The sequence below is a fragment of the Carcharodon carcharias genome, chromosome 17 (genome assembly GCF_017639515.1).
Source record: "Carcharodon carcharias isolate sCarCar2 chromosome 17, sCarCar2.pri, whole genome shotgun sequence".
Lineage (NCBI taxonomy): Eukaryota > Metazoa > Chordata > Chondrichthyes > Lamniformes > Lamnidae > Carcharodon > Carcharodon carcharias.
In genome coordinates this window covers 20,322,612-20,423,840 of record NC_054483.1, presented here as the reverse complement: position 1 = coordinate 20,423,840, position 101,229 = coordinate 20,322,612, and the positions used below count along the sequence as shown (strand labels likewise).

The 101,229-nt window shown below is 43.6% G+C and overlaps 1 protein-coding gene across 8 annotated transcripts; it reads right to left on the bottom strand.

The window, feature by feature from the left end:
• Window positions 1-15,737: 15,737 nt before the first annotated feature.
• On the bottom strand, window positions 15,738-78,419 carry LOC121289998 (probable JmjC domain-containing histone demethylation protein 2C). Of its 8 annotated transcripts, none has more exons than XM_041210107.1 (23): window positions 78,089-78,414; window positions 67,984-68,109; window positions 66,505-66,633; window positions 63,704-63,833; window positions 60,377-61,671; window positions 58,830-58,978; window positions 55,067-56,859; window positions 50,638-50,821; window positions 49,313-49,530; window positions 47,544-47,705; window positions 45,544-45,639; window positions 43,645-43,772; window positions 42,928-43,111; window positions 42,415-42,605; window positions 40,786-41,031; window positions 40,177-40,348; window positions 38,093-38,183; window positions 37,072-37,202; window positions 36,376-36,495; window positions 34,930-35,069; window positions 16,611-16,787; window positions 16,324-16,452; window positions 15,738-15,866 (listed from the first exon to the last, which is right to left on the bottom strand). In XM_041210107.1, the coding sequence occupies exons 2-23, from the start codon at window positions 68,035-68,037 to the stop codon at window positions 15,798-15,800; spliced, it is 5,988 nt and encodes a 1,995-aa protein (XP_041066041.1). In that variant the 5' UTR covers window positions 68,038-68,109; window positions 78,089-78,414; the 3' UTR covers window positions 15,738-15,797. The 8 variants fall into 8 exon arrangements, 6 of the variants coding, with proteins under 6 accessions (XP_041066041.1, XP_041066042.1, XP_041066043.1 ...); XM_041210108.1 differs by lacking the exon at window positions 78,089-78,414 and adding an exon at window positions 77,895-77,961; XM_041210109.1 differs by lacking the exon at window positions 78,089-78,414 and adding an exon at window positions 70,026-70,046.
• Window positions 78,420-101,229: the final 22,810 nt, after the last annotated feature.

The following is a 101,229-nucleotide window of genomic DNA, read 5'->3' as shown; positions in this document are numbered from 1 at the left end:
ATTTTTAGGCTCACTGAGGAGGTTGTGTGACAGGTGGGAGTGGGTGTGTTGGAGGCAGGAACATTAATTAGTAATGCACTGGGCTATGCTATGTTGAGGCAGGACAGGCCCTTGTATGTTTGTATGTCAGAGCCAGGGAGAACAGCTGAAGAATCATCATCATCATATCTGTGTTTCCTGCACGTGTTGAGTGTTGGTGGGAACCTCCCCAGACTGACCATTCATTGAGGTGAACCAAAGCAATGACTGTTGGCAATATGTTAAACCCTGGGGCGTCAGACGGAAGCTTCATGCTGTGTTCTCTCACACTCACACGTGGCCTTTAAGTGGGTGTCAGTGGATTGTGAGCAGAAGCAATGTCCCAGGGCTGTTGTTTTTTTACATCTAACCCTTGCTCTCGCACTCTCTCTTGAGGCAATTGGGGCAGCCACCAGTCATTGCGCATGGTTAACCTTGCTCATCCATGTGGCTCAGTCAGTGTTTGCGAGTGCTGTGATCTGATGAGAGTTTGGCAAGTTGTATATCCGTGTCTTGTGTTGAGATATTCACAGCGTGTATTCAGAGGCTGTGTGGGAACAGTTGAATGATAATTGGTAAAAGGCACCATGGCATAAGAGATAATAGTGTGTTGTTCAGTATGTAGATGTGTGACCTGGTTTACAAATGTAGTCAAGTGGATCATTGACCTATAGGGCAGACAACAATTCCTGGGCATGCGAGCGGAGATTACAGAATAGGTTTGGATTGACAAGGCAGTTGAGGTACTGCAATTGGCTTTAGTATTCCTGTAATAAGCATGGGGAACAAGTAGCTAAGACTTCCTTGTCAGTACCTGTGATTGCTGATATGAAGGTGAGCTATTGAGATATTGGCTGAGCTTAAGACTGGGATTGGGTTTGATAAGTTCTCCTCTTTGTTTGGTACAGATACAGGCCTGATCACTCTCATCTGGCTGAAATCTGCGATGGGAAGACAGTGATTTTCGTGCCTTCACCAGTCATTCCCAGCATCTCTCCAGCTGACTGTCACAAGGAAACAGAGAACAATTTGATAATCGAAACATGCCAATGATCAAAGCCACAGCTCCCCCCCAACCCCTCCACAAGCTGGGCTTCAGCCAAGCTGTTACTGCTCAGTGAATGAGCCAGCACAGATTTATAGTCACGTTTAGAGTGTTATTGCATGGTAGCTGCACACAGCTGTGTCACGCTACCTAGCCCTTTTTGAAATTGACTGTGGAGAAGTATTCTCTCTTTACTGCTGATGTCTTGGCTTTGCTGCCCGAGGCAGCTGTTCAGTTTCTAGGGTGGTATTTGTGTGTTTTAACATGGGGTCAGGAATGGATGGTCCGGTACCAATACTGTACTAATCTTATGACTTGAGTGCAACAGTGCTTTAAGATCTGTTATTGTATTAAGAAATAGGCCACAGGCCGTGTGCTCCTTTGCAGGGTGTGATGTGGTTGCAGATCACATGAGTGAGGTAAGTCAAGCTCCCTCCACACTGCCTCCATCAAACACTCGCAGGATAGCTACAGCTTAGGTTAGGTACAGACTAAAGCTTCCTTGTTTGCCCTGATGATGCAGCATACAGAGGTTACCAGAAGGGTATGAAAGTCAGTTTGTTTCAATTAGCTATCGGGAAGGAATCAGAGAGCAGTGACGACCTGAGAGTCTGACCTCCTGTCTGTCTTTAGTCGTTCTGTGTAAATCTTGGACGACATATGTTTGCTTTCTTCCTATGTTGGGGCTGTAGACTCTGTACAGTAAACATAGCAATTGAGAGGCTTCTTCCTATATCCATCTCCCTGCATATTGACTCCTTCAGTAACACTGCAGTATCCTCTAAAGCTTGCGCTGGGTGTTGTTTCTGGTGGTCTTAGAGAGTGGATGCTGCAGGATGCTTAGGGTCAGATTGGGCATGTGCCTACACACTCCAGTAGCCAGTCCCAGTGACCGTTGTTGATATGTGAGCTGAAATGTTGAGCATAAATTGTTTTTTTTTCCCTTAGTTGGCCAATGCAGCCCTGTCCCCACCAAAGCTGCATCTCCTTCATGTAGCCTGTCTGCTTTCTTTTTTCTTACCCCTGGCCTTAGTTTTCTGATGGGGACTGAGTCAAATTGACTGAGCTCTGTGAATGTGGTACTGGGCACCTGTGAAATGAAGGGATAATATCCAGGGCAGCACAGTTCGTGTTGAGAAGTCAGTTCCTCGCAGTGACTTTTATGTGGCAGCTAGGGAGGATATTATCAATTAATGACCGGGATGCTACAGAAGGATATTAGAGATAAAATGGACAGGGAGTCTGTGACTTCTTACCTTGGCCTGATGGATGGTAATGGCCATGACTTGTCCTGTGGAGTCCTCTGTTGCTGAGATGTTTGAGGACATTTGGCATCCATAACTTGGATGGTAGACACTCTCGCATCTTGAGTCAGGATGTTGTGGGTTTGTCATTCCAGAGTTTTGAACATAAGCTGGAGGCTGGTATTCACGTGTCTTACTGAGGGCATGAGGTACCCATAGAGATGTGACATTCCTGATGAGGCATTAAATTGAAGTCCCCCATGTGCTGGCTTGAGGTGGTGATAAAAGATCCCAAACGTGAAAACCGGAGGAGTTCATCCAGTGTGATTTATCTAGCAACCAGCATCACTGAAACAGATTATCTTGTTGTTCTGTCACTGCAGTTTGTGGAGCCTTGGTTTGTGTGAATTGGCTGCCCTGTTTTCTACATTACACCGTGAGGACTGCAAAAAGGCCTTGGCTGTCTGGGAAGTGTTTTAAGATGTTCTGAGGTTATGGAAGCTGCTCTTTGTTCCTTGGTGTGGTGGAGATTGGGTCAGATCAGTTCTGAATGTTGGATAAAAACAAAAAAACTGCGGATGCTGGAAATCCAAAACAAAAACAGAATTACCTGGAAAAACTCAGCAGGTCTGGCAGCATCGCTGGAGAAGAAAAGAGTTGACGTTTCGAGTCCTCATGACCCTTCCACGGAACTGGAGTTCTCCAGTTCTGTCGAAGGGTCATGAGGACTCGAAACGTCAACTCTTTTCTTCCCCACCGATGCTGCCAGACCTGCTGAGTTTTTCCAGATAATTCTGAATGTTGGATGTTTGTTCTAGGGTTAGACGAAGCCCCCTGGATGTGGTTGGTTCAGTCAAAGGAGAAACTGATGTGGTAGCATAGTGGTATTGTCACTGAACTAGTATTTCAAAGACCCAGGGTATTGCTCTGGGGACCCAGGTTTGAATCTCACTATGGCAGATGGTGAAATTTGAATTCAATAAAAATCGGGAATTAAAAGTTTAATGATGACCACAAAGCCATTGCTGATTGTCGTAAAAACCCATCTGGTTCATTGATGTTCTCTTGGGAAGGAAATCAGCCATCCTTATCTGGTCTGGCCTGCATGTGACTCCAGACCAACAGCAATGTGGTTGACTCTTAACTGCCTTCCGAATAAGGGCAATTTGTGATGGGCAATAAATCCTGGCCTAGCCAGCGAAGCCCACATCCTACGAATGAATAAAAAATAATTGGCCACACTTTGATTTTGGTTTGTCGGGAGCATATCAGAAGGAAGTCAGCTGTTGGACCTTAGGTCAGCTCATGGACAGAGCGGACATGGATGGGTCTCGTGGTCTTTGTTTACGTCACTTCTCTGTTAATAAATGTAGTAGTTTGTAGAATCTTTCACTCCCATGCTACTTGAAGTTCAGAGCACATGTGTTAACAGGCCCCTGTAGAAAGGAATTAATTTATAATCCAGTGTCACCTCAAAGGATTTGGATATAAATATCTGAGTGGGGACAGTTAAAGCAGTGTTTTTTTTCCCATTAAATCCATGGTAGATTAATCAAAGTTTGTCCTTATAATGGTTTGAAGTAAAACTGGACGTCGCATCACAGAAATGGAAGTGAAGTTGGACGTAAGTTGTATTCATGCCTCAGTTATCTTTGATCCTTTGATGATTGATGTTGGTTGACTGTACACAAACTAAAAGCAGCCTTTTGAGCGCTTCAGTTGTGAACTCTGCCCTTTTTTTTAAAAAAGGTCTTTTCTCTCCAATGTTACAGAGACAGTCTTAGAAAACCTTAAGCTTATGAATTGGTGTTCCTGTGGTCATGATTATTGCAAGAAGCTTTCGGGCTGAAAGTCTGTATGAGGCATTTTCGTGGTATCTTGGAAGCTGAGATGACGTAGGTTTTACACAATGACCCTGCAATGCTGTGGGAACTGCACACAGGAAATGTGGCAGCTGGTCTCTGAAGACCAATAATTATCCTGTGAGTCAGAGCAGAATTGCTTTAAATGAGAAAGTTATTGATGCAAGATATTGATAGTGCTGTTGATTCATAAGAGCATTAGGGAAAGGCTAATGGATCCCACAAGTATCTGTCCTTATCATAAATTAGTGCAACCTTTTTGGCTTCAGACTACGTATTTCAATCCCATAACTTATCTGCAATCACATCTCCAATCTGTTTGGTATGCTTTGATAGTGTTGTTATTAAATCTTAAAGGTATGTTATTCAATGCTTGCAGAATTTGGCGTGATTTAAAGTCTCTGCTCCTTTTTCTCCAGGTGCCCCTTGGTCGAATGGCTCTTTAAGTGCCAATGGTGCCACTGTGGATTTGTTTGGTATGCTTACAGCTGGCAATTGAGATCAGACCCATTGAAGTGTGGGGGAGGAACTTCATAGGCGGCCCTTAACCTAGTCGCTACACACTTAGCAGAGGGGCACCAGACAGTGAGGAACTTGGCTAGTTGAACCCATCCATAAATTGGTGGGTGGTTTACAATATAGGGCTGGGATTGTAAAGGGTAGACTATGAGCAAAGGTGCCCTGGGCCAATTGATAGATTGAGCGGGGTTGTGATGAAGATGTTAATTGCCTGAGTGGGGTGTCAGTCAGGGCTAGTTGCAGATTGCACATGCTGGTGTTGCGCAACGCGTGACCGATCTTGCTGAGCATTCGTTAAAGAATAAAAATTGGAGCTTTTCTCCAATTCGGAGTCCGGAATGAAGACAGGATTGTCAATGGAATGTGTGTCAAGGTTGGAAAGAATAGATGAGGGAGATGGAATTGACTTCTGCCCCCTCCATGGTGACAGAAGCAGAGTGCTTGATCTCTGAGTACGTCTGACCTGAAGGCATAGGTGTGATATAGAGTCCAGTGGACAGCTCTATATCTGGTTTAATGAAGGGTACAAGGTTATCTTCTTTTCCTGGCCCATTCAGCCAAGGAGTCTGTTGCAAATTCAGTGCTGGCTCTTGGAAGGTTAAGTCTGGAGATGCAGGGTTAAGATGTTCTTGGGCTTTGCTGGGATTCCAAAGGTGGTTGGATAGCTAGTCCAGCTGCTTGTTCTACAGTTCGCACTGTGTTGAGAAAACATGACAGATGCTCATGGAAACGTGCAACAGGAACCTTGGGAAAGGGGGGTGGCAGGGGTGTGAAAAGGGGAAAAATAAGGTTGAAGGAAGCAATGCCAAGTGAGGTTTAGGAAGATGATGTCCGTTTTTTTTGTCATCGTACTGACTGCCCAGGAATTTGGGCTCTAGAAGAATGGAATATAACTGAGAATATTTTGACGGTAGATTGCAGAGCTATCATGAAGATTGAAGTACAAAGTTGCCCGTGAGACTTTGGAATCGGCTGCATACAAAATGACTCATATCTGCTATTCTCAGGCCGTCACTCATAACCTGGAGTAACTGCAAGCAGCTGTTTGCCATTACACCATGATCCAAAACCACTGGAGCCTGAGAAACTGTGGCCTCTCTAGTCTGTTATTTGCTCACTGTTCCCATTCTCTGTTTCACTGTCTTTCTCTCTACGTTTCTCTGTCTCTGTTTGTGTGTATAGCTCATGCTTTCTTGCCTGGTGTATTTTCGGTGTCCCTCTTTGGCAGTGTCTTTGCTTTTCAAATGTGACTCTCATGTGCAGAACAGTGGTGAGGATGTATGATAGGGATGTCCTGGTGAGCTGAACCGGTGAAAACTGTGTGGGACAGCAGCTTATAAACTGTGCATCGGACTATTTGAAATGATGACAGCATAGAGCCATTGGCCACAGAGAGTTTTTGAGGTAGAGGTCATTTATGCAAAAGTGGATAATTAGGAGTAGGGTAGGATATAGACATGTTGGGAGGAGAGTGGGGTTGAAGAGTTACTTGGGGATTGAACCAAAGGATCTCATTAGTTTACATCTCACAAGAACAGTTTCACTGTCGCATCACTTCCCTGTGAATCTAACGAAGGTCAGGCTGAATGGCTTCCTGTCGTACAAGATATTCGCATGTTCTTCAGAACGGAGTGCAAGCGATTGATGTGCACAGATGATGTAAATGTGATCATTTCTGCACACCTTTCCATTCTCTGGGACTCTGATAATAAGTGATGTGTCGTTTGTCTAAGATGAAATAGTTGTTAAATTATTAAACTGGCAAAGGTCAAGTATCCAACTTTCTTGCAATCCAACCTGTCAAGGTCAGTTTTAAGAATGGTCCTGTAGTCCAAGTGGCTGATCTCATGACATTTGGGTGGTTATCAAGTAACAAATTGTGGTGAGTGTAAAGAGCAGTCAGGGAAATTTCAGTGTTGGTATCTTTCGTATCGGTTTAGTCTAAGACAGTTATGTATAGCTAAAAAGGTGTATTTAGGAAATTTATCCCATTTGGCCATAGGCGAGAGCGATGGAGAAGTTTGAAGTTTGCCTTGTATACAGTCTTTTAAATCTTGATAAGTCAATAAAGGCGGCATTTATATACGGTGAATGTTGTCATGTAGGAAATGTGCACAGTCAGGTCTCAGGAACAGCAGAGTGATCATGACCAGATGATGTTGAATGACAGTGTGTCCCATCGTATGATGTCACAAGCAGGATTTACGTGTGTTCATACAAAACACACTGATCACGGGTAGTATGTGATGTCTGTGTGTTTTCTTACCCTTAGTGATCGTCCCAATTTAAATTATCCCAGCAGCAAGCGTTTTGTGAGTTCTTAAAAAAAAAAAGGTTATTTATTATCACACACTTAGCCCGGAGGTTTAAAACATCAAGTATCAGTCATTTGGTTCTCGCACACTATCTCACACACAAAGATCAGATCAAGACGAAGGTAAAACAATACAATTAGAATGTACATAAAAGCAAAATACCGTGGTACTGGAGATCAGAAATAAAAACTGAAAAGACAGGAGAAACTCAGCAGGTCTCACAGCACCTGTGGAGAAAAAAAATAGAGTTAATGTTTCGAGTTCAATATGACTCTTCAGAACTAGAGAGAGGTAGAAATCTGATGGATTTTATGCTCTTGAACAAAGAGGGGAGGGGCAGAATAGAAGATCAGGGATAAATTGGAGGGCAGGGGAGATTAAATGACAAAGATGTCATGGAACACAAGTCAAAGGGAGTGGTAATGACAATATTAAAGACCAAAGTTTTTTTTTCCAAAATGGGCGTTAGTAGCAGAATCAAGGACTGCACTGTCTGCAGGCAAAATGTGAGAAAAAGATACAGGTTGGCACTCAGGGGGGAAACAAAAGCAAAATGGAAGACAGAGTTCATGGTCTGATGCTGTTGACCTCAATGTTGGGTCCAGAAGACTGTAAATTGCCTATCGGAAGATGAAGTACTGTTCTTCCACTTTGCATTGGGCTTTACTAGGACATTGTAGCAGGTCGAGGGCGGAAGCGTAAGCAAGATGGCGAATTAAAATGACAAGCGACAGGAAAGTCAGGATCATGCTTGCAGACTGAGCGATGAAATTGAGCTTCTTGAGTGTTGCTTGAGCTGCACTCATCCAGGCAAGTATTCCATCACACTCCTGACTTGTGCCTTGTAGATGGTGGGCAGCCTTAGGTGAGTTAATCTCTGCAGAATTATAGACACAGTGTTTCTGTGGCTGGTCTAATTCAGTTTCTGGTCAATGATAATGCCTAGGATGTCGACAGTAGGGAATTCAGTGATGGTAATGCCATTGAATGTCAAGGGGAGACGGTTAAATTCTCTTTTGCTAGAGATGATCGTTGCATGGCACTTGTGTGTAATGAATGTTACTTGACACTTATCAGCCAAAGTCTGGATATCATCCATGTCTTCCTGTTTATAGACAAAGACTGCTTCAGTATCTGAGGAGTCACGAATAGTGCTGAACCTTGTGCAATCATCAGCAAACATCCCCACTTCTGACCTTATGATGTGGAGAAGGTTATTGATGAAATAGCTGAAGATGGTTTGGCCTAGGACATGACCCTGAGGAACTCATGCAGTGACGTCCTGGGATTGAGCTGATTGATCTCCAATAACCACAACCATCTTCTGTTGTGCTCAGTATGACTAATCAGCAGAGAGCTTTCTCTCTGATTCCCATTGACTCCAATTTTGCTGGGGCTCCTTGATGCCACACACAGATGCCACCTTGATGTCATGGACAGTCATTCTTGCCTCGAGTTCAGCTGTTAGTCAACTTTTGAACTAAGGCTATAATGAACTTGGTATCAGTGAACAGGTTATTGCTGTGTAAGTGTACTTAATATCTCTGTGGATGACATTTCCCATAACTTTGATGATCGAGAGTAGACTGACGGGGGAGGGTGGGGGGTGATATTTGGCTAGATTGGACTTCTCCTGGACAGGACTTAACTGGATAATTTTCTAGGTCTAGCAGGATTTGTGGAGAGAGAAACAAGAGTTAATGTTTCGAGTCCGTATGACCCCTCTACAGAGCTCTGAAGAAGGGTCATACAGACTCGAAACATTCATGCTGTTTTTCTCTCCACAGATGCTGCTAGAGCTGCAGAGTTTTTCCAGCATTTTCTGTTCTTGTTTCAGATTTCCAACATCTGCAGAATTTTGCTTTTATCTATGGACAGTTTTTCATATTATTGGGTTGATGCCCGTGCTGTTGACGTGCTGGAACAGTTTGGCTAGTTCTGGAGCATAAGTTCAGTACTACTGTTGGAATGTTGTCAGGATCCATAAACTTTGCCATATCTGGTGCCTTCAGACATTTCTTGATATCACGTGGAGCAAAATGAATTGTCTGAAGAGTGGAATCTGTGACGCTGGGGTCGTTCAGAGGATGCTGGATACTTTCTGGCTGAAAGTAGTTGCAAATGCTTCATCTTTGTCTTTCGCGCTGACGTGATCAGTTCCCACATCAATGAGGATGGGGATATTTGTGGACGCTCCTAGTTGTGTTGGTTGATTAATTGTCCAAACCATTCATGATGTGGCAAGGCTGGAGTGCTTTGACCTAATCTGTTTGTTGTGGAATCACTAAGCTCCATCTATCACATATTGCTTCAGCTGTTTGGCACACAAGTAGCCTGGTGTTGTAGCTTCAGCAGGTTGACACCACATTTTTTAGTATGCCTGGTGCTGCTCCTGATATGTCCCCTGCACTAACCATTGAACCAGTGTTGACTTCCCAGCTCGATGATAATTGCAGACTGAGGGATATGCTGGGCCATGTAAGTACAGATTGTGGTTGATTACAATTCACTTGTTGCTAATGACCCAAAAGTGCCTCATGGGTGTCCAAGTTTGAGCTGCTAGACGTTTTTGAAATCTTTACCATATAGCATGGTGGTTGTGCTACACAAAAGGATGGAGGGTACACTCAGTGTGAAGACTGGACTTCATCTTCACAAGGACTGTACAGTGGTCACTCCTACTTGTACTGTCATGGGCAGATGCATTTGCCATGGGTAGATAGGTGAGGAGAAGGCCTGGTAGATTTTCCCTTCTTGTTGGTTCCTTCATCATCTGCCGTTGGTTCATCTGCCATATATGTTCTTGAGGACTAGGCCAGCTTGGTCAGTAATGGTGCGACCAGAGTACATTCTGTTCCCTTACAACCCTTGGTACTTATTCTAAGTGATGTTCAACATAGAAGAGTACTGATTCATCAGCTGATGGGGCGTGGTATGTGGTAATCAGCAGGGGGTTTCCTTCCCCATGATTGACCTGATACCGTGAGACTTCATGGGGTCTGGACTCCATGTTGAGGATGCCCAGAACAGCTTTCTGCTGACTCTAAACCACAGTGCTACTGCATCTGCTGGGTCTGTCCTGCAGGTGGGAGAGGATATAACCAGGGATGACGATAGTGGTGTCTGGGACATGGCCTATAAAGTGTGATTCTGTGCGTATGACCATGTCAGGCTGCTGCTTGACTAGTTTGTGACCAGCTCTCTCTCAATATTTCCACAAGTCTCCAGATCGCATTTGACCCGTTCTCTGTATAACTGAAGTGTCACTTGCTGCCTTTTGACTTCTGGGCCCCTGTAGACAAGGGCCTGCAGCTTATTGCAGTGTTGGAGACCTGCCTATTAATGCATTGACACAAATCACAAAAATCTTTGAAATCCTTCTCAACTGTCGAGGCCGAACGTTGTAGCAGTGCTGATGATTGGCTGTCAGGCAGGTAAGTGGGGTCTGGGGTTGGTGAGGTAGCAAGGTGGAGAATTGACATAACAAGTGACAGGAAATTCAGCGTCATGCTTGTGGAGTGAATGCAGGTGTTCTGCAAAGTGGTCACTTGGACTGCATTTGGTTTTCACAGCGTAGGGCAGACCACTTCATGAGCAGGCAATACAGATGGTCATAGAGTTATACAGCACAGAAACAGGCGTTTTGCCCCATTGTCAGTGCCGGCCATCAAGCACCTATCTATTCTAATCCCATTTTCCAGCACTTGGCCCATAGCACTGTATGCTATGGAGTTTCAAGCGCTCATCTAAATACTTCTTAAAGAGTTCCCGCCTGTACCACCCCCTCAGACATTTGTTCTAGATTCCAACCAACCTCTGGGTGAAAAATATTTTTCCTCAAATTCCCTCTAAACCTCCTGCCCCTTAGTTTAAATCGATGCCCCCTGGTTACACCTCTGCAAGGGGGAAAAATTTCTTTTTATCTACCCTATCTATGCCCCTCATAATTTTGTATATCTCTGTCAGATCCTCCTCAGCCTTCTCTGCTCTAAGGAAAACAACCCCAGCCTACCCAGTCTCTCTTCATAGCTGAAATGCTCCAGGCCAGGCAACATCCTGGTGAATTTCCTCTGCACCTTCTCCGGTGCAATCACATCCTTCCTATGGTGTGGCGACCAGAACTGCACACAGTACTCCAGATGTGGCCTAACTAGCATTTTATACAGCTCCAACATAACCTCCCAGCTCTTATATTCTCTGCCTCTGCTAATGGTAAATTGGAACAAGTACAGGTCACTTTTTCATTGAGAAGGAGCGTTTGGCATCTTGAATGGTGAGAAAGAAGGAGGTGAAAGGGTAGGGGTTGCATCGCCTGTGTATGCATGGAAAGGGAGCGGTGCTGGTCAATTCTCCACTTGGCTCCCGATGTGAGCTTTCTGTCCTTGGCGTGCTAGAGGGTACCAGTGAAGCTGAGTTTAAGCTTGACGAACAGCAGCTCATCCTTTGACTCATCAGTTCTACAGCCCTCTGGACTCAATATGGAGTTCAACAATTGAAGGTCATCAAGACTGTCTGCATTTTGTTTCATGTTTTTGTTGGCTGGCTGTTGTTCTGTGTGATTTTTTTTTTCTCTTTATTCCATTACTTGATATTTGGATGGCTGTTGTCCAGCTATTCACACCTTATCAGGATGGATCTCTTTCTTTGTTACCACACCCTTTCGTTCTTTCTCCTCGCTCTACCCTACCATTTTCACTTCATCAGAGCCTGTGACTAAAGTGTCACATTTTTCATTTCTGAAGAAGGGTCAATAAAGCTGAAACGTTAACTCACTTTCTCTCTCCACAGATGCTGCCTGGCCTGTTCACTATTCCCAACATTTTCTGTTGTTTTAGGTTTCCAGCATCTGCTGCAGTGTTTTGCTTTGGCATTAAACGCAACATGTTATTCCTGATGACTAATGTTTTGATCGTATTCACTGTTTTCACTTATTCCTCTGGTTAACATCAAGTTTCCATCTAACAAGTGTTTGATTACGTTATTGTTCCTTTTAATGTCTTCTGCATTTGTCCTGAATGGGTACACATTTCACCTCCCCCCCCCCCCTTATTCTTTCTCTTGAGATAGAGGGGAAGAAATAAAAGTCTTCCTTAGCTTTGAAATCTCATTTTTTTTTATTGGCTGTTTGTGTTCAGTGCCTCATTGCTTTTATGGTATTCCTTCATCTTATTTTTGTTGGTCTTGCAGTCCACTGCCTTTGGCCTTCACTTGCATTTGTGTGAGAAGCTTTTGAGGTTGATGTGGCTTCTCAGCGGAATGGCTGACCATGGTTTCTTAACACACTAGTGGAGTTTCTGTCTTATCGGCACATAAACATTTCATATTCTAGTATAAATTGTTACTGGGTAAATGTAGAGACAAACAGCAGCAAATGGTGTGGCCAGATTATTGTGGTAGAATGATGCCTCATGGCTTTCAGGTGTAGTCTTCGTTAAATTGAAATCTTTTGTTTCCTATTCTTAAATGTGCATCTTCAAGCTGCTGTCGCAGTCACATAATTGTTCTGTTTCCAAGATGTGAACTTCAGGTCAGATGGTGACTAAGTTTGGTTCATGAGTCAAGATGAAACACAGCTTGGGTCTGATCCCTTGTTCTTTATAAGTAAATGGTTCTACAAACCTGTTCATCAATGTATTGTGGCAATTACTTGCGTGCATGAATTGAGCTGTTGTGTTTCTGCTTGCCTCTGAAGATTAAAATCTTGCTTTGCAATTTGATTCTTTTTGCATCTTGCCTAGGTACTCTGAGTTTAGACATTGCCCAACTCCATCATTGCCATCAGGAGGTATTTGGAGAACTGTAACAGAGATATTGCATCACTGCCTGACAAGATAAATAATGAAATTGATTAAACTAAATACAGAAAATGTAGGAAACGTTGAATAGATCTGGCAACATCTGCCAAGAGGAATGGACTCGATGTATTGTGTCAGACAGTAAACATGAGTTGAAATGTTAACTCTATTGCTCTCCATGCTGAGTGTTTGCATCATTTTCTGTTTTTATTTCATGTTTTCAGCCTCTGGAGTGTTTTGATGTTGGTAAAAAGACAGACATACTGCTGAAGCTTTTTGTCTTGCACTCACCAGGACAAATGCAAGAATGCGAAATTTCAAATGATCACGACAGTTTAGACAACAGGAGAAAAAGGTGCTGATTGGTTGGCAAGTTCACTCTGGCTCAGGCATTGCCATGGAGAAACTTTAGGCTTCAACTATTGGTTTTCTGTGCAGAGAATGGGTACATGTGTATGAATATATGTTGATTCAATTAAGGGTCAATCAGACAAGTTATGAGCTTGACTGATTTATCTTAAATTGCAAGATATTAATTGGATGTTGTGGGACAATGGCTATCCTGATCAGATTATTGTTTGCTGTAAACTTGAAAATGGGCCAAAGGCAGCCAGTTCAGAGCAGAAAATTATGTTGTAAACACCAAGATGTCAAAAAATTTGAAGTTAAGCCAGTGTTTCATGCCGCAATTATGCAACGGCTACCTGAGTGGTATTATCCACTAATAGGATGTTACTGTCAGTCCAAAAAGACATTCTGCCTGCCACATAATTGAGCAACTGGGTGTGTAAGAATCTCATTACCGGTGTGGTGCCAGGTATGTAGGCCGTATGTACTGGCATGTTCCTTTGATTGTTTGTGATAGGCAGAGTAGACACCAGACTGAACCAGCCCACGCATGCAAACTGCGAAACAAAATGTTGACTGTTAGATGTGATTCAGTGCTTGGGCAGCATTTGTTGAACAATCCTGTGTGTATGTGTGTGTGTGTGACTAGTTCTAATAACAACCAACTTAGGATAATCAGTTGAACTGGTAACACAGCTCATCAACACTAGCGAGAAGTGATATTCTAATGCATGGATTCGTTCTCTGCAAACAGAAGGAAACAGTTTAAAGCGTGTGCCTTTTTAAGAATTACCCCAGGAGCTGGGGGAATTGTGTAAAATTTCCTGTTGAAATCTGAGCTGACTCGTCAACAAATCAGCATACCGTTTACCATGTAATGAAAATTGTCATCTTTTTTTGAAATTTGGCATTTTTGCCTTTGTCCTAATATGTACAACATGAAAAGCTTCGGCAACATGTCTTTCTTTTCCCCAGAACATTGTTTTTGTATTGGATTTTTACTGTTTGCAACAGGATGAGACCATTCAGCACCTTGAGTCTGCTGTCTCATCTCGGTTAAAATACTCAAAGAAATCTCTCATTTAGATTTGAGATAACAAATTGCGAGAGTTGTACGGGTGACAGCTCTAGATTTATTCTACAGTTAAGGGAAGAAGCGCTATGGTGGTGTTGTAAAATCAATAATAGTGTACATCTTATGAAGTTACAGGTCTTTTTCTGAAGGTGCTGGAGCCTAGATTGTTTGGCTCCTCGTTTGAAGCTGTGTTCTCGCGATAGGTGCTGCAGTTTCATGTGTTGAAGTAAACTTGTGCTTCTAACATGCAACTTCAAATCAGGTGGATGCTAATTGAGGGACACAGCACTGCCTGGGCCATAGAGTGGAAATAAAGCAATCCCTTGCGTAACTTCACACTATCAGATGTTGGTTGACCCCCTGTGCAATTGGGCTTGTTAAGTGTGTTGTTTTGGTCATGAATATGGGATGTGGAGTTTGGAAACAAACTTGTCTTTATTAGCATCTGCACAGGCTATGATACAGCCAGCTTCTTTCGTAGCCCCTGTGTCACCTCTTTAGATTTCTGATAGAAAGGATTATCTGCTCCCCCATTGTTGGAGCATGCATTTGGAGTGTATTTTTTGTCTGCCAGATTGACTGACGACAGTTGAACATAGAAATGGTGTTCCAAACCCACTCCCCTCACCGATAAGCTTTTGAGCAGTTAAATTTGATTGTGTGGTTGTGTGCTTCATTGTGTGCCTGCCTTGTAAGATGCAATCTGATTGCCACACAGAATCTTGCCTTTAGCTGGCAATGTGAAGGACATGAAGAGACTGGAGGGTTGTGCAGTTTGTAGCGGCTCATGTTCAGGTTAAATGGGATTGAGGTATTTTCAAGGTTGCGAGGTTAGAGAGGAGTCCAGAAGAAGGGGATGTTGCTTGACAAAGAAAAAGCAGGCACTAATGTGAAGTGCACCATGGAAATAATTTTTTGTGCCCGCTGAATGTATTTTGAAGTGCTTCCTAATTGCAGCAGTGAGGTCAGTGGAAATTAAGAGTAATGAAGTGACTGGAAGTAAGTTGATCATGTACTGTACAGGAAAGGCAAGGTTTAATTGTATGGCCTAGTTGTGCTAGGTGCTAGACACCATCAAAGTAACATCAGAAAGCCCTTATTGCTGAATGTGAGCCATTGTAGCTCATGTAATTTGATTTGTGAGATAAGAACATTTCTGTGCATTTTGCATTCCATTCACTGAGTCCTGAAAACAAAGTAGTGGGCTGAGGAAAAGTGAGTCAGTGTTGATGGATCTGGCTGTTGCTTTTTAGCACCCTCTGGTGCTGAGAAGAAGTCATGGTACTTGTAGTTGTTGGATATTTGCACTGACTGATGATGTTACAATTGCCTTATGGCTCTGAGAATGGAGGTTTGGATTTTGGTGGGTTTGGGTGTTACGCAATGTGAACTGAGTTTCTTCGATGACGCTGTTTTGCACCGTAAATGTCATAAACTAATTGTCAATTGGACTGTTGTCATGAAAACAGTGCCGCATAAACTGTCCAGGAAGAAAGAAAATCTCAGTCATTGAATATTAGAAATGTACATAAATTTAATTTTTAAAGTCAGTCCAGCAGAAGGGCTTCTTCCAGTTTCAGCTGACTGGTACAACGTGAAGAAAATGCACACAGTCCTTCACAGTGTTGTAGAGCAGAGTCTTCATCTAGAGAACGGGAGAGGAAAATTAGTGCATGGAGTGAGAGCGAGTGCTCCTTTCCCACAGGTGCCCTTCTGCTACCCTGGGTGCCCTGTTCCCTCCCCCGCCTGTGTATCCTTCAGCCCCACTCCTGGTCCCACGTGCCCCTCTGCCCAATTATTCCCCTCCGGTGCTCCAGGTGACGCTCTGTCTCAGTGCTCTCCTCTGCTCTGGGTGCCCCTGTCACCCCTCTGCTTCTGGCACTCATATAACCCCCTCTGCCCTTGTGCTGCTTTGCCAACCTTCCCTAGGTGTCACCCTGTCTGAGTGGCCCACCCGACCTGGTTTGTCCCTCTGTCCTAGTGTCCCTCCACCCCTGGTGCCCTTCTGCCTGAGTGCCCCCCAAACCCCCCCCCCCCCCCACCTAGCCCGTCCATGTGCTCCACGTGTCCCCTGCCCTGAGTTGCCCCTCTGCACCCCTCACCTGCAGCTTCTGCATCTCTGCTGTCCAAGATTCGCGTTCTGATATTGGCTGCCTTTGCAAGGAACATCTGACATGCTCTGAAGAGACAAACGCTTTGGTCACAGTAATACAATTGGTGAAATAGTGTACCTGAAAATAAAACACATGGTTACATAGAATCCCCAAGCACAAAAACATAGAAACCAAAACACTAACATCAATTGCCCCTTTTCATGTGAATAAATATTCAGTGTATGTTTACAAGATGCTGAGCTGTCTGTAGCCACCCTTTTGCATTAATTGCATACCTGATAACTAGTTGCTGCAGGAATGAGGACTGCATCACCCCCAAACTGTAACACAACTCTGCTGCGGATTCCACATTCTTCAAACAATCTTGTCCGTAGAACCTGGTCCAGGTAATACCTCTGTCTGCATATTTGATCCTGACCAGGAACAGCCTTGGTATCTCCCTCATCCGCCACCTAGTCACAACATAAGACATTGTATTTACAACTGTTCACCAATTCATCTACAGCCACGCACACACACACCCCCGCACGCACAGTCACTCGACACTTCCACTTGCAATACAATTCCACTGTCCTCACTTGACCAGGGTCAAGGGGACCACTGAACAGCTGGAGGAGGACAGTCATGACCTACCTCTGCACCAATAAAAGAGGGAGGTCGTGCAGCCCAAACTCAGGCAGCTAGAAAAAAAGGATTATGAAGCAGTACCGAAGGTTTCAATCTCTTGATTACTCCCAAATTAGTGTTGGTGTCGCTGGAGAGAGAGGGCAGGAGGGAGGTCTTCAGATTCTTGGAACCTGAATCTGGTGGAAACAGCTCTGGTGGAAATGGGACCTGTACAGGCCAGCTGGCTTGCATCTAAACACAGCTGGGACCAGTGTCCGTGAACGGCAATATGCGAATTGTATTGGTGATGGTTCCAAGTAAATTACAAAGCGTGGGAACCAAGAAATAATTTTGAAAAGGAAAACCAAGAAGCACATATCTTTTGCACTGATGTAGGAAAATTATTACAGGCAGCAAAATGTAACGGCATGTAATAAGATCTAAATTAGGGTCACATTCTATGTATATGAATGCATGGAGTGTACTAAAGTTTCTTAACTCCAGCCTAGCTGGAAATGTCATGTCACAATCAGATCCCTGGCTCAGAAAAGCACAGCTGGGTCCTAAATGTTCCTGCACACAACGAGTTCCAGAAATAGAGGGAAGAAAAGAAAGGCAAAGGGGTAGCTGAGTTAACTGAGGAGAATACGGTAATTCTGCAAACACAGGATGCCCTCCAGGAGTGGACTAGAGTCTAATTGACTGAATTTAAGTAACAATAAATAACAAAACATACACCACTATGTACTCTATTGACCTCCAAGTAGAAATATGGAGAGGAATAAATTTGGGAGGAAATTACAGAAAAACACAATTATATATTAGTCATATACTGGAATTATACTACCACAGACTGGGAGAATAATAGTGTAAAGGGCAGAGAGGGGTCAGAGTTCCAAGAATGTGTTGAGCTGTATTTTCTATATCATTATGGTTCCAGTTCAACAAGGAACATAGTAGCAGGAATAGATCATGCAGCTCCTCAAGCCTACTCTGCCATTCAACTAAATCATGGGTTGATCATCAACCTCAACACCATTTTCATTCACATCCCCTTTGATGTCACTAGTATCTAGAAGCCTATTGATCTCTGTCTTGAACCTTCTCAGTGACTGACAGCCCTTTGGGTAGGAAACTCGAAAGACTGACAGTCCTCCAACTGAAGAAATTCCTCACCTCAGTCCTAAATGGCTTTCCCCTTATTCTTAGACTGTGTCAGTGAAGGAGACACTGGTGGATGTGCCTCAGGTTCTGAGGTGGGTCACAAGGATCCACTATCAAAGAGGTTAAGATTTAGTGGCCAGTGACCATGGTATCAATAGGTTGACATCATCCATGACAAAAACAAGGAGCAACCCGCAATAAAATTCATCAATTAGGAGAAAGCAAAATTCAATTGGGTGACTGCAGATCTGTGAATAGTAAAATAAAAGCAAAATATTGTGGATGCTGGAAATCTGAAACAAATACAGAATAGGCTGGAAAAACACAGCAGGTCTGGCAGCATCTATGGAGAGATCTGTTTCTCTGCAGATGCTGCCAGACCTGCTGAGTTTTCCCAGCTAATTCTGTTTTAAATCAAATAAGGTTTGGGTACAGTGAAGGTGGGGTGGCAGGGGTGGAGACATGTAGATCAACATCTCACAGTATTACAAAATAAATAGAGAGTAACCTGAGGCAGTGAAAGGAGTCTCAGAGCTGGATATTACAATTGATAATCAGGCTGCTTGTAGAAGGTTCACAGTACAAGTTAAAGAAAACAAATAATAAAGGCAAAGCAAGTGTCTGAAAACATACTGCCATCTAACATAATATGGATTCCAGAAGTCTTCTGTCAGTGTATATATAGTAATAAGGTGTGAGAGGAGGATTGAGCGCAATGAGGGGTCTAAAAGGGGATTTATGCATGGAGGCACGGACAAGGTACTAAATGTGTACTTTGTATCCGTCTTTTCCAAGGAAAGGAGATGCCCTAGTCATAATGCAAGAGGATCTACTGGAGACACTGAATAGGCTAACAATTTATAAAAATTAGCTATTTGCCTGTTCAAGTTGGTAAGTGGCAAGGCCAGATAAGATGCAACCAAGGCGACTGAGGGAAGGAATGGTGGAGGCATTGGCCATAATCATACCATTTTCCTTAAATCCAAGGGTTTTGCATCCTTGTTCGAAAAAGGGTCCAACAAGAAGCCCAGCAACTACAGAACCAATCAGTTTAACTTCAGTGCTAGGAATGATGATAGAAATGATAATCCACATCTGACCAAGAGCCTGTTACGTTTGTGCTGAATTAAGGAAAGCCAGCATGACATTTTTGAGGACAAATCATTTTTAACATCACAGAGAGGGAAGTTCAGTTCATGTAGTGTACATGGGTTTGCAAAGGCTTTTGCTCAAGTTCCACACTATAAGCTTGACCATGAAGTTCAAGACCTTGGAATAAATGGGGCAGTATCAACATAAGAAATTGGCTGGATGACAGGAAACGGAGTCGAAATGGATTTCTGACTTGTAGGAAGGTTTCTGGTGGGTTTCCACGGGGGTCTGGTTTAGGATTCCCCACTTTTATTGATGTACATCAATAAACTACGCTTTGGCATGCAGGGCACAGTTACACAACTTGTGAAGGACACCGAACTTGGAGCCATTGTCAACTGTGAGGAGGAGGAGGAGCTTCATGGGGACATGGACAGGCTTGGGGCAAAGGTGGACAAGTCACTGATAAAATCTCTATCAGAGAACTGTTAAGTGATTCATTTTGGCAGGAAAAACATAAAGACATTAGAAATGTACACTTGATCTTATAAAGAGGGTGCTTGAGCAGAGGGACCTGGGGTAGATGTACGCAACTCACTGAAGGTGGAAGGGCTGTTTTCAGAGCACTATGTATGAATGAAGCATACAGGTTTGTATATTTCATAAAGAAAGACAGAGTACAAAAGCAAGGAAGTTAATAACTTCTAAAACACTAATTCGGCCTCAACTGGCGTGTTCTTTCCAATTCTGGTCACCACACTTGGGATATACAGGCATTCAAGAGGGTACAGATAATATTTCCATGAATAGTTTGCATTGATGACAACATACAAACATACAGGTTAGGAGGAGTAGGCCGTTCAGCCATTTGAGCATGGTTCATGCTCCACCATTTGATAACTTCATGGCTGCTTGTGGCCTAAACTTCCTGCATGATTGACAAAGGAGTCAAGGGTATAGGGGGCAATCAAAAATCTGTCTAACTCAGCCTTAAAAATATTCAATGACCCTGCCTCCACTACTCTTAGGGGAGGATAATTTCACAAACTAACAACACGCAAAAGATTTCTCTTCATTTCTGTCTTAAATGGCAGACCCCTTATTTTAAACTGTACCAGTTTTGTCCCTCCCACAAGGGGAAACAAGAAGTTCCCTGAGGGTCTGTTTTCATCAGATCACCTCTCATTCTCCTAAACTTCAATGGATTCAGGCCCAACCTGGCCAACCTTTCAGCTTAAAATAATCCCTTCATGCCAGGAATCGGTAAAGTAAACCTCCTCTTAATGGCTTCTACAGCAATTGTATCCGTCCTTAAGTAAGGAGACCAAAGTTGTATACGGTACTCCAGATGTGGTCTCAGCAACAATTGTATTAAAACTTCCCTACTTTATTCTTTCTGCTAAAGTGGACTATTTCACATTTTCTCACATTATACTCCATCTGCTTACTCACTCAATCTATTGATATCACTTTGCAGAGTCCTTAAATCTTCTTCACAACTTAATTTCCTACCTATTTTTGTGTCATCAGCAAATTTAGCAAGCATACATTTGGTCCCTTCATCCAAGTCATTGATGCAGGCTATAAATAGTTCAGCCCCACCATTGATCCCTGTGTCACTCCACTAGTTACACCTAGCCAACCTGAAAATGACTCATTTATACCAATGTTTGCTTACTGTCAGCTCATCAATCCTCCACCCATACTAATATGTTAACCCCCACACCATGAGCTCTTATTTTCTGTGGTAACCTTTGATGTGCTGCCTTGTCAAGTGCCTTGTGGAACTTCAAGTATACAAAATCTGCAGGTTCCCATTATCCATGATGCTTGTTACTTCCTCACAGAAGTCAAATCAATTTGTTAAACATGATTTCCCTTCCACAAAGACCTTTTTGACTCTGTCTGATTGCGCTGAGATTTTCTAAGTGGCCTGCCATAACCTCCTGAATAATAGATTCTAGCATTTTCCCCATGACTGATATTAGGCTGGCTGAGATGCATTTCTTGCTTTCTGTGTCCCTCCTTTCTTGAATAGAAAAGTTACAGTCACTATTTTCCAATCTGTTGGGTCCTTTTCAGAATCAAGGAAATTATGGAAAATTTCGAGCAATGCATCTCCTGTCTTTGCAGCCCCTTCTTGTATGACCCTAGGATGAAGTCCATCAGAGCCTAGGGACTTGGTGGCCTTTAGTACTAGTAGTTTTCTTGGTATCCTTTTGCTGGGGATTGTAATTGTTTGAGTTTCTCCCTCCCTTTCACCTGTTCATTTACAAATATTTCTAGGATGTTCTTTGTAGCCTCTACAGTGAAGACAGACACACAAAATGTCTGTTCACAGCATCCACCACTTCCTTATTTCCAATTATCAATTCCCCAGATTCGATCACCAGAGGAGCGATGCTCACTTTAGCTTGTTTTAAAAAAAACACCTGTAGAAAATCTTACTATCTGCTTTTATGGGCCATATCATCCGAGCTCCCCAGCATCGGATGCAGTGGGGGGTACCCCAAAGATATGCTGGGGAATCGCCTTTGGAAGTTGACAAGTAAGGTGCAAACTTGCCATGGGCAATTGTCCTGCGCTGGGAACCATCTGGAAATTCGAATTAAATTGCAAACTTCAAATGGTTCTGACTGGGTTACACTAGTAATTACACAGAAAAAGCTAGAAGAATTAAAACCACTTTTAACTTCTACCGTACAGACCCAGACAAACCCCTCACTGGGTTTCTCCACCTCCCCGACCATCTAGGGATCCTCCTAACCCCTGAGCATCCCCCCATGGGTCTCCCCCACCCACTCCCCCTATGACCCTCCCCACCCAGGATTCTCCCACTCACTGCACATCCACCGACCTCCCTACAAATGAACAGGATTCCCAACATCTGCATGGGACTGCTCCTCCAGCTCCCCCTGCAGGCCAAACTCAAACTCACATGCTCCCTAGGCCTGACCTGACCAAAGACTCGACATCCAAACCCCCCAACCCCAAGGCCCTCCCTGACAACCCCCCACCCCATTGTCCAGGCCCAACCCAATCTGAAGCCTAACATTGTGACACCACCCCACCCCAACCTTCGATTCCCACCCCCCCCCCACACCTCAAATCCTAGCCACCTAACTTAGACACTTATCTTCTCCCTAGCCTGTCATTGAAGCTTTAAATGTACCTAGTTTGCTAGTGCTGTGTAAAAAAAAAACAAGGGGGTGTGGCCTCCTTCACTTTGACTCTGCTACACCTTGATGCTGGCCGTCGAGGACACACTGCACTGCCTGGCTCTCACCTGGTCTGAGTCTGAAGGTTGGAGAAGACAGGCTGGAAAAAAACATTCATGTAAGTAATTGGGCACAATTGAGTACTGGACAGAACGTTTCTCTGTCATTGGACTGAATAAAAGTAATTGTGTACTGTTATAATGCTTATTTTCTGGTGACAATTGCAGTGGAAAACACCTCTCCTCTTGTGTCACTGTGGACAAATTCAATGGTATCAGGAAATGTTCAGTGGGCAAATTTGTTTGGTCCTGTCTGAACTATCCTGGAGATTGTGGTCGTTGATGTGAACCACACTGAGGGTTTTTGGCTGTACCAGGCCAGTTATCCCAGTGTTCGTATGTCAGCACAATCTGTAGACGTAGACACCCGAAGGCAGCAAATGACAGTGGGCACCACTTTTGTCGTAGTTGCTGCTTTTACAATTTATAAGGTATAATGTTCACCGATATTGAGAGATAGGCGAACAGTTAGAGCAGGTAAGATCTTTGAGCGAGACTGGTCAATCTTGCTTTGGTTTCCTGAATGTTGCCAAGCCGTGTTCTGACGCAGCAGTGTGTAAGAAAGAAGTGGACATTGTTCTGCTTGAAAAATGGAGTACGAATCATGGTTTGTGTGTGATCTGTTTGATCATCGTTGCTTGTTAGATTTTGGGAACTGCTGGACTCTCAAAGTGTACATAGTACCTGGCTTTAATCAGGTGTGTATGTGCATTGCAGGGATGGAGGCTTGAAGAGACAAAAGGTGAAGGACACCTACAAAGAGGAGCAACAGAAACTCTACGGTAAGATGATAATGGGAAACCATAAAGACTGAAGCTGTTCATGAACTCTCCATGGGACTAACCGCGGCACTTCCAGTGAAAGGACACATCATTGGTCATGTTTCTGGCCTGTAATGAACTGAAGGGTACCAATTTGTCCAAATACTTCAGTTTTTCTCTCTCACTGAGGAATAAAAAAACTCGACACAGTGGGAAAAACATCTGTCAAGGCTCAGACCAACCACACCTGGAAATGGGAGAGTGTCTCACTAAAATGGCAAATGTATCTAGTAGTTGTAGGAATGAGGGAAAAAGAATGGTACATGACTGATTGCAAGGAGGAAAGGAGTAGTGCAGCTGGTGTGGGTTATACCAAGCCCATTTCCAAATGGGACACTTAACAGTCTATCTATTTTAGCTCATTGGGTCTGTAGCATTCTATTTAGGGAGAGGGGCTGTGAAGAAGCAGAAGTACAAAACCTTTGGCAAACTGACAATATGCCCACTTAAGAGACCCCGCGATGCATGTTTTGATGGGCTTTATTTTATATCGACCCCTTTTTAAGATCTGTACTTGCATGCTTAGAACGTGCAATTTCAAGAAAGACAAAGCTTTCATTGTAATCGGGAGAGAAGATATTCTGCCACCTAAGCAGATATGAAAGATTACCATTTCTTGTCATAAGTTTGCTTTACCTGAAGTGTGCTGTCAGGGTGAAGACTAGTGAGGAAGATTACTGGCAAATACCTATCAATTCAGTTCCTCAAAGTTTATTCCTCTATTGATAGACCTGGCTGCTCAGAATAGGCTATTTCAGAAAAAAGTTTTTCATTCCAGTTTGATGGAATGATGTTGTTTGTCTCTAGGTCAAAGCTCGTGGAATAGTTCACAACCTTGAGTTGTATTGGTGTGTCTTCCAAATGTCTCATTGTGCGAACCAGATTGGATGGCTTCAGAAGATGGCTGATGAGAATAAAATCACTTTTGGCTACAAAAATTTCAGTGTGGTGTCTTGTAATTGTTTTGGACTGCTAGATTTGTTCATAGGGTTCATTGCACAGGACGTGGGGAGGATTGCCTCATGATGGAGGCAAGAGTTAGTGTTTGGAAGAACTTAGCAGTGTTTAATGGGAAATGTGCAAATGGCAGAGGCTTTGAACAAGGCTTTTAAATTGTCTTCACCATACAAGTCACAGAAACCATCTGAAGAATAGTAGAAAATCATGAAACATAAGGCAAGGAGGAACTTAATCATGATCACTAGAGAAAAAGTATAGAGAATACTGAGGACTTGAGGCTGACAAATGCCCTGAAGCTGATGGCCTGCATCCTCGGGTCTTAAAGAAGTGGCTGCAGAAATGGATGCATTGGTTGTAAAGTCCCAGCAGAAGGAAAAGTGCAAATGTAATGCCTCTGTTCAAGAAAGGCAGGAGACAGAAAGCAGGAAAGTACAGGCCAGTTAGTCTCATGTCTGTCATTGGGGAAAATGCTAGAATCTATTATTGAATAGGTAGTAACAGGGCATTCAGAAAATCATACAATCAGGTAGTCAGCATGGTTTTGTGAAACAGAAATTGTGTTTGACAAATTTATTAGAGTTCTTTCAGGATGTAACAAGCAGGGTAGATAAAGGGAGACTATTAGATGTAGTGTACTTGGATTTCTAAAGGCATTCGATAAGGTGCCACAGAAAAGGCTGCTGCATAAGAAGTCATGGTGTTGAGGGTGATGCACTAGCATTGATAGAGAACTGACTATCTAATAGGAGACAGAACGTGATAAATGGGTGATTTTCAGGATGGCAAACTGTTACTAGTGGAGTTTTGCAGGGATCACTGCTGGGCCACAGCTCTTTATGATCTATACTAATGAATTTGATATAGCCAAATTTGCTGACAATACAAAGATACTTTGGAAAGCAAGTTGTGAGGAAGATACAAAGAGTCTGCAAAGAGACTTAAACAAAGTGAGTGGGCACAGATTTGGCAGATGGAGTGTAATTTGGGAAAATGTGATGTTTTCCACTTTGGCAGGAAGAACAGAAAAACAGAACATCATTACAATGGAGAGGCTGCAGAATGCTTCAATAAAGAGGGATCGAGGTGTCCTTGTCCTTGATGCACAAAAAATTAGCATTAAGGCGCAGCAAGTAATTAAGACAGCAAACAGAACATTGGCTCTTATTGCAAGGAGGAATAGAGTATGAAAGCGAAGTCTTGCTGCAACTGCACCTGGGAGGACTGTGTACAGTTTTGGTCACCCTACTTAGAGAGATATAGCATGCATTGGAAGCAATTCAAGGTAGATTCACTTGGCTGATTCCTGGGATGAGGGGGTCTGTCTTATGAGGAAAGGTTTAGCAGGTTAAGCCTATACTTCGCGGAATTCTGAAGAATGAGAGCTGGTCTTACTGAAACATGGAACATTCTGAGAAGATGTTTCTCCTAGTGGGGGAATCTAGAAGAGGGGACACTGTTTCAAAATGAGAGGACTACCATTTAAGACAGAGGTGAGGAAGAATGTCTTCCCTCAAAGGGTCATTAGTCTATAGAATTATCTTCCCCAGAGAAGGGTGGAGGCTGGAACATTGAATATATTCAAGGCTGTTAGTTTTTTGATTGACAAGGGGGGTCAAAGGTGATGTAGGGCAGGCAGGAAAGTGGAGTTAAGACAATGATGGAGCAGACTCAATGGGCCAAATGGCCTACTCTTCCTTACGCTTAGTGAGCCAGATGGCCAGCCTGAAAGAGTCACTTAGAGCTAGTATATAGAAGAACATCTTTGTATTGGAAGGTCGTGTAGGGATGGCCGGCTCTCAAGGGATGACTCGGTCTCATGATGGCTGGCTTTTTAGGGGAGAACATGAGAATGCAATTGTGCTCAACATAAAATGGAACCCAAAAATCTTCAACTGGCCTACAAACGTTAAGAGGTGGAGTGGGCCCTATGAGGGTCCAAGAAGGTGATTTATGCTTAGAGGTGCAGGACTAGGCTGGAACACTTGAGTTCCTAATATCGATGTTTATTAAGGAGGAGAAATCTGACAAAAGGCAGAAGTGGAGATAGCAGAAGAAATGGTGTGAGATTGAATGGGAGGCAGGGTACTGGAAAGGCTGGTTATACTTAGAGTAAATAAGTCACCTGGTCCCGATGGCTTGCATCCCAGGTTGTTAAAGGAAGTGGAAGATGGTGATAGTGGAAGGGCTTGCCTTAATTGTGGAGGTTCCTGAGGATAGAGTGGCAAATGTGACATCCTTATTCAAGAAAGGGTGTAAAGACAATCCTAGCAAATACAGGCCAGGTAGTCTAACATCACTAGTGGGTAGATTTTGAAATCCTTAATCAGGGAAAACACCAACAGGCAGTTTGAGAGGTTTGAGTTAGAGAACCTGCATGGTTTTGTAAAAGGCAGATTGTGCTTGGCTAATCTAATTAAAATCTTTGATTAACTAAGGTGGGTGAAGGGAATGCGGTGGACGTTGTCTAATTGGATATTAAGTAAGTGTTTGACAAAATACCACATAATAGGCTGATAAATAAAATTGAGGCTCATGGAATGAGAGGGTCAATGTCAGCTTGGATAAAAGATTAGCTTAAGGACAGAAAACGGAGTTGTGTTAAATAGTTATTTTTCAGACTGGAGGATGGTAGTAGACAGTGATGTTTGTCAAGCATTCGTAAGAAGGTCACTTTTTTTTTGCTAACTTGGATCTTGAAATATGGAGTAAAATTTATAAAGTTACTGATGATACCAAACTTGGAAGAGTGGCAAACAAACAATTATCTGAGATAAAAACAAAAAACTGCAGATGCTGGAAATCCAAAACGAAAACAGAATTACCTGGAAAAACTCAGCAGGTCTGGCAGCATCAGCGGAGAAGAAAAGAGTTGACGTTTTGAGTCCTCATGACCCTTCAACAGAACTGAATGAATCTTAGGAAAGGGGTGAAATATAAGCTGGTTTGGGGTTGGGGGGGTGGGGGGTGGGGGGGGGTGTGGTTGCGGGGGGGGGGGTGCGGGGTGGTGGTGGTGGGTGGAGAGGGTGAGAGAAGTTGGGGGGGGTGGTGTGGTTGTAGGGACAAGCAAGCAGTGATAGGAGCAGATAATCAAAATATGTCACAGACAAAAGAACAAAGGAATGCAGAGGTGTTGAAGGTGGTGATATTATCTAAATGAATGTGCTAATTAAGAATGGATGGCAGGGCACTCAAGGTACAGCTCTACTGGGGGTGGGGGGAGCATAAAAGATTTAAAAATATTTAAAAATAATGGAAATAGGTGGGAAAAGGAAAATCTATATAAATTATTGGAAAAAACAAAAGGAATGGGGAAGAAACAGAAAGGGGGTGGGGATGGAGGAGGGAGTTCAGGATCTAAAGTTGTTGAATTCAATATTCAGTCTGGACGGTTTCCACATCCACCACTCTTGTGGACAGTGAATTTCAGTTCATTATTGCTTGCTGCATTCAAAAAGTTCTTCCTCCAATCCCTGGCTGTATCTCTTGCCCTAAACCTTAAATCTGTGTCCCACTCATCATCGTACCACCAACGGTGAAGACCTTTTCCTTGTATACCTTATCTAATCTGGTCATAATTTTCTACACTTCTACCAAATCTCCCCTTAATCTCTTTTGCTCCAAAGGAAAACAACCCCAGCTTTTCCAACTTGAACTTCTAATTAAAATTCCACATCCTTAGAACATTCTGCTAAATCTCATCCAGACCCCCTCAAGCACACTCGCATTCTTCCCAAAGTATGGCAATGAGAACTGGACACAATACTCTATCACTGTGGCCTAACCAGAGCCTTAAAGGGTCAGTATAAGTTCCTTGCTTTTGTACTCAATACCTCTATTTATGAAGCCCATGATCCCATATGCTTTTCTAACCAGTCTCAAAATATTCTGCCAGCTTCAAACAATCTTGTTCCTGCACACTCTTCAGAACTGGGCGATTAAGTCTGTATTGCCTCTCCCCATCCCTTCTGCTAAAATGCATCACTCACACTTCTCAACATTAAATTCCACCTGCCACTTCTCTGTCCATTCTGGTGGCCTATGTCATGTTGCAGGCAATTCAGATCATTGTTTGGCAGCATCGGTGGAGAAGAAAAGAGTTGACGTTTCGAGTCCTCATGACCCTTCAACTGAACTGAGTGAATCTTAGGAAAGGGGTGAAATATAAGCTGGTTTAAGGTTGGAGGGAGGTGGGGAGGGTGGGGGGGGGGTGGGGGTGGTAAGAGAGAAGTGGGGTGTGGGGAGTGGTGTGGTTGTAGGAACAAGCAGGCAGTGATAGGAGCAGATAATCAAAAGATGTCACAGACAAAAGAACAAAGGAACACAGAGGCGTTGAAGGTGGTGATGTTATCTAAATGAATGTGCTAATTAAGAATGGATGGTAGGGCACTCAAGGTACAGCTCTAGTGGGGGTGGGGTGGAAAGGCTAGCAGGGCATAAAAGATTTAAAAATAATGGAAATAGGTGGGAAAAGAAAAATCTATATAAATTATTGGAAAAAACAAAAGGAAAGGGGAAGAAACAGAAAGGGGGTGGGGATGGAGGAGGGAGTTCAAGATCTAAAGTTGTTGAATTCAATATTCAGTCCGGAAGGCTGTAAAGTGCCTAGTCGGAAGATGAGGTGCTGTTCCTCCAGTTTGTGTTGGGCTTCACTGGAACAATGCAGCAAGCCAAGGACAGACATGTGGGCAAGAGACCAGGGTGGTTTGGGTCATTCTTGCGGACAGACAGCAGGTGTTCTGCAAAGCGGTCGCCCAGTTTACGTTTGGTCTCTCCAATGCATTGGGAACAACGAATGCAGTAGACTAAGTTGGGGGAAATGCAAGTGAAATGCTGCTTCACTTGAAAGGAGTGTTTGGGGCCTTGACGGTGAGGAGAGAGGAAGTGAAGGGGCAGGTGTTACATCTTTTGCGTGGGCATGGGGAGGTGCCATAGGTGGGGGTTGAGGAGTAGGGGGTGATGGAGGAGTGGACCAGGGTGTCACGGAGGGAACGATACCTATGGAATGCCGACAGTGGGGGTGAAGGGAAGATGTGTTTGGTGGTGGCATCATGCTGGACTTGGCGGAAATGGCGGAGGATGATCCTTTGAATGCGGAGGCTGGTGGGGTGATAAGTGGGGACAAAGGGGACCCTATCATGTTTCTGGGAGGGAGGAGAAGGTGTGAGGGCGGATGCGCGGGAGATGTGCCGGACACGGTTGAGGGCTCTGTCAACGACTGTGGGTGGAAAACCTCGGTTAAGGAAGAAGGAGTACATGTCAGAGGAACTGTTTTTGAAGGTAGCATCATCAGAACAGATGCGACGGAGGCGAAGGAACTGAGAGAATGGAATGGAGTCCTTACAGGAAGCGGGGTGTGAGGAGCTGTAGTCGAGGTAACTGTGGGAGTCGGTAGGATTGTAATGAATATTGGTGAACAGTCTATCACCAGAGATTGAGACAGAGAGGTCAAGGAAGGGAAGAGAAGTGTCAGAGATGGACCATGTGCAAATGATGGAAGGGTGGAGATTGGAAGCAAAATTAATAAATTTTTCCAAGTCCCGACGAGAGCATGAAGCAGCACCGAAGCAATCATCGATGTACCGGAGAAAGAGTTGTGGAAGGGGGCCAGAGTAGGACTGGAACAAGGAATGTTCCACATACCCAATAAAGAGACAGGTATAGCTGGGGCCCATGCGGGTACCCATAGCCACACCTTTTATTTGGAGGAAGTGAGAGGAGTTGAAGGAGAAATTGTTCAGCGTGAGAACAAGTTCAGCCAGACAGAGGAGAGTAGTGGTGGATGGGGATTGTTTGGGCCTCTGTTTGAGGAAGAAGCTAAGGGCCCTCAGACAATCCTGATGGGGGATGGAGGTGTAGAGGGATTGGACGTCCATGGTGAAGAGGAAGCAGTTGGGGCCAGGGAACTGGAAATTGTTGATATGACGTAAGGTGTCGGAGGAATCACGGATGTAGGTGGGAAGGGACTGGACAAGGGGAGAGAGAAGGGAGTCAAGATAACGAGAAATGAGTTCCGTGGGGCAGGAGCAAGCTGACACAATCGCTCTACCGGGACAGTTCTGTTTGTGGATTTTGGGTAGTAGGTAGAGGCGAGCCGTCCGAGGTTGGGTGACTATCAGGTTGGAAGCTGTGGGACGAAGATCTCCAAAGGAGATGATGTCAGTGACAGTCCTGGAAACAATGACCGGATTAGATAAGGTATACGAGGAAAAGGTCTTCACAGCTGATGGTACGATGATGAGTGGGACACAGATTTAAGGTTTAGGGCAAGAGATACAGCCAGGGATTGGAGGAAGAACTTTTTGAATGCAGCAAGCAATAATGAACTGAAATTCACTGTCCACAAGAGTGGTGGATGTGGAAACCGTCCATGATTTTGAATGGAAATGGGATGGGAGCAAATGCCAGAAAGAAAGAAACTTGCAGGGCTATGGGGTACAAGTGGAGGTGGGGCAGGAGTGGAATTGCCTGGATTGTTCTGCCACCAGCCAGCAGGGACCAATGGGCCAACTGGCCATTTTCTGTGCTGTAAATTACTGATGTTTTTAAGCAAGCAAACAATGAGCTGTACTATGCTCTGCCATCTCACAGAAGACTTCTGAATTTAAATAGAGCAGCCTGCTTTTGCTGCAGGTTTTTAGCCAGTCTGTCCTCATGTGGTCAGCAGCAGAATTACAGTGTTTTTTTTTGCTGAATCTGAGTCACAGCTGTGTGAAAATGAATGATAACACCAGGTAATTACTCCAAGCTAATGAGAATCAGCATGATTGCCCCCCTAGTCAACATCAGAGAGAGAAATATCAAGCCCATGGACAATGTGTGTCCTTTAACTAAAAATATTGTGTAGGCACCTGCCAGTTGCATTTGGAAAGATGGGAAGCTTTCAGCTGTTCCATGTGCAAGCCAAGCAGGCAGAGTCTGCCACTGCTATGATCTGAAGACTGTGAAAAATGTGAGTGAGTGCAAGTGTCCTGCTGATGAGGCACGACTGTGTTTCACTCACTCATGATGTCAGTGCACAAAGACTGAGTTGAAATTTGAAACAGATGTATCTCTACCGGAATAATTCCAGTTGTTTAGCTATCAATTTAATTGTAATAATTTATAATCAAATTCATTTCCAATTATAATTAATTAAAAAGTACATATTGTTCTTTGTGACAAGCAAAGATATGAACCATCATCTCTGCAAGAAAGATGTTCTGAGCATTTTTGTAAATGTTTTACTCATTTAACCACTGGCTCTGGAATAAGTCTGAGTATCTCCAAGTCTATTCATCTTGTGATGAAACAATTGTACGCAAATGTTCAGTTTAAGTTCCAAAAAAATTATTAGTGTGAAAGCTTTGGTGGTAACATGTTAGAGCCATGGCCCTTAAGGAAAGGCAGGCTGAGTTCAAATCCCACATCTGCTGTGAAATGGGATTTTTAAAATGTTTTTTGTGGAGATGTGAATTCAAGTAAAACCCAGCAGTCTCTGGTGGCACTCCCTTGAGTTTGCACTTGATCTTACTCCGCACTGAATTCACTGATCCTCACCATTAAATTATTTAATCTAACCTCTCCTAGCTGAGCCTATGTCTAGGGCCCTCACTGGGACTTGAACCCAGCATTTTTCAGGTCATATCTGAACTCTCTAACTGCATAGCCACCAGACACATGCTTGAAAGGAATACTTTTGGCAACTACTTATATGCTAGAATTTTCTTGTCAAGTTAAGAACTGAGTAACCTTCTGCCACACATAGTGAATTTTATCTTCAAGTCAAAATGTCACTTCTGCATACAAACAAGAGTAAGATCTGTCACTAGCCTTGGTTCCCCAGCACCATCAAGCACAGACACAATGCTTAGTTTTAAAAATTTGTTTTTCTGAACCCCAAGTCTCTGTGTCATTTATTGTTTATCCATCCCATGCACATGCCCTCTTTCAGCCTCCTGGAAGATAATCTCACATTTCTAAATATTAAACTTTTCTGCCAGCTCCGACAGCACAATCTCTTCGAAAAGATGTGCAGTTATCTTGGGGTCAGGTCGTTCAACAGCAACTTCCAAACCCACAACACCTACCACCAAGAAGGACAAGGGCAGCAGGTAGATGGGAACTCCACCACCTGGAAATTCCCTTCCCAGCCACTCTCCATTGTGACTTGGAAATATATCGCCGCTCCTTCACTGTCGCTGAGTCAAAATCCTGGAGCTCCCTCCCAAAACAGCACTGTGTGTGTACCTACACCACATGGACTGCAGCGGTTCAAGAAGGCAGCTCACCACCTTCTTAAGGGTAGGTAGGGAAGGGCAATAAATGCTGGCCTAACCCGTGACGCCCAATATATTTTACAGTTAGAATACATTTTAAAAAGCTCTGCTCCCAGTCCCTCCCTCACCACCTACTTTTGATAGGAGAACATTGTACCTTTTAGTATTTGTGAATCAAAATCAACAGAGAAAATACAAAAGTTCCAAACCTATTGCTGGTAATCATAATTTGTTAGAAATAAGTCTATCCTCTCACAAAAAATTATCCTTTTTAATTTATGAAAACATAAAAAGACTGTCATCATGTTTAAGCAAGCAACTGCACAAAAGCAGCACCAGTGAGAGCTTTCAACAACACCTCAGTCACCTTTACATTCTCTTATCACTACTGACTGATATGGGCTTCAGGTGAGATGTGTGGTTTGTTTAGTATTGAGGCATTACAAAATATTACCTGCTGCAATGGAAACATCATGATGGGTGATGGATTGGACTTGTCTGCCTGAGCAAAGGTGAGTGTTGGAGAAAATAATTGCTAGAGCAGTATTATTGAGGACAGCACCAAGACTGGCTACATGGATCTTGATCCAGTTCTACACATTTCTAATGGAATCATGAGTCTGATAAATGACCTTCCTCTATTACATATTGTTCAAGATTGAAGGCTTTGTCTGGTGAAGTCTTAATACTCAAGCTATCTTAAACAGGATACCATTTCTCACACTGGCTACCATTCTGAACTCTGCTGAGATCAGGTCCTGGCCTGGAATTTCAGGTACCATGAAATGCATTCAATATACTACTGACTTGTTGCTTCATAAGACCTCGGGGAAACTTTCATTTCTTTCGTTTGGATTGGATTTATACGCAGTGAAGATATTTCAAAATCCACTGCACTGTCAACCAATAACTTGATTATCTGGTCTATAGGTCAAAAGATCAGGTTCCTATTCTAATCTGATGGACATTTCTATGAGGTACTCCTGCTGATAGGTATAGGGTTAGAAAACTATTTCTGGCTAGCTTTTTCTCATACTTTAATTTCTCCCTCATTTCTTCATTTTTACCATTCTTTGCTGGATTTTATATTCTGTCCAACCCTCTGACCTGCTATTAATCTACATGCAATTGTCTGTTTTTTTCAATTTGATACAATACTTAACTTCCCTTAACTACGAATGGTGTATCCTTCTCTGAGAGTCCATCTTTGCAGAGCATTATGAAATATCTCCTTAAATGTCTGCCACTGTATCTCTACTGACCTATCCCCTTAACCTATTTTCCTAGTTCACTTTAGCCAGCTCTATCTTCACACCCTTGTAATTTCCTTTATTTATGTTTAAAACACGAATCTTCGACCCCACTCTACCTCAAACTGAATGAGCATCCGCAGTTTTTTTGTTTTTATCTCTGTGCAAAATTCAATTATGTTATGATCGCTGCCACCTGGAGGCTCCTTTACAATGAGGTCATTAATTAATCCAATCTTATTGCACATTACCAGGTCAAGAAAAGCCTGCTCTCTGGCTTGCTCTTGCATGTGCTGCTCTAAGAAATTGTCCTGAAAACAGTCTATGAACTCACCTTCCAGGCTACCACTGTCAATCTGATTCATCCAGTCTATATGTAGATTAAAATCACTCATGATTATTGTTGTGTCTTTCTTACGAGACCCCATTATTTCTGTTCTGCAGTGCAGTTACTGTAAGGGGGCTTATAAACTACCCCCACTACTGACTTCCGAACTTGACTGTTTCTCATCTTTACCCAAACTGATTCTACATTTAGAACTTCAAAAGTAAGGTGATCTCTCACTATTGTCAAGTTCAACTCTGTGCACAGATTGGAGAAACTGATCTCGTTACAGAGGACAAGGTTGAGAGATTTGAGATAAATTTTCAAAATCAAAAGGGGTCTGGACAGAAAAAGTGGGGAGAAACTTTCCATTGGGGGATGGATTGAGAACCAAAGGGCTCCACTTTAATGTGATGGGGAAAGAAGCAATGGTGTGACGAAGCAAAAACACAGAGTGTGGTTAGGAAATGCAATGCTCTGTCTCATAGCAATGGAGGCAGTTCAATTGAGGCCTTCTCAAGATAATTGCATAATTATCTCGAGATAATTATTTCAAAGAAAAACATAAAACATTTGCGGGGTTCTGGCCAAAGAACAAGGGGGAGGGGGACTCAGTAAGTCACTCTTGCGCAGAGCTGGCATAGACAGTACAGGCCAAATGGCCTAACTTGTGTTAGAAGCACCAGATGGTTTCATGATACATCAATTGGTCCTCATCAGGGCAGACTCATGGCAGCCAAGTGTTCATTGTGGAATCACAACTGACTTTCAATATCCACCCTGACCTGCAGTATCTCTAAGTTAATCAAGAATTCACATAGGAGTGCTCAAAATCCAAACTTACCTTCTGCAAAAACTTCCTTATCCTGTCTGTGTCCTGGCTGCTGTAAATATGCCAGAGGGCCCCAGGCCTCTCACTCGAGTCTTTCAGTCTCCTCATTGCTGCATCGTCCACGATATCTCCCTCCATTCCAGCGAGAATCACTGCACAAAATACATGGCACCTTTACCGACAGCAGGTCACACAAGAGCTGCCTTCCAAGCTTATTTTGATCTATTGCTTCTCAACAAGTACTCTTTGTCAACCTATACCTATCTGCCCAAACTTCTGCTCGTCAGTTTTGGTCATGATCAAACACGTATTGAGAAACTTGACTAACCATTACACCGTTGCCAACAGCATTTTTTTCTCCATGCCAAATGCACATTACCACTACCAATCCCAACTTCTCACTGCCCAGTGCAGAAAGTAGGAATTTCCTCTGAGCTCACCCTGTTCTCCTGTTGTCAGTGCACTAGAAACTCAGCTTCCTTGCTCTATTATCACTTCTGTGTCATAGACTTCTCTACTCCATCAACACAACTCCCCACCCCTAATATCTCGAACTGTGGATTCATTATGATCCCTTCAAACCCCATCACGACCCCACACACCCGCCCCGCAACCTCCACCCTGCTGACCTCCAGTCAATAGGGAATAGCTTCAATAACGCAGTGGACTGTAGCTGCATATTTTGCCTCTCTGCCACTATGGCCATCCCCTGAGCAACACCGAGGGGAACGATAATCCAGCTGACATACCTCAGTTTTAGTAACTGCTAACTACACCTGGGTGATGGCCCCATTCTGCTCAAACTAATCAGAGATAGCCCTGTGGCATAAAAATTGGAACAGCGCTAATCCTGAGCTAGAGTAGGAGGCATTTGCAGAGACCAGGATTACCCACTGATGCCTCTCAAAAACTGTATCAAGCAGGAAGGCTTCCTGTGGTTAACCATTGCTTCTAGTTTTACAATCTTAGCTCAGGCTGAATTCCTTAGCACTCTGCATTGATTTGCAATATCCTTCACTGAGTATCTGCCTTCCTCTAAGTGTGGGAGAACAGGCTTGGATCCTCCTTGCAGTGCCATAACCAGCTGAGATTCCCTGGACATTCCCATGCACACAAAACATGCAAGATAAAGCAGGGCAGCCATGGCAACAGTCAACACAGTGACCATAAGAAATAATTTGCTGTAGAGCACTTGTGTATTTCCTGAGGTTGTGAAAGGCTTTGTAGAAATGCAAACCATATTTGGCATGGGTTTTCTCAGTTGTGATGAGAACATCACTTTTCTTAATATTTTGAGTCAGATCCATGACGTTCAACCTGCCAAAAACATGGATCCACTTCACATGACTCTGTGCCATCAAAAGACATGCTTCAGGGAATTCCCAACCCTTCATACTCCACACAGAGGTTCACACAAGTAACACGCACAGAAAAAGAGAAAGAGAGCTTTGAATGAACCTTTTTCGAGCGCATCCCGGTCTTCCTGCAGCGGCTCTGCATGGACCAGGACATGAATGGTGTCCGTCAGTTCCAGACGCAAGCTGGTGCTTCCTGCATTGCCATCATCCAGCCTGAGCCCTATGAAAGCAAGGCACTTTCCAATCAGAAAAATTACGAACAACAATGCAGTCCGAAACACAAATGCATTTCATTTTCAGTTCCACGATCAAGAAACAGGCATACTATTTCCCCTGATTATCAAACATTCAGGGCTCCAGGATCTCTCCTCCTGCTCTATACTATGTTTGCATGACATGAAACCAGGAATTTGTCTAGCCTTAAGCTGAGGAACAGCCAAGGGAAATCAGCACCAGTTAACCTTGGCTCCCAGTTTATAAACAGGGTATGATCCTTTACAAGGTGAGATTAAGCAGCTGAGATTCTCTGTGTACACACATCTACATTTAAGCCATGCCAACAGTCAATGAGACATGCACAACATTAGGTTGAGGGGGTGGAACAGAATTGAGGTCTAATACCCGTAGAATGTCCACCCCTCCCAAATGGTGGTCAGTGGGCAGCAACAGGCAATGACATGTCAAATAAAGCTTCTGCCATTCATATCTAAGTAGCAACAAACAGACGTTGTGGGACTGAAGCAAGGTGAGGGAAAAGGCATTGGAAAACTCTTGATAATCACAAGACATTGCTGACCGTATACACTGCACACCCTCAGTTCCAGCTGGGACTTCGCTGTCTCTTCTGGAAATCGGGATACAAGGTTCAGTTTTCCATCATTCCTGGTGTATTCTGGTAATGGCAAGTGTCTGTGAAGCTCATCAAACCTGCAATCAAACAGTGTCACAAATTCATCTCATGTCTCACGAGACCACTAAGACCAAAGTCATGGGGGCAGAGCTTCAGAGGTTCCAATATCTGAGCTTCAATAAAAACATAAGCTCATTTGTGTCACAATAGGGGGAAGAAAGTGGAACATGGTCTGCAGCTGTCAGCAGGACTGTGAAATTTACCAGCTTTAAAACATTTCTACCTAAAGTGCAGACAAAGGCTGGGTGTGTAATGAGCCATCCTAAGCCACCATTACAAGGTTTTTATAACAGAATGAGGCCCTTTAGCCAGCATTTATGCTCCATATGACCTCCCTTCCACCCTTGTTCATACAACCCCGTCAATCTAGTATAAGGTCTGGCACAGATAGGGTTAACGTGGGACTGAGTACAGTCCCACACTGTGATGTAAGAGAACATATGACACACACCTAGAGGTCAGTGTTGGACAAAACTATGTGCAAAGCATGCATGTAGACAGCTGCTAGCTTGAACCCTTCACTATTGTATGTGCATTGTTCTTGTAGTTAATAATACATAGTTAACCTTGTTAAAACTATGAAGGATTCATTAAGACCGACCAAACGGTATCCAAAACCCTACAACAATCAACATCTTCTCTTGCTTTTCTCCTTCATGCGCGTGGACAGCTTCCTCTTAAATACATCTATACTATTTACTTCAACATTCTAACCACTGTCAGGGTAACGGCAGAAATTTCTTTTGAATTCCCTATGATATATGACCTTCTTATACTCAGGACTCTTTCCCTGCTCTACTGCATTGCAACAGATTATCACACCCTGTATTTACTGAACAACAAAACATGGCTTCATTCCCTCTAATGTTCGTAGAAGCAGCCACCATTTTAGGTGGTCCAGACTTACTGAGCAGGCATCCGTTCATTGAATTCCTTCTCTGAAGTGCAATAATCTAACCGCAAAATCTTTGTGCCTCTAGATTTGGGCCTGTGGCAGTCTGCAGGAAAAACAGATTGTCTTCATAAATCTGTGTCTGACAGCAGGAGAGTCTGCAACTCACTTCCTCACAGCACCAGTTTCCTTAGAGTTCATTGAATTCATTTCACAAGCAGAGAACATCAGGAGTGAATGAAATGCTGGAATCAAATCGAGGACTTCAGAGGGTTTATATTTCTGTACTTATACTAACAGAAATCCAGGAATAAAAACAGAAAATGCTGCAATTATTTAGCAGCTGTGACAGCATCCATGGAGAGAGAAACAGAGTTAATGTTTCAGGTTGATGGCCTTTTGTCAATGTTTCCAGCATTTTTTGTTTTCACTTAAGATTCCCAGCTTCTGTGAGTTACACACTGAAATCTAATGGGTGAGCTGAGACACTTCGAAAATAGAACAGTAATATACTCAGGTGAGCATTAAAACTTGTAAGGAGCAGTAAATAAGGAGTAAAACTAATGAATATACAGTTCAGGATAGCTTCAGTATATTGGCATTGATCAAGTAATTTATCATCATATGCCTTGTTACATTAGATGTGAACTCTTGTCCATAAGACCATAAGACATAGGAGCAGAACTTAGGCCATTCAGCCCATCGAGTCTGCTCTGCCATTCAATCATGGCTGATAAGTTTCTCAACCCCATTCTCCTGCCTTCTCCCCGTAACCTTTGATCCCCTTACCAATCAAGAACCTATCTATCTCGGTCTTAAGTACACTCAATGACCTGGCCTCCACAGCCTTCTGTGGCAATGAATTCCATAGATTCACCACTCTCTGGCTAAAGAAGTTTCTCCTCAGCTCTGTTCTAAAAGGTCTTCCCTTTACTCTGAGGCTGTGCCCTCAGGTCCTAGTCTCTCCTACTAATGGAAACATCTTCCCCACGTCCACTCTATCCAGGCCTTTCAGTATTCTGTAAGTTTCAATCAGATCCCCCCTCATCCTTATAATCTCCATCGAGTATAGACCCAGAGTCCTCCAACGTTCCTCATATGTTAAGCCTTTCATTCCTGTGATCATTCTCGTGAACCTCCTACGGACACTTTCCTTCCTGAGATAGGGGGCCCAAAATTTATCACAATATTCTAAATGTGGTCTGACCAGAGCCTTATAAAGCCTCAGCAGCACATCGCTGCTTTTATATTCTAGTCCTCTCGAAATAAATGCCAACATTGCATTTGCCTTCCTAACTACTGACTCATCCTGCTTGTTAACCTTAAAAGAATCCTGGACTAGAACTCCCAAGTCCCTTTGCACTCCAGATTTCTGAATTCTCTCCCCATTTAGAACATAGTCTATGCCTCTATTCTTCCTAACAAAGTGCATGACCTCACACTTCCCCATGTTGTATTCCATCTGCCAATTCTTTGCCCATTCTCCTAACCTGTCCAAATGCTTCTGCAGCCTCCCCGCTTTCTCAATACTACCTGTCCCTCCACCTATCTTTGTATCATCTGCAAACTTAGCCAGAATGCCCTCAGTTTCTTCATCTAGATCATTAATGTATAAAGTGAAAAGTTGTGGTCCCAACGTTGACCCTTGCGGAACTCCTCTAGTAACCGGCCACCATCCTGAGAAGGACCCCACTCTCTGCCTCCTGCCAGACAGCCAATCTTCTATCCATACCAGTATCTTGCCTCTAACACCATGGGCTCTCATCTTACTGAGCAGCCTCCTGTGCGGCATCTTGTAGATAACATCCATTGGCTCTCCTTTGTCTAACCTACTCGTTACCTCCTCAAAGAATTCTAACAGGTTTGTCAGGCATGACCTCCCCTTGATGAAACCATGCTGACTTTGCCCTATTTTACTATACATTTCCAAGGATTCTGAAATCTCATCCTTAATAATGGACTCTAAAATCTTACCAATGACCGAGGTCAGGCTAATCGGCCTGTAATTTCCTATCTTTCGCCTCACTCCCTTCTTAAACAGGGGGGTTACATTAGCGATTTTCCAGTCCTCTGGGACACTCCAGTACTGAGGCACTTACCAGAGTTGGTTTTGAATCCTTGCCAGAATTCCTTGCTCCTTGCCCTGGTCAGGACAGACTGGTCCCTGCAGTTAACCAAGCTGACACTCTGTTCTCCCAGCTTCTCCTTCAAGCATTCAGGTGTCCAGGAATTACTGTCAGTTGCTGTCAAGACCCCTGATACTATCACAGGCTTCACAGGAAAACACAGAAGAAACAACAAGAGATTCATCAATTCATCAATGGGGACAGTGTGAAGGGAACATTATATGTATCAAACCTGTGTTATACCACCCTGACAGTGTTTGACAGGACAGTATCTGCTGTAGCAGTGGCTGATATTATACTACAGAGGGAAATTAATGTTAATTCATTCTGAAACCAGTTGGTGAAGTAAGAAACCAGACTTCAATCTTTTACTTCATACTAGATTTATTACAGAATGCAACATTACGTATTTCTGCCTCCTCCTTAACCAACACCCCGTGTCCCAGAAGCCTCTCTTCAAGTATTCAAGGTACTTCAATCAATCAAAACCCTCCACCTGTATTATCCTTAACCTTCATAATACAATGAACATACCATTAACAATTTAATATCCTTTAGAAATTTCATAAGATCATGACTCACCAGGCCCTTTATCCAGTATTCCTGGAACAGCTTCCAGTTCTTCTTATTATTGGGGCTCTGAAACCAGGGACAAATCCCTTTGGAAAGCCATGAATGAGGACTCTTAGCATCCTCCTCTTGGGTCTGCTTTGGAACAGCACCTTCCTTGCTCTGCCTTGGTGATTTGGTGATTGGGATTTTCTGCTCCACCACCGACGCAATTATGTCATCCAGAATGTTTGGCATGCTCTGCTTTGCCATATTGCACTGCCAATCCCCAGAAAACAGTTCATTAGACAGTGACATATTGAACAGCTACAAGTTATGGAATAACATACTAGGAAAGTTCAGCAGACTTTGCGAGACAGGCACAGGTTAGACATGGATACTGGAGTTCAGATTCTCCAGGCACTGGCTTTAGCAAGGGAGGCTAATCAAGTGCAAGGCCAGATTGCAGTAAAGATGAAACTAATTTAAATGTACGCCTTCCACATCCTCAGGAGACCTGGAAACTCCAAAATATTTTGGAATAACGGTCATGATTGGCATTATTATGCAGAGCAATTCAGCAGCCAATTTGCACACAGCAAGGTTCCATGAACGGCTATGAAATGAATAATTGGTTCATCTGTTTGGGTTGGAAGGAGTACACTGAGAATAGGAAGATAATCTTTCAGAAATTTTTGTAAGGTTTTTGTCAAGATTGAAGAGGCACAAGGCTAAGAAGCAAGGAGCAGAAATGAAGGCGAAGGAGATGCAGAATTCAAGAATGAGTCACCCAGCAAGCATAAGTGCAGCCCAGTGTTAGTATAGCTATTGGAATATAGGAGGTATTGGATTAGCACAGCTGGCCTATTTACCATTCCACACTACCATCCTCAGAAGTTAACTTTCCTGGTGGGACATGGAGTGAAATTTCAGCCTGCAGCTCACCACTACTGTCGCTGGATGTGCAAACCCCAAGCTACATGATTGCTGCAGAACGGCATTAGTTAGGACAGTTCTGCATCTGGCTGTCTGCCACACAAACAGCTCTTTGTGACCATTGCCTGCTGTGAGCAACAGTGCTTGTTGGTGTCTGCAGCCCATCAGGCAATGATGCCGCTTGATCATCCCACTGTGTCTTCCTTCAGGTTGTCAATGATGCTGTCTAATATACTCCAATACTGCTGCTTGCACAGCAGCATCCAATAGCACCAGTTGTCAAGCAGCATGCTATTTTAGCTGCCTTTCAGAGTGGGAACCTTCTCCTTCAAAATCAGGCTGCTCAAGTGAGCTGTGGCTTCTTCAAGAGGCAGATGTAATGGATGCACAGAAGAACTCATCTGCAACCTGATATAAATGACAACCTTCAGTTGGTCTTCCACTTGTTGCACTGCGCCAGACATGGCAGTTCCCACTGGTACAGTCATGATGGGAGGGTAAAGGGAACAAGCCACAAGTGCTCATGTCTTGATGAATGCATTGCGTGTTGACTCAGACCCACCCCCCCACCACAGCTAATTGACATCTAATGGAGTTCAACACCATGCCTTTGTGCCCTGGCAGGTTCCTGATCACCACACAACTATACTTTGACTTCTTTACTCCTATTCCACATTTGCCGAACCTGCTGAGACCTCTCAATCCTTTGCCTACACCAAGACTTACATTGCTTAATGTTGTGTAGACCGGGGCAAATGCAATGCCAGCATCTGTGGATCCCAGGCGCAGTTTCCCCGCTGTAGTGGTGAGCAGATCACACAAGGTTGAGGATTGCTCTGTTGACCTTGCTCTCTGGTCAGTCAGGCTGCTGCTCACTGATGCATTTCTGTACCTGCGATATGGCGCCTCTTCTACTTCTGTGTGATTACCATGGAGACAATCAATTTCACAGCATTTTCAGCATTCATCAGCAAAATCACATTCTCAGTATCACTCTGCACTGTCCCATCAAACACTCCCAGGGCAGATACAAACTCAGGTTAGGTACAGGGTAAAGATCCTGCTACACTGTCCCATTTAACACTCCTAGGGCAGGTACAATACAGGTTTGAATTTCAATTGCAGAGAGTAAAAGCATGCGATTGCTTGAGTGTGGAGATAATGCCCATTGTGGATTGTAATCCACTGTCCCCTAGTAAATCCTCCCTGCTGGAAGTGTGCTTTCATATAGTTACCTACCATTTGCTTCCTGTTTGGCTTTCTGTGAAGCTAATTCTGCCAGCCAGTGCAGTGGTGATTGGGAGCTGGAGCTGACGTGGTTGCTGCTTGACTCTTGGCTGAGTTCTGCTGTAGACGTGGATTTGGCAGACTCCTCTCTAGCAGTCAGGGAATGAGTCAGTTCCACATTGCTTTTAGCCTGTGACTGAAAGTCAGGACCATGGGAGAAACTGTTAGTGCTTTACAGGTCTGTGAAATGAACAGTCAGGAAACAACAATCCCCAGTAATAACTTACCAAAAAATCATCACCATTTAACACTGTTGCACCATTATTTACTTGAAGGGACACCTCCCACTTCCTTCCCCCTCCTCTCCTGAAGGACTTGTGAACCCTTGCAAACCGGCATGAATACTATTCTTCACCCTTCAGCTCAGACAACAAGCGTTGCAAAGCTGTCTGACCGTGGTGGGCCTGCAAGCCAGCCCCCCATCCCTAACCTGGCACCAGTACAAATGTTCAATACAAGTCAGGAAGTAAGAATACTGTGGGAAGCTTACAGTCCATTGTGCTTGTGCTGGATCTTCATGAAGAGCTGAGGGAGTAACCAACCCAAGATTTTGCCTCCTTGGTGTTGCGGTCAGCTCATTTTTCAGCGGGAGCGGGAGATGGATTAGTCAGATAATTGCAAGCTCACATGAGCAGGAATAAATAGTCTATGTTTGAGATAAGTCATTACCTTGGGACTGTTGCTCATGCCAGATGCTTTTTTTGGGCACTTCATATCTCCATCAACGCAAGTGCAGTTTGACTTGATGCCCAGTCTCTTCTTGCTGCTGTGCATCTTTTCACACAGGCTCATCAAGGCTGTGAAAGTAACCCAAGTAAATGGAGAGTGAGTGAAGGCATTTGCCCCTTCTCCCATTCCCAAAGCGCTGGTTCTTCCTGCGGTATGAATCCATAAAGCGGAGCACTGTCTAATACTGCACTCAGTCATCCTTCTCCATGTGTCAACTTTGACTCCAAGGGGGTGAGTTTTCACTGGGTGGGGGTTGGGGGGGGGGGGGTGGTGGTTCATGACCCCACCTACAACCTTCAGACAAATACTGCAAAACCTTTACCCGTGAACAAGAACACGTCTTCTGGCAAGCTAATAGCTGACAAGTGGGAAAGCAGGGTGAAAATAGGGGCCTGATCCAGCCCTCATCCCACTCTTCAAGAGGACCCAGCTCCATCCTTCTTCTTGTGTCCACTGCCTGCAGACACCGAGGGGCCCCTGCACTTAACAGTCTGGCACTACTTGACTTATTTGCTTGCTAGCTCTGTGAACATGCTTCCCTGAACTACTGCTTGGTTTGATGAAGAGTCATCATGCTGCCCACACAAACATGTGGCAGAAATACAGCAGGCTGTGGAGAAATTACTCGGGACATACACACACACACACCAGTCAGCTGAAGTCACATTCAACAACAACTTACTTTTGTATCATACCTTCAATCTCGTAAAATCTCCTAAGACATCTGAGCAGCATTATCAAATACTATTTGACTCCCAGCTATGTAAGCACCTAAGAAGCACATTTTAATGTTTTTAAAGAAGGAGAGAAGGGCAGAGGGGTTTTGAGAGAGAATTCCAAATGCTTGAGATGTCAGCAACTGAAGGCAAGGCTGCCAATGGTGCAGCAATTACAGTCAGGGGTGTGTAACTGCGCAGATTTGGACAAGTACAGCTATGTTCCCCTCCAAGCCACTCACCATCCTGACTTAGAAATATACCGCCATCCCTTCACTGTCATTGGGTCAAAATCCTGGAACTTCCTCCCAAAAGCACTGTGGGTGTACCTACACCACATGGACTGCAGAGTTTCAAGAAGGCAGCTCACCACCACCTTCTCATGGGCAATTAGGGATGGGCAATAAATGCTAGCTGAACCAGTGATTCATCCCATGAATGAATTAAAAAAATATTGAAGGGTTGTAGGGTTGGAGGGATTTACAAACAAGAATGCTAATTTTATAATCAAGGCATTGCTTAACTGCAGTCAATATTGGAAATATATCACAAACATGATGGGCCAATGGCATGTGGTGCAAGCTTAGATATGGGCAACACAGTTCTGGATTAACGTTGGTTTATACACAACTTTGAACTGGGGCATGGCCAGGGATCTGCTGATGCAGACTCACTTAATGCCAACTCCAGCAACTCATCCATCCCACCTCAACCACAAGAGTGACCAAGCCACTAAACATGAATGGAAACCAACTTGTCAGGCACAATGACTAGATTCGGATGTCTCACAGTCTGCAGATTCAGCTAAACGAAGAACAAACGTGCTACCTCACGCCAGACCCACACTCCTCCCAGTGTAAGCCCAGTGATGGCAAGAAGCACTGAACTTCCAGTCCCACAAATGCCACACATTCAAAAACACCCCATGGCTTCAGAAACATGACCACATTTTCTTCTCATTCCACGACCAACAAAAACGCCACTATCAGTGAGTGTGACGCGACCTGTAAAGAAGGACACAAGCTAGGACCATCAAGGCAGCATGCAGCAATTTCAAGCAAACTTAAATTCCATTGTTGACTTGGGAATTTGTATCAGCAAAAGTGCTCTGGGAAGCTCTTACCAGAATTGGGAACTAGCTGTGTCGGACGCAAGCTTTTTATGTCGTGATTTTGTCCCTTAACACATTTAAGCCAGGCTGCCACATCCTCTCCTCGTTCTGAATGGAAATATTAATGCCATCAGAGTTTGCCAATGAAATTTACATTCTGTAACCTCATGTATAAGAGAGCAACATTTGTCTAGTGACAGTCATGCATTCTATCCCTTTAAAAACCTGTTCATTTTTAACTGATTCATCAGCACCTCACAGATTTAACTTTTGCCAACTACTTAAAATAAATATTACAATGTACCTGCCTTGTAAATACTGTGGCTACAAAAACAGGTCAAAGATTAGGAATCCTGCACTGAGCAATGTGCCAGCCATGTAAACACCGTGACTACAAAAACAGGTCAAAAGTCAGGAATCCTGCACTGAGCAGCTCACCCCCTGACTCCCAAAAGTCTGTTCACCATCAGATACATGGCAGAAGTGCGACTGAGTACCCATACTGGCCTGGTTGAGTGTGGCTCCACCGACACAAGAAGCTCAACACAATCCATGACAAAGGGACTTGGTGGATCGGAAACCCCATCCGACATCTTCAACATTCATCTGTTCGCACTGGCACGCAGTGCAAGATGCACTGTGGCAGATTTCCAGCCAGGTCAAAACAGCCCAGTTGATTAGAATTCCAACCACCGCCTTCAACATTTACTCCCCCATCACTGACACACAGTGACAGCAGTGTATGCACAGCAGGAACTCACCAAGACTCCTTAGACAGCACCTTCCAAACCCGCAACCTCTATCACCAGGAATGACAAGGGCTGCAGGTGCATTGGAACAGCACCACCTGCAAGCTCCCCTCCAACTCACACACTAGCCTTACTTGGAACTATATTGCTGTTCCTTCACTGTCGCTGAAACTCCCAAAATCCTGGAATTCCCTCCCCAACAGCATTGAGAGTGTCCCTACACAAGATGGACAGCAACAGTTCGAGGCTGTTGACCACCACAGGGGCAATTAGGGATGGGCAATAAATTTGGCCTTGCTCACATCCCATGAATGAATAAAAATCTCATCACCCACTCCCTCCACTGTGGCCAAACATTTCAAACCAAACAAAATGCAAGTTTAATTCTAATTCCTGCAAGTAAGATGTTCAAAGTCTTGTGATTACAGATCACAGTCTTGATGTGGATTCCATACAGTTACAAAATATGAACAATGGGGCTCAATTCAAGTGAATGACTGGATTTTAAGATTTTTGCATGTTTTAAAAGTGGAGGCAATCCTGTTTTGACTTTAAGCATGAGACACAGACCTGCCCTATTTTGTTTATCATCCTCACAAGTACCAGGTGCCACATTTAAAAGTAATGTCACAAAAATGAATACATTTTTTGCCATATTCGACTCGAAACGTTAACGCTATTGCTCTCCATAGATGTTGCCAGATCTCTTTAATGTTTCCAGCACTTTTTATTTCAAATTTCCAACATCTGCTGTATTATGCTTTTGCTTGGGGGTTTTCTTTGGCATTTTGGTTTACTGGCTGAGCCTTCAAATCAATTCAATAAAGTTTGGGGCAAAATTCACCAGCTTTGTGTCTACTGGTAGCAGAATGGGGAAAGCAGGATTTCCAGGTGCCAGATGCCATGCGCACCCACGTCAGACCACAATTCCAGTTAAGAGCCACTAGAAGGTTTGGGATGGGCAACCGTCCAGATCTGACAGCAGGATGGGACAGTCTCCACTCATCCAGGGGTACATGGGGGCTCTCCAAGAGTGACCACCTCGATTCTGCCAATGATTTGGTGCCTGAAAAGACTCTCGGGAAAAAGTGTATCAGCCGAGGTTTCACGCTCATGTCTCTGGAGAAGGACTTGAACCCCAATCTTCTGACTCTGAGGTGAGTGTGCTGCACACTGAGCTACAGCTTTGTTGCTGGTACACGTGCACACACGTGCACTCACAATCACACATTTACATACATGTGAACACACATGCTGTCTCACCTTTTTCGTTCCTCACGCTTTTTTTATGCTTCAGGTCAAAACAGTCCATACAAACGAAGAAACCACACCTCGGGCAGATCCAGTGAAGGTTAAACACTACAGAGTGACAGCTGTCACAGGTTTCTTCCTTCTCTCCAAATGCAGCTTTACAGGCAATGGCCCCTGTGGAACAACAGTTGGTAATTGCATTGCCTGAACCACACTAAAGACTTGATTTCATACACTATCTGCAGCATGGCAGGTCCTGAATTTAACCTCAGAAACCTGGAGGGAAATCCTGGCATTGCAACTCCTGATTGCTGGCCAGCCAGTCTGGCGAGGAAAGGCTTTATGTGACAACATTGGGTGAGGCTTACAATGAGCTTGCTGCCACTCACAGACTATACTCATGGACGCAGAGTGAGCAGTTGGATGATTTACGGGAAGCTTGCAGTGGAACTGAATACCAGAAGTGACAGTGCCTTGAGGAAGAGGGGCAGGACAAAATATGACAGGAGTAAAAACCACAAAGCACTGAAGGCCCTGAGAGCTCTCCCCCACCATGTATACGGTTCACTGATTTGATTGGCACATCCACAAAAATAGGCTTGTCAGCAAGCTTGAAGCCGTGGAATAAAAAGGGAAAATAAAATGGCAGTATGGATATGAAGTTGGCTAAGTGACAGCAAACAGTCCTGATGTATGGTTGTCATTCAGACTGGAGGAAGGTATTCAATGGGGTTCCCGGGGATCAGTACTTGGACAGCTGCTTTTCTTGATTGATATTAATGGCCTAGGCTTGGGTGTGGGGGGCAGATGACACATGACTTGTTAGTAATGTGAACCGTAAAGCGATAGTGATAGAATTCTTGAGGTCACATGTTGGTGGAATTGGCAGACATGTAGCAGATAAAATTTAATGTTAGGAAGAACGAAGAGAGGCAACAAAAAAATAAAGGATACAATTCTAAAGGGGGTACACAAAAACAGAGGGGCATGGGCATACCTGCACAAATTATTGAAGGCTTCAGGGTAAGTTGAGAGAGCAGTTAAAAAGGCATACAGGATCCTGGTCTTTATAAATAGGAGTATAGATTACAAATGCAATCAGGTTATGATGAGCCTTCACAAAACACTGGTTTGGCCTCAAGTGGAATATAGTGCCTAATGCTGGACATCATATATTTGGAAGGATGTGCTGACTTTAGAGAGGGTGCAGAAAAGATTTATGAGAATGGTTCCGGGGATTAGGGATTGCAGTTACATGGATAGATTGAAGAAAGAGGTGTTGTTCTCCTTAGAGAACCAAAGATTGAGAAGATAGACATGTTGAAAATAATGAGGATTCAAGGCAGAGTGGATGGAGAGAAACTGTTCCCATTGGAAAAAGGGTCAAGAGCCATAGGACATCAATTGAACAACATTGACAAACTAACTAACATTTTTATGCTGTGAATGGTAAGGATTTGGAATGCACTGACTGAGAGTGTGGTGGAGCCAGATTCAATCAATGCCTTGACAAGAGAATTGGACCATGTTTTCAAAAGAAAAATTTAGTAGGGCTTTGGTGAAAGGGCAGGGGAGAAGGATGAGCTGAGTTCTTCTTGCAATGAGCTAGCATGACATGATGACCCAAATGGCCTCATTCTGTGTTTCATCATTCTGTGATTTCTAGGATCCCTCTACTATATATGACTCCTTTGAAGAGGAGAGATTTGGCTTAAGTTGCCACTCAGTGTAATCGTTCATAAAAGTCAGGAACTATTATTGTTCCTGACCCATACTCTTACCATCATAGCTTTCGCTGATCTGCTTGAGCAATCTTTGTTCGGCCAGCACAAGTTCACAAAATGGATCGCCGACATGTGTCAAGATGTAGGCTGAGGTTTCAGGGTCCAAGACAGTCCCTGTGGCATGGGCCACTGGCTCCAGTGGAGCTTCTTCATTGACCTGGTCTTCTGTGGAGAATCCTTCAACCTTCAGACCTCCATTCCTGCTGACGGACAACCTGACAAAGGAAACAAAGACAGAAAGAGAGACAGGTAAGAGGGGACAACTTCTTGGTTGCAAACAGTGAATATTTTTCCCTGAGGTTCTGGGCCAATGCTGGACAATTTCATTAGCAATCCATTCAAATCACATCCCAATATCCAGCACAGTGATATGCAGGGGGCTATTTCAGCACCAAATAACCAAACCTAAGTGTAAAAAAAAACACCAAAATTCCTCCAGTCAATAAATTTATCCAAGAAGTAAAAGAGTCTTGAACTAAACATGATGGAGCAGAAGTGGAAGGACCCAAATGGTTCACAATTGCTTCAACAAATTCTTTCAAATGATCATTGAGCAACAACCTGACTTTTTGCTTGTTAAGGCCTTGTCAAGGTTATTCATGATGAGCTTACAACAGCTACATGGTGAGCGATTCACTGCACCTTGGGTCTAGTCTTGATCAGTTGCATAGATGGGACCACGCTGTGCTGCAGCTGTGGCACAAATCAAGCAGCATCCGTGTTCAATGAGCTCCATTAACTGCCAAACCAGCAATACCTCATTTTTAAAGTCCTTATCCTTCTTTACAAATCCCTCCATGGCCTCTGCCCGCCCTATCTCTGGTAACATCCTCCAGCCTCAAATCTGCCCATGATCCCACCAAGATATCTGCACTGCTCTAATTCTGGCCTCATAGGCACAGACAATTTTCATCATCCACTATTGTTGTCCATCCTATTAATGCCAAGATCCTTACCACCGAAATTCCATTCCTAAACTTGTATATGCTCCTACAAATCCACGTTTTTGACCAAGCTTTTGGTGAAATTTTCAAATATCTCCTTACGTGGCTCAAGGTCAAATTTTGTTTGAAAATGGTCCTGTGAAGCACCTTGGGACATTTGGGGATATTTTACAATGTGAAAAGTGCCTTATAAATACAAGGTTGTGTTCAGTGGAAAATATTTGTGCAAGGTAGCATGAGCAGCATGGGCAATGGCAGATACATTGCTGTATAGCTGAGGAACAGAATGGGTGTAATGAGTAGCAATCATAATTGATAAAATTCTGACTGAAACTTATACAACTCTTTATGTACCTCATATTTCTTTGTGTGAAATACCTGCGGAGATGCATGAACCTGCAGGAAGAGTATAGTGGAGGGAAATCTTGTCCCTTTCTAGTGCGACTTGGCCAGCAATCACGGCAGCGAGGGATGTTGGTGAAAAGTTCAGTGCAGGGGACATCTTGGAGGAAGGAATCTCCTGCACTCTTGATAAGCATGGGCAATGGCACATCCGATTGATCTACATAACACATGAGAAAAGGCAGTAACAGCAATGTTGGCAATAGCAACATTTCTCACCATTCACAAATGAGTCCAGTTTCAAAAAAATCAAGGTCAATTTCCAGGTGGATTCTCCATAATATCAGTGGAAACATGGTTTCTCTACCATTTCTGTGGTTTCTGCACCAAGGTAAAGTTGGATGAATGAGGACAAACCCCTCACTCCCATGGAAATGCTCTCTTCTCCTCCCCCCAACCATTTGCTGTGATAAACACACTCACCCTCATGGTTTAACGGATTGAACTATCACTTGATGCAGCGTTAGCCACAAGGAGCAGAGAGATGCCCATGTCTCCATACCATGGACAGTCCGAATTCACGTCCACAGAACATGAAGCTAGATATGCCCTTGGCACCCCTGCACATCAGGTTGCCAACTCTCCAGGATTATCTTGGAGTCTTCAGCAATGAAAGATTCATCTCCAGATCACTTCTGCAAGCAATTTTGTGGGTTAGGAAAACCAGTCAAGTGTTTACTATGAAAAATGGCCGGTTTTCCATTTATTCTGAGAACTGTGATGTGTATATTTTTATATTTTTGTGTTTGTATATATATTCTGTGTAGGTAAGGGTAAGCTGTGCCTGTCTGTGTCAAGGGTTAATCAAAGGTCAGGTTGTTGGAGTCAGATTGTCTGTAGAATCTAAGGAATGAAAGACAAAAGGTGTCATCTTGCATTTTATAATAAGGCCTTATGGCGAGTGTTAACTTATACGAAAAAAGAATAGATCTGAAATTAGCACTGGGAATAAGTTTTGAAATTGATTTGTAGCTGTTGCATTTCAAAGAAGTCTCAAAGGTTAAAAAGAACATTTGCATTTTACAGGAGATTTGTGAGTAAACAGGGACAAGCGTTTTAAATTTTATTGACCCGATACAGAGGTAAAATAGGAATATGAACAGTTTTGATATTTGAGAACCTGAGTTTTCAAAGAGGTATTTAAAGACAATGGGGAACTAAGATGAAAGGGGTGATAAGGTGTTTATGAAAACGGGGTTCCAGCTGCCGTAGTTGCTGTGGGAGAAGTCCTACTGAAGGCCAACTCTGCTGTTTAGGAGTCTGCCTATTTGTCCTGAGAAACAGTTTGTTTTAAATCTCCCTTTGGAAAACTCACATTAACATGGATTTGTTCTGAAAAGTCGTGGATTATACTTCTGTTTAAAGTGAAAGCAGTTTCTCAGTTTGGGTACTATTTCCTGGCTTTTATGCTTAAGAATCTGTACGGGCTGTTGCCAGAAAGATAGTTTGATTGTATAACTTTGATAAAGCATTTTGGGGGTTATTTTGTAAGATTTCTTTATAACTGTGCATCTTTTATCTTGAACAAGAACAAAAATAGCTGGAAAAACTCAGCAGGCCTGACAGCATCTGCGGAGAGGAATACAGTTAATGTTTCGAGTCCGATGACTCTTCATCAGAACTAAGGAAATATAGAAATGAGGTGAAATATAAGCTGGAAGAGGGAGGTGGGACAGGTAGAGCTGGATAGAGGGCCAGTGATAGGTGGAGACAAAGAAGAGATTGCCAAAGATGTCATAGACAAAAGGACAAAGGGGTAGTGATATTATCTAAGGAATGTGCTAATGGTGACATTAAGGGTAGAAGGTAGGACAAGCAAGAGACAGATGGCTCTAGTGGGGGTGGGGTGGGGGGAAGGGGTCGAACTGGGCTAAAAGGTGGAGATAAAATGATAGATCGAAATAAATTTAAAAATAGGTGGGAAAAGAAAAATATGTTTTAAAAATTATAAATGATTGGAAAAAGGGAGACCAGAAAGGGGGTGGGGATCAAGGAGAAAGTTCATGATCTGAAATTTTTGAACTCAATATTCAGTCCGGAAGGCTGCAAAGTGCCTAGTCGGAAGATGATGTGTTGTTCCTCCAGTTTGCCTTGAGCTTCACTAGAACATTGCAGCAGGCCAAGGACAGACATGTGGGCATGAGAGTAGGGTGGAGTGTTGAAATGGCAAGCGACGGGGAGGTCCGGGTCATGCTTGTGGACAGACCGAAGGTGCTCCGCAAAGCAGTCACCCAGTCTGCGTTTGGTCTCTCCAATGTAGAGGAGACTGCATTGGGAGCAGCGAATGCAGTAGACTAAATTGAGGGAAATGCAAATGAAATGCCGCTTCACTTGAAAGGAATGTTTGGGCCCTTGGACGGTGAGGAGGGGGAACGAAAGGGGCAGGTGTTACATCTTCTGCGGTTGCATGGGAAGGTGGGAGGGGGTTGAGGTGTAGGGGATGATGGAGGAGTGGACCAGGGTGTCCCGGAGGGAATGAATTGTGTGTTCAGGGTTTTATTTTTTTGCCTTTTCTTTCAATAAGCATTTGAATTCTTCAGCTTTTAAAAGTTATCACTGAAGTCCTGTGCTTCTCTGTTCAGAAGCTTTCCCTCCTCGTTTACAAAAATAAATTATGATCAGCTGAGACAGATTTCAGCCTGAGACCTGGCTTGTTCAGTCTTAACTTTGGCTACAGTCGCTACAGAACCTCCATTTATTTAAATAGTATCAGAGATGGCGGAAAGCAGCGCCTGACTAAGAAGGTCATTTGATGCTGATGCAACCTCCAGGACCGTGTCCAACCAGAGTTGGCAATGACATTACTTAAACGGAGAATGGCTGGAGAATTCAGAGGTACAGAGGGGTCGAGGTGTTCTTGTGCATGACGTACAATAAGTTAGTATGCAGGTACAGCAAGTAATTAAGAAGGCTAATGGAATGTTATCCTTTATTATGAAAGGAATTGAACATAAAAGTAAGGATGTTATGCTTTAGTGGCACAGGGTATTGGTGAGGCCACATCTTGAATACTGTGTGCAGTTTTGGTGACCTTATTTAAGCAAGGATTTAACTGCATTGGAGGCGGTTCAGAGGAAGTTTACTATATTGATACGTGGAATGAGTGGGTTGTCTTATGAGGAAAGGTTGGACAGACTGGGCTTGTTTCCACTGGAGTTAGAAGTGCGAGGGGTGACTTGACTGAAGAATACATGATCCTGAACGGTACTGACAAGGTGGATGTGGAAAGGATGTTTCCTCCCGTTGGTAAGTCCAGAACCAAAATTAGGGGCCGCCCTTTTAGGACAGAGATGAGGAGAATATTTTTCTCTCAGAGGGTTGTGTGACTTTGGAACTCTGCCTCAGAAGGTGGTGGAGGCAGGGTCATGAATAATTTTAAGGCCGAGGTATATAGATTCTCGTTAGGCAAGGGACTCAAAGGTGATCAGGGGTAGATGGGAATGTAGAATTTGAAGCACAAACAGATCAGCCAGGATCTTATTGAATGGCGGAGCAGGCTCAAGGGCCGAATGGCCTACTTGTGCTCCTATCTCATATGCTCATATATACTGGACTAGAAGAGAGTAACCAATCAACATTCCTGTTCTCTATCCAGCGACAACTGTAGTAAAGTAACTATCCTGCAAACACACACCAGTTCCTGAAGATACATGAAACTTTGATCCAACACAAATTAGACAAAGAGAGAGAGTGAAAAATAAACAGGAAAGACAATTTATTACATATTACACAAATCACTCAAAGCATCTGAATAAGTCCATTAAAAAAAACAAAGCCCTGGAGGTCTACATTTCAAGGGATGAACTGAAAAGAAGAGGGGTTGTATTAAACTTGTCTTGGACCTTTCTGAAACTACATTGAAATGTGGAGCACAATTCTAGTCTTCACATCATAAAAAGGATATGGCGAAAATGCAAAAAAGTTCTACTTTACAAGATCAAGAGGTTATACCTATCAGGAACAATTGAACCTGCTGGGGCTTTTGACTCCAGCAAAGAAATGACTGAGTGAATGACTAGATTTAGATCATCAACAACCATTTTGATCGGGTAAATTTGGAGAAGATAATTTTATTTGTCAAGACCAGAATGAGGGACCAAAATATCAGATCATGACTGCTAAAGCAAATAGGGAATATTGTGGTGTTGGACCTTTGCCCAGAGAGTGGTGAGAATGTGGAACTCTACCACTGAGAGGTGTTGAGGTGAAAAGAGGCATTTCAGGGGAAGCTAAACATGAGGGAGAATGGAAGAACAAGTTGGTGAGTCAGATAAAGTAGGGTTGAACGAGGTGCATGTGGACCACAAACACAGAAATGGACCAGTTGGCTGAATGGCTTGTTTTTTCAATGTAACTTGAAGTCATAAAAACAAAAAATTCTCAACACCATACCATTGCAACATACCATTCTGAACATGGCCACTTTCTTTGTCCAGTTTTCTGCTCAGAGTTCGATCTCCTCTCAGTTCTTCGTCCTCCTTGCTGCTGTTTCTCACCTTCTCCTCCAAGGCTTGACCTGACTTGTGCTGGTTTGCAAGCTTGCCTTCTCTCCTTGTCCTAAGCCAGTGTCTATTCTCTGCCAGGTCACTATACTCACTGTCACAGCTCATTTTGGCTGCTAGCCTCTTAATGCTTTCTTCCTTCTGATTTGAATTATTTAGCAAGGCAGCAGGTTCTATCTCTAGCCCTTTGGAAACGTTACGTCCTGAAAGTGTCTCATTTTCGTCGCCATGACTTTCTTGTTGCTTCCTCGTGTTGTCTTGTGCTGAGTGCCGGGTGAGCCACGCTTTCTTCAACTTTGTGTGGCAATTGTGCAGGTTGGACCGCAAAGATGGCCCAGCACTCGAAGTATTCTGACTGGACAGCTGCTTGATCAGAGAAACACTGGGTGGTAGTATTTCTGGTGAATTCGTGTCCTTTTTTACACTACTGGTCCTCATCTCCCCAGCAGAATGCAGACACTCATTGGAGAGTTTCTTGGAACAGGGAGTTTCTGTTCTGGATGCCTTGTACTTTTTGGGTGTGTAGTAATCCGTGGGACTGGTTACGTGACTAATTCTTTTGGTGTTTAAGGTATCATTTAAGGGAGACAAATTGGCTTTATAGCGTCCCAAACTTTGATTGCTTTGCGTGGGGGTGGGGGTGGGTGAGCTGGAGAGACATTGGTTATTAAAAGAAGTGCAGCCAGTGTTCGCCTCCTGATGTATGTTCCTGTTAACCTCAGTCATGGTGTACGTGCCTTTGTTTATCTTTGCACCTAATTCCATCTGTGGAACTAGTGTAATTTGTTTTGCAGAGGGTCGAGGGCAGGGTGTAGTGGGTATTTGATTACAAACATAAGTTTTGTTTGAAATACCAGAAAAGTCACTTGTTTGCTCAGGCTCCAGTCTTCCATGTTGGCAATTTCCATTGGAATCTATGTTCATATCATCTTTTGGAATTTTAGTTAATGTGGGAGCCTTCAACGTTGGCATTATCAATGAGTGCTGCCTGGGGTGATGTATCTCCACTGGTGCAGCAAGTAGAGGTAAAGCTTGGACTTTGGCCAGATCATATTTCTCTTCAAGGTAACCACAACTCAAGTCTTGAAAGGTCTCTTTACTGTCTAATGAATTCTGCTGAAGCATTGAAAGGGATGTTTTATATTGGACATCGTGATCTTTCATCTTCTGGGCAGTTTCTCTTGGCAGTCTACGTAAGGACGACTGTTGTAGAATGGTATCATCAACTGCTGAATACAAGGAAGTTGCTTCGAAATTTAAATCTCTTTGCACTCCATCATTGGCAAACAGTTGGTGTTGAGTGTTAAGTTCTACCTTGCTGGCAAAATTGGAAGTGTATTTCAACAACGTCAAGTCCAAAGCAGAAGTGGAGCACACTTTACTGTTCCAAGATGGCCTGGGATTTGGAGAGACTGAATGATGCTCTCCAGATTTGGTCTTCTGCTCATTCCTCTGGGCCAATGAGAGTGGCTTCATGTCTCTGGTCTCTGCCACCATAACTGAGTTGTCTCTCTTATCATTTCTCACTTCCATTGGGTCATGAGAACCAAGGTTCTGTTTGAACAGGTATTTGTTACACAGCTGGACCTCTGATACTGGCTGAATGTCAGCTTTTGAACCTGGAGTACTTTGGACTTTCAGACTATGTGGAAAGGGATGTAAAAAATCCCCACACAACTCGGTGCCATTTATATCTCTAGAAGAGAAATTACATCGTTACTTCACAGATGACAACTTTCTTACAGTGTTCAGTACTGTTTTACAACTTCTATAAGGTGTGGTCTCTGTGACATAAGCACATCATCAGCTTCACTCCGCTTTGCCCTGACTGTTATAAGTGTAGTACAGGGATCAAAGCTGTAATACCCCTTGACTAAGTGGTTAATTTCCCCACTAACCCATTGGAGGAGCTGCCACTTTTGACTCTTGTTATCATTCGGAAGCCAGTATACCTGACTCCATTTCTACCCCCAAGTCATTTTGCAAGAATATTTTGGTGTGGCAGTCTTTTTTTATTAATTCGTAGGATGTGGGCCACGCTGGCTAGGCCAGCATTTATTGCCCAAACCTAATTGCCCTTGCTTGAAGGGCATGTAAGAGTCAACTACGTTGCTCTGGATCTGGAGTCATATGTAGACCAGACCAGGTAAGGACAGCAGATTTCCTTCCCTAAAGAATATTAGTGAACCAGATAGATTTTTGCAACAATCGACAATTGTTATCATTATTGCCATCATTAGACTTCAAATTCCACAATCTGCTGGGGCGGGATTCAAACCTGGGTCCCCAGAGCATTACCCTGGGTCCCTGGATTACTAGTCCAGCGAAAATACCACTAATCCCTTTAAAGTCTTCTGCTTATTTTGATGCCTTTCACTGGACAGCAGATCACTAAAGGCTAATCCAGGATAGAATTCAAACCCTGAATACAAAGCAGATTTCCCCTCTCCCTGACAACCTCAGATAGCTACCTATCCGTGGGTCCTATATTCTCTGGAGTTTAGAAGAATGAAAGGTGATGTCATTGAAAAGTAAATAATTCTTAGAGTCTTGACAGGCTAGATAATGGAGAGTATAGAACTAATGGTAAGAGTCTGAGAATGAGGGTTCAATCATTTAGGACTAAGATGACAAGGAATTTCTAACCACTTAAACTTTTTCAGATGGCAGCTTTTGCTAATAGTGCTGTAATTCCCATTTACACCCCCTCCAGACCTATCTCTTGTTTTTTTTTTGACTTATCCCATCACCATCTTCTTTTGCCTTGCACCAAAATCCCTTGTCATTCAAGCTGCCGTGTCTTCCACTCTATAACAGACCTTTCCTTTTGTTCTTTCCTCCCCCTTCTCCTTTCCCTGCTTTTTTACTTGTTTAAAATCTGTTATCTCTCTAACCTGGTTCTGATGAAAGGTCATAGAGCTGAAACATTAATTTCAGACACTGCCTGATTTGCTGACCAAATCTAGCATATTGTTTTTATGGGGTTTTTTTTGGTGGAGGGCAGTTTCAAGAGGGAGTTGAGATCAGAAGATACAGCTGAGTGAATGCCTTTGATTTTCTACATAGGTCCATGAGTTCTGCCATTTACAGCCCAAATGAGGATGAGCAGTGTGGAGCCAAGAGGGACCCAGTTTGGTGGCTTGTGAAGAAATGCTTGTACAGCCTTGAAATAACAGACTGCTTCAGCCAAGGAAAAGAAGCAACAGCACAGCTTGAGGTATACTGACAAACAAACCAGCCAGCATACAGACGGTTAGTTGCCATGCTGATTCAGCCTGAGAACCTTCAAATAAGGCTTGAGGAAGTGGACGCTACAACAGAGTGAATAATGGCAGACAGAGGATGATAGATGCATTAGAGGGGAAAAAAACACCATGTAGACCAAGTCCAATGAGGTATTGAGGATAATTTTGACTTCAAATGATAAAATCTGCAATATCAGCTCAGACTTATTTAACAGCTTTCCCAATTGAAGTCAACAGAAACAAGGTTCAGCATATGTGTTTAACAGGCTGATCAACCAATACATTGAACAAATAAATCAATGAAGACCCTAAGCATCATCCAAAGTCATAATTGAGTCTAAATATATGTAATGAAAAAGGAAGCTTGTGAAATAGATCAACTGGTCTGAACCAAGTTCCCTGAAACAAAAATTTTACTTACTCTCGGTAAAAATAAGTGGAACGTGCTTTTGAACTCGAAGCTGCCAAGAGCTCCTTACTGTTTGATTTGCTGGCAAACTGTCCACCAGCTGGTTGATTGTCAGCAATTTGATTCTGGTATTGATGGAAGTACCATGGGTTCAGAAGGCCCTGTTCAACAGATCACAGGCAAGCATGTCATCATTCATTTCCACTAAGTTTTGCAATGTAATGAATCAATCCATCAGTCAGTAGCAGAATCAAAGTGCCTCATGGAACTTTTTTCAGCTTTTACTGAAGCACTTGATCTCATGTCAGCATGAGTGTCTTACACAACATAAAATCACACAATGTACAGTCCATTCAACCCACTATTCTATGCTGGTATTCATGCTCCACTTGAGCCTCCTTCATCCTTCCTCATCCAACTCCCAGGATTGGAGTTGCCCTCATTTATTCATCCAGCTTCCACTTCTATGCATTGATACTATTCAGCTCAACAGCTCCATGCGGCAGCTCCATATTTTAACCATTCTCTGGATGAAGATATTCCTCCTGAATTCCCTGTTGGATTTATGACCTTTAATTTTGGACTCCCCTAAAGTAAAAATACTCAGTCTACTCTGTCAAAAATTTCTCTAATTCGACAAGACCACTACAGTATAAGGTCACACCCCCCCCACCCCCACCCCCCAGCTTCCTCTTTTCTCTGCCCTGACAGATATAACGGCACAGTGACAATGCAGTGACAAGTAACAATGTTTCATCTGAAGCCAGAGCAGCTTGTTTTTTCCACTGGTTTTCACTCCATGATCATGTATGCAAGCATCTCTGGATAATGACCAGGAATGTGCTTTGACTAATTTCTCCCTTTCTAGCTTAGACTAATTACATTATGGCCGAATATGTTTGCAGCACAGTCAGTGAATTTAGCATAGGCTGCACATGGAAACTTGACCAGATAATTCATTCAACTGAAGCCCCGAGGCATCTGAGCTGGAAATGAGAGTGCCCGCAGGATTATTTGCAGAAAAGGCCAGTTCTTGTATGTCCCAGCCAACATATATCCCTCAAACAACATGATTGAAAACACATTATCCAGTTATTTATTTCACTGCTGCATATGGGATCGTGCTGTACATACATTGGCTACCAAGTTTTCTCACATTACATAAGTGACTGCACTTCAACAAATACTTCATTGGTTATGATCTATTGTGTTCATGGATAGTGCAACAGAAAGGAGGCTTCATTCCTTAATGTTGAGAGAATAGAGTATTGGGAATGTCATATGATTACCATTACCAAGTACACAGCCCCTTTAGACTTTGCTCCTGCATTCTAAAATCTGGTTACAAATGATTCTACCCACTAGTGCTCTCTTTGTGACATTGTTTTGCCTCCCTCTACTACCTGTTATTGCCTTCTTCCCTCCTCGTTTTCATTGTCACGTTGAGTTCCACCACAAATCTGATTTTGTCCGTCAGATCCTGACTAATTCTGTGCATTTCCAACATTTTGTTTCTTTTCCCCCAAATATATAAAAGTTGGCAGAGTACAAATACTAACCATATTGATGGTGCTTTGCTCATTCACATAACCCTGATGAGGGACTGGCAACCTTGGCTCTGAGTGGATGTCCATGTTCACATTTTGCCACATCATGGGATAGGGATTGAGCTGCCCATATGCTGTGGTTAGTTGGGCCTGGCTAGAGGCCTGGAGATGCTTTGGATGATAACAACTGTAAGCAGAAAGCTGAGGTCCAAGACTGCTGCTGTATGTGGAGTCCAACTGAGGTTTTATGGTAAACACGGAGGAGAGAGATGATGGATTTCCACTGGGTAGGTTGGTGCTTAAGTGTGGAAAATTTGTATTTAAATGTGAATAGCTGCTCGCTCCCATGCCTGTGCTCACATGCGAAGCAAGCATAGGGCTACAAACTGCACTAGATACAGCTGAAGAGTAAAGTGGATGCCATGTGCCCTCCAATGCTCTGGATGCATTGTATGATGACAATGGATCATTCTTGTTCAACAATAATGTCTTCTCTGATTTATCAGCTGTGTTGGCTTCAGGTAAAGGGAGTTGCAAGTTCTGCTGGGAACTCAGTCTCAACTGCAGACTGTCAATGGAAGTTGTAGAAACTTTACAAAGTGCATCTCTGGCATTCCCCTCTTCTTGGCCAGGTGATTTATTGCAACCTGAGTGACTGAGTAAACTCAACAATCCTTTTGATTCAACATTTGAACAGTGCAACACTTGACCTGCAAATGAAGATTGCAAAGGGCCTTTCATGATGTCCATTTTTTGATCATCTTGCCCAATGATTAATCTATGACTATCTCTCCAGTTCTCATTCTTTGGATTATACATGGGCAATGTCACTGGTGACTTTTCAATGTCTTCCAGGTGGTTCCGAAATGTCAAGGAGTTTTTATGAATGGACATGTTGTCATCACCTATCCAAGAAGATTGCACCAATCTCTTTTCACTTCTGCAACAATTTGGCTTCAATTCCACTAGGCCATCATTTTTCTTCTTTCCTGCAAACTCTTGGGATAACGATGCCATATTTTCCACAAATTGTTCTTCTTGTGGAGAAGTTTTAGACTGGTTTCTGTCATCACATACTACCTGTCCCATCTCCTCCATTTGTTTGTGGAGTTCATGTCGAGGCAATGGTGTTTCCTTTCTATCCAGTTGCTTGGTGTCCAGCGGAACTTGCATGTTGCCATTTTCTAGTCTTGCATCAGAGTTATGGCATGTTCTTGGCAGCTTTGCTAAGTTGATATCACTTCCCTCATTGTGGTTCAACTTCCTCTTGTGATTTTTCATCTCTGCTTCTTCAGAAGATATATTGCCTGGGAAAAGGAAAGTGAGTATTAAAACACGCAGTATCTTTACAGCTGTTCAAACACTTGGCACTCAACTGCCTCTATATCTTAAAAGCAAAATACCGCAGATGCTGGGAATCTGAAACAAAAACACAAAATGCTGGAATAATTCAGCAGGACTAGCAGCATCTGTGGAGAGAGAAACAGAGTTGATGTTTCAAGTCCGTATGACCCTTCTTCAGCTCTGAAGAAGGGTCATTCAGACTCGAAATGTCAACTCTGTTTCTCCCTTCACAGACGCTGTGAGACCTGCTGAGTTTTTCTAGCATTTTCTGTTTTTACCTCTGCACCTTGGCAGGTAAATGAATTGTGCGATCGTCCCAGCCAGGATTCCATGCTTCATCGAAGCAATTTTGGCTTAGCCAACTTCAGGCACATTCCTGATTTTTATTTTTCAACCATTAGCGACCATGTCTTCAGCTCTAAACTCTGAATGCCCTCGCTCAGTCATGATTTTATTGAATGGCAGGGCTTGAGGGGCTGAATAGCCTATTCCTGCTCCTGTTTCTTATGTTCTTATGTCACCCCCTCCACCTTTTTCTGCTCCTTTTAAGATGATCCTTGAAATGTATCTCTTGGACCAAGCTTTTGTAATATCTCTTTCTGTGGCATAGTGTCAAATTTTGACAGACAATTGTTATTGTGAATCACCTTGGTTTTACTGTCTGGAATGCAATGCCTCAAATTAAAAGTTCTCATTCTTGGTGTTCAAATCCCTCCACAGCCTTGGCCTTTCATGTCTCAATAACCTTCTCCAGCTTTACAACTCTGAGTTCTCTGCACACCTCCAATTCTGGCCACTTGTGCATCTGCAATTTTCATCACGCCACCATTGGAAGCTAACTATACCTTCAGTTGCTTAGGCCCAAGCTCTGGAATTCCCTCCTTATACCTCTCTGCCTCTCTACTTTTCTTTCCTCTTTAAGGACATGCCTTAAAACCTACCTCTTTGACCAAGCTTTTGGTCATCTGCCCTAATATCTCCTTATATGGCTCGGTGTCAAATTTCATTTGATGACAATCCGCAGTGTGCCTGGGTCATTTTATTGTGACAATACATAAATGCAACTTGTTGATAAGATAACATGTTATTTATTCACAATGGCTCCTACGTTGTTGGCGAACTGGAGAAGGTGGCAGGAAGCAGCATTTTCTCTCCTTAGATTCACGTTCTGGAATTTGACCCATTATCTTTGGGAATCAAATATTTACAAAGCACTTGCCCTCAGGATATTGAATTTGTGAGGTACCTTAATTGAATTGTTTGGACATGGCCTGCGGAAGCAATGGGCTTGAAGTCTCATATCTTTTGTTTTTGCAATTCTTCTGAACAGTCTTTGCAGGCACTTCAAAACGTCAATTCTCAAATGGGTCAACGTCTCCAGACAGTTCTCAATAATGGAAACTCAAATAAATTTCCTTTTCTCCATTCACGTATGGAGCATTTGCATCAAATGCACTGTCAAGATGACACACAGTATTCCATTGTTGTAGCTTTCACCAGCATGCTTCCTTATCTTCAGTAGACATCCACTATCAAGTTCACCACTAGTGCACTTTATATCTAACCGTTGCCCCATGTGCCACCCCCCGGCTCATGCGGACCATATATCAGTTTCAGAGTAAATCTCCCTCAACTCAGGTTTAATGCGTCTCAGTTTCAAATCTCAAAGGTGCAACAGTGGGAGATCTTTTCCATATCTCATAACAGCCACTCTGTGGCATAGGAGGGAGATTGCCAATTGAGTGCAGAGTTACTTTAATTTGGCAACTGTGCTCCATGTCCAACAAGAGCTGGATTGACATTGCCCAAATGAGCAACATCTTTAATATTTGGAGCTATGGGCTACATTTAGAGTCTTTGGATTTTAGATAGGTAGAGGGCAGGCATTAATCCAATGTACCATCCTGTCTCCTTGGGCTCTTTCACTTGTTCATTAAAAATCTAAGCGACTGCAAAATTTTTTTTTTGGCAAAGATGTCAATTCTCTTGTCATACCCTCTCTGCTGTGCTTTGCTGAATCCTCACAGGCAAGGGAGCCTTTTCTGTTCTTTGGAGCGCTGTATTGGTCCTGTGCTCGCCTTGGAAATGTGGACTGACAGTTCATGGGCAGACTTGTGAATTGTCTCTGAAAATACAGAACATAGAATCATAGAATGATACTGCAAGGAAGAGACCATTTGACACATCATGCCTGTGCTGGCTCTTAGGTAGAATTTTGCAACTAATCCTCTGCTCTTTCCCCATAATTTCCCCTTCAAGTATATTTTCAGTTGCCTTCTGGAAGTTGTGACTTATCCTGCCTTCACCAACGTCCAGGCAGTGCATTCCAGATTACTTTAACTCACTGTGTAAAAAATATTCCATGTGATGTCTCCTATGGTTCTTTTGCCAATTGCCTTGTGTTTTCTGTTTACTGACCTTTATGCGATTGGAAACAGTTTCTCCAACTGACTCGATCAAAACCATTCATGGTTTTGAACACATCTATGACATCTCCTCCTTATCAACACTGTTCCAGGGAGAACAACCCCAGTTAGAATAATCTGAGTGGCTGCTTACACAGACTCGAAGGGGCACAGGAAAAGGTCCTTATTTCCCCAATCTCACCCATATGTGGTTTTTCATATTTTACTGGATTTCCATGAGAAACTTGCGATTCACAAGTCTATGCAATTTCCAATCGCCATGGAAATGGCTGCTGAGGTAATCATGTACTCCAGGAATTCAGGCCACTATTATGTTTAGGCTCAGTTTCTGCAGCAACAAGAACATGGTGAAAGGCCAAGGAATGAAGACCAAAGAGAGAAAAACAGCAGAATGAGGAAAAGAAATAGAAGCCACATTACAGAAAGATTGAAGAGAGAAGCAAGGGAACTGTGTAGTAATGGAAGAGGAAACATTAAATTTGACACTGAGCCACATAAGGATATATTTGTCAGGTAACGTTGACAGGAATTGCTGACAGTGCTATAATGTGGCACTTACTCAGCAATAACATGCTCACTGACGCATTGTTTGGGTTCCACCAGGGCCATTCAGCTTCTGACCTTATTACAGCCTTGATCCAAACATGGACAAAAGAGCTGAACTCAAGAAGTGAGGTGAGAGTAACTGCCCTTGATATCAAGGCAGCATTTCATCATGTGTGGCATCAGGGAGCCCTAGTAAAACTGGAGTCAATGGGAGTCAATGGGGGAAAGCCCTCCACTGGTTGTAGTCATACCGAGCACAAAGGAAGATGGTTGTGTTTATTGGAGGTCTATCATCTAAGTACCAGCCATATAAATACTGTGGCTACCAGAGCAGGTCAGAGGCTGGGAATTCTACAGAGAGTAACTAACCTTCTGATTCCCCCCAAAGACTGTCCACCAATAACAAGGCACAAGTTAGGAGTGTGATGGAAGACTCTCCACTTGTCTGGAAGAGTGCAGCTCCATCAACACTCAAGAAGCTCAACACCATCCAGGACAAAGCAGCCCACTTGATTGGCACCCCACCCATCACCTTCAACATTCACTCCCTCCACCACCAACTCACAATGGTAGCAGTGACTGCACGATGCACTGCAGGAACTCACCAAGGCTTCCTTGACAGCACCTTCCAAAGCCACAACCTCTACTATCTTGAGGGGCAAGGGTAGAAGATGCATGGGAACACCACTGCCTGCAAGTTCCCCTCCAAGCCACATACCCTCCTGACTTATAATTATATTGTTTTTCCTTCACTGTCACTGGGTCATAATCCTGGAGATTATGGCACTGTGGATGTACCTACACACATGGACTGCAGTGGTTCAAGAAGGCAGCTCACCACCACCTTCTCAAGGGCAATTAGGGAAGGGCAATAAATGCTGGCCTAGCCAGCGATGCTCACATCCTGGGAAAGAATTTTTAAAAAACTTGGTCCAAGAAGTAGGATTTTAGGAACAGCTTCAAGGAAGACAGAGAAGTAGAGAGGTTAAGAGATTTAGGAACAGAATTCCCGAGCTTAGGTCCATGCAACTTAAGACATGGCTGACAATGGAGGAGCGAGAGGCCAGAATTGGAGCTGTGCAAGTATCTTGGGAGAGTTGTAAAGTTGGAGCAGGTTAGATAGATGGGGGTGGACAAGGTCATGGAAGTCTGAAAACCTACACATGCAAACAATTTGATTCTTTCATCACTTCTTCCAATTGCAATCAGGTCTAAGTATACTAAGAACTACTGCTCACCAGATCCCATTTGTTAACTGAAAGTGACTGCACTCCAAAGTCACTGATTTGATGTCAAGTCTTTCCATGTATTTGAAATACAGTAAGATATTAGATAAATAAGTTTTTTTTCATTATTCCAACTTCCTTAACCTTTCTTTCTGGGTTGAATGATCATTTCCGAATAATCTATTTCCTCTATTTGGTAAATTAAACTGCATGCAGTGCCTTGGGTACAATCTAATCCCTGTTTATTTGCAGCACCAAGATGACTTTTCCCACCTCTGACTCTGTCCTGCCACTAATCAGCCCAGAATCTTAATTCTCTTTTGTTAACTGATGCCCTGAACTGGGCTGGTGGTTTTATATCTAGATCCACACACCTTGATCCTGATCTACACATTGCTCTACTCTCATATATACACATATACATGTTGTACCTGGAACCCGTTGGCTTGCCAACCAGAAAATTCTGAACCTGATTGCATTGCTTGCTAGTCCCTATGCCTGGGGATTCATAACTTTTGTTTGGAAAAATTCACTTGGAAAGTAAGATCCAAGAGTACTGAGTAACCAGAAACTAAGTAAAGAGTAACCAGATACTCACATGGCTGTTGTCTGGGCTGCCTTGATGAGATGGTGTTCTGAAGCTGCTTCCTTCACACTGAGATGGGCCCTCATCTCCACGGACAGACACGCGGATCAGAGCGGGTTCCACACTGTGAGCATCGAGAATCTGAACACAAGAACACCAAGCTCTCCACTAAATTACCAAGTACTCACAGCACAGAGACAGGCCACTCAGTGCTATTGTCCATGTTTGTATTCCATACCAGCCTCCTCCCATCTTTTTTATTTAACCTCATCTTTCTACTCCTTCATGCACTTAACTAGCTCATCTGCAAACTGACTGAAGCGCTGCTGATGAATAGCTTGACCAGGCTTCACTCAGACTCACTTTCCAGAAGGAAATGAACCTAGTCACACAAATAGCCAATGCATTCCTACTTTAGTGTTACCATTCAGCACTCAGTGCAAGTTGACTGGGATGACCAAATAGTTTTTTCTGCTTCTCTTCACTATCTGCACCTGCCAACAGCACTGCAAGGCACGGTTGTAACCTGCCTCCCCATCGCTGACAACCAACAACTGCTCAAGGCACATCTGGACCAGCACTCACGCCCTATCCAGCACTTCGGTAGAGGTGGAACTCAGCCCTGTTCCTGTCTCTCCAATAAAAAAAGGAAATACCAGTCCATGAACAAGAATGAAAGGGCCTATTACAATGAAACTGTTGAACTGAATATCATGAAGCTGATTATATTGTACGTGTGCATAGGTGACTGGCTTTGATCCAATTAATTAGTGAAACAGGTTTGAGTGGCACAATGGTTCCTCCTTTTTTCATATTCATCTCCTTCTCATATTCATCTGCTTGACACTGCCCCAACAAGTGAAGGATCTCAGGCCATTCACTGTGCTATAACATCCTGGGGAGTGATCCTCAAACAACACATTGATTGGTCATGTGCTCCTTACCAGGAGTTTACTGAGTAACACAACACTGAGTGAGCCATCCCTAAAGACACAGCTCATAAACCGAATATTTCCAAATTAAAAGAAAAAGAATGTTTTGTCTCATGCATTGATGATCTTGCATCCCAAAGTGCATCAGAACAAATTAATTACTTGAAGTGTAGTTAATGTTGTAATGTAGGAAACACAGCAGCCAATCTTCACCCAGCAAGCTCCCACAAATGATAATGAGATAATAACCAGATAATAACTATCTTTTGGTGATTTAATGAGGGATAAATATTGGCCAGGACACCAGAGAGAACACCGCTGCTTTTGTTCAAAATGGCAGATTGGGATCTTTAACCTGAGAGAGCAGACAGGACCTCTGTTTTGTGCCTCATTCAAAAGACAGCATCTCTGGCAATGCAGCACTCCGTCAGTGCTGCACTGGAGTGTCAGTCTGAATATTTGTGCTCAAGTCTCTGGAGCATGACTCACACCCACCACCTTGTGACTCAGAGGTGACAGTTCCAACCACTGAATCATGTCAAGCATAATACTCCCTCACCTTATCGTTCATCACGATCATCACGCTGCTGATACTGGGTACAAGGTCATGCATCCAATGTGACCACTAGATGGTGCTGCCTTTCTGACTCAGTGAAGTTCCTTCAACAACTGAAAAGTTGCAGACCTGTGGAAAGATCACACACAAAGGTGAAGACAACCTCCAGTGAACAGGCCAGGGGATTCCTCAATTGCACTGAATTGTGCAGACCAGATTCTATCACTGGTCAGCACTGACTTGAATTAACTTGGTAGGATGGTGGCAGGAGTGCTTCAGTTGGCCCTCTGGAAGGAGATGGGGGGGAGGGGGACAGGTCCCCTGCAGCTAGGAACTAGCAAGCAGTAAGGCCTGTGTGAGGTTGGCTGGGATAGTAACACAGCATCCACTGCTCTGCACAGGCAAAGAGCACACCTGACACCTTAGTGCTGCCGGCATTCACACCTCTCACCCCTGCTCTCACAACCACTACTGCCGAGAATCAGAAGCTTCGGCAAAGAAAGGCTTACATTTCCAAAGCACCTTTCACACCCTCAGGTCATCCCAAGTGCTTCACAGCCAACGAAGCACTTTTTTGAAGTGTAGTCATTGGTGTCACGTGGAGCACCCAGCAGCCGATTTACAAATAACAGGCTCCCACAAAAAGTAATATGATAACAATCAGGTTATCTGTTTTTAGTCATGTTGATTTGGGGATAGGTACTGGTGGGGAGACTGGGAATAACTCCTCAGCTCTTTTCAGAAATATTTTCATGGAATCTTGAGGGCAAATGGGGGTCTTGGTTTAATGTCTGTCCAAAAGATGGCAGCACCTCTGACAGTGCATCACTCGCTCAGTTTTGCACTGAAGTGTCAGCCAAAATTTATTTGTATTGGGACTTGAACCCACAACCTTGTAATTCAGCGACCAACTGAGCCATGGCTGACAGAGGAGATGGGAGCCCAGGGCTTAAACAAACACCAGTTACCCTGCATTCATTGAACTACTGACTCATTCTCATCTTGCCATGGTGTTTTGCTATACAGGAGTTCAGCTTGGACACAGCGCTGCTTCTCCAGAGTGAAGGAAAATTCCCAGGAGAAAAACAAATATTGAAAAATGGTGACATGCACCAAGTGACTAATTTTTCTATTTATGTAACCACCCCTTTTTGATGTGCTGTGTTGAGCTGTGGCCTACACATAGTTCTGCAACCAAAATTTGTTGGTAGTGCTTAGGGGATGCTTTCAGGACCAAATCAACACTCCTGTATATCCATGAGAGTCTTGCAAGGGAATTTGCAATTATCCCACTCAACGATTGTGATATCAGCCATTACCTTCCAATATTGCTCTGACAGAAAAATGAAAGAAACTAAGGAAATGCTCATCATTCAGTCATTACCAAAGGTCTCTGCTAAAAAATATAGCTCGATACCATGGCTGTCTCTTGCTCTTTACTAAGAGAACTCAAGAAAAAAATATTGGAAATCCCACTGCCTGAGGTGCTGTGGAGAAAGAGAGGGGGAATGAACGTCTAAAAGTCACAAACGTGAGAAAGAAAGGGAGTCAATATGTCAGAGAAAGAAAAGGGAGGCAAGGAACATTTCCAAATGATTCCAGGCCAGTGTCCCACGTGGTCAACACAGCTTGCTATTTCCAACTGCGTGTGCAGAGCGACATGTAGGGTCCAAAGCTGCCGATTGAATCTCACGCCTGGCATTTGCCCAGTGTTGACTGCTGTGCTCAGATATGCTGAACTCTGATAGAAGCTTCCTCACTGACCAGTAAAACATGTTTTCACAGAGGCGATCGAGTAGCAATGAAATTTTCTTGCAGTATGTACTATGCACATCAACAGAGAAACCGGACCGATTGCAAACACAAGGCCCAACAGAGAGAGAGCGAGATAGAGGGGGGCAGAGGGAGAGAGGAGAGAGATAGAACACACACACTACAGGATTGGGATTATCACCCTGAACTTTGGGTAAAACTTTTCATTTAAATTAAAAAGGGCATCAGATCGTCCATAAATGCCTTCTTGTTTCAAAAAAAAACAATCTTACCTCAGCATTATGCTCTCAGTGAAACAAAGAAAGCCCTCTGAGACAGTCTACGTTCTGTTGCTTGCAATACGTGTCTGGAAAGCCTGGGAGTCCAGGGGGCATGGGAGGACAGCAGTTCCCAGCCTGCAGCCAACTTTCAGAACTCTAGGCCCAAAGCCGAACTGTCTTGGCAGCCTTTCAAGTTCTCGCACAATCAAGGGCCAGTTCCATCTCATTGAGACACAGTCTTCCAATGGGCAGACAGTTGTGGAGTCTGTTAGCTCTGAGATTTACAGTCATCTCCTAACTGAACTGCAAGAATTAGCTGTTTCTTCATAACATTCCCATTCATGTTAAAGAGGGTTAACATGGGCAGAAGTCCTCTTATATGGGACTTTTGTGTCAAAGAATTATTTGCAGTCCCCCCACACTTAATGCATGGCACATCGACTGGTGAAGGCATTGCCCCTGTTATGCTTTTGGAAAGTCAAAGGCCCAGTTTATGCTCAATTTGCTGCTCTGAGTCAGGGAGATAATCACATCCTAGGTGACCCCTGTAAGTACTCGGGACTCTTGCTCCTTCACAAGGCCAGAAGGCTGTTGGTGATTGTGAACTTGAACCCCAGTAAAAGCCAGAAACTTCAGTGTGCAGCAGGTGAACATACTCTCTTTGCTCCATTCTCTCATCCGCCTCCTACACCCTTCAATTCCTTTCAGTGTTTCTTCATGGGTGTAAACTGAAATGGAAAACTCCACAAATACATTTAACCAAGGAATCTCTTCAACAACGTCCACTTTGCTTTCTGTTTAGCGGGGGAGGAGTGAAAAATTGAAACCAGTTTCCAGTTTCACCCTTTCTTCTGTGTCCCTGCTTTCATTCAAGCCCTGCTCCCCAGAAAACCTGGTATTAAGGACATTGGAAAAAGGGGCAAGATTGAGCCATTCAGCTCTTCAAGCCCACTCTGCCATTCAATGAGATAATGGCTGATCTTCAACTTCAACACCATTTTCCTGCACCATCCTTGTGTCCCTGATGTTTTTAGTATTTAGAAATCTATTATCTATAGAATCTATTGATCTCAGTATTGAACATACTCAATGACTGATCCTCCACAGTCCTCTGGGGCAGAGAATTCCAATGATTCACCTACCTCTGAGCAAAGAAATTCCTCCTCATCTCAGTCCTAAATGGCCTGCTCCTTATTCTGAGACTCTGTCCTCTGGTTCTAGACACTCCAGCCAGGGGAAACATCCTTCACGTATGTAGCCTGTTGAGTCTTGTAAGAATTTTCTGTTTGAATGAGGTCATCTCTCATTCTTCTAAACTCCAGACAATAAAGGCTCAGTCTATTTCATCTTTCCTCATAGAAGAATCCCTCCTTCTCAGGAATTAGTTTAGTGGACCTTTGTTGCACTCCCTCTATGGCAAGTATATCTTTCTATGGTAAGTAGACCAAAACTGCACATAATACTCCAGGTATGGTCTCACCAAGGCTCTATATAATTGCAGTAAGACATCTTTACTCATATACTCCATTCCTCTTAAATAAAAGGCCACCATAACAAGTTGCTACTGAATTGCTTGCTGTAACTGCATGTTAGCTTTCAGTGACTCATGAAGGACACCCAAGTCCCTTGGAAGTTCAACACTTCCCAACACCTCACCATTTAAGAAATACTCTGTCTTTCTGTTTTTCCTACCAAAGTGCATAACATCACATTTCTCCACATTGTATTCCATCTGTCAAATTTTTGTCTATTCGCTAAGCCTCCCCAAATCCCCTTGAAGCTTCTTTGCTGCATCCTCATAATTCACGCTTCCACCGAGTATTGTATTTCCTTTTCTGATAACACATGTCCATGCCACGTGTCTGCTTCCTTCTGCTCAACCTCTTTTACAGTCCCATTCTTCCCATGAGTTAGCATGAAATTTTTGCTGTTAACATAGAAAGCAAGAAAGCTCAATACTGGGCAATCTCTCCGACATCTTCCGTATTCAATCTGTCCCTGACCCTCGCAATCTCACTAGTCTGTTAGCAGGAACCAAGGGTCATGTAATTGGTGCACTATGCTCCTGTAACCAGATTCAAACTTGCATCCATGGTGACGGCCCCAGTGTACAATTCACAGCTGAAAATCACCCAGTGGTTGGCCAGGGATTAGAGGTTGTTAGTGGACGATCACATGAAGCACTTATCAGTTCAGGGAGTACCAACTTCTTTCTTAGATATCTGGGTGAGAACCTCTCTCTCCCACCTCTGTGTCTCACTGAAGTTCTGCCATGAGGAAAAGTTGACTTACATGGAAGACAAAATCCCAAAGCATCTCAAAGAGGGGAAGAATTAAGGAAGGAATTAAAGGAACCACTGCCCACCCTTCTTAAGGCCAATTAGAGATGGGCAATAAGTACTGACATCACCAGCAATGCCCACATCCCAAGAACAACACAAGAAAAAATAGACATGATGGGAGGCTTGCTAAGTTTTGAAGATCACTATAAAGGTGGAGGTTGAGGAGCTGAAACTGACAGAGCTACAAAAAGAATTCTATCAGGCTGTGACACTTCTAATGAAACACAACAGGCCAGTGTCAGAGGAAGGGATGAAGATGAGATGGTGGGGCAAGGCCATGGAGGGATGGTAAATGAAAAGGAGAATGTCCAAGTCCATGTGCTAGGTGAAAATGAATACTTAGGATTGGGGCAATGAGCTTCAGATCGAGTTGAAGGACCTCAGTCACAGAAGCATTTGTTACTGTAATATACAATGGCCAGAATGTTTGAAGGGACTGAAGCACCAGTTTAGTCATAACCTGCATAGTGGGAGTAAGTGAAGCCTCAGCCGCACATTATATCTTTTAGAGTCCCATTCTTGCTATGAGTTAGTACGAGCTTTTTGTCATCAGCCTGGAAAAAGAAAAAGAACCTGCAGGAAAGCAGGTTGGAACTTGTAATCAAGTGTGAAATGATTCATGAGAAGCAATACATACTAGAGTGGTACGTAGCCACAGGCTACAATATATGAAGATACTTCAGAATCCAGGATTTGCCTAAGAATGTGTGTTGTTTTAAGCACCCTACAGAGCCTACTGGGTCCATAGAGTGCCTGTTGAAGTTACTGAGAGGACAGAGCAGGAAGGTCAGTGCTTTGAGAACCAGAGGGAGACTAAAATTTGCCACAGAGAGGAAAACCATTCATATAGGTCCTCTTGCTGCTCATGACAGTGGCTGGTAGCAAGGGAAAAAGATGGCTTCATTCTCTTCACCTGCCTAAAGGTTTGCCTGACTGATTAATGTTAATCATGCATCTGGCAACACAGAGAAGTCGAGCCTGAAGTGGTGGAGGGGTACAGCTGGGTGTTATCGGTATAGATATGGGAGCTGAGTAAATGCCTGGATAAAGTAATTGTGTGAATGTAAATGGAGAAGTGGGAGGGTAAAAGTACTATATTGAGGGGCGCAGGAGAAATTAAACAGATGACAGTACAATGCGTGTGAAACAAAGTTCTTTCAAGCTACCATTTGAGATCTAAGAAGTATACTCAATAGCACAGTGTCTACTATAGACCGCATGTTAGCTATTCCATAATATATTAGATAGAAATGGAATCTACAAAGACAGATGAAACACCACTCTGAAGGAGATTAGAGAGGCATGGCAAGGGTTAAGTTGTAGTTAGAAGGGACCCTAAGATTTAGTCGGCTTCTGAAGTGTGCAGTGATGGCGGGTTGAAAGAAAGACTTGCATTTATATAACGCTTCTCATGACCACTGGACATCTCAAAGCCCTTTTCAGCCATTGAAGTATTTCTGAAATGACCTTTTTGCACTGAGGGAAACTTAGCAGCTAATTTGTGCACAGAAAGCTGCCACAAACAGCAGCGTGATAGCAACTAGATAATTAGTTCTTGTGATGTTGATTGAGAGGTTAATGTTGGCCAGGACATCAGGGAAAACTCAGGAGATACAGCTTTATTTTCTCCCACAAATCTTTCCTAAAATTCCAAGATTATCCCAGTGGTCAAACACAGCCCATTACTCATTTTTCTCCACAGTTAACCATCTTCTCCAACCTCCCCCTCCCCACTTCTCACCTCCTACACAATGACAGCTGATCTGAGAAGAGTACATGGTCATTTCATCACCGTGAAATAAATAGGTGATCTTTGGGGACAGGAGTTGGGTGATTAGCCAGTCAAGGGAGAGGGAGAAGGAGAAATCTGTACTCAAGAAATAACCTTGGAAAAGGCAACTGAGGAGGCAGGGTCTGGGCTAGGTTTGATGGCAAAGAAAGTACAGTATGACAGGAGACTGGGCTATCAAGGACAGCAGGGGAAAACAGGGTCAGCAGCAAAGGGAATTGCATGGCTGGACTCTATCTCAGATATAAAGAAACCAATTCTTTCACTTGGTGTTTGAAATGGAATGAAAGGCAGAGGGGTGTGGAAGAGAAAAGAAGTGGCTGACTATGAGTAAAAGAATGGTTGTGTTTATTTAGGAGCAGGGAAATCTTGGCTGGAGGAAAGGAAGGCGTGGTGCAGTTTCATGTGGTCAGATTGAATTGGAGGTGTGGTACAGTTTAATGTGGTCAGGTATGATCTGGAAATGACTGATCAGACTGACTCCATGCCAAGTGGTTGTTGTTTTCACAAGCCTTGGCAGACTGGTAATCTCCAATCTCATAGCCACAGTCACATGGTAGAACAGCAAACTTGGGCTCACTGCGCTACATCCTAAACCAAAACCATGTGCAGCAGGAGAAAGGCTGAAAAGAGCAGCAGGTAGGAGCCAGTCAGAAAACTGAGAGGCCATGCTTGGTGTCTGGAGGTGGATGGAAGAGGAAGGGATCAAGAGAGGGTCAAAGAGCATGGGGGAGGGGGATGGGGGGAGGGAAGAGGCTGAAAAGAGGGAATGGAGAGGTTGTGAAGAGGGGAGGAAGGGGGGAAGCCCAACAAAGGCAGAAGAGGATCGAAGAGAAGGGTTGGGGAGGGGAGACACAAGAGGAGGGGCTGAGAAGAGGGGGTGGGAGCGAGAATGGAAGCCCAATGGAGGGGAGGAGTTCCACAGCTTTTAGCTACTAGAAAGGAACAAGGTCTAAGAGGCCATAATGTCCTGATCTGGACCAGCATTGTTAGGGTGTAGGGATGAAAGAAGGGTGTGGCATTTGGAGTGTTGGATCAGCGAGGAAAGTTTGATGGAGTCCTGACTATTGTAGTACAAAAATCATGAAAAAATGAATTCTGGGGGAAACTAAGATAGTCAGGGATAAGAGGCAAATTCAAAATTGAATTAGACAATCCGCTTTTCCTTTTCTAACACTTCCAAGAATGAGGCACAGGCCTAAGAAATCTCTCCTTGGCTCTCCAACGCCAACTTGTTTAAAGCCTGAAACACATTCTCTCAGTGTTGGAATCTTAGCAAGAGCTATGAATTGCTGGGGTGATTTATACCCTGATTCTAAAGTGGAGCATTCAGCACATTCCTGTCTCTGCTTTTGTCCAACACCATTCACTGTTGGGGACACTGTTCCAGTATACAGTACGCCATAACACACCTGTGATTCCTGAGTAGAATTCTCCAATTTGTACTGCATAATAATATACTACATACACAAACATGACTGTATATGTCATGACTGTATGACTGTACATATACTGGATAACAACACTCTTACTCTGTTTAAAACTGTTGTATTTCTCATTAATTGACATACAAAGCATCAGTAAGGGAAACCATTCTAGTATACAACACAGTACATGTTACTTGCACAGTGACCATTAATATATTATGGAATAGCCAACAGGTATTAGGAGAGTTCAATATCCCTTTAAACACACTCTAAAGCAGACACTGTGCTACTGAGTATAATACTTGTTAGATTCATACAATCACAAAATGATAGAGCACAGGAGGCCATTCAGCCCTTTGTACTCAAGCCAGCTCTTCAAAAGAGATAAGTCTCAGTGCTCTTTCCACAGTATCTTGCGAATACCGATCCCGCACCTCCACCCACCCCAACCTCCACCACTGCCAACAGCCAGTGACAACCCCAACATGCAACCCCAACATGCAAGTACTGCTGGATATCCTGCTGCATTGCTCATGAGCGGCCTACCAGAGGGCTGAACTTTTCCTTTATTGCACTGCTTAGCAAGTTACTCTGGTGAAATGAATCTCAAGAGGCAGGCCCAAAGAATTCTAGTTGTTTAGAAACTATTGCTAACAACTGGGGCCAACAGTAACCACTTCAGGCTCCAGATCCAGGCTGTCTATTTTTTTTAAGATTCGTGCACTTTAAATCATGGTGTCTGGAATAAAATACTTGCACTTGGATGTCTGGAGTGTGACTGACATTTGCTCACTGTAAGCCTTTTATATCAAAGGAAGACAGGTCACATATTGATGGCTGATAGGTAATTAGATACCGTGTTATTGGGCTGTGACAGTTGGATGTACATAACACAAAAAATGTTAGTAGGTATAATATTCTGAAATATATCTTACATAACCTGTTAGTGATTTATACATATTATACAATAATATGCACAGCATTAACCAACTGTGCATTTGATAAGCCACCAGTATTGCTAGTGGGTTGGATGCCATGTGTACATCATACAATATTAATTGGTTCATTCATGAACCCTCAGTAAACATCATGTGTTTGCTATATAATAATTAATATTATACATAACCCACCATGCACTACGTTATGATCCTGTTCTTATATTCTGCTGGCAGTTAGGTTATATCAGAGCTGTGTGTTTAACAGTACTCTGAAAGGGTTAATCAGTAGAGCAGCTGAAATACTTGAAGCAGAAATTGAGTAAGCCTTGGCTCCTGGATGTGACTCTGCCCAGCACTGCCTCAGGATATTCCAACACTTTTCCCATTGTTTCTAGACACCAAACTATTTCCACAACAGAAACACATAGGGTAGTGTTTGCTGCTTTGGAGTAGCGCGCTACCCGAACCACCCTTACAGATTCAGCCACCCCCACTGACACACACAAACACATGCACACTGAGAAAGAGACACCACACACAGACACCACACATGCACACACCACCATCCTCCCACAGTCCGCCACTTCCCATAGACACTCCCCCACCCGACCATACTCCCACTCCAACATATAATCACCACCCCCCACACACCCCGCCCCAAGACACCCACAGAACTCAAGCCAAACCCTCACTGTGGGATCAGCATCGGTGAGATTTTAACACAGCTTTGCTGTGAATCCACGTCACAACAAAGTGTGAGGAATTAGCTGGATTAACAGTGTTCCCTCTCTCAGCGTTTATTCGGTGCTGGCTTTCTTTTATAACTCAACCTACTCCAGCAATAAACTCATACAATTATGGAGGTCATGGATTCACATTCTGCTCAAATGTAAAACAAGATAATATTCCAGCTTCCATAATGCGATCTGAAAGGGCTACACATCGATGCTGACATCCACACATCAACCACAGTGTATCCACCCTGGCAAAAGCCGACATCTACCAGTGACAGATAATCTCAGCCCACAATGGGCTGTATTGTATCAGGAGCACACTTGTGGGACTTAGAAGGAGATTTTCTCCACTTGGTTAAATGACCTTGAGAGGGTTTGACAGAGGAGCACTCAACCAGCAGTACCTCTGGAGATCTCCTTAGGACTGAGGCTTTTAAAATTAAGGGAGGTAGCACTCGCGCCACAGCCCTGCTGTGATTAGCCCTGTCAAAACAAGCAGCAACTGCAGAGACGTCCAGATAACAATGAAAGCTGAGACAAAGTGTCTAGTCTGGCTGAGTTGTGGGATGGAGGGGTTTTTTGGTGGGGTGGCTTCGGTCAAAGGTCACAAGGTTATGGGTTCAAGCTGTACACTAAGACATGAGTACATACGTCTGCATTGCAGGACTCAAGAGAACACAACACCCTTTGATGAGCCTGAAGTTCTGTCTGCCCTCTATGGTGGTCTTTTTAAAACGTTTGTCTGAAGATGAGATAGTTTGTATGGTCGAGTTAACAGGCATATCCTTACCAAAAAACAAGTTTTAAAATGAATTAAATCCGAGTCAAGGCACTTATACACTCACCTTCAAGCTCTAGAAGATCTTTTCACTCAGGCAAGGATTTATTAACAAATCTGGCTACTCTCCAGAGTTTCGACTCCTCAGTGTCTTGTTCCGAGTGTTCTGGAGAAATCCTGGTATTGAAGGCAGTTAAAATCTCAGCTTTTTTAACAATGTCGAGCAGTGATTTGCAGCTACCGTTCGCACCACTTGGGAGACAGAAAAGACAAGCTTAATTGCTTGTGGCACAGCCCTCATTAAGAGCTTGATGCAAGCACAGGCGTGGTGGTATAGGATCTCCTCTGAACGTCCTCTCTCTCTCTTCCCCTGGGAAGAGGCATGTGCAGCCGACTTCACATGCACAATCGAGCTCAGTGAGTGACTCACAAGAAAAGGAATGACATCAGCCATGAAGAGGGCAGGCTGCCATCTGCTGCTGCCAGGAGTTACTGAGCTGGGAGAGCCAGCCCATTAGCAAGCATAGCTGTGCTGTCACAACTGGGAGGAGAAGAATAGCAATACAGGGCCACTCCGCTCTGACAGTTAGCTATGCAGAGAATGTGCTGATAATGGGCGAGGCCACAAACATACCAACGGCTGGACAACAGATGCCAGATGGATGCCGGGGGGGTGGTGGGGGAAGAGAGGTGCTTTGACAGTCATGTGCTTCAATTTGAAGGTTCACTGTCTTGTTTGGATGACATGCCATTCAAATGTGGGCTTCAGTTTTGTTCCCTCCTTGACCCCATCAAAACGCTATCATCCCTATTACTCCAAGGGCTCTTATTGTTACTGCCCTGGGGGGTGGGGCGGGGTTGGGAGAGAGCAGGTATCTCTCTAGTGCCTCTTCTGAACAACTATTCAACCTCAGCAGGCATCACAGTCTTGTGCACTCCTCCCAACCTGCACACCCTTCACCCCAAACAGGCGTCAATGGATAATCTTCAGCTGAGAGGCAGTCGGCGGCTGCTTCCCTTCTCTCACACAGGACTGCTAGACTGAGATGAGTAAACTCTGTACTGTCTGGTGACGGGTTGGGGATGTCATCTCGGTCCTCACATGTCAGCCTGGCTCTGTGCCATGTCAGCCTTCAGGCTACCACCATTTAGCCCAAGCAAATTGATTGTATCCAGGCGACCCCTGATTAAAACCATCTCACCCACTGTTATCAGCAATTATACTTCACGCTGTCTTTACCTTTCCTTCAAGAGGTAAATGTGCCACTTGGCAGTTTTACTGAGCCTCACAGGCCAGATGGTCCCAAATATGAGAGCTGAGCGAGAGATTATTATTCTCCAGACAAAACACTGGATCCAATCAGTCGTTGCGAATAAATAACAGTTCTGAAGCCAAGTCATTGACCTGAAATGTTAACTTGATTTCTCTCTCCACAAATGCTATCTGACCCCCTCAGTATTTCCAACATTATGTTTATTTCAGTAATTATTAATATTTGACTTGATGATGGGGGAAGGGTGTAGAGAAATGCAAAACATTTTTCAAGTAAAAACTAATTTAATGTCTGTCTTTGGGTTGCATTTGCAGGTGTCTCTGATTTTTTTACCCCCTTACAATTCTAACTTTCAGACATGTCAAGAGTGGAATTTGCAGAGTGAGCAGCTGTGATCTTAGATGTAACTTGTGTAATCACGAATAAGTGTCTGGTCTGCCTGCACTATTCCCTAGCCAAGTATCTTGAGCGCTGTTGCCTCTGGGTCAGCTGTGGCTAGCTTTGCTGGGTGAAACTGCGAATTGCAATGAGATTGATGCAGGATCTTACTGGGCGGCAATGTTCAAATTGCAAGTTTCTTTTGACAAGATTTGGAGTGGGGTTGGAATTGAATCCACGTTTTCCAATTTGTGATCTTTCCAAAACTCCTTCAATTTCTTTCTGTCTCTTTCACCAGTTCTTTTTGATAAAAAAAAACTCACATTGGCTGTCAGTTTTCTTGGAAGTTAAGAGGGCAGGAGGCTTTGTTGGCAGGCCATTCCAATCTGGGGGAAGGTCACAGATGAGCTAAATCCTGGCCTCACCTGCTGTGCACAGTCCTGCAGTTTACAATTGGGGTTGGCTCTGGATGGCAATCTGGTGTATTTTATTCCCTATTGTCTATTCGGGGAAAATGAGGCCACTCACCATCCACTGGGGTACTGCCCTGGATGAGTCCATCTCATTTAAGCAAGCCAAGATCCTTGCTTGTCTAGAGCTTGCAGAACCACAGCAGTCTGTGCATTACACACCCAAGCTACCCACCCTACATTAATATAGGAACAGGAAGCGGCCATTCAGCATCTCAAGTCTGTTCTGCCATTCAATAAGAACATGGTTGATCTGGATCTTAAATCACATCGATCCGCCTTGGCTCATTCTGTACTTTACAATTTTAACTGTGTTTACACCTTTGGCACCAGGCAACTCAAGAACACAAAAAATAGGAGGAGGAGAGGCCATATGGCTCATCAAGCCTGCGCTGAATTCACTGTAATTATGGCTGAGCTTGGGCTTCAATTCCACTTTCCCACCCACTCCCCATATCCCTCGATTCCCTGAGAGAACAAAAATCTGTCTGTCCCAGCCTTAAATATATTTAATTCCAGAACCAAATGGCTCACAACTGAATATTTTACCCAAACCGAACAAAAACCTCTCTCCCTTTGTTAAGTTTTCAGTTGACTCCTAGCCTCTGGAGTGTTTTGGGAGAGTTCCAGATTTCCACTACCCTTTTTGTTTCCTGGAATAATTCCCTGAAGGGCCTAGCTCTAATTTCACAGTTACAGCTCCTCATTCCAGACTCTGCTATTGCACATCTCCATTCCAATCTCCTTCACGTGACAGCGCCTGCAGCTTTATCTAGGTGTCTGCCACTTAAAGGTTCATTAGACATATTAAAAAAAAACAAGCAGAATGAACCCTTGGCTTCTTTTACATTGTGTGCTGCAGTGAACTCATGCCATCACAGAATACACATTCAGAACACTACCTACTATGACTCAGGCCTCAAAGCCTCTCCCATGAGGTGGGAGTCTCATGTGGGGCATTAAAACCTTGGGAGTCTCACTTCCAATTTTTGCCATTCCTTTCACTTTTCCCATGAGACAGTGACAAGCCACAAAGGCACGCTTTGGTGGCAAGGGCGTCTGGCAAACTGTAAGGTTATGGTAAGATCTCTTCTGATATCAGGCCTGCACTTGACTAGAGCACTTGTAATGCCACAATGGATGCTGGGACAACTGGTTATTCTCCAATAAGAGAGCAGTCAAACTGACCACTGTAAGCAGTGAGGAGAGTAATGGGTAAATAGTGACGGAGAGTATCAGTGAAAATGTAATGAAAAGAAAAAGAATACATAATTGGCAGTCCTTGAAGTATCCAGGTTTAACTTGCCAAATTTAAACATGTTTACAGCATAGACACAAGGCAAAACCACCAGAATAAGGCTTGTAACTTAATAGTTTACAACAACACACGTTCACATAGCACCTTTAAAGCAAAACACCAAAGGCACTTGAGAGGAGTGATCACCAGGCAAAAATTCTGAGCCATTTAAGGACACATTAGGTCAGAGGACCAAAAGCTTGGTCAAAGTTTTGAGGAGCGCCTTAAAGGAGGAGAGAGGTATGGAAGTAAAGACCTTAGGGAGGAAACTCTGGAGCACAGGGCAATGACATGGCTGCCAAAGCCACATAAGATTAAAAGTGGGGATGCACAAGAGGCCATAATTGGTAAGCATAGAACATTTTACATCTGGCATTGGCCTACAGTTCAGTTTTGAGCTTTAACTTTATTTACATAATGTGCTCCCTTCACACTGTACAAACAAAGGTGAGTTAGCTGTATCGTCTGAAGGGAGCCCAGTCCATTCTACAAGGAGGTGGCTGACCCAGAGTTGTTTGACGTTACAGCCAAACACAAGGGCTTATCTACACTGGATAAACATGACTGAAAACCAATGACCTATAAAGCATGTTCCTGATCGGCAATGATTTCCTCCCCTTCCTCCATCCAAATTTCTGACGTTATGCCTGTCACCTTCACTCTGCTACATTGAACACGACAACAATCATGAGAGAAGACCTAAGACAAAACCCTGCTTATCCCTGGGGCTCAAAACTGAGGAGTCTGGAGTAATGCGACCCAAAATGATTTGGGCAGACCATGAACCAAGCTTTCTGGGAGCCAGGGGAGTAATTTAGAAGTAGTTCACTATTAGGTGTTTACGACTGTTGTTCAGGAATTTCAGTAGAATATATTCTCCTGGCAAGGAAACATTACAAGAAAAAATATCAATTTTCAAGCTGACAGAGAGAAGATTCCATGAATTCTGATCATTAGCTTCCAATGTAAGGATATAATCTGCTGGTGACAACACCATAATCAACTGCACCTTATGAAACTATTTCCATCTGAGCGGCTGTGCATCTAGTTGCAACAACTTGAATTTGTAGAGTGCTTTTGGAGTAAAGTATCATAAGGTGCTTCACAGAAGCTTCAACAAACAAAATTTTACACAGCCCCAAAAGGAGATACTAGGAGAGGAACCTTGATCCTCAAGGTAGGTTTTAAAGCGTGTCTTAAAAGAGGTGGTTTAGGGAGGAAATTGCAGGTTAAATATGGCCTTGTCAACTCAAGGCATGGCCACCAATGGTGGAGCAACTAAAATCAGGGATGCACAAGAGGTCAGAATTATAACAGTGCAGTGATTCATCCAACATGAGAAATATTCATTGGCGAATAACAGTACATGTTTTTCTGTATATATTCAGTTACTTTATGTTGCAGGTGCAATTGAGCATAATTTGAACTCACTGTGGAAATGCACCAGCCAAAAATGAGAAAAGACGATGAGCAGAGGATAAAGCTAAACAGCCCTTTGTGGTACTGACCAACTTAGGTGAGGAAAGTTAAAGACCTGTGCTGTGCCTGCTGCCATCTGCAGTAGGAGTGTTATGTGTCCTCAGCACATCAGAGTTCAACCAGTCTTCCTGCTCTAATCTCTGTGCAGTAATCCCACCCGGAGCCTGTTTGATCCCAAACTGAGCTTCCGCCCTCAAATGAAGATCACTTGGTCCACCTCTATCATCAATCTCCTCGTTTTCTTGGCCATCCATTGCTGAAATCCTCATCCATGCCTCGGTCAGCTTAAGGCACTAATCTTCCTATACTCTGCTTGTCAGCCTCCCATCCTCCACCTTCCAGTAGGGTCAATTCTTCGAAAAGACTGGTCTACAACTTAACACTCCAAGTCCCACTCACCTATCACTCATTCCTTTACCAACCTATTTTGGTTCCTGACCCCCAAAGAAATGGAGGACACAGGGCAGATGATGACTGGGGTATAATGTTGACGGGATTCAGTGGTTATGTCGCATGCAAGAGGTTGTGATCGAGGGAAAGGTGGAGGAATGATGGAGAGGGCACAGTAATGATGAGTGAAAATACAAGGCTCCCATTGGTCCATCGCCCTTCATAAAGAATAAAATAAGTGACAGAAGCAGAACAAGAGATCGAGAGATACTCATACACAGAGAAGTGAGAGAAATTAAGCAAGACACAAAGAACGATAAAGAATGTAGAGAGAGGCAAGAGAGCCAATTCTTTATCTCATTGTGAGCAGTGCCAGGTGTGGACCATGTTCAGAATTTTGCACTTCCTTCAGTGTAATTTTCAAATCCCAGAATATTTTACATGTCACGATATGTAGCTACCACTCATTGCAGAGCTTGTTCCCCTGTTCACTCAGTGCAACATCACAGGAAAGGTGCTAGATTTGATCAATAAGACTTAATCATTTTTTGCAATGTCAATCTTCAGTGACAACACTGTACTATGAATTGTAGAGCGCCACAGAAAGATTGTTCCCTCTCCCTGCCAGTGCCACATATGTGATCCGTCTGCATGCAAGTTGCCACCCATTGCCACTTTTCGGAGTGTGCAGCTGCCCACCAGACCTGCCAAGCAATGTGACCGATTGAGAGAGACAGCTGTGCTGTCAGCCTTGCAATGTAAAGAGGCGAGTCTCTCGCAACATCACACCACGTCCACCTCTCTCAGAACCTAGGACACAAAAGAAGGCAATAAAATAGCTTTCCCAGTGAGCTGCTGTCAGCCCAGCAAATTACAGTTTCCACTAAATGGTACTGAACACTGAATGAGGCTACAAGCCAGCAAGGTATCAAAGCAAAGTGCTGCAATGACGGACATCTCACTGTGGCTTAGAAACTCTCCAGTTCAACCAGGGCAGGCTGGCTTCGTGAGATGATGACTATTCTTCATAACCACAGAAGCTAAATGCTGCCGATGCCCGAAATCTGAAATAAAAACCGAAAATGCTCCCAAGGTCAGGTAGCATCTGTGGAGAGAGAAACAGAGGTAGCATTTCAGGTTGATGGCCTTTCAGGGTAAGCTTAAACCCATGATTTTCTCGACACAGATGCTGCCTGATTTGAAGAGTTTCTAGCTCACACTTTTTAATCTTAAAGCCTTGTAATCTTAAAGGCTCACCACTTTCCCTATGTCACTGTTGTTGTTGCCTTGTACAAGTGTGACTCAGTCATGGTTCAGTGCATTGCAGATTTGCACATAAGGTTAGTTCCCTTGAGACCTGAGCACAACCTAGGCTGACACTGCACAGTACTGAGGCTGTACTGAAGTGTTGTAAGTGACTTGTTTCAGCCAGTATCTCCCTGGCACTATTTTCGAGAATAGCAGGTGAATTGACCCCGATATCCTGGCTAATGTTTATGCCACAAGTAACATCACTAAACAGACTGCCTGGTCGTTTATCACATTGCTGCTTTTGGAAACTTGCTGTTTGAAAATTGGCTGCTATTTCCAGCATTATAACACTGACTACACTTCACAAGCCCTCTACACTTCAGAATTGGGGAACCATTTACATTGGCTGCAGCTGTGAAAGGCACTATATGTTCAGTACCATTCACGATTCCTGTGATACTGAAGCAGTCCATGTCCAAATATAGCAAGACCTGGACAATATCCAGGCTTGGGCTGACAAGTGGCAAGTAACATTCATGCCACACAAATGCCAGGCAATGAACATCTCCAACAAGAGAGAATCTAACCATCGCCCCTTGACATTCAATGGTACTACCATGGCTGAATTCCCAACTATCCACATCTTTGGGGGGGGGGGGAGGGGGGGGGGGGTTGACCATGAACCAGAAACTGAATTAGATTAGCCATATAAATACCGTGGCTACAAGAGCAGGACAGATGCAAACATTCATTCCCTCCACCACCGACGCACAGTGGCAACAGTGTGTACCATTTCCAAGATGCACTGCAGGAACTCACCAAGTTTCCTTTTACAGCACCTTCCAAATCTATGACAGCTACCATCTAGATGGACAAGGGCAGCAGACACAAGGGAATACCATCATCTGGAAGTTCCCCTTTAAGGCACTCACCATCCTGACTTGGAAATATATCACCATTTCTTCACTGTTGCTGGGTCAAAATCCTGGAACTCCCTCCCTAATAGCACAGTGGGTGTACCTATAACACATGGACTGCAGTGGTTCAAGACTGCGGATCACCGCCACCGTCGCAAGGGCAGTTAGGGATGGGCAATAAATACTGGCCTAGCCAACAACACCCACATACCATGAATAAACATTAAAAAACTATGTAAATACAAGACTGACTTTCTCTGAGAAGTGACACAAGTGATAATAGAAACCAGCTGCATTAAGTACGACACTGCCTACCTTAACATGACATTCTGAAATGAAATAGTGTCGGAGATTCCCAGAGCTCCCACTCCTGATCATGAGGGACCGGAGAGGGGTCGAGGACAGCACCACAGTGCATTGCTGCGAAGGGTGTTATGAAGCTGCTTTAGTCATATCCAGCATTGATATTCAGAACTAATGTTCAAACAAAGGAATTACAGATGCCAGTACTCAGCCTGTGTTTTAAATTGCTTAAAAGGTTCAATTACTCCTCCTCATCCTGTTCTATTCAGTGAACTCTGGTCTGCTGTGTACAGAGACACACAAACACAGACAGAGCCAGCAGGTCAAAGCAAAGAGGAAGGACATAAGAATTATTTTAGTTACAAGAAAAATTAAGTTAATAGATCAAACTGATCTTTTCCACAGCTCCACATCGGTCAGAGAGTTTCAGGATTCTTGACGGAGATAGTTATGCACAAACTGGAGAAGGTACAAGCTGATTTCAAAGTCCAAGGCGCATCTGCCTGCCTGTGTGCATCCATCTCTGTCTGTCTGTGAACGTCTGTCTGCCTGCTTGTGTATGTATGGACATTGATTTACAACCCCTGCACACCAGTACTGCACTGTCAGGGAACCAGATCGCCCAGAAAAGGGGACAGTATGAGGGACTGATAAATAAATTTCCACTTTGAATTTCAATGCATCAATAACCCCCTTTGACAGAGTGGGTAAATTAACCAGCCAGTGTGGGCCTCACTCTCAGCCCAGAGCATCCAAAATGTCATCCCTTGTCTGTGGTGAGTGAACTGATCAACAGAGTCAAGACAGTAGGGTTACTTCAACTGACTTAAGCTTCTTCCGTCCTCCAATCCTAACCTTAATGCTCCAAGTTTCTATGCAGTGACTGTTGCACACGTGCAAATGTTTGGCTGTGACGTACCTCAGAGTCAGAGAGCTAGGTAATGGTTCTGGGCCCCATTAGGGATTCAATGAAAAACCAGGAGCATGAGCAACATCCATGGCGCCAGACTACAGCACAAGGAGAGGAGGAGAAAAAGAGAAAGAAAAGAAACTTTGTCCTTTTAAACAGCGCAGAGACACACTGCTGTTCTTGTCTGCTGACTAAACTCATGTAGTTGCAATGGAATGATCGATGCTCCCTATGTTTAACTAACAGATAAAATCAAATCAGGGAAATAAACTCACAACCTTTGAAAACCTTTCACATTTCTCCAAAGAAGCTGGTTGTAAATATAAACACAAGCTCGCCAATGTGGCGAGAGACTGGCTTTAGAAAGAGACAGGCCCGAGTGCTGCATCCTTACCTCCTTTCTGTGAATGGCTTAAAAATTAACTACTGAACTCCACTGGCCTGTGGTTTGTGTATGCTTTACATCCCAGATCCTCTAGATAGCACCTTCAGAAGCGTGGGTCACCAAGGTTGAGAGTCAGCTGTGGGACAAAATCCTCGGATTTCACAGGCTTTGAAACTCAAAGCCGCGTGAGCAACAAGTGGAGTGAGCAGATGGAAGGGAAGTGTGTCGCTGGCACAGGTTCCTGAGTGCCTGTTTCCCCACTGCTATCCTGTGCTTGGCAACCGCTGCAAATGTCTCGATGTGCGAACAGGCCGATAAACCGGATTTCTGATTCATGTCTGGCAGGGTGTTGTGCAACCAGTCAGATGCTCTTGTTCTGATCAGCCAAGGTTACACTGCAATAAAGGGATCTTTGAAAACAGTGCAGGGGAGATGACCTTTTGCAGAGTTTAAAGTTGTACAGATACTCTGTGTTGTTTGTTGGCACTCTGCCAGCCCACAGCAGCAACTGCAGAGCTTCTTGACGAGTTGCCAAGCAGCCACACACACGCACACTCGGAGTTAACCCCTAACTGGCTCACACCTGCTACCCACAGACAAGCTGACTTCATTGCACATCGGCTCCGTTCAGTCTCTTCCAAGCACTTGTTTCCATTCTTGAGTTCACAGGCCAAATGTACAAATTTTAAAAGAGTAGTAGGCCTTTTGCGGGGTGTGGGGTGTGGGGAGGGTAGGAAGGCAGTGTGTAGTTTTTGTGACATTTAACCACATTTCCAACCATGAGCCCCAGATCAGAAAAATAAAACAAGCTTTGCATTAGTATAGTCTCTGTTGCCAATTTGCACACAGCAAGCTTCCACTAACGGCAATGATCAGATAATCTGTTTCAGTGATGCTGCTTAATGGATAAACATTGAGGGATAAATGTTGGCCAGGACAACAGGGAGAACACCACTCCCCTTCTACATCACATTCAAAAGGCAGCACTCCCCTCAGTAATATACTAACATGCCTGTCTAGATTTTTGGCTCAAGTTTCTGGCGTGGGGCTTAAACCCACATCCTTTCCCCTCAGGGGCTGCACAAGTGTTCCCAACTGAGCCACAGATGCCGCAATGGCCATTTCCATCATGGCATCTGGCAAGAGGTTGATGGTCCAAAGGCAGATCTATGGTGAGGGTCTAGGTGCAGAGCACAGGGAAGGGAGATTATCTACCCAACCTGTCAAAATTACAGCAACTGATGTTAGCTAAAGGCTGGACTATTCTAATGTTCTCCTATCTAGCCTCCCATTCTCCACCCTCCATAAGCTTCAGCTCATCCAAAACTCTGCTGTCAAATTCTAACTCGGTCCAGATCCTGCTCACCCATCACCCCTGTGCTCGCTAACCTGTAGTGGCTCCCTGTGCAGTAGTGTCTTGATTTTGAACTTATCCTCCTTGTTCTTCATTTCCATCATGGCTTTGCCTCTCTTTATCTCCATAATCTCCCCCAGCCCTGCAACTCTTGAAGATCTCTGCCCTCCTCCAATTCGAGCCTCTTGCACATCCCCGATTTACATCATTCACCACAGGTAGCCATGTTTTCAGCTCAACAATTCCCTCCCTAAACTCCTTTGCCAAACTCCTCTACTTTTAAGACAATCCTTAAGACTTACCTCTTTGACCAAGATTTTGATCATCACTCCTGCTATCTCCTGCCACCTCCTTCTGTGCATCAGTGGCAAACTTTGTTTGATATTGCTTCTGTGACTCTGATTGGGATGTTTTAATGTGTTAAGGGCACCATATAAATGTAAGTTATTTGTTGTTGTTCCTGCTTCAGTAGTGTTGCACCTGGAGTATCCAATGAGTACGTGGGTCCCTCAGGCAAGGTTTCCTTTTAAACGGCTAACTTATCTTATTTTCCTCCTGGTTTTGTTTTGCCTCCTCATCTCCAGAGCCACGGACTCCCACTAGGATTAAGTTGCACAACTATGGCCCACTAGCACCCACGGAACTTCATTGCAACAAAAATCAACAACCAGGCCAAAAAAGGGAGTCACGCAGAGGCTTAATGAGAAAATCGTCTTGCCAAGATCAGGCACATTCCAACCGTGTGCCTTCAATCATGAGTGGCTCTGTCAGTCTGCCACATAGAGGGCCTGTGCCCAGCTGTGAATGCACTGCACTCTACGTGCGCACAAGGCTCATATGTCCATTCTTAAGCAGTGGCTGCAAATTAGCAATGCCCATAATCTCTTGTTGGATTTGATGTTTTTATTATGGTGAGCACACCCTTGTTGCCCAGCAACCAGTCGCACTCTGCTTCCGCTATTGACAGTTTTACACCTATATTCTGAGGATGAAGTCATTAATCCTCTACTCACTCATCTCCCAGCGCACAAAATCAGGCAGTCCTTAACTCTCTCCTTACCTTCCTGCTTCAGTCACTGGATTTTCATCCTCCACCTCCCCTTGTCACCATCCCTGGGGACCCTGCACCTCCCTCCAAACTCAAGAATCCTGTAACTTCTTCAATCAGCCCATGGCTTAAAGGCTTCCAAAACCCAGATTTGGCATGGTCCAAGCACTGCTTCCTGACCTATCCACGTTATCCGTTACCCTTGCTGGTGCCTGTTACCAGGGTCTTTTACTTTCAGCTTCTCAACAACGTGACTATTAAAACCCACTGGTGCCACGAGTGAATCCCTCTTGCAGTGAAAGTGGAAATTTATTCTGGTGTAAGCTGGACCCATCTCTGGTTACTCAAGCCATACCATTTAACTGACTCATAAATAACTAGGAATTCAACGGCACTGACAATAACACTTTAAGTTGACATTAATCAATAAGAGATCAAATGTAGGAACATGTGGTAAATCAAAGAGTAAAGACAAGGTAAGAGAGGAAGGTATTAATATGGGAAATGATAAACAGACCAGGACAGGAAGGGACAGAGAATACAAATCTATGAGTAAATCAACAGGTAAGGTTAGAGGTTACAAAAATAATAAAAGGACAAAACTTAAGGCTCTGTATCTGAATGTGCGTCACGTTCGAAACAAAACAGATGAACTGACAGTGCAAATACAGATAAATAACTACAATCTAATTGCCATTTCAGAGGCATACCTGCAGGATGACAGATTGGGACCTGACTATTGAAGAGTGTGTGATATTTAGGAAGAATAGAAAGTTAGCAAATGGTGGAGGGATAGCTCTGTTAATTAAAGATGACATTAGCATAATAGAGAGGAATGACCCAGGTTCAGGAAACCAGGATATAGAAGTGGTTGGGTAGAGATGAGGAATGATAAAGACAAATCAATTGTTGAAGTGGTGTACAGGCCCCCTAACAGTAATCACATGGTAGGACAAGGTATCAAAGATGAAACAATGAGAACTTGTCAGAAAGGTATGGGGATTATCATGGTGGATTTTAATCCACATATAGACTGGAAAAGTCAGATGGGGAAAGGTAGACTACATAAGGAATGTATAAAATGTTTTCAGGATAGTTTCTTAGAACAGCACGTGCTGGAGCCAACCAGACAGTAGACTTACTAGACCTGGTATTGTGCAATGAGATAGGATTAATTTGACAAGGAAGTATTCAATGAATGGCATGGCACTAGGAAGTTCTGAGGAACAAAGGGACATTGGCGTGTGTGTCCATAGATCTCTGAAGGTGGAGGGGCATGTTAGTGGGGTGGTGAAAAAGGCATATGGGACATTTGCCTTTATCAATTGAGGCATAGATTACAAAAGTAGGGAGGTCATGTTCAAGTTGTATAGAACCTTGGTGAGGCCAGAGATGGAGTACTGTGTGCAATTCTGGTCACCATATTATAGGAAGGATGTGATTGCACTGGAGGGGGTGTAGAGGAGATTCACCAGAATGTTGCCTGGGATGAAACATTTAAGTTATGAAGAGAGGTTGGATAGACTTGGGTTGTTTTCATTGGAGCAGAGAAGACTGAGGGGCGACCTGATCGAGGTGTACAAGATTATGAGGAGCATGGACAAGGTGGAAAGGGAGCAGCTGTTCCCCTTAGTTGAAGGGTCAGTCACAAGGGGGCATCAGTTCAAGGTGAGGGGCAGGAGGTTTAGGGGGGATGTGAGGAAAAACCTGGTGACGGTCTGGAATGCACTTCCTGGGAGGATGGTGGAGGCGGGTTGCCTCACATCCTTTAAAAAGTACCTGGAAGAGCACTTGGCCCCGTCATAACATTCAAGGCTATGGGCCAAGTGCTGGTAAATGGGATTAGGTAGGTAGGTCAGGTGTTTCTCACATGTCGGTGCAGACTCGATGGGCCGAACGGCCTCTTCTGCACTATGATTCTGTGATTACCCGAATAAGCACCCCTAGGTAGCAGTGATCATAACATGAATGAATTCTACATTAAACTGAGGGAGAGAACGGTGGGTCTATGGCTAGTATTTCAGACTTAAATAAAGGCAATTATGCGGAGATGAAAGTAGAGCTAGTGAGAATGAACTGGCAACTTAGGTTAAGGGATGGGTCAATAGAAATGTAGTGGCAGACATTTAAGAGGATATTTCAGAGTACACAGAATAGATACATTCCAACAGCAAAGAAAAAGGAAGAACCCACCTTCTGTGGTTAACTGAAAATGTTAAAGATAGTATCAAACTTAAAGAAAAAGCATATAATTGCACAAAGATGGGTGGCAGGTCAGAAAACTGGAAGAATATAAAAAGCAGCAAAGAATAATTAAAAGATTAATAAGAAAGGAAAAATTAGAGTATGAGAGAAAGCTAGCGAGAAATATAAAGAGTTTCTCTAAGTATTTAAAAAAGGAAAGAGTTAACAAAGTGAGTGTTGGTCTGATTGAAATTGACTCTGGAGAATTAATAATGGAAAATAAGGAGATGGCAGACGAATTGAACAAGTGTCTTGCATCCGTCTCACTATTTAAGATCCAAGTAACATCCCAGAAATAGATTTAATCAGCAGTTGGAAGGGAGAAAGGAACTCAAGAAAATTACAATCACCAGGGAAGTGGTACTTAGCAAATTGCTGGAACTGCAGCGTTACAAGTTTCCAGGTCCTGATGGATTTCAGCCTAGCATCTTAAAAAGAAGTAGCTAGTGAGACAGTTGAAGTGTTAGTTTTAATTTTCCAAAATTCACTAGATTCATGGAAGGTTCAATTAGATTGGAAAATAGCTAATGTAACTCCTTTAATAAAAATGGAGGGAGACAGAAAGCAAGAAACAAAAGGCCAGATAGCTTAACATTTGTCATAGGGAAGATGTCAGAGGCTATTATTAGATACATTATCACAGGGCACTTAAATTCAAGGTAATCAGGCAGAGTCAACATGGTTTTGTGAAAAGAAAATCATGTTTAAGTTCTTTGAAGAGATAACACGTGTTGTGGATAAATGGAAACTGGTGATGTATTGTACTTAGATTTTCAGAATGCATTTGATAAGGTGCCACACCAAAGATTATTGTGGAAAATAAAAGGTCATGGTGTAGAGGTAACATATTGGCATGGATAGAAGATTGGCTAGCAAACAGGATACAGAGAGTAGCCATAAATGGGTCATTCTTTGATTGGCAGGATGTGACAAGTGGTTATCTACGAGGATCAGTGCTAAGCCCTCAACGCTTTACAATTTATATATATGATTTAGATAAAAGGACCAATGTAATGGTTGCTAAATTTGCTGATGACATAAAGTTAGATAGGAAAGTAAGTTGTGACGAGAACATAAGGAGGCTGCAAAATATCTGGCAAATGGAGTATACTGAATGAAAATGTGAGGTTGTCCATTTTGACAGGACAAATGAAATGGTGAGAGATTGCAGAGCTCTGAGATGCAGAGGGATCTGGGTGTCCTAGTGCATGAATTGCAAAAGCTAAGTATGCAGGTACAGCAAGTAATGAGCAAAGCTAATAGAATGTTATCATTTATTGCAAGGGGAGTTGAGTACAGAAGTAGGGAGCTATGTTTCAGGCATTGGTAAGACTGTGTACAGTATTGGTCTGCTTATTTAAGGAAGGATGTAAATACATCAGAAGCAGTTCGGAGAAGATTTATTAGACTAATACCTGGAATGGGAGGGTTGTCTTAAGGACAGGTTAGGCTTGCATCTGCTGGAATTTAGAACAGTAAGAGGCGATTTGATTAAAATCTTAAAACTCCTGAGGGGTCTTGGCAGGGTGGATGTGGAGAGGAAGTTTCCTCTTGCGGGAGAACCTAGAACTAGGTGTCACTGTTTAAAAAATAAGGGGTTGCCCATTTAAGGCAGAAACGAGCAGAAATGTTTTCTCTCAGAGGGTTGTGAGAATTTGGAATTCTCTTCCTCAAAAGATGGGCGAGGGAGAGGCTTTGACTATTTTTAAGGCAGAAGTAGATAGATTCTTCATAAGCAATGGGGTGAAAGGTTATCGGGGATAGGCAGGAATGTGGAGTTGAGTTTAAAATTAGATCAACCATGACCTTATTGAACAGCAGAGCAAGCTCGAGTGGGCCGAGTGGTCTACTCCTGCTCCTAATTCGTATGTTCGGAATAAATCAGTCAGGCAGGTCCCTTTGTTATAAATTTCCACCTGAAACCATTAGCCACCAAAATACCCTTGCATTTGATGCTTTCTTCTTTCAACCAAAATGAGTGCTGGCATCCCACTCAGGGAAGCTGCTGCCCTGGCACAGGCTGGAATCCACAGGCACCTGTCCTTCTCTGATATTTCAGACTATTTGGCTGTGGGGCCATCATAAGTGAACAAGCTCAGATCAAGGGTATCAGCTGCAAGGCATTTTTCTGTTTCTGAGCCATGGAAACCAATTTTTCCTCTTTGTGGCTTCAGTGGATACAACTAAATTAGCGCAGAATAAGGTTGGATCACAGTCCCGCGAATAAACTTGACTCGCCAAGCTTTGGATTATCATTACCTTTTACTTTTCAACTGACCCAAAAATATTCCTGTCTATCCTCATTATTGAAATACAGACCCATGATGCTATCTGGCCTTACTCGTTCTTTTCCAGATCTTTGAACTCAGCTGTCCCCTCACCACCTCCTCAAATTATTATCTTTGAGCTGGTTGTGGTGAGCTGCCTTCTTGAATTGCTGCAGTCCATGTGGTGTAGGTAAACCCACAGTGCTGTTGGGAGGGAGTTCCAGGATTTTGACTCAGCCACAGTGAAGGAATTGTGATATAGTTCCAAGTCAGGGTGAGTGACTGGGAGGAGAACTTCCAGGTGGTGGTGTCCCATCTGTCTGCTGCCCTTGTCCTTCCAGGTGGTAGTGGTCGTGGGTTTGGAAGGTGGTGACTAAGGACCTAAGGGTTGAATTGCTGCAGTTCATCTCCTATATGGTACGCACTGCTGATACTATGCATGGATGGTGGAGGGAGAGAATGTTTAAGGTTGGGGGGTGGGGTGGGGTGCGGTCACTACTGTAACTCTCTGATATTGCTCATTACTTTGACTCTTTCCAGCTCTGTTGGTGCCCTGCGCTTTGGGACCTCGTCCAGATACATGGGTTTCCAAAAGCAAAGTTGGAGAGTGACACACGGTAATTTTAATGATAGAATAAACCTGAAAATCACAGAGTATGAAGAGACTTGGTCAATTCTTGGCATGCAGCTGTTTAAAAAAAGGCACATTTTCCAACTGAAGAATTTTACTCTTTTCCATTAGGCCATTATCGTAAGCGGTGTCAGCCACTAAGTTGGTTGCACTTTTGCCTCTGAGCTGGAAGCTTGTGGATTCAAGCCCTGCTCAGGGAAATGAGCAGAATAATTTTAGCCAATATTCCAGGGTACAGTCCTGAGGGATTGCTGCATTGTTGAACAGGCTGTCTTTCAGGTGAGACATGCACCTAAGGACCTGTCTGCTCTCTCAGGTGGGCATAAACGTTCCCATGGCACGATTCAAAGAAAAGCAGAATCGCTGTTACCCCTCATATTCAACCAATATTTACCCCTCAATCAACAATCACCAAAAACCAATTAACTGGTCATGATCACAATTCTGTTTGTGGGAGCTTGCTGAATGCAATGGGATCTTTAACAGACCGATAGCATCATGGAAACAGATTTTCAAAAGGGAACTGTAGAAGTCCTTGAAAGAGAAAATAATGTGGGCAGGCGGCGAAAGATCAGAGTGTGAGTTAAGCTACAATGCTCTTTGAAAAATCTTGCGCAATATCGATGGGCCTAATGGCCTCCTGCTGCTCTGTACCATCGTATGCTGCTATAACTTATTTCTTACAACTGGCAGGCAGCAATCACTCAGCAAATCAGCCATGATCCCACTGAATGGTGAAACTGGCCCCAGGGCCAGTACAGCCGATAGTACAGCACTCCCTCGGCACTACACTGGAGGTGTCAGCCTAGATTTAGGAGATCACATTCCCTGGTACAAGGTTCAAAGCCAAACTCCCAAACCATCAACTGAGTCATGCTGACTCGCCAGTGCTCAGTTCCAGCAAATGATCCCTGTTAACTTTCTTGCCAACATGAGAAAGATTCAAAATTCTTGTCAAAAATGGATATCAAGTGCAAACCGTTTAAATCACAGGTTTAAGGCAGGCTTGAGTGAGGCACAATGGGGTGTTGGACTGCTTCTGGATCAGTCCCAAGTTTCTTCGTTACACTGCTGAGTGGCTTCCTACTCCAATCACACTGTAGAGATTGTGTAAATATCAAAGAATAGATGCAAGATGATTCATACAATGTTTCATACAAGCTGCATGTAGCTGTCCTACAGTTACTCAGAGGTGGTAAATGCATACCGACTGACAATAACGTTGGAATCCATTTCGCAGTTATGAGTCTCCCTGACAAGTGAGTGTCTTTTGGTTTCTATTTCTCTGCTTTCCTCCTCCACCTCACACTGAACTTGCCAAGAGAAGGAAGGCAGATTCTAGACTTCCAACTGTGACTCCCAGACAAAATATTGTGGGTTTGCAGGTTTTTAAATTTGGTTGGAAGTTCAGCTTTGGGACCATCACTTGCGTTTATATAGAGCCTGGAACATAGCAAAACTTTCCAAGGAACTTCATAGGAATGATCCAACAAGCTGTGACACCTAGTCACAGAAAGAGATATTAGGACAGGTCAAACAAGTCTGAAAAGGGAAGAGAGGTAGATGTGGAGAGGTTCAGGGAACAAATTCCAATGCTTAGGAGATAAACTGCGTATGGAATGTGGGAGGTTGGCAAGAAATCATTACAAAGTGAGGAAAAAAAACTCTCTCAACCATTCCTCCAGCTGCTGTCATTGGGGACCCACATTCATCATTTCTGGCACACAGGCTCCTGGAAAGAAGTTACACGAACACAGGCAAAAAAGATTGGAAACAAGACAGGGAATGAAGCACTGAAGCGTGATGAGGCTGAATGAGCAGAAAGGTCCAAGTTCAGGCCCTCGAGTCAGTTGAATGCTTAAACATCGGTTGCAAGACCCAAGTATAACACAGGAGATCCTGAGGGGGTTTTGACAGGGTGGATGTGGAGAGGAAGTTTCCTCTTGTTGAACAATCTATAACTAGGGAATCACTATTTAAAACTAAGGGGTCGCCAGTTTAGGACAGAGATGAGGAGAAATTTTTTCTCTGAGGGCTGTGAGCCTTTGGAACTCTGTTCCTCAAAAGGCGGTGGAAGCAGAGTCTTTGAATATTGTTAAGGCAGAGGTAGATGGATTCTTGATAAGCAAAGGGGTGAAAGGTTATTGGGGGTAGGCGGGAATGTGGGGTTGAAGTTACAGTCAGATCAGCCATGATCTTATTGAATGGTTCTACAGGTCCAAGTGGCCTCGTCCTGCTTTGTATGTTTGAGTGACATTCACCCAAGTTCCTGCTTCTAACAGCAATCAATCACTAACCAGAAGAAGCCTGTGGACAGACTGTTGAGGGGTGACGGTGGGGGTGGGTTGGGGTAGAGGGGCGTGGTGTCGGGGCCTTGGGGAAACGAGGAGAATTATGGCAAGGCGCTGCAATGGCCATTAACCCACACACCCTTCAAGTACAAGTGAGCTACAGGGCTTCTCTGAACCTGCACCCAACTCCATAGAGCCCTACTCCAGGCAAATACCAGGGAGACAGGGAAGGATTTAAAAAAGAAGTTTATTTCTCTCGAGGTCTGCCAAGTTTCATTAGTTTATTGATATTTTTGCTTGAGTAGTCATTGCAGCTGGTGCAAAATGCAAGCCAAGTTGGAGAGACAGCTGCTGAAAGCTGCCTGCCAATTGCAGGTCAGGGTTCACATTAATTTCACACATTCAAATGGAGGGCAATATATTGCTTCGAATATATTTTCAAGCTGCTTGTTGGTTAGTCTTGCCTTTAAGAGTACTTTCTCCTGTGTTCAATCTCAGATCCTACAATTTGAGCTTGGCTACTATCTGCCCTCTATGGCACATTACATTCCCTGCACACAGTGTACCACAGAGAGCCTTCCTCAGCCACCATCAGATAGAGTCAAGGCGGGGCCAGTCCTTTACACCCAGACTTCATTCAGTGCCTTGACATTCAGCTTTTCAATCAAACCCCTCTCTCACAGCTTTCACCATCTGCTTCTTGCTCACTCTATTGTAATCTCTCATTTCCATCAATAACCCTTGGAACTTGCTGTTCCTCTCCCATTGAAAACATGTCAACCAGCATGGCCTTCCTCTTCCTCAAATGAATTCAAGCCTTTCTTACCATCTCGGATACCATCTCATTGCTCCTGTCGGCCTTAAAAAAAATCATCAGTCCTTACCTCTTGCAGACTTCCTTTTCTCTTGCAATCTTCAGGCTGCTGAGTGGCTTCTTATTTTGCTCCAAGGTGGCTCCAAATTACTTACATTTCTCTACGTTAAAAGCTTGGAACCAAATCAAGCCCTGAGGTTCCAGACTCCAAAAACTGACAACAGATCTGCAGTGCTCCAGGGTAGTGTTAATGATGGACCAACATCAGTCGAATTGAATCTGGGGACAGCTATACTTCCCACTTTGCTCCAGGTAACGCTGTAAGGAAGATTGTTATCTTTGGACAAGTAGCACTTTTATCGAGCTTTGTGCTGGTGATCCGTATGGGTTTAGCTGGTTCAGTCCCAGCAGCTCCCTCTGCACACACGTGGGCGTCCCTAACACTACCCACTGCACCTCAAATTTCTGTTCTGAGCTACATATGATCTATGCTTGAGTAGAGTATGCACATGGCTGAACACACATAATACACCTGTAGATTTCACAATAGCTTGCATTATAGGCTTTCCAATGTGTTGCTTGGTTTCCCTGCTGGTTAGAAATCAGGCCAAACAAAAAAAATAAAAATAAGGCAACTGGCTTTTCAAATCCAAATCACTCAATTTTTCTCCCCAAGTTTAATCATCTTAAGATGGTAACCTGTTCAATTGACCGTGGACCTTCACAGAATCACAGAATTGTTACGGTGTAGAAGGAGGCCATTTGACCCATCGTGTCTGCACCAGCTTTCTGAGCATACAATATCCTGCCATGGGCCTTCGCCACATCTTTCAAAAGTAGTTAGAACGGAAGACAAGAACTAAATCAGGGTTCCTTGGCAAAGTCACATTGGGTTACATGAAGTCATGAACTCCTTTGAAGATGTTGATGATTGCAGATCGCAATCTCCAAATTTATGACAGCATTGTCTGCAAGGAATTTGGCTGGCAAACCTTATCCATCTGGTAATGTACAAGTACTCAACTCCCATGACATCAACAATATCAACCCCAATAACTAAAATCTTTGGCAGGACTTCAAAAAATAATGCATTTAAGGCTGCAAGGTAAAATGGGGGCCTGTAAATTAAGATTTGCAATATGTTTAAGACTATGGACTTGAAGCACAGGATGATTCTATACTAATTTCACTCCTGCAGATGGTGAATGTTCTTGAACAGGTAATTCAGATATCCTCCAGTGTCCGGTGAAACTCAGTTCACTGATTAGTTTATAAAATTCCAAGTATCTGCTTCCAACCCATCACAATCACACACTATTGCTTGGTCTGATATGACTCACCCACTCTCCATAATCAGTTCTATGTCTGCTGTCACACCACTGCCACACAAAAACAAAGGCATGACTATCTCTGGAATGGAACTTTGATCAGATCAGCACCATCTCAACTCATTTTACTGGTAAGACTCCATTCCAGGAATGCAATCATGGTGAGGATGGTCCAACATGAGCAATGCATTCAGCTCCATTTTTTCCACAGTTCCTTGTTCCTGGGTGTGTGGTTGGTCGCAAGGTCACCTTGCCTTGTAATTGCAATTCATCACCTCCAGATTAATTTATCAACATGTCACAAAAGTCAAGTGAGCTCCCTCCACTCTCATACTTTAAGGCCAGCCCTTGCTTCTCCTGCAGTACACAATCTGCAAACAAAGGGAAGGAAGAAAATTGCAGTGTTCAAGTGCAGGAGGGCAGTAGAATAGAATGAAGACAAGCATGCAAAAAGAAAAAAATCTGTTGTCTTTCTCCTCCACATCACCATACACCACCAGCAAAAGGAACAAACTTACCTCCCATCCCTGCTACATCCTGCCCCTTGGTGAGGTTATCACAAACATAACACCAGAGTCCACATATACGCTAAGGACACTCAGTTCCACATCATGGCCGCTTCTCTCAACTTTTCCCTTATTTCTAATTGATCAAGCTGCTCGCCTGACATCCAGATTAAGAAGATGGAAATGACCATCTCTGGTTCCTGCCACAACCACCAGTGCCTAGGCACTGACCCCATCACTCTCCCTGGTCAGTGTCTGAACAGACCATTTGCAATCTTTATGTGAGCTTATGAGCACATATCCTCTTAATTGGAAAGCATGCCTATTCCCTTGCCATAATAGCACTTGTCTTAATCCCTGTTTGTGCTCATCTGCTTGGGGTGCAAAACCAGAGACACCTGAGACATACAAATCTTCAAGATTGGCAGGAGACCTTAAGAATGCCGTTAAACAGCCATACAGGATGCTTGGCTTCATGAACTTTACAGCTAAGAAAGTAACTCATGCCTGCATATAGCAGGACTGAAACAACACTGAAGCTTGGGCTGAAAAGCAGCAAGTCACATCAAGTGCACGGCGATGGCCATCTTCAACAAAAGGGTTACAGGGTTGTGGAAAATTGTTACAGTGGAGAAGGTGCCAGATGGTTAAGGATGAAGGCATTTCAAAACGAGGATGGGAATTTCAAAATTGAAATGTTGCTGTACCAGCAGTCCTGGAACTCCCTTCCTAATAGCACTGTGGGTGTACCTACACCACATGGACTGCAATGGTGCAACAAGGTAACTCACCACCACTTACTCAAGGACAATTAGCAATGGGCAAGAAATGCTGGCATAGTCAGCGACACCCACATCCCGTGATAGAATAACAAAAGGAGTCAACATAGGTAACGGGGCATAGGGATCATCGGGGAAGAAGATTTGAGACGAATTGTGTCACAGGCATACCAGTTTTCTCTGAGCTTGAGTTTAGAGGGTGGGAAATGGGAAGTGGTGAACAGAGTGTTGGAATAGTCTATTTTGAAGTTAACCAAGGCATGGATGAGGGGTTCAGTAGCTGAGGCAAGAGGGGAGACAAGTGATGTTTTGGAGATAGAAGTAGGTGGTCTTTGTAATTGAGATGGTATGGGCCGTAGACAGCTGAGTGAATGGAAATGGGTGGCTAAAGAACAACATTTTTGGTGGTCAAAGGAATGGCATCGTTCCTCCAAATGGTTAATTGAAAGAAGAGAAAACAGAGGAACCAGATCAATTTAGGGACCTGCTTAGCTGAATCAGATGCATCCTCTTCATCCGATCTACTGCCCAGGCAGATTAAGCTCCCTGCGGCATGTTCTTAGATTGTACTTTACTGTGAATTAGACTGATTAAAGCCCAGTGCACAGTGAACAGCACAGTGATGGTCTGCATCTGTTCACCGTTCTTCACTACCAGCTGCTCAGGGGAAATGGTGGCATAGTGGTAATGTCACTGGACTAGTAATCCAGAGGCGTAGGCTAATTCTCTGAGGACATGGGTTCAAATCCCACCACAGCAGTTGGTGGAATTTGAACTCAATTAATAAAATCTGGAATTGAAAGCTTGTATCAGGAATGGTGACCATGAAACTATCATTGATTGTCATAAAAACCCATCTGGTTCACTAATGCCCTTCAGGGAAAGAAATCTG

Excerpts from the sequence above, each read along its gene's own strand:
- LOC121289998 (XM_041210107.1), bottom strand. The coding sequence starts at position 68,037 with ATGCATGACCTTGTACCCAGTATCAGCAGCGTGATGATCGTGATGAAC. Across the intron at positions 36,496-37,071 it reads GAGGGTGTGCAGTGTATACG|GGCTCAGGCTGGATGATGGC; the intron begins GTCAGCAATGTC and ends TTGCTTTCATAG. Across the intron at positions 16,788-34,929 it reads TAAGGAAGTTTTTGCAGAAG|GTGGCGGATGAGGGAGATAC; the intron begins GTAAGTTTGGAT and ends TGTTGTGACTAG.